At 43.7% G+C, this 144,179-nt stretch overlaps 3 protein-coding genes across 3 annotated transcripts; 1 reads left to right on the forward strand and 2 right to left on the reverse strand.

The window, feature by feature from the left end:
- The first annotated feature begins 1,451 nt into the window (after positions 1-1,451).
- On the forward strand, positions 1,452-20,520 carry HUS1 (HUS1 checkpoint clamp component). Its single transcript, XM_075272214.1, has 8 exons — positions 1,452-1,536; positions 4,190-4,317; positions 9,162-9,338; positions 10,383-10,490; positions 12,358-12,432; positions 16,035-16,134; positions 16,682-16,810; positions 20,330-20,520. The coding sequence occupies exons 1-8, from the start codon at positions 1,485-1,487 to the stop codon at positions 20,410-20,412; spliced, it is 852 nt and encodes a 283-aa protein (XP_075128315.1). The 5' UTR covers positions 1,452-1,484; the 3' UTR covers positions 20,413-20,520.
- An 11,184-nt stretch (positions 20,521-31,704) lies between these two features.
- On the reverse strand, positions 31,705-64,453 carry UPP1 (uridine phosphorylase 1). The gene is made up of 8 exons (XM_075271157.1): positions 64,260-64,453; positions 59,639-59,699; positions 52,896-53,016; positions 49,723-49,881; positions 46,647-46,761; positions 37,260-37,469; positions 34,623-34,769; positions 31,705-32,138 (listed from the first exon to the last, which is right to left on the reverse strand). Exons 2-8 carry the CDS (start codon positions 59,689-59,691, stop codon positions 31,999-32,001), a joined length of 945 nt encoding a protein of 314 aa, XP_075127258.1. The 5' UTR covers positions 59,692-59,699; positions 64,260-64,453; the 3' UTR covers positions 31,705-31,998.
- An 18,111-nt stretch (positions 64,454-82,564) lies between these two features.
- C4H7orf57 (chromosome 4 C7orf57 homolog) lies at positions 82,565-109,986 on the reverse strand. Its single transcript, XM_075271159.1, has 8 exons — positions 109,696-109,986; positions 97,671-97,735; positions 92,687-92,881; positions 89,686-89,791; positions 88,157-88,322; positions 86,234-86,352; positions 84,147-84,268; positions 82,565-82,708 (listed from the first exon to the last, which is right to left on the reverse strand). The coding sequence occupies exons 1-8, from the start codon at positions 109,842-109,844 to the stop codon at positions 82,698-82,700; spliced, it is 933 nt and encodes a 310-aa protein (XP_075127260.1). The 5' UTR covers positions 109,845-109,986; the 3' UTR covers positions 82,565-82,697.
- Positions 109,987-144,179: the final 34,193 nt, after the last annotated feature.

Below are 144,179 nucleotides of genomic sequence, written 5' to 3' on the forward strand. Positions count from 1 at the left end.
GGCCTACGGAGTCCAGGGGCCACTTCTTAGGGCCTTTTTCAACTCTGTGGTTGCTTCAGCCATCTTTTTCAATGTGGCCTGCTGGGGGAGTAGTATATAAACTAGGGACAGTAATAGACTTGACAGACTGATCAGAAGGGCCAGCTCTTTCTTGGGGAGCCCCCTGGACACAGAACAGGTGGTGGGTGACAGAAGGATACTGTCCGTGGTGAGCTCCATGCGGGAGAACAAATCCTACCCCATGTATGAGACCTTGATGGCACTTGACAGCACTGTAAGTGACCGACTGCTTCACCCCAAGTGTGAGAAGGAGCGCTATAGTAAGTTCTTCCTTCCAACCGCGACCAGGCTGTATAATCTACATCAGACCAAGTGAAGATCACTCCATACAGAAAACTAATGATTATGACTATGAAGTCTTCCTTCTTTCTTCTTCTTTTTTTTCCAATTCTTACTTTATTTAAATTTTTAGAACATTTTACAAAGTTCACATAAATAAGGAAGATAAACCTCCTTTCTTCTTCTGTTCCCTAGTTACTATGGACTCCTAGTATATCTTCTCAGCATATGTGTGTTTACTTCCATAATATATTACTGTGTATTATCCTGTATCTGTATTACTATGCTGCTGTAACATACTGAAGTTTTCCCACTGTGGGACTATTAAAGGATTATCTTATCTTATGTTTATTTATTTTTGTTTACATTACATATTTTTTAATTCTAAAGTTTTTATTTTTAACTTTTTATTATTTCAGTAGTTCCTATGGGAACTATGTATAGGCAGTGAGGAAGCCCAGGGAAGTATGAGGGGTGACGGGGTTGATCTTCTGACTCCGGTGTCCTCCCAGCACTGTCCAGTTCTGCTGGTCTGGTGACTTTTAAAAGTGAAACTGCTCGCCAACTGTGACATTGCCAATCCCTTCCACTGAGGTCATGTGACCCCTGAGGCCAATCAGCGGCCTCAAGAAGAGACCACGGGATGTGACAGGTAGTGACTTCACATGTCCTTCGCTGGGGCCGCTGATTGGCTTCAGTAGTCACGTGCAGCAGAGGCTTCTGCCAGAAGACAATGGACCAGGAGGACCAGACTCCTCTGTAAGGCACCACAGCACTGGATTAGAAAAAAAAATCACTGCCCTGCCCATTTAGAAAATGTTTTTTGCCTGGACAACCCCTTTAAAATACTTTTAAGCTGTGCCCATAAGGGGTTAACCATCATTAAAAATATATCAATTGATGTGTTTTAGGGGTTAATTTATTGTATCCATTATTCCTCATTGCTCATTTGTAGTCGTGTTCCTCCTCCACTGCAGCCTGTGCCGTATGTCCCCTCTTTATTATCATCAGCCACAACTGTCACCACGAGACCACATGACTACCGGCACTACTAACAGCAGGCTCACCAGCGGACACGTGATTGCGAATGTCACGTGTGTGTTACGTCAGCAGAAGAGGAAGCTGCCGCTAGAAGAGGGAGCGGGATGAAGTTCCGCTGTAAGATAGTGGACGTGAGCTGTCTGAATCACTTCACTAGTGCGTATTACCTGCTGTGCTGTGTATGTGGCGAGGGTGCGCTGCAGGGTTGTACTCGGGAGTGTGCGCTCCAGGGTTGTACTCAGACCTATGACTGCATGATAGAGGCTTCACACAAGCAGACATGTTATGGGTTAGGGACATGTCCTCCTCTCCAGAAAGTATACGGATACTATACTAGTAGATACTACTGCGCTTCCTTGTAGGGTACTGGATGTTCTCTTAGTATTATACACGTCTGGTAAATAACAGAGATCTGTCCCCATACGGCAGTCCTATTACTTCATATGGCGCTATATACTGTTCCTATCAATAGCATGCTGTTCACACTGGGGAAAATAAAAACAAAAGGCATTTTTCTTTTTTTTTTGAACGTTTTTGCTGGCTAATGCCCTGCTGCTATCTACACTGCAGTGTCCCTTGTTCTGGTCTATGGGAGGACTACGGCATACAGTATGGGAATGGGATATGTCAGGGGTTTCCCTTTTTTTTTTTTTTTTTAACGAAAAAAACAAGAAAAAGTTTTGACTTCCAGCACTTTTTTTTTTTGTCCAGCAATTTTCAACACACTGACGGAGTCTGCAAATCGAGACTCTGACAAGAACATTGCCTACATCTGTCGGTCAAAAATTGTGCCAAAAACAGGGCAGGTTTGTGTGTAGCTATGTTTTACTAATTTTTCACAATAAAACACTATATAAAGTAAGTTTGTTTTTTTTTCTTTTCAGTTGACTGCTGTGGAATAATTTAGGCTAGGTTCACACTTGTGTAACCGTTCAGGGATGACTTTCCCCATTCCACTTGAAGAATGCGGAGAGAAAAGTCCTGCAAGTGCATAGCCTTAATTTTTTTATTTTATTTTTTTTTTTGCTGTTACTATATAGCTTCTTATACCTTTATTTTGGGAGAAAAGATTAAAAAAGGAGAATTTTGTCATTATTTAATTTTATTACTGGTACTGTGTAGCGCCAACTTATTCCACAGGCCTTTTACAGACATTGTCAGTCAGGCCTGATTGACATGTGTTCTGTATACCGTTCGGGCAGTCTGCTTGGGGTTCCCTCTTCCTTTTTTTTGCTGATTCGAGTATAAGCCGAGGGGGGCTTTTTCAGCACAAAATCTGTGCTGAAAAATTCAGCTTATACTGAAGTGTATATGGTAGTTCTTGAAGTACTTTTCTCTCTTCATGATTCGTGCAGACACCACGTGGAAAACACATTGACCGCATTATAGTGTATGGGGTCCTTATGCTTTCATTGCTCACCGCTTTTTTAATGCGTTCAGGGATCCCCATGTGCCCATATTAGGCTGTGGCTCCACAGGATGGAAATGCTGCAGGAAAATTTGCTGTGTTTTACAGTAAGGGCAAAGTGGATGGGTTTCGAGTGAAGCCCATGCCCACAGCGCTAAAAACCGCAGTGCGGGAAGGCTGCGATTTCCAAAACCAGTGCAGTTTTGGAAACTGCAGCATGTCAATTATACCTATGGAAACACCAGTGGTTTCCCCATAGGTATAACTGTAACAGAAAGTCCATGGAGGAAAACTCTGCAAACTCTCCATCTAAAGTGCTGCGGGAAGACCCGTGATGCGTTGCCACCGCATTTTTTTTCCGCAGCGCTTTATTGCTGTGGGGCGTCCCATGGGGCCATAGCCTAAGGCTCACAATCTACATTTTCCCTTTCAGTATCCCTTTGGAGTGTGGGAGGAAACCCATGCAAACACGGGGATAACATCCAGACTCCTTACAGATGTTAGCATTTACCATGTGGGTTAACTGATGTGATAATTAATCATTCACTTTTCTCTTAAGATATCACGCTGCAGCAATTTCATTGCAAAAGTTCAGATAACATCTTCTATATCTGTATGTGTGACATTCTGCAGGAAAGATATCCTGCAGGTGACTTATATAATTTTTTTTTACTGAGATTAATTTCCAGGATCTAATGAAGTTGAATTAGATGATGTACATTATGCCGTTATTCACTTTTTTGCAAAGCGAACACTACTTACAGAGTCTACATTTCCAATTCTACAAGACTAGTTTTTTTGGGTTTTTTTCTTTAGAGTGGACGTGGGTTGTTGTGTTCATATTACTGGGCAGTACAGGTGAAATATTGGTACAAACTGTCTGCCCAGTCTCTTGGGTAATATTAAAAACAGTACAAAGTGTCCCGAAGTATTTCCCCCAAAGACCATTGCTTCATTTGTGAAGCAAATGCTGATAAGTGTAGGTAACACCAAACAATCTGTAATTTAATATCGCTATATGCACATCCTATCCTACTAATATTATAAGGCTGCTTTCACAATAAGTATACACTCACTGATTCTGAACGTGTAACTCATTTCGAATCAGCGGCGTTAAAACAGATCCCATTACTTTCTATGGGAGCCGGCATACGAGCGCTCCCCATAGAAATGAAAGGGCTGCTTTTTTCCCTATTGCTTTCAATGTGATACGCAGCCCATTCATTATTCCATTATCTATGTGGAAAGTATGTTGCAAAATTGTATAACTTCTCATTACACAAGCAATATTTATTTACCGAGACTGGACAACCCATTTAATATTATCTTGAGATCTTTATTCTGTAAATTCAGAAGTTTGTGTTAGTGCTTTGCTGATCTAAAATTTCCTTTGTTTTTTAGGGGTTGTTAACACAATAACAAAGCTGACCAAGTCTTGCACCTTACGGCTTACGGCAAACAATCTTTACTTCATACTTACCGACAAAGTGGCTAATGGAGGTGTTAGCATGTGGTGTGAACTCTGCCAGGTAATATTCCTAATACTTTTACATGGTTTGCTGTACCTACTCCTACAAAAAAATCATCTTGTGAGGGTTTAATGCATTGGCGGTATTAATGCATTTTGTAACTCGCTTTATTAACACATTTTTGCTCCTTTCTATATAATCCTGTACTTCCTTATTACTTTCCTTGTTCTCTCTACAGTGAAATCTATACACTACTTTACCCAGGTGTAGGGGTGAGCAGGCTCTTGTGCAGTGCTAAGAAGCTGGGGATGGGGGAATGCACTTAAACAGATTTCTCAGGCATTTGTAAAACATAGGACAGTACTTATGGGGATGTAGTGTCCTTGGGGTAGATGTAGTCTCATGTCTAAAAGTGAAAATGTCTTTGCCTACCAATAGCAAGCAATCACAGAACAGCGTTCATTTTTAAAGGCAAAATGTATGCAACAAAGACATTTTTCTTTTTTTAGTCATGATAATTTGTCCCAATATTTCCAGAGATATCACTAATTGAAAACATTAGTTCAGGAAATTTTACACATAGATCTGTGACCTTGAGAATATATATATATATATATATATATATATATATATATATATATATATATATATATATAATATATATTTTAACATCACAAATACATATTGTACTTTAAGGTGATCTACACACACACACACACACCTATCCTGTCTTACACCACAACCTGAACATCTAGTGAAAGCAATGTACTGAATTAATGGCACAAGTGCTAACAACAAATCAAAAGTTATTTGAAAGTTTAAGGCGATGGCCTCACATGGCGGAAAAGCTGTGTGTGTGTGTATATATATATATATATATATATATATATATATATATATATATATATACACAGTGTTGGCCAAAAGTATTGGCACCCCTGTAATTCTGTCAGGTAATACTCATTTTCTTCCACAAAATGATTGCAAGCGCAAACTCTTTGGTATTAATATCTTCATTTATTTTGCTTGCAATGAAAAAATACAAACGAGAATGAAAAAAAAGTCAAATCATTGATCATTTTACACAAAACTCCAAAAATGGGCCGGACAAAAGTATTGGCACCCTCAGCCTAATACTTGGTAGCACAACCTTTAGACAAAATAACTGCGAACAACCGCTTCTGGTAACCATCAATGAGTTTCTTACAATGCTCTGCTGGAATTTTAGACCATTCTTCTTTGGCAAACTGCTCCAGGTCCCTGAGATGTGAAGGGGGCCTTCTCCAAACTGCCATTTTGAGATCTCTCCACAGGTGTTCTATGGGATTCAGGTCTGGACTCATTGCTGTCCACTTTAGAAGTCTCCAGTGCTTTCTCAAACCATTTTCTAGTGCTTTTTGAAGTGTGTTTTGGGTCATTGTCCTGCTGGAAGACCCATGACCTCTGAGGGAGACCCAGCTTTCTCACACTGGGCCCTACATTATGCTGCAAAATTTGTTGGTAGTCTTCAGACTTCATAATGCCATGCACACGATCAACCAGTCCAGTGCCAGAGGCAGCAAAGCAACCCCAAAACATCAGGGAATCTCCACCATGTTTGACTGTAGGGACCGTGTTCTTTTCTTTGAAGGCCTCTTTTTTTTCCTGTAAACTCTATGTTGATGCCTTTTCCCAAAAAGCTCTACTTCTGTCTCATCTGACCAGAGAACATTCTTCCAAAACATTTTTGGCTTTCTCAGGTAAGTTTTGGCAAACTCCGGCCTGGCTTTTTTATGTGTCTGGGTAAGAAGTGGGGATCTTCCTGGGTATCCTACCATACAGTCCCTTTTCATTCAGACGCCGATGGATAGTACGGGTTGACATTGTTGTACCCTCGGACTGCAGGGCAGCTTGAACTTGTTTGGATGTTAGTCGAGGTTCTTTATCCACCATCCGCACAATCTTACGTTGAAATTTCTCGTCAATTTTTCTTCTCCATCCACATCTACGGAGGTTAGCCACAGTGCCATGGGCTTTAAACTTATTGATGACACTGCGCATGGTAGACATAGGAACATTCAGGTCTTTGGAGATGGACTTGTAGCCTTGAGATTGCTCATGCTTCCTCACAATTTTGCTTCTCAAGTCCTCAGACAGTTCTTTGGTCTTCTTTTTTTTCTCCATGCTCAATGTGGTACACACAAGGACACAGGACAGAGGTTGAGTCAACTTTAATCCATTTCAACTGGCTGCAAGTGTGATTTAGTTATTGCCACCACCTGTTAGTTGCCTCAGGTAAGTAACAGGTGCTGTTAATTACACAAATTAGAAAAGCGTCACATGATTTTTCACGCAGTGCAAATACTTTTGTCCACCCCCTTTTTATGTTTGGTGTGGAATTATATCCAATTTGGCTTTTTGACAATTCTTTTTGTGGTTTTTCCATTGAAGACAAATTAAATGAAGATAATAATACCAAAGAATTTGTGATTGCAATCATTTTCTGGAAGAAAATGAGTTTTATCTGACAGAATTGCAGAGGTGCCAATACTTTTGGTCAACACTGTGTAAATATATATATATATTTATTTATTTATTTTAATATTTTTTGATCCAAAGCTATTAGTGGCTGTAAAGGAAATGGGAAATACACTATGTGATCAAAAGTATCCAGAAACCCCCCAAACCATACGTTTTTCATATTAGGTGCATTGTGATGCCACATACTGCCAGGTACTCCAATCAGCGACCTCAGTAGACATTAGACATGGTTAGAGAGCAGATTGGGGCGCTCCGCGGAACTCACGGACTTTGAACGTGGTCAGGTGATTGGGTGCCACACATCACGCAGGTCAATGCCAAACGACGCCTCGCTTGGTGTAAGGAGCGTAAACGTTGGACGATTGAACTGTGGAAAAACGTTGTGTGGAATGAAAAATCACGGGACACAATGTGGCAATCCGATGGCAGGGTGTGGGTATGGCGAATGCCCGGTGAACGTCATCTGCCAGCGTGTGTAGTACCAACAGTAAAATTCGGAGGCGGTGGAGTTATGGTGTGGTCGTGTTTTTTATGGAGGGGTCTTGCACCCCTTGTTGTTTTGTGTGGCACTATCACAGCACAGGCCTACATTGATGTTTTAAACACCTTCTTGTTTCCCACTGTTGAAGAGCAATTCGGGAATGGCGATTGCATCTTTTAACACGATCGCGCTCCTGTTCATACTGCACGGCCTGTGGTGGAGTGGTTACACGACAATAACATCCCTGTAATGAGAGTCCTGACTTGAATCCTATAGAACACCTTTGGGATGTTTTGGAACGCCGACTTCGTGCCAGGCCTCACCAACCGACCTACATCGATACCTCTCCTCAGTGCAGCACTTCGGGAAGAATGGGCTGCCATTCCCCAAGAAATCTTCCAGCACCTGATTGAACGTATGCCTGCGAGAGTGGGAGCTGTCCTCAAGGCTAAGGGTGGGCCAACACCATATTGAATTCCAGCATTACCGATGGAGGGCACCACGAACTTGTAAGTCATTTTCAGCCAGGTGTCCGGATACTTTTTATCATATACTTCTCCCTTCTGCTCAACCCACTCCTGATTTTGGCACAAAAAAACGCAGATAAATCTGCAACCAAAAAAAGCAGCTTTTCCCGCCTTGTGGGGGCTTAGCCTCTAGGGTTTTTTTGGGAGTCCCACTACCAGGTCCCTTATGAATCAGCTGTTTGAAGTAAGAGCGATGCTCCCTGAGCTCTGCTTCATAAGCACCATGACAACACATTCATCAGTCATATTCTGATTGCAGCTCAGTCCCATTCAAGTGAATGGGGTAAGCTACAATACCAGCTAAGCCGCTATAATAATTGCTGTGCTTGCCAGATTGCTTATTGTCCAGGGAGCTGGTTGTCTAAGAATAGATAATCAAATATTTATCCTGGAAAGCCTTTGCGAGTGAACAACTTCTGACTGCAAATCTATGAAGTGGTTGTTTCTTGTATATCACTGCTCTGCTTTAAAATTATCTATTTTATGAAGGTAAATATAAAAAAAATGTTTTTAATTCTAAAATATTATAAGATAACATTTTATGTAGAATTAGAATATTATACTACCAAACATAGGTGACTGAAATAATGCATGATGTGGATCCATAGTGGATTAAATTGATTTTGTCAGCCAAAGGAGTTTCTCCAGGTTTAGATATTGATGGCCTATGTTTAGGGTAGGTCATCAATTTTAATAATGGACTAAAGGACTGATTTTTTTTTCTAATGTAAGAGGGAATTTATCATGCTTTTTGCTCCAGATTTTTGCTGCCTAAAATAAGGTTTTCGGCTTATTTGCACAAAAAATTGTCAACTTTTTAAAATTTGAAAGGGGTTGTCCAGTTTCAGTAAATACATGTTATTCATTGTATATTGAAAATCTATAAAACTTTACAATATATTTTCTGTATTATTTTCTCATGTTTTTTTTCCAGTAGCTAAAAAAGTAGTCCATGGTCATGTGATGAACACACGGGTGCACAGCTTGTTACAAGACACATGTCTGAGCTGTGCACCTGTATACCCATCACATGACCACAGACCTTCGATTGCATGACCCTAGACTGACTTTTATCCACTGAAGTAAACAAAGAATGAAGGCAAGCAAATATCTAGAAAATCGTGAGGAATTAATACAGAAAGTATATTGGAAATGATGTATTCCTGTGTTTTGTACTTGATGACAGATGCACAAAGTATTAGATAGATTAGATATCTATCTAATATTGTGCGACATTTCATAAATTTGGTGCACATTCCCGCTATATTAATTTTTCCACAGTGTGATCATGTATTACATTTGCAGGGATGTATTGTTTTGTCTTCACCAAAAGGGACTGATATTTTTTATGTGATACGGATCTTTTTTTTTTCTAGGCCAATTTTTTTGATGAGTATCAAATGGAAGGTGTGTCTGCTGAACAGAATGAAATTTATTTGGAGCTGGTGCCTGAAAACCTTTCTCGAGCTTTAAAAACAGCACAGAACGCCAAAGCTATAAAAATCAAGCTGACAAATAAACACTGTCCTTGCCTCACAGTAGCAGTAGAATTGGTAAGGTGATGTGCATTCTAAAAAATAATCAAAATCGTAGGTCAGCTCATTTAATCGGTATTCACATCATCCTATCTCAAACCGTCATTGGATGAAAAAGATGTTACTAATCGTATGTGACCCGATCTGGATCGGTTATATGTGAATCCAAGGGTAGTCTGAAAAGTTTCTGACCTCCACATGTAGATGGCAACACTTGTCAACCAAAGTTGGGGAATGTGTTCGCGCATGTGCTGGAATGTCCTCACAAAAATTTCAGCCATTTTGCACCAGCGTTTTTTCTTTGGCAGTCATTGTAGTGAGTCGATGCGAGTGATTTTTTGAAAATGGATAAAATTGAATATTGAGCTTTGCCCAAATTTTGGGCAACTGAATTTAAACGTGGCCATACCAGCTTGGTTGACAATGAACGTTCGGGACGGCCAAAAACTGCAACCACGAATGAAAACATTTCTCAAGTTCACCAAATTGTGCTAGAGAGCCTCTGCTATCTCTCTAACCTTCATTCGACTGTTCTCTAGCACCATTTGGTGAACTTGAGCAATGTTTTCGTTCGTGGTTGCAGTTTTTGGGCGTCCCGAATGTTCATCGCCAACCAAGCGGGTACGGCCATGTTTAAATTCAGTTGCCCAAAATTTGACGGTGGTGCATGATGGTGCAGAGTCGCCGTACACAGTGTCCAACTTGTCTTTAATTTGCGAAGGAGTACTGCCTTTAAAAAACAAATATCTAATGACAGCTCGATATTCGATTTTATCCATTTTCACAAAATCACTTGCATCGACTCACTACAACGACTGTCAACAAAAAAACACTGGTGCAAAATGGCTGAAATTTTTGTGAGTACGTTCCAACGCATGTGCAAACATATCCCCCAAGTTTGGTTGACGAGTGTTGCCATCTACATGTGGCGGTCAGAAACTTTTCAGAATACACTCATATGTAAAGTTCAGTGACATGGTGTGGCATATAAGTATTTAGCTTGTAAAATGTAGATACATACACATCACAGCGATTTATTTATTTTATTTCTTTTTTTTAAAGCCCTCTCTTTCAAGCACAAGTCGCATTGTCACACATGACATTCCTGTAAGTGTTATTCCCAGAAGGCTGTGGAATGACTTTAAAGAGCCCATAGTACCAGACTTTGATGTAAGTATTACATAATGCAGAAAATGTATAGATCTTAAAAATTGGTTACTCTGACTTTTTACCTAAAAGGTGAGACTTGTCACCTATCCACTGCCTAACATATTTCCACTGAGCCTCATAGACTTTGAATGGAGTGACTGCATGTGCAAGCAACCAGCGTTTTATTGAAACTCCTTGCTGTGGCCCTGCAGTAATGAGCAACAAGTGACTTAGGGCTCATTCACACAAGGGATGGTGGGGCAGATTTTGACCATATTTTGACTCGGGGAGCCAAGTCAAAATATGGTCAAAACCCGCCTGCCTTGATGTCGCGGCTTCCCCCACCCCGGAGTCGGCTCAAATGAATGGGCCAACGCTGGAGGTTGCGGCTGCCAGGCGGAAGCCGCAGCTCAGCGAGCCGCGGAATCCGCCTGAAGAAAGGGCAGCCTGCTTCTTTTTTTCCCGCTATCGGCAGTTGCCAATAGCGGAAAAAAGAGCGCTAGTGGACCACCATTGTAAAGGGACGGATTATGACGTGGATTCCGCTGTCAAAATCCACCCCTTTGGCCCCGTGTGAACTAGCCCTTAAAGCGTAACTAAACTTTCGGACAACTTTTTTGTTTTCTCACAGTATTTGTGTCATTAAATTTTGTGATATATTTTGTCTCCTTTCAGTGAAATCCTGCATTTATTCACTCTTTCCCCACTTCTATATCGAGAGCTTTTCCTGCCTCTCACTGAATGTTACTATTCGGGGATATTGTCACCAATAGAGCGCCCTCTATTGGTTTGCAACAATGAGGCAGCAACTGTCTTCCTAATTACATCATGGAAGGCGGATTTGCATATTCTTCCCATAGTTGAATGTTACTATGTACGGGAGTACAGGCTGTGTAAGATGTAGAGAAAATGAGGGTGGGTTGAGTCGCTTCAAACAGCTATTTCTTGAACATTATAAAATGTACAAACTTACTTTTTGTGTCATTTGAAAGAGGAAATTCTCTTTCAATTAGGATACCTATATACAACAGTATATGATGTAAAGATCCCAATTCCTGCTTTGTTTTCACCAATGATATCTCTAGAAATAATTTAGCACTGCAGGATCCCCTCTTTCATATGACGCAAAAAGCAAGTTGGTAAGTTATATAGTGTCCGAGATAAAACTGGTTGAAGTGACCCGCCCCCTCCTAATTTTATTCGTATTACACAGCCTGTACTCCTATACACAGTAACATTCAGTGAGAAGCAGGAAAAGCTCTCAATACAGAAGCCGGGAAAGAGGGGGAAAAAGGCAGGATTTCACAGAAAGGATCCAACATTTGATAATAAAATATACTCCAAAACTTATTAATGACACAAATACTACCAGAAAAGCAAAATTAGTCTGAAAGTTTAGTTGCGCTTTAAGTATGAGAAAAAAGGCATGTCCCTTTACCCCACCTGCCATACATATACAATAGAAAATAGCAAATGCCTTTACATCCATGGACACACATGGAAAATTCTCAGTGGATTAGCCATGAAGGAATCACTGTCAGCTAACCCACTATGACGTACAGTAGCAGAGCAGAGGATGGAATTTAAACTAATCACATTTATGCACTGTGGAAAAAAATCACAGCACCTCCTTCTGCTTCCTCCCTTCTTTGAGTGACAGGGCCAAGGAGCTATGCTGAGATGTCACCTGGACATATCTCGGCAACGCAGGTGTGAATTTTTGTTGGGGAAAACTTGTTACATTCAGGAGAGCCTGACCTATCTAACTGTGATGCTGGTATAATATGCTTCACCTTGGTGACATACTCTCTTTAAATGTGACCCTTGAATTTCACATGTTTGGCGGCCACTGTCCCACAAGTGATTTGGGTTTTGTTTGTTTTTGCAGGTAAGCGTATATTTGCCAGCAATAAAAACTATGAAGAGCGTTGTGGAAAGAATGAAAAATTTAAGCAACTTTATAGTAAGTGTTTTTAATTTCTTTCCATGTTTGACTTTTATAATTAAAGAGGATCTTAGATAGATGTCTAGTATTAAATACCGCTAGAAAGCCAACAGTGCACTGAATTCAGTCGGCTTTCCAGTATGTTCCTCAGAGCTGGAGATATCTGTGCTGTTAGTTCCGCTATCAGAAAGGTGAGCCTTACAGTCTAACTTCATAGCTGGGCTGTGAGGAACCCACCCACCCCTGAAAGTATTCTTCCTAGACTTGTTCTGTCAGGGGGGTTGAGGTTCCTCACAGCCCAGTGATGATACTAGGTTGTAAGGCTCTGCTTTCTGACAGTGGACAAGATATTGGTGCCAAATATAACAGTACCAATATCTCCAGCACTGGGGAGCATACCAGGAAAGCTGAATTTAGTCCACTGCTGGCTTTATAGCAGTATATAATATAATACTCCAAGCTTACTCCTTACTTAGAAACTTGATATAGTTAACAATGTTTCTTGCTAGTATCTGATCTTTTTTTCCACAGAAACTGGCATTCACTGTCCAGCCGTGAGCGCCTGTGAGCGTTTTGTGCTCTCCGCGGCAAAACCGTTGTTTTTTTTTTTTAAACCGGACACAAAGTCCTGAATGTCTGACTTTGAGTCCGGTTAAAAAAAAAAAAACGTTTCGCTGCGGAGAGCACAAAACGCTCACAGGCGCTCACGGCCGGACACTTTTCAAGCCCATTCAAATGAATGGGTTTCAAAAAAGACTGCAGGTTTCCGTCTCCTGTCCAGTTTCGGGGCGCAGATGTGAACCCGCCCTTAGCCTTTTTATGTCATGGACCATTTCAGCAGCCTTTTTAGGAGTAATTGCCTTGAAACTGCACAAATTGGCCCCCATAATGCTCTCTGTGTGGCCTAACAACCTGAGTAGGTGGTTTATATATGTGCCATGCAAAACATTAACCCCTTCCCGACATGCGCCGTAATAGTACGGCGCTGCCGGGAAGGGCTTCCCGCAAACCGCCGTACTATTACTGCAGCTGCATGATGCGCACACAGAACCTGTGTGCGCACCATGCGCTGCGGGTGACAGCCGTATGTTACGGCTGACAATGCCCCGTAACACCCGCGGTCGGAACCGGGTCCGATCGCGGGTGTTAACCCCTGAGATGCCGGTGGTCAACATGACCGCCGGCACCTCCGGGGTTTCAGTGTATTATGGTGCCGATCGGCACCACCCGCGCCGGTTTCAAGGGGTGCCGGTGTTCGTAGGGGGCAGCCCGTGGTCTGATCAGTGACCCCGGGTCTGCCCCATCACTTACCCCCTTCACGCACCTGGTTGATCCTGCCGTAAAGGAAGCTGTCAGCCAGTGCGTCCACACAGGCTGACAGCTTCCTATACAATGCAATACATGTGTAACACGTGTATTGCAGCGTATATGTAGTGAAGCGGTGATCAGCCGATCACTGCTTCAATCCCCCATGGGGACAGAAAAAAAAAGTTAGAAAAAAGTAAAAATAAAAAAGTTTAAATAAGTTTAAAATAAATTAGAAATAAATAAAGCCCCAAAAATCCCTTTTTCCCCATATAAAATGTTTTATTATGTAAAATAAAGAAAAAAAGAAAAAAACATTACATATTTGGTATTGCCGCGTCCGTAATAACCTGAACAATAAAATTAAAACATTATTTAATGCGAACGGCGTAAAAAAAAAAAACTTAGTAAACCGCACAAAATAATGATTATTCACCACCTTTCCCTTACAAAATGTTCAATAAAAAGTAATCAAATGGTCAGATGAAAACCAAAATGGTACCAATAAAAAGAAGAGGTCTTCCCACAAAAAAAAGCCCTCAACCAGCTCTGTCTAGCGAAAAATAAAAACGTTATGCCTTTCAGAAGATGGCGATGCAAAAATAATGAATTTTTTTTCCCTGAATTGAATTTTATTCTGCATAAATAGCAACGCATTAAAAAATAATATAAATGAGGTATCGCCGTAACCGTACCGACCCGCAGAATAAAGGTAACATGTTACTTATGCTGTACACTGCGCGGGGAAAAAAAATGCTAAGAAGCAATGCCAGAATTGATGTTTCTTTTTACATCCCACCCAGAAAGAGTTAATAAAATGTAGTCAATAAGTTACAGGCCCCAAAATGGTGGCATTGAAAAGTACATCTAATACCGCAAACACCAAGCCATCATATGGCCACATTGCCAGAAAATAAAAATAAAAATCTAGCTTGTACAATATGAAGACAAAAACCCTAAAAGTCACCAAATCATTAGGACGTAAGTGGCTGCGACTAGAAGGAAATGTGTAAGCGGTGCGAGCGATTTCAGGGGACACCCCATATTTAGAGCTTATGAGAGATAATACACCAGCGCTGACCCCCCAGAATGCCCCTCTTCCCCGTCCGTGTCATAGGAGCTAGTGGGAAAATAGAATGGGATTTGGTGTACCCAATTTACTCCGCACAGCTTACATATTCACCTCGGGGTTACTAATGCTCACTACAACACTTGATAAATTCTTTGAGGGGTGCGGTTTTCAAAATGGGGTCACTTTCTAGAGGTTTCCACTGTTTTGACACCTCAAGGGCTTTGTAAATGCGGCATGGTTCCTGAAACTGATCACAGCCAGATCTGCCGTCTAAAAGCTCTTTGGCGCGCCTTCCCTTCTGCGTCTCGCTGTACGTCCATATATTAGTTTACACCCACAAGTGGGGTACTATGGTAGTCGGGAGAACTTGCCTAACAAATTGTGGGATGCATTTTCTCCTTTAACCCCTTGTGAATGTGCAAATTCTAGGGCTAAATGAAAATATTAGTAAAATAAAATAAAATTTGAAAATTTCACCTCCGTTTTGTATTAATTCCTGTTAAGCACTTATAGGGTTAAATTACTAGGTATATGTTGTTTTGGCTTATTTAAGGGGTGCAGTTTTGAAAATGGGGTGATTTATGGGGGGGCTTTAATACAAGGGTCTTTCAAAACCCTTTCATAACTGGATTAGTCCCTTAAAAAATGGGTTTTGGAAAATTCTTGAAAATTTTGAATATTGTTGTTTCACTTGTAAACCTTATAATGTCCGTAAAAATTAAAAGGTTGCCTAAAGTTTGATGCCGACATAAAGCAGAGATCTGGGACATGAGATTTATGATATAATTTTGGCGGTCTGACTATCTGTATGCAATGCACATCATTTCAAACTTTATAAAATGCATATTTTTCAAAATTTCCACCAAATTTCCTATTTTTTCATAATTAAACACAAAACATATCAACCAAAATTTGCTAGTAACATGAAGTACAATGTGTTACGAAAAAACAATATTAAAATCACTTTGGTAAGTTAAAGCGTTCCAAAGTTATTGCCACATAAAGTGACACGTCAGTTTTGAAAAATCGAGCTTGGTCAGGAATTCAAAAAGTGCCATCGGCGGGAAGGGGTTAATAACATTAATTACAAAAAAGATACCTTAGACAGAATGTACATATTATATATACTTAGTTTACCATATCTAAGGGTAAATATTTTTGTCTGCTGGGGCCATATTTAATAAAAGTTGTAGAACAGCAAAAATAATAGAAGACCCATAATCTGCATTTATTTTTTTTAAAGGTCATCGAAGCCAATAGAAATGGAGAAATTAATTTGAAAATAGAAACTGATCTAGTTTTTGTATCGACACATTTCAAAGATCTCGGAAATCCTCCTTGGGGTAGGTTGGTTTGCATTGTGTCTCTTTATTCACTGCCTGTGCTCTATCTACTGTCATATATCAAGTTAGTAAAAAAAAATTTGGTTGTGCTTTTGTGGTCTTTGAATAAGTTCTCAGAACTTTTTTTTATTCAGTTCATTCAGAAACTACAGCGACATATAAATGTATTTAAAAAACTAAATACTACACACACACACACACACACACGTTTAAGGGGGTTATTCACCTCTTTAGATCTGCGGTGTTCCAGTAGTCAGATAATGTTTACATGCTGGAAGTGTGCTGCTCAGTCACCATACTGTGCGTTTAGGTACTGCAGCGCTGACTTCAATTGGACAGTTGTAGTACCTAAGTCCACATGTACACATTGTACCACTGACTCTCATCAGTAGTCAGCAGAGAATATGGGAGGGGTCTGTTTTTATTACAGACTATGCTTCAGGCATTGTCAACTATAAGTAACATTTATTTGCTGTTTGTTTCATATTCCGTTGGCTGCATGTGGCGGGATTAAATTTCTGGGTGGGCTGTTTTTTCTTTCTTCTAGTTTCTGAATCTTCACAAAGTGACTCTCAGGAAAGAGACACAGACATCATGTCAGAAGCCAGAGTTGATATTAAGAAGCTTCTACAGTTTCTTGCTGGACAGCAAGTCAATCCAAATAAAGCCATATGTAGTAAGAAATCTCAATATTTTTCATTATATATGTGTATATATATATATATATATATATATATATATATATATATATATATATACACACTCACCGGCCACTTTATTAGGTACACCATGCTAGTAACGGGTTGGACCCCCTTTTGCCTTCAGAACTGCCTCAATTCTTCGTGGCATAGATTCAACAAGGTGCTGGAAGCATTCCTCAGAGATTTTGGTCCATATTGACATGATGGCATCACACAGTTGCCGCAGATTTGTCGGCTGCACATCCATGATGCGAATCTCCCGTTCCACCACATTCCAAAGATGCTCTATTGGATTGAGATCTGGTGACTGTGGAGGCCATTGGAGTACAGTGAACTCATTGTCATGTTCAAGAAACCAGTCTGAGATGATTCTAGCTTTATGACATGGCGCATTATCCTGCTGAAAGTAGCCATCAGATGTTGGTCATAAAGGGATGGACATGGTCAGCAACAATACTCAGGTAGGCTTTGGCGTTGCAACGATGCTCAATTGGTACCAAGGGGCCCAAAGAGTGCCAAGAAAATATTCCCCACACCATGACACCACCACCACCAGCCTGAACCGTTGATACAAGGCAGGATGGATCCATGCTTTCATGTTGTTGACGCCAAATTCTGACCCTACCATCCGAATGTCGCAGCAGAAATCGAGACTCATCAGACCAGGCAACGTTTTTCCAATCTTCAATTGTCCAATTTCGATGAGCTTGTGCAAATTGTAGCCTCAGTTTCCTGTTCTTAGCTGAAAGGAGTGGCACCCGGTGTGGTCTTCTGCTGCTGTAGCCCATCTGCCTCAAAGTTCGACGTACTGTGCGTTCAGAGATGCTCTTCTGGCTACCTTGGTTGTAACGGGTGGCTATTTGAGTCACTGTTGCCTTTCTATCAGCTCGAACCAGTCTGGCCATTCTCCTCTGACCTCTGGCATCAACAACGCATTTCCGCCCACAGAACTGCCGCTCACTGGATGTTTTTTCTTTTTCGGACCATTCTCTGTAAACCCTAGAGATGGTTGTGCGTGAAAATCCCAGTAGATCAGCAGTTTCTGAAATACTCAGACCAGCCCTTCTGGCACCAACAACCATGCCACGTTCAAAGGCACTCAAATCACCTTTCTTCCCCATACTGATGCTCGGTTTGAACTGCAGGAGATTGTCTTGACCATGTCTACATGCCTAAATGCACTGAGTTGCCGCCATGTGATTGGCTGATTAGAAATTAAGTGTTAACGAGCAGTTGGACAGGTGTACCTAATAAAGTGGCCGGTGAGTGTATATATACTGGAGTTAAAGTGGCAAATGGAACAGACTGTAGGAAACAGGTGTTTTTGCTTTTTTTTAACAAGTTAACTCAAAAATGGTCAATGACAACAAATCACACCAGACTATAATAAAATAATAAGTGTTTAATAAATGATAAGAGATCATACATAGCTGTGGCTACAAATAGCGTAATAGCTCACGTTCACTAATATACATCCATGGTTCAATGATGTCCTCCAGAGTTGCTGGATATCTTCCTTTCTCATGATTCCAGCTCAGGCTAACAAATACAACAGGCAATTTTATAGTATCTTTGGGGTGGATGAGGGGCCAAGCGGTCAGTTATAAAATGACCATTTTATGGTACAGGAATTTGAAGAACTGCCAGTATAGAGTGACCAGTATAGTATATAGAAATACAGACAAACCTACATCGTGGACCTCCAATAGATATACAACATGAAATACATACACACTGATCGGTAAGACATTAAACCTGTCATATCCCATCAATAAGATGCTATGATTTTATGGGGAAAACGTGTCCTATGACACAGACGCCACATGAATGACCACTGTGTGCTGTTCGTGCTTTCCATGGACCCTTACACTTTAATAAGTGATTTTGGACCACAAAATGGGAGGAATATGATCTGTCCTGAGTTTTGTCGCCTGGACTCCCTGCCCATTGACCCATGAACAGTAGCATTTAGGTGAAAAATGCAACCTGTTCATTAAAAATCAAGCCCAGTACATTCTATAGCAACTTTGTGAAGCTTACTCCTAGCTGTGCGAACAGATCATGAGATGTAAATGTGACTTCACATGGCCTGTGTAGTGCTCAGGGAGTGGCACACTTAGTCTAAGCAGCTGATCAGCAATGATCCATGTATTGGCCTTCTTTTGAGGACCTTCATAAGGATAAGTCATCAATCATAAAAGCCCAGAAAATTCTTCCTGCAAGTCTTTTAAAGGGAGTCTGTCACCAGAAACCAGCATACTGTATGAGGTCAGCCCTGCAGATAAGTTATGGTCACATGAATCCCTAGGAATCTGTTCCTTTTGGGACAGAAATACTGATTTAGCAATTAAATCCACATTATGATTAAAAGACTTTATAACTGAGTCGTTCATGATGTTAAGGATGCCGCCCTCTATAGGGTGGTGTACAAAGTGCACTCTGCTCTCCTAATTCCATCCAGGAGAATAGATTTGCATATTTTTTACCCATAATCCCTAGCGGAGCAGGAATGACTTGTAAGTCTCCGTACTGCTTATGTAGGCTCACACTCTCCCTAATGTGGACGAGTGCCCCCATACCCTAGTTTTCCCTAGGGAATCTCTTCCTCAATATCACTGGTTTTGTCACTATGCAAATTAACTAACAGAAACAGCAATATCTCGACAATGGAGGTAGCTATTCACAAGGGGAAATTACCATTAGATTAGGGTCACATGAATCCGTTTCTCTGTGGAGCTGGGTTTTGGTGTCAGATTCCCTATAACCCCTGGACTGGTTGATGCCCATCATCAGAGAGGGAGACCTGGTAGCTGTGGCTCCTCGGTGGGCACCATGTTTACAGTGCGAAGGATTAACTGGATTCTCCAAGGTGGTGATAAACTGTCTACTGATGGCCAAGTCCCCTCTCCTGCAGCTGTAGATTGTGCAATAACATTTTATTAGATGACCAACCTGACATATAAAGTCTTTGGGGATTAGGCAAGCTGTTAAAGGGAGTTTGTCATCATGGACACCTTATTAAACCATCCCCAGTACCTTATAGTACTGAGAGCCATGAGCACCGTGATATAATTTATTTGCAGAAGGGATTTTGACAAAAAAAAGTATGTTATTTCTATGCTAATGAACTAAGAATGCATTGAGGGCGTCTTCCTTAGCTGTGCCACACTGTTTTCATAGCTCCCATTTTCCTCTGTGGGAGTTAGAAGATTTGCTGAGATGAGAATAATACTTGTATGCTTGTATGTGTTACAAGATTAGATAAGGGAATGTATAACCATTGAAGAGGCCACTACAGTCAGTTTTAACAAAAAAAAAAAAATACAGCTTTTTTAGGAACCAGATCTATTACTTCATTAGATTTAATTAAAATATGTCCAACAGATTTATTTAAGAATTACATTGTCGGAGTGTCAATGCTATCACAGTAACAAAACTAAACTTTGATTTTTATTTTTTTATTTTTTTTTAAATAATCTTTTTTTCTGTTGCAGATATTGTACACAAGCGGATGGTCCACTTTATATTACTACATGATGATGTATCATTGCAGTATTTCATCCCTGCTGTTGCTTAAATATATGCAGTGTCAGTGATTCCATAATTTGATATCATTTTCCCTTTCATTTTCAAAGTAATCTGCGCTATGTACCATGATATGCCCCTAAGTGTGTCCTTAGTGTTATAAGCCATTTTTCTTACAATTTTGTCATTTTTATACTTTAAATTGGATTATTATATGTGGTTTATAATAAACTAAAATGTTTCAGTTCTTCATTTTATATTTGATATTCTGTGAACTGTGTAAAGCTGACTGTGCATGAGAACATACAAACTCCTTGCAGATGTTGTCATTGGCAGGATTCGAACCTAGGAGCCAACGTGCTGTATATGGAGGTGCCACTGTGGTCACATACCCATAGGGCTCCATTCATCCTACATATACTAAATTAAGTGTTTGAATCTGTTTACACTGTATAGACTCGCTGACAAAAAAAAATGTTGGATTGTTGAAAAACTTGGCATGCAGTTATGTATTGGGCCGTCATATAGATTATAGATTTGGTCTGAACTGGGTCTTGTAATTAGAGGGCGGAAAAGTGATTTTCCTGCTGCTCTATTAAAAGGCTCTCAGGAGCTACTTTTGGGTAGTGTACCTCTAGACAAGAGCATCATTGCTCTGAGAGAATTACCCACCATCTACGCTGCTCTGACCTAGCTGTTAGGGGGTGTTGGGAGTAGTAGTTATGTGACGTCAAACACATGGTGAACAGGCTTTAGAGGATTCAAACAGACTGGCAATAGGGAAGATTGCTTGATCTGTCAGCATGTACGAGCAACTCCCACGGGTTTTTTTTTTTTTTTTTTTTTTGGTGCACCATCTAAACAGGTGGAATCTGTGTCTCTGCTAAGACCATTTCCAGCTTAGCAGAAGGAAATTATTATTTATATAGCACCATTAATTCCATGGTGCTTTACATATGGGAGTTACATACAATTTGGGGGTTACATACAATACACAGAATATACAGGTAGATATAATACTAACAATGACCGACTGGCACAGTGGGGTAGAGGGCCCTGCCCGCGAGGGCTTACAATCTATGGGGGAAGGGGGGTAGAGACAGAAGGAGAGGGGGAGACTGTACAGATGGGGGTGCGGTGATAGTGTTATTGGAGGTTGTAGGCCTTCCTGAATAGGTGAGTCTTCAGCGCCTTCTTGAAGCCTGTGATTGTGGGGGTCAGTCTTATGTGTCTTGGTAAGGAGTTCCAGAGTATGGGGGATGCACGGGAGAAATCTTGGAGATGGTTGTGTGAGGAGCGGATGAGAGCAGAGCGGAGTAGGAGGTCATTGGAGGATCTGAGGTTACGTGTGGGCAGGTAGCGGGAGATTAATTCAGAGATATATGAAGGGGACAGGTTGTGGATGGCTTTGTATGTTAGTGTTAGTAGCTTGAACTCAATTCGCTGGGCTATAGGTAGCCAGTGGAGGGACTGGCAGAGGGGAGCAGCCGATGAAGATGGGGGGGTGAGGTGGATTAAGCGAGCAGTGCAGTTTAAGGTGGACTGGAGGGGGGCGAGTGTGATAGCTGGGAGTCCATGGAGAAGGGTGTTGCAGTAGTCTAGGCGGGAGATTATGAGGGCCTGGACGAGCATCTTGGTAGTTTCCTGGATGAGGAAGGGGCGAATTCGGTGGATGTTCTTGAGCTGGAGGCGGCAGGAGGTGTTGAGGGCTTGAATATGTGGCTTGAAGGATAGGTCAGAGTCCAGGGTTACCCCAAGGCATCGGGCCTGTGGGACAGGGGTAATTGTGGTTCCATTAACTTTGATTGATGGGTCAGGTGGTGTCATAGTGTGGTGGCTGTGAGGGCTCGTTCACACGGGGCAAGAGGGGGAGGATTTTGGCACTGAATCCTCATCAGAATCTGCCCCCTCACAATAGAGGTCTATGTAGACCGCTAGCTTACTTTTTTCCATGAGCGACATGTTCCTGCTCACAGAAAAAAAGAAGCGAGCTGCCCTTTCTTCAAGCAGATTCCGCGCCTCAATCAGCCGCGATGTCCGAAGCCACGACAGTCGTGGCAGGCGTATTTTGGTCCTATTCTGACGCGGCTTCCCGCATCAAAATCAGGACCAAAATGCACCCCCCTTGCCCCGTGTGAACTAGGCCTTAGGTATACTGCTATAGACAGCTAGTTATCGTTGCCTTCATTTGCAGTGGTTCCGTGATCAAGCAACCTGTCATATTTACAATATGACATAATTCTATACACATCCAGGTTCTGTTTGGTGTCTAACAGTAGTGTAGCTAGCGAGGGCGTGACTGTCCCGAGCCTCTGACCACCCCATTGAAACAGTTACTTAAATTGCACATTTAATCTGCTCCCATTAATATTCCTATTTATTATGGGGCTTTTTTTTCCCCCAAACAAAAACATACTATGCTTTTTCGTCTGAGATAAAGAAAATGGATAGAAACGGCTCAGTTTTCTACATATTTAGTGTATGCAAACAGACCATTCTTAGTATCTATAAAGTGGATATGATAAGCAGATGCTAATAATGTGATTTCAATGGATGCTGATGCATTTTAACTCAAAATCACTAAACATAAGTGTTTCTATTTTAATTAAAAATGAACCAGAAACAATTTTTTATCCTTGATAATGATTAGCATTGATTAAAATAGATTTCTCACAAATGTTTTATTCTCTGGCTGTTAGAAAAATGTAAATTGTATTGAATCTTCTTACTGACGTAAGCTGTGTCATGTGAACAGCAATAAGACACTTCAACTGACAAAAGTTTTAATATGTGGGCATCCATTTCTCCAGATATTCCTATGATATGTAAGTATCATAGGAATGAATGAAGAAACAGCATTAGCTGTATAATGGGCTCTCAGAGTGAATTTTTCTGGTAGGATCTAGGCACCCCACCGCACGCATGTACAGCATCACTTGAGTTTGGAACAGTAGAATTGTGGTCATTCTGAAACTAACAGTATCATAAATCACTATGATTCAGTCAAGGAAGATGTTTCTATTATACAGACCATGTTTCCTGGTCTGAACACGACGACTATCCAGTGGCGTAACTACAGGGGTAGCAGCTGCCACGGGGCTTGGGAATTTAGGGGGCCCGGTGGGCCCCTGATGGTTTTTTTAATTTTTTAAATAGGCTGTTACCTGCTGGAGTAACCCCAGTAGGTAACGGACCGTATTTACTTACTTATCCCTGCTCTTGCTCACTAGTGCCTGTGCTTCCCCTTCTGTGGAGCCGGAATGAGGGTCGGTAACTAAGGCCGCCGGTTCGTAAAACCTACAAACACTGCTATCATTATATTCTTAGACCCCAGAGTATAACAATTGGAGGCCCAGGGGAGGTGAGGGAACAGAAACACTGTTACTTAACTCTCCTGCGCTCCGGCAGGTTTTGGGCCTGTTTGGTGAAGTTCCAGATATCATGTGGGCCGGGCCTACATCATTATGCATCGCGACGCAGGCCTGGCTCAGGTGACATCTGTACCAACATTGAAGATGGCGAAATCAGCAGGGAGTGCGCCGGAGTCAGGAGAGGTAAGTAACAGTGTTTTTTATGTTTGTATCCTCCCCTGGGTCTCCGATCATTATATACTGGGGTCTGAAAAGAGTCTTCCGGCTTAGACAATCTGTTTTGGTGTAGAGATCCTTTTATATGCAGAGCGCCAGATTCTGCCCATTGTAAAATCTTCATGCATTCGGCCATCACTAGCTTGCGTTGAGTTCCACCTTGCTAGTTAAAATGCCCACTACCACTACCTGGCTGTCTGTTGTAGTTAGGACAGGTTTTTTCGGGATCAACAATTTGAAGTGAAGTAATGTTAACCTGACAGCTTTCATCTCTTGAAATTTGTCCCAAAGGCCTTGCGACCATAAAATTTGTAGATGAGCACCCCAACCTTTCTTGGAGGCATCTGTGGTTGTGATAAGTGATTCCTTGACCTGTTCTCTAGGTTGCATGGATTGAGCTACCCTTTTAGGTCTTGGTATGTGAGTTTGATTAACTTTACTTCAGCTTGGATTTTTAAAATTCTTTTCTGGGGAAATAAAATGCCTGCAGTTCTGTGTTTATTCTGAAAATCTAGAAATAGTTTGTTTCTAACAACAAAAAGGGATTTCTCCTAATATGTTTGTAAACCAAGTTCCTTGAGTGCCATGACGACTATATTGAGGAGATCTTACAGAAGAGATGCCGATGGAGCAGCTATCAGTCAAAACTTGAATTGCTTTCAGTCTCAGAGCTGCTACTACTATTGCCACTTTGATGAAGACCCTTGAGAGGAAGTCAGACCAAAAAGAAGAGCTTTGAATTGGTAATGACGGATTGATCCGTAAATGATTGACTGCTATCCTCAGGAATAGCCTTGAAATAGTCTGGATGGGAGCATATAAAAATGCATCCTTTAGGTCTAGAGATGCTAAAATGTAGTATTTCTGTAAGGCTGCTCTAACTGCTCTTATTGTTTCCATAATGAAGTGAATCTTCTTCACATTCTCAATTAGAGACCTGAGGTCTGAATCATTTCCAAGAACCTTTGGAACCGGAAGATTCTTGAATAAAATTCCAGCTTCTGGAACTTCTTCAATGGCATTTTTTGCAAAAGTTTTTGTATAAGAGGAAAAACGTGGAATTTCTTGAAAATGATCCTTTTGTTTATTGAGAATTTCTAGAAGATCCAGAAGCCACTTGTCTGTGGTGAGGCTGTACCATGCGGGGAAATTTTTCACAGTGGATCTAAATTCTTGATAGAGTCTGCTATGATCAATTTGTCTATTATTTTCTCTCTTCAGGAACAATTAATTTCTTTTCTGGTAACGTGGGCGAGGCTTAAGCTTCTATTGGTCTGTGGAAAGACCAGGGCTGATCTATTTTTTTCCCCCCAAAACATCAAGTTCAAAGGGTTCAATAGAATATAGATTATATTTTGATATAGCTTCCTCTGTCCAAAGTTTTAGCCATATGGCTCTTCTTGCTGAATTGGTAACTACTAGACTCATTGCTGGATTCTTTGATTATTAAGGTATCTAAAGGAAAATCTGAAGAAAAATGTGCAGTAAGTTTAAGTGAATAAAGTTGTGCCATTAGCTCTTCCCTTGGCACGCCATCTTGAATATCTCTTCCCAGCTGGCTTAACCATAATCTTAGAGCCGTGGACAAAGGAACAGCTGTCCTGGCGGCTTTAGATAAAGCTGCTAGGGAGGCACATACTTTTTTCAGAAAAGTGTCAGCTCTTCAATCTATTGGATCTCAATCATCTGCTGGAAAAAAAAAAGGATTTTCTGCAGAAGTTTGCAACTGCTGGATCAACTCTGACTGCCTCTTCCCAAACTTCACGTTCCCCGGGATCTTATTTGTACACAGTTTTAAACTTCACATCTTCTAAAAGTGATTTCCATTCCATCTCCATTATGGATGTCCCGGAAGAACTGTAGCCTTTCTCTTGGGGAAATACAGTAAAACAGACTCTCACAGAGAGGACGAGACAGCCTGTCCAGGTTCCAAAATGTATTTATTTTTTTAACATTTTTAATTAAAAGAAATTTATTTTTTAAAGAAATAATTATCCTCAGAAATCGCCATGTCTAAATCTGATTCTGATATCTGAAGATCCCTCTCAGAGGGGTTAGATGACTCAAAAAACTCAGCAAATTCCTGTTTGTATTTTTTTAGATTTTTTCTTACTAGATATATACAATTTAAAAAATAAATCATTTTTTAGTTTTTGTCATCTGCTCATCTTCAGAAACATGCGTGCAAACATTGAATATACCATATTCGATGGATAATCCTCAGGAAGATGTTGGAGATAGCTAATGCAGCGTTCAGATTTAGGGTCCATTCACACGGAGGAAAGTGCTGCTGGGCTAGTTCACACGGGGGCAATGAGGCAGATTTTTTTACAGTCCATTCACTTTAGGGGAGGGGAAAACTGCGTTTTTTTTGGAGCGTTTTCTGGAGCAGTTTTTGGTAAAAACTGCTTCAGAAAACGCTCCAAAAAACGCCTCCGGGTCAAAATTCAATTAGGAAGCGGTATTTTTCGGGACCAAAATAAGCCAGGTGGTTTTTACGTGTGAACTAGCCCTTATTTGGCGCAGAATTTTCAGCGCTGAAAAAAAAGCATCCCATTGATTTCAATGGGTGCTACTAGCTTTTTTTCTCCGCTAGTGGAAAATTCCGCTAGTGGGGAAAAAAAGCTAGCAGAACCCGTTGAAATCAATGGGAGGCTTTTTTTTTTTTAACAGCACTGAAAATTCAGCACCAAATAAAGCGCTGTATTCCTCCACGTGAATGGACCCTCAGTCTTCTGCTTAGTTTTAGAAAATGCATGAGGACTGATAACAAAGGGTCTTATGTTTCCTCTTATGCTAAGGCCACATGTTGGGGAAACGCAGCTTTTTTTTTTTTTTTTGCACTTTTTTGAAGCTCTTATACTTCTACCTTTTGCTAAATCCATTCCTGGCTTTGGCTCAAAAATCCACAACAAAATCTACAACATAAAAACCTGAATTTCCGCAATGTGGGACTTAAGCCTTAGAGACTTTTTAATACTGGATATCTGCAGCACATAGAAGAGGACTCTCTTTAGTATATAGACAAGTGGAGACATAGTGCAGGAAAAGCACAAGGAGGGCTAGGGAATCAGCTTTCTTACCAGTACTGGCGCTCACCACCAGAGCCTCGGGAACTACGGTTTTTCACCACAATTATTTCCCTATCTATCATTTTTACCTCTCCTGATGATCCTATTGTAGTAGGAGAAACGAGTAGAGCTATTATACTATATCACATTATGAATAGAAGGGCAGCAACAGTAACAAGGGAGATGTTAGCATAGCCCAGCAGCACGGAGGACATAATAGATGTGTAAGGACAGCCAATATCAGGCTCTACACCAGCTGACATAGCAGTATTATTAGGCTGCCTACACTCTTGCTATACACCTTGCAGAGATTCACTAGAACCCTGTTACTTAAAGGAGTATTCCCATCACGCTTGTTCAGCAGCCTGCAGGCTGTGTGCTCTCTTCACTTGCTGGTTGGGTGGAGCTTCACTTGCTCTGCTATCTGCTATGTTTGCAGTCAGTAATGAGGGATTGGTTGTAAATGAATTACCACAGTATGAAACTGATGAAGAAGCTGATGTAGCAGAGCTGGATTTGAGTCAGTTTGTAATACATACAGAGGTATCGGACTCCCTATCTCAGCCCTTATCAGCCAAATTCAATTAAATCGACTGATAAGTGGAAGAGCAGGAGATAAGAGCTCAGAAATCCCGGAGCTCTCACCTCTCCCCTCCCCTATCTGAGGAGCTCCGTTGCTTGTCTGTGGCAGAGACATACACAGCTCAGAGCTGCTCCCAGCACTCAGCCTCTCTTCTCCCCCCCCCCCCCCCACCACCTTCCCCGAGAGCAGGCAGCTACTTCACATGGGGACTGAGCAGATAATCTCAGAATGGGCCCCACGGTCATAGAAACTCATGTAAACAATGAAGTGAATAAATTAAGATAGCGGCCAAACAAAGCAGTTTTGATAAAGCAATGTATTTAGGAAAAGTCTTATATCCACATAAACTAGCAGTATAGATAGGATCCTTATTATGGGACAACCGCTTTAACACTGCTCTGGCAATTATTTAGTGGGCAACTGACATAGAGGTATCTATCATACTAATTTTGGAAAGAGATGTAATCACATGCAAAATTAACCTTGGGCTTAGACACATCTCTGTAATTTATACCCTATATACACGTATGCAACATCCAGTAGATGCACTGTGAATGTATTATAGTGCAAAATAGTAAGGCAGTATTGAACTGGGGTTGCTAATATATCCTAGTGGTGTTTTTATACCATGTACTATTGTCTTAAATTTGGTATTATGGCTCTCGCTCTCATACTGGTCACTGGAAGTTCAACCTGGTACCTCATGGAAAATAACTCTCTGAGGGTCTGAAAGTGCAGATAGCTTAAGCTATAAGAAGGTTGCCAAGGTGCCATACTTGCACAGTATTGTAAGAGGCCATTTTCTCGTGGCCTGTGGGCATGCGCAGTCTGCTCTGCCCGAGGCCTAGAAGTCGGAAACCTCCGCCGGAAGAAGAGGATGAAGAGGACGCTGCTGACGAAGATGGAGGCGGTGCTGGAGAGAGTTCTCTTGCAGCACTGGGGACGCCCCCAGTGCTGCGAGAGAACTCATTACATACCGACAAGAACCGGGATTCCTACGGAACGGCGGCGTGAAGAAGACAACGAAAGGTAGGAGAAGAATAGGCTATTCCTAAGTGTTACTCAGAAAAAAAGGGTTTGTATGATAGGATCCCTTTAATTGGTTAAGATGGTGTCAGATATGGCGGCAACCAGATGAGGAGCACAAAGACAAGAGTGTCTTGCCTACAGTTAAGCATGGTGGTGGGAGTGTCATGCTTTAGGGCTGCATGAGTGCTGCCGGCTATGGGGAGCTACAGTTCATTGAGGGAGCCATGAATGCCAACATATACTGTGACATACTGAAACACAGCATGATCCCCAACAATCCCAAACACTCCTGCAAGATGACCAATGCCTTACTCAAGAAACTGAGGGTAAAGGTGCTGGACTTGACCAAGCATGTCTCCTCACCTAAACCCTATTGAGCATCTGTGGGGCATCCTCAAACAGAAGGTGGAGGAGCACAAGGTTTCTAATATCCAGCAGCTTTGCAATGTCATCATGGAGGAATCGAAAAGCAGTGTAATGTATCTGACCACTGATAATCGGATAAAGGATTTGTATCTTTCAGCTTTGTACGGTGAGAGTTCACCTGGCTACACTATTCAGGGGATCTTCCATATGATCTGCGCTCTATCCCCTCTTCTTTTTTGAGTTGTGTTTATATTTATCCCTACCAAAGTGCTAAAGGATCTGAAAATAACTGTTCTCCCAACATGCCATATACATTACTGCCAATGAAGACAAGGATGTGACAGCAGTTTGAAGAAATAAAACATAAGTAATTATTCCGTAAAAAACAAACACTGTAGATAAAGCAAATGCCTGTAGGTCATCAGCATAATAACTGTATGTACTTCCATCTCAGTGCTGAAAGTGTCCGATCAGGGGGAATAATAGTATATAACAAAGAATACAAAGTCTGGCCATCTTACACAAAAGAACAGAACATTTCAAAATTGTCAAGAAACTGTCAAAACAGATTGAAAGCACCATAATTTGTCTTTATTTGAGACATAACAAAAAATAATTACTGTATTTGTAAAATATACTGAATTTACTTAAACTGCAATTTTCCTGACATGATGTTTCAAACAATAAATAGATATAAAAGTATTTTTCTTAAACTAAAAGCTGTGATATATTACACTGATTGACAAAAGCAAAGCCCCAAGAAGGAGTGGGAATCACATGAAACTTTGTATGTGTGAATATAGTGATGGTATTTTTAAGTGATTACAATATTAGGGTGAAAGGATATGTTTATTGAAATAAACTGAAAGGAGACTCTAGTACCCTGTTAGGCCACCTCTAGCCTGTACACAGGATGACATGTTTGGGGAAGGAGGTATACAGGTTCCGTATGGAATCCTGTTGCATACAAATGCCTGTAGATCCTGCACAGTTATAGGCTGCTAAAGCAGGCAATTCATCTGATCCCATAATGCTTGTTTGGTAATAAATCTGGTGAGCAGCAGGCCAAGGCAGTGTTATATAGCAGAGACATTACTTGGATATCTTTGCTGTACATGGGAGCATATCCTGCCTAAAAAAGACGGTTGGAAGCCAAGTCAATGATCTTCCACCAAGAGATGCACCACCCAAAAGTATCCTCTAAGAGCCTTTTTTATAGGGTAGCAGAGGAAGCATTTTTACACCCTCGGCAATACCAAGTCTAATCAGATCACACCGGTAACCATTTCTATATCTGCCTGAGACATAACTGCATGCCGAGCTTTGCAGCAATCCAACATTTCTATCTGGGTTTGTTTGTTTTTTTGTCAACCAGTGTAAGTTGTAGAATCTTTAAATATAGAGTACATATTATACACCATATATATAGATATATACAATCTATCTGACACAATAGAATTACTGACCAGTGTGAAATAGCAAAGTCATTTAAAAATCTAATTATAATAAAAATAAAGTAATAAATAGAGTGGAAACTACTGGAAATGGGTAACATACAGTGCAGCCATCAATTCAATTTACATAACACATAAGACAACCATACAGTGAATAATGTTGAAATTAAAATGTATGCACAATTCTGACTGAATCTTTATTTTTTAATCTGGATCTCAAAATTCGGAAAGTAAAGTGTGCATCTTACTCCTATGTAGACATATACGTCTTCACAGTTTTAGACTTTAAACTTTAGTCAGATTCTGCAGTGTTTTTACCGCCACTGTTTGTAGATTTCCTAAGACAATAAGGCTGGATGAACGCCAGTAACACGTGGCCCAGGGTATTGTGGTCATAAATACACGTAGGTTTGTATTGGAGCTATGCAGAAAATATTTCTTAGCAATACTACTTGCAAAGTTTCTTCATTTATTATTTTAGATGCATCAATGTAATAAAATGTAATGCAATAAACAGTATAATATACCGTATTTTTCGGACTATAAGACGCACTTTTTTCCCCCAAAATTTTTGGGGAAAAGAAGGGTGCGTCTTATAGTCTGAAGGTGGCGCCTGGCATCCGCTGTAATAGAGAGGCGGAAGCTGGCAAGTGATAGACGCCATTACAGGTGCCGGGGCCTGAGACATCGCTACGATCCTCTGCCCTGCATGAAGCCAGCGGCGGGAGGAGTGATGCTATTCCGCTCCTCCGTGCCCCCGCCACTGGCTTCATGCATGGCAGAGGATCGTAGCGATGTCTCAGGCCCCAGCGTCTATCCCTCCCCGGCATCCGCCTCTCTAGTACAGCGGATGCCAGGTCAGTATCCGTGGCCCCTTCTCCCCCGGGGCCGGTCCCCACCGGCCCCGTACCTGTAAAGTTGCCGGCCGGCTCCTGCGCGGCGATATCGCAGGAGCCGACCTGTTCGGGTGACAGCCGGGAGCCTAATGAGGCTCCCAGGCCTGTCACTGCTGTATTAGTATTGCGGCTGGTCTCTATGACCAGCCGCCGTAATACTAATATACAGAATGTCCCATAGACGGCAATACAGTTGTATTGCCGTCTATGGGACTTGCGATCAAGTGACTGCAGGTTCAAGCCCCCGGGGGGGAATAAAATAGTTAAAAAAAAAAAAAGCTTTAAAAATATGAAATAAATAAAAGTTCTAAATCACCTCCTGTTTTTTTTTTCAATACAAGGTGATCTAAGCAATAGATATCCCCCAAAATGGTATAACTAAAAATTACAGCTGGACCCGCAAAAAAAACGCTCTATGCATCCCCGTACAGCTGCAGGGTCACCTGTCAATGTGGCCTTGCAGCTGTTGCAAAACTACAACTCCCATATATTAAATATTTTACCAGTTTTTGCTTCAAAATTTTTTTTCCCTATTTTCCTCCTCTAAAACCTAGGTGCGTCTTATAGTCCAGTGCGTCTTATAGTCCGAAAAATACGGTAACAATGTTGGTCGTGATAATCTATGAAATTATGGGCCAATCATAGTCCAGGCTTAAACCTGAGACAAACATTTTTTTATAAAGTATCCAACCAACTTCTGAGGTCTTTGTTGATATTCTTTCAGGATATCATGTGAACTGGCGATCTGGTCTCCATTCAAGCGATTCAGAAGCGTGACACAAACCACTGCAGCTGAAATGACATAATTCACATTGAGCAGCATATTAGAGGCGAAACATACAGAATTATACAGGGGTTAATAGACCTCATTGTTTCATCATGGTGACCAGAGCAGTCACTCAGGGCAGAATATTCCATCCCTCCCAATTCAATTTAAGGCTAAAACCACATGTAGTGTTGTGGCGGCGACACATCACAGTTCTTCCCGCAGTGCTTTTGACAGAGTTGGCAGAGTTTTCATCTGTGGACTTTCTGCTTCAATTATATCTATAGGGAAACCGCTGCCTTTTCCATAGGTATAATTAACATGCTGCTATTTACAAAACCACAATAGTTTGGAAATCGCTGCGTGTCCACAGCACATATTTTAATGCAAAGTGGGGATGAGATTCACTAAAATCTCACCCATTTTGTTGTGACTGTAAAATGCCACATTTCTTTCTGTCAAGTAGGGCCCCGGCCTAAAGGAGTTTTCGAAGACTAAGAAAATGTGACTAAAGGCAGGAAATGCTTGTTATATAAATGAGCAAACATAACTGAATATCTCTCTATTATGTGTGATTTTTACCATGCCTTTTATTTTTAGGCTCATGCAATAATTCCTGGTTGTGGGAATGTCAGTGTTTTTCCAGACAGCCGTTTCCCAGCATCCACCCACTGAACCCCCTAGCAATTTCTATTTATGCCCAGTACACCCTCCCTGTACACCCTACTCATCCCAATACACTCTCCTCACACCCTCCCAGTACACCCTCCTCATACCCTCCTAGTACACCCCTGTGGGTGTAAAGAGGGCCAGGGTCACAGGAGGGGTGGAAAGGGGGCCTGGGGTCGTGGGGGTTTGGAAAGGGAGCCGGGGTCACAGGGGGGAGGGTGAGGGTGGGGGTGAAAAGGGGGCCCAGGGTCGCGGGAGGGGTGGAAAGGGGGCCCAGGGTCACGGGAGTTTGAAAAGGGGGCCTGGGTCACGGTAGGGAAGGGGGGGGAGGGTGCCAGGGTCAAGGGAAGTGGTGGCAGAGGACGCCGGGCAATGAGGGGGAGCGGGCCCGCACTGTGGGTGCGTTGTGCAACGCGGGAACACTGCTGCGGACGAAGTCGCGGGTACTGTTAGTTCTCAAATAAAGAACAGATGAATGTGACAAGCAGTATCTGAGAATACAATGAATTCCTTCAGTTTACTTCAATCTCCACAAATGGAAAACCATACTCCTCAGTTTGATAGTTTGTTTTTCTTTATTTTGCTAACTTATATAGTGCCAACATAATCCTTAGCACTTTACAGGTATTATTATCCCTCACTGCTGCAATCTAAATCCCGTATCAGTATGTGTTTTGGAGCAAACCCACACAAACCCAGGAGGATGACATACAAATGCCATGCTGGATCCAGCTCCAGTGCTGCAAGGCAACAGTACTAACCAATGAGTGACTGTGTTCCCCACAGTTAGCTAACAGTTCACATCTGCCACAGGTGGAATCACAATAGCCAAACTCTAGGTCGGACAGAGAATACAGCCAAGAGCAACTTTGATTTTATGCTTAATATATACATATGTATATATGTGTTTGTGAATTTAAAGGGATTCTATCATTAGAATCCCGTTTTAAGCTAAACTCATGTCGGAATAGCCTTAAGAAAGGTTATTCTTCCCCTACCTTTGTTTTCTCCACGCCACTGTTCCTTAGATATCCCAGTTTCCATCCATATGCTAATTAGTTTTCTCACAGCAAGGCGGGGCATCTCCTGTGCTGCAAGAAAACTATCCTGTGCTGCTTTGCTCTTGTTCGGCTCCTCGGCCTTTTCTTTCCTGTACGGCCACAAGTAAATGGCGACAGACATGTGCAGTCGACACTTTTGAAGAAGACTTTATGGGACAAGGAAGAAGAGGCAGAGAAGGCGAAAAAGAAGAAGGTAGCGCTGGATAGTTTTCTCGCATCACTGGGGATGACCCAAGTGTTGTTTGAGCCCTGGAGGCCGCCCCCAGTGCTGCGAGAAGACTAATTAGCATACGAACGAAAATCGGGATATCTAAGGAACAGCGGCGCAGAGAAGACATCTAAAGGTAGAGGAAGAATAGCCTTTCTTAAGGATATTCCTACTTGGGTTTAGCTTAAAATGGGATTCTATTGATAGAATCTCTTTAAACAAAATTCCTTCGATGCATTTTTCACCATTTATTTATTGCCATAGAATCTTGTGGAAGTTGGTGGGACTTTCCTACTGTGGATCACAGGTTGAATTTTTGGGAGAGCAAAGAAATAATAGTACATTGATTTATAGTGCAAGGAAAACTAAAAGTTTATCTATTTTTTTTTTTTTAGTTTTTTTGAGAAGCCTGATTTCACACTGTTTCTGTGTTGTATTTTTTGCTAACTATTCCATGGAGAGAAATCAGCAGCAAATACTGTTTGTTCAATTTTATTTATGTAAGAATTAGAATTTTTGCATGATATTAACTTAGTAACTAAATCAGTGTTAGATGAATAAATTGATCTTACCCCGCAGACCACTTATATTGCACATTGCTGCAAACACTGATGACTCCATCTCAATATTTCTTATCCCGGCCTCATATGCTGACTTCAGGTACTGCATCTTCTCCTCTTCTGTGTAGGAACAGATTGCTCCATCTAGACGTGCTTGACCTATATTATAAAACAATAGTTCAGATGCTCTGCTCATAGTAATATTGTGACTGTAAGACTAATCTGTTTCTAGTATAAGTAGTAATAAGTAGTTACATGAGTCATATGCGCTCAACCACTGTATAGAATACTTTGTGATCTGCTTCATTTTATTACCAGTGAGATAACTTTCCTTCTTCCTTTATACAATTTGCCATTTATTCATTCTAGTTCTACTCATTTTATTAATTTGTGGTGACTAGAGATGAGCGAACAGTGAAATATTCGAGATTCGATATTCGTTTCGATTAGAGCCTTAATATTCGACTACTTGATCGAATATCGAATCCCATGATAGTCTATGGGGAAAAATGCTCGTTTCAGGGGAAACCACTATTCGACTAAAGGAGAGTCCACGAGTAGCAGGAGGAGAGTGTTTAGGAGGAGCGCTGTGCAGTTAAAGCACACGGACCCCATTATAGTCTATGGGGTCCGTGCGCTTTAACTGCATAGCGCTTGCAGTTGTGCTGATAAAAAGTAAGCTCCCTCGTAACATCAAGTTGCCAGCTCTCCTGACTAGCTCTCCTGCCTGCGGCAAATCAACGCTGGTTCTGCAGCAGGCTCGTCCTTGCTAGTCGGGAGAGCTGGCAGCTTGCTGATACGAGGAAGCTGACTTTTTTGTCATAGGAATGAATTGACCAGTGTTGATTGGCTAGTGTACAGCATTCTGCAAATTAACTCTGGTTCTGCCGAAGGTTCGTCTGTGAGGAGGTGGAGTCTAAGATCGGACCACAATGGAGACTGCTGTGGTCCAATCTTAGACTCCACCTCCTCACAGACGAGTCTCCGGCAGAACCAGCGTTGATTGGCCGAATGCTATACACTGGCCAATAAACGCTGGTTAATGCATTCCTATGAGAAAAAGTAAGCTCTCTCATAACAGCAAGCTGCCAGCTCTCCCAACTAGCAAGGACGAGCCTGTTGCAGAACCAGACTTGATTTGCCGAATGCTATACACTGTATAGCATTCGGCCAATCAACGCTGGTTCTAAATCGAATATTTACTGCAAATAATGAATAGTATTCGATTGAGTACGAGTATTTCGAATACCGTAGTATTTGATCGAATACCTACTCGATCGAATACTACTCGCTCATCTCTACTGGTGAAAATTACAGGAGGAGACAAAGACAAGAGATCAAGGGTTCAGTTTTATTGGCTAGACAACCACAGGGTAATAGAGGCCTCTCCTGCAATAATGCCATTAGGGCCGGTTCACAATGGCTTCCAGCCGGAAGGAGTCTGCATGACCCCGAACAGAATCTCATGCGAGCAGTGCCCAGCAAGCACACAGATCCCATTATAGTCTATGGGGTCCGTGTGCTTAACTGCACAACGCTTGCATTAGTGTTGGTATTCCGTTTGGGGGGCTCCTCATGCGGAGTCCTTCCGGACAGAAGCCGAACTCTAATGTGAATCGGGCATTACACTGTCAAAGAAATCACAGTTAGGATCATGTTCTTTCATCTGGCAGTTTTGTACCTTATCTCTAAAATGTTTCTGCCTTACACAACGCCTGAGCTTGAATTTGCAGTTACAATATGGTTCAAGCTGAAGTTTCCTCATTTATAGGTTATAATGCTGATAGTTAATCATTTGCGGGAACTGTAGAAAACCTTCCCTAGTTACAAAAAGTCAAGAAAACACTAACAGTTGTAGAAATCACAGGTGTTAAAGGAGTATACGGAGTTAAATTCTGATGACCTATCCTGAGGATAAGTTATCAATATCTGATGAGCAAGAGGTGTGACCACACAGATCAGATGCTCGAAGCCACAGTTTTACTAAATGCCATTTCTGCTTTACAGGTCAGTGACAGCGCATTCATTGGTCACATAAGCCTATGTGCAGCTCAGTCCTATTAAGTTAGTGGGGCTGAGCTACAATACCGAGCACACTCCTTGTACAATGTATGGTGTCTGCTTGGTATTCAGTGAAGAGGCCGCATTGCCCAAATGAAGGCTACTGTCTCTTCAAACAGCTAATCTGCGGGCGTCTCAGGGGTCAGACCTCCTGCTGAGCAGAATGATTATCTATCTTGTATAGTAGATATATTTTGTATATAGATATAGTTTCCATACTCATACATCATTGCTTTTGTCATTGTGGCACCTTAAATATAGGCATCTTACAAGTGTCACCAGCTAGGACAAGGAATGCAAAGTAAATTTAGAAAAGACTCCTGGGACAGACCACAAGAGTTTTTCTTACCCCGCCCACAAACAGTGATTGACAGTTTTCATTCTAAGAAGGTGTGTAACTGGAAAGCTGTTAGTCACTATTTGGTTGTATGTATGTATGTATATATGTGTTTGGGGGAAGACATTCAATTTAGGATTCGTAAACATCAACAAAACCCACAAGCATCCTTATTATACGCCATACCATAATATATATTTTACCAATTTATCAGATAAATAATAATGACAATTAGGAAATGTTACACGTGCCTTCATAAAAATCCAATGTGCACATAGTACGTCCAATGACAGTGTTAAACTCATTGAGTTCCTGACTGCAGTGAGCCAGCTCTTGTGCCAATCCACTGTCCAGTTCTGTACTACGAAGTACTGTCTTTCCAAGGACTATCTGTTCAAACTCAGGCTTAAAACAAGGATTCACAGACTGACTTGTAATTACCACAGATCCCGGATCAATACCTGAAGAAATGGAACATAAAGAAAAACCAATAAATCTTACACAGGATTTAGAAAGTAACTCTTTAATCCCAACTAGATTTTTCATATAGATGACCAATCCATAGCACTAGATGGCTAATCCATAGGATAGGCCATCTGTATGTGATCTGTGAGGGTCAGATACCTTGATCACACACAGATTAGCATCCTGGCACCAGAAGCTGCTGCAGTGGAAGACGAACCATGTGTAGGCTGCTCCTATTGCAGAAATAGAAGCAGAGCAGCAGCCTCATCCGTTCTATAGAAGGGGTTCATTGGACCTGCCATTCCTATTACTGGAATAGGAGAATACATGTTTGCCATCCACTGGTGCAGCAGTCATTAGTATGAAAAGGCATCAGGGGCTGGAAAACCCCTTCAAAGTGTGAATAAAACAATGATAAAAAATATATATATATATATATGAAGAGCTCAACGGAAAAATGTCCTAAGTCCACATTTTGTCATATTTCAAATTATTACCTAGAAAGCTTCTTTGTACCTCGTTCTATGCATTGGGTTTACAAGGTACCTAGGATTAATGACCTAAGTCCATATATTTCAATGCAGAAGAATTTACATTCAATGGAATAATGGCCTAAGTCCAATACAAACTTACTTACTTCACTCTCGTTGGTCATTTTTTCATTGAAATCGTGACTTCCGGTCTGTTGTTTATATTAGTGTAAAAACTTTGTCTTATTGTTTAAAAGGCTCTAAATCGACTTTTGCACATATTTAGCGCCGAAAAGGGAGGCAGGTAATTATTATTCTTCATCGTTTAATAATAGTAGTAATTAATTAATAATATTAAATAAATAATATTTATACATGAAGCTGCAATTTTTTTAATAAATAATACAATTTATGATTAGGATTAACGGTGTTCATTAGCTGATTACATTGGATAGATATATTCCACAATAATGCCCGTTTGCTTTAGGCTAAAACTTTAAACTTCGTTTTTCTCAAAATATTGATTTTTGGACTTAGGCCATTTTTCCGTTGAGCTCTTCATATATATATATATATATATATATATATATATATATATATATATATATATATATATATACAGAGACCTTAAACATTTAATAGAGACGTTGAAGATTATAAGAACAGTTGAACCAAATACCTAAGAGAACACATCTGGAGAGCTGTTATATTGAACAGAATTTGGTCACTGACAGCACTCAGTGTCAAGCATCTGCTGCTGGAGCAGATAAAACACATTTATGCACTGAAAGAGCAACAGATTGAATCCAAATGTACAAAACACAGAAATGTTCATAAATCATAGGTTAAATCAACCTCTGCTCATTGCCCATTTGGGCATTCTGTCCATTATTCCACTTAAAAAATGCAAAGAGAAAGCAAGCAGGACTTTACTCTCCACATTTAGGGATGGAAACCTGGTGGACCCCATTACAGTTTCTGTGTCTGACTGCTTTTTTAAGTGAAATGTAATGACCAACTGCATCCAGGATGAGAGGAGACAAATTCCTGCGGTAGAATTGAAAGAGGACCAAGGGCTGGGCCCACAGGTTCAGCAGGTACACGATGCCACACAGACGCACACAGTGTTTTAATCCCCAGGACAAAGTTTACTGAATAAGTCACAGAATAGCGATCTGGGAAAACATGTAACACGGTATAAACAGAGAAGAAATACAAACTAATATGCAACAGAATATTGCAGCAAACTAACACTATACTCCTAGTTCCCACAGTTACTTAACAGGTACCAGATACAAGTCCTTTAAGAACACGGTTCTCCTGGATCGGTCCCTCGTTGGGGTGCACCCTAAGTATTGCGCAATACTATTTGTAATCCACAGTGAAATGGGGTCTTCACATAAAAGTACAGTTATATCCTATGCTCCAGCTCTCCACTTAACAGACAGGCCAATTTCCCAGATGATAAGGTGTCAGCGTAAGAGTCCCTTATATTTCACCACGTGGACGCGGCCAAGCCGTACTTACAAGTCCTTGAGGCCTTCCTCTCATGTGGTCTCCTTTACCTTCTGAGCTTCAGAGCTTTCCAGACTCAGTCCACAGCCAGCATGGCAGTTCTTCCATCCAGCAGAGCACAGGCTGCCTTCCAGCATGTCAGGTCTCCACTGTCCCCTCAGCACATCACCTCCAGCCAGGACCCTTCTCTCCCCAGAACTCTACTTCCTGTTTCCTGGTAATGGATGATGCAAATGACTATCTCCAGTGCAAGGTATCAAAACTGCAATCCCAGCACACTGCCAGGCTTGTAGGAGTCCAAAATGTCCCAGTAATTATCTGTAATCAGAGTTTGCAACCTCGAACAATATTTACATTCTGAAGAATTAATTGCATTAATTCCCTATGGGCATTTATTAATTTGCTGCCACCTACTGACCAAAGTTAGTTCCTGACAGTTTACTACATCACACCCTTACATGCCACCCCACTAAAATGTTGGCGTCCCGACAACTCTACCAAATAAAATCATCAGCTGCATAGCGCTGAGGGGGGATACCTGCCGTGGAGCGCTCCGACCTGCGAATGCCTGGGTTTGGTGTCACTGGTGTAGGAACTGTATTCAACTCCTCTCGGGGTAGTACTGCAGTTTCTGGGGTATCATTTGTCACAGGACATTCAGGAGTAGGCACTTCATTCGTCTGTACAGGCGGCATAGTGACCAGCCACCACTCGGTGTCTCTTGAACGCACTGGGTCTGGACGTCTTTGCTCAACTTCTCCAGTATTTTCAAGCAAGGACCGTCCCTCAGAAAGACATGGTCTCAGCATGTTACGGTGTAACCTCCGAGTTGGCCCATCAGAGTTTTCTGCTTGGACATCATAGACTGGACCTTCTGAAAACACTTGTCGTTTCACAATGTAGGGCTGTGATTCCCAGCGGTGATCCAATTTGTTAGTGGGCCGCTTTTCACGAACCAGTACTCTTTCACCTGGTAACAATGGTACTGTTTGCACCGGTTGATGATCTCTAGGGACTTGCTTTTGCAATCTCTCATTGACCACCCGTTGGATGGTTCTCAGTTTGTCTCGGTGTTCCTGCACCCAAGATTCAGCGGTTCTAGTTATCTCTTCAGAAGGTGGGTTGAGATTCATTTCCGTGATTTCCTGTCCAGGACGACCAAACAGCAGCATGTACGGGGTATAGCCAGTAGTGTTATGAACACGATTATTGTATGCCCAGAGCAGCTCGGGCAAATATTCAGGCCAGCGCCTTTTACGATCTGTTTCCAGAGTACAGAGCATCTGTAGAAGTGTTTTGTTGAACCTCTCACAGGCTCCATTGCCCTGCGGGTGGTACGGAGTTGTTCTTGACTTCTCCATCCCATACAGTCGACATAGCTCTTCCATCAGTTTCCCTTGAAAGCAAGCTCCTTGGTCAGAATGAATTCGTTTCGGGCATCCATACACCTGGATGAAGTGTCTGCACACTGCACGGGCGGGTGACTCTGCCGTCTGGTCACGGGTTGGTACTGCCACAGAGAACTTTGTGAAGTGATCCGTCATCACAAGGCAATACTGATGCCCACTCACTGATTGTCCGATTAAGATGTAGTCAATCATCAGAATTTCTAGTGGTGCGGATGTATGAATCACTTGAATGGGGGCCCGCTGCTCTGGAGGTTTCGCCAGCTCACAAACTCGGCATTTTTGGCACACTTCCCTGACAATTTGCTCCAGCCGGGGACAGTATACGAATCTCTGCACCCACCTGTACGTTTTCTCTGCTCCAAAGTGGGCACCCTTCTCATGTCCCTCAAGGGCTACTCTTCGGGCCAAGACACCTGGGATCACTATTTGCCACCTCTCTTCAAGATCTGTCGGCAGGAACACTCTCCGATACATGACCTCATTTTGAATTATTAGCCGGTCCCATTGTTGTAACAGTTTCCATCCGTCTGAAGACAAATGACTTCGCATGTCAAGATTAGGCCAGGTTTCCATTTTAACCCAGTATTTTATTTTCCGTAAGTCCGAATCATCATCCTGCACCTGTGCCCATTCTTCTTCAGTCTTCCCTAATAGCACCGTGCCACCAGTAGCCACCCCACTTGAGCTTGCCAAGGGTGACCGTCGGGGCACTCGACTGAGATCAGGTATTTCAGTTCCTTCATTTTCTTCATCGACCTCTCTGACTGGCACCTCCCAGGTGACTCTAGATAGTGCATCAGCATTGGTATTGTCTTTGCCAGCACGATATTTGATGGTATAGTTATACTTCGCTAGTCTAGCCATCCACCTCTGTTCTAGAGCACCAAGCTTTGCATTCTGCAGGTGGGCCAATGGATTATTGTCTGTTCGTACTAGTACATGGGCCCCGGTCAGGTACCCTGAGAATTTCTCGGTCATCGCCCAAACCAACGCCAACAACTCGAGCCTGAAGGAGCTGTAGTTATCCGGATTCCTCTCAGAGTCCCGTAGGGATCGACTAGCATATGCGATGACTCGTTCTTGGCCTTCCTGTTCTTGAGCTAACACTGCTCCTAATCCGTGCAGGCTTCCATCGGTATACAGGATGAATGGCCTGTCAAATTGAGCAAATGCCAGGATGGGAGCGCTAGTCAGGGCCTTCTTTAGTTCATCAAATGCTTGTTGCTGAGGCGGCCCCCATGAGATAGGGCGTGTCTTCGGACCCTGGGAAGTCCCTCTCAAGAGTTCATGTAGTGGACCAGCGATTTTCGCAAACCCTTTTATAAATCTTCGGTAGTAACCGGCCAGTCCCAAAAACGCTCTCACTTCCCGAAGTGTCTTGGGCTGAGGCCACTTGCTCACGGCCTCCACCTTACTATCTGCAGGACGAACTCCTTCAGCAGATACCTCATGTCCCAGATACTCTATGCTGGTTTGAAAGAGATGGCACTTTCTTGGTTTGATTTTAAGGCCATGAGCGCGGAGCCTACTGAGCACTTGCCGCAATCTCCTCAAATGTTCTTCAAATGTGGGTGCATGGACTATCACGTCATCCAGGTATATCAGTATCGACTCGAAGTTCAATTCACCCAGGCAGTGTTCCATCAGACGTTGGAAGGTACCCGGAGCATTCGTCAGCCCAAATGGCATTCTGTTGAATTCGTACAGCCCCATCGGTAGAATAAAGGCAGTTTTCTGCCTATCCTTTTCTGCAACAGGTACCTGCCAGTAGCCGCTTGCCAGATCTAGGGTTGAGAAATACTTGGCACGCTGCAAAGCCGTCAATGACTCTTCTATCCTTGGCAGAGGAAAGGCATCCTTTACTGTGGCTGCATTCAATTTTCGATAGTCCACACAGAACCTCAAGGACCCATCTTTTTTCCGCACCAAAACCACCGGCGCAGCCCATGGGCTTTGGCTTTCCTTCACTATCCCACTGTCTATCATCTGAGACAGCATGGTCTTCACCTCTTGGTAGAGAGTAGGTGGGATCTGCCGGTATCTTTCTCGTATTGGGGGAGTATCCCCAGTGGATATTTCGTGCTCAATGGCCGTTGTGCACCCAAAGTCTTCCTCACTCCGAGAGAAAGCAGATTGAAACTCCCACAGTACGGCTTCAATTCTTTCCATTTGATCAGAGGTGAATTGGCTTGCATCAATTTCCATTTGCTCCAAAATTCGCTGGCCATTCCACTCAGGTGTGGGCTTCTCTTCAAAATTCTGGTCCACTGCCAAAGTCCAAGCATCACCTTTCACTACCCGTAGGGCTAACTGTCTACCTGTGAGTGTCTCTGCTTGGAGCACATGCAATTCAGCCACTTTCTCTCCTGCATGAAATGTAACTTCATAATCATGTACGTTGATACACCGGACTAGCACTTGTCCATCTGCAACTGATACAATTGTTCTGGCGATCACTGGACTTCGGCTAGCTTCTGACAAGCCCAGGGGTTCAATTAGCACATCTATGCCATTCAGCTTCCGGTTTCCTCCAATCGGCATACGTATTATCTTCTCCTGACGTGGGGGTACGGTGCAAGTAGTCCCATATGGAGCATATACTGTTCCAATGGGTTTACCCACAGGGGTGCTTTTACAGATACCGCATGCTCTGATCAAGCGCTGGAATGCTCTCCGGGTGGGCTTATGGGAAGTTGCTTTCTTCCAATAACCAGGGCCCTCTTTTGAAAACATGACTTGATCTAGTTCTCGCAGGATATTCATTCCCAGTACGACTGGGGCTTCATCTCGAGCTGGCTTCTCCACCAGCACCACTCCCTTCTTGCCAACGTCTTGTCCGCATAGCTCTATTCTCATCCAAGCTACTCCGAACACAGGTATAGCAGTCTGGTTCACAGCCGTTAACTTAATCAAAGTGTCCTTCTCAGGTTTCATCAGATGGCCGAAGTTTCTCTCAAAGAATTTCAAAGGCATCGTGGTTACTTCTGATCCTGTGTCTATAAGACATCTCACCCATTGTCCTTCAATCAGCACTTCCAAGTAAGGGCTTTCGGCCACAAGGTCCCGAGGGTCTTCAGGGGCGTCCTGGCACTTTACTTCCCCCGCGGCATGCCCCGCTGCCACAGGGAGTTCCCGTTTAACGGAAGACATTCTGGGTTTGCGTGGTTCCTCAGGCATTGCCGGGCGATATGTCCTCTTTCTTGGCATATCCAACACTGGGGGCCCCTTGCCCTCGAATAACTTGCAGAACCCCAAGTCTGTCCAGGTGTAGGTGGATACGGACTGGGGTGATGCATGGTGAAGTTTCTTGTTCCCTCCTCCAGAGGAGCTTGACATGGTGCAGTAGCCATCAGAGCAGCACCCCTTTCCCAGTGTTCAGGCGGAACTGGGGCCTGTAACCGTTCCAACTGTCTCTGAATTTCTCCCACCGATGTGCTAAGTACCTTCACCAACTCTCGCAAATCTTCTTCATTGGAAGGAGTTCTCTGACTTGCTGCAGACTGCATTCTCACGTTGTACACTCCATACTCTTCTTCTTTATCTCGAGCCACTGCTTCTGCTTGTATCCTCTGAAACTGTAAAGTAGCATCCACCCGGATACGGTCCTTGAGCACCTGGCGCAGAGGAGGGCTTCGCAAACCGAGGATGAACTGATCCCGGAGGATTTCATCTCCATTTCCAAGGTCATTAGCACCCCTGGCCTCTCTCTTTCGTACATGTGACCAAATCTCCTGGAGGGCATTGGCAAATTGGGGGATGGTCTCATCTTCACGCTGGAAGCGAGTGAAGAAGCGGGATCTAAGGCTACCGGTACTGGATGTTTCTCCATAAATGGACTCGAGGATCGAGATTATAGATTCCAGTGTCTTCCTTTCTTCCTCAGGGCGCAGCATTACAGTGCGTCGGGCATCTCCTTCCAAGGCATTCAGCGCCACATCTGATTGCAGATCAGGAGCCAAATTATATAACCGGAGGGTGCTTTTAAGATGTGCAACCCAGTCTTCTAGTGGCCTATTCTGACCATCATATCGTACTAATTGACTCAAGATCGCCCCTGCAGGCAGACACATAATCGGAGCTGCTGCCATGGCAGGAGGGTTGACTGGGGCCTCAGGTGGAGCTTCCCCGGACTCTGAAGCGTTCTGCATGGCGATCAATGTACCCTGCTCGCAGCGCCAAATGAAAGAGGACCAAGGGCTGGGCCCACAGGTTCAGCAGGTACACGATGCCACACAGACGCACACAGTGTTTTAATCCCCAGGACAAAGTTTACTGAATAAGTCACAGAATAGCGATCTGGGAAAACATGTAACACGGTATAAACAGAGAAGAAATACAAACTAATATGCAACAGAATATTGCAGCAAACTAACACTATACTCCTAGTTCCCACAGTTACTTAACAGGTACCAGATACAAGTCCTTTAAGAACACGGTTCTCCTGGATCGGTCCCTCGTTGGGGTGCACCCTAAGTATTGCGCAATACTATTTGTAATCCACAGTGAAATGGGGTCTTCACATAAAAGTACAGTTATATCCTATGCTCCAGCTCTCCACTTAACAGACAGGCCAATTTCCCAGATGATAAGGTGTCAGCGTAAGAGTCCCTTATATTTCACCACGTGGACGCGGCCAAGCCGTACTTACAAGTCCTTGAGGCCTTCCTCTCATGTGGTCTCCTTTACCTTCTGAGCTTCAGAGCTTTCCAGACTCAGTCCACAGCCAGCATGGCAGTTCTTCCATCCAGCAGAGCACAGGCTGCCTTCCAGCATGTCAGGTCTCCACTGTCCCCTCAGCACATCACCTCCAGCCAGGACCCTTCTCTCCCCAGAACTCTACTTCCTGTTTCCTGGTAATGGATGATGCAAATGACTATCTCCAGTGCAAGGTATCAAAACTGCAATCCCAGCACACTGCCAGGCTTGTAGGAGTCCAAAATGTCCCAGTAATTATCTGTAATCGGAGTTTGCAACCTCGAACAATATTTACATTCTGAAGAATTAATTGCATTAATTCCCTATGGGCATTTATTAATTTGCTGCCACCTACTGACCAAAGTTAGTTCCTGACAGTTTACTACATCACACCCTTACAGAATAAAATTTAACTTTTATTTATGACCAAGTATAAAAAAGTTACATAGTAACTGTCTGAGGTATAATGTCAACCAGTCTAAGCGACGCGTTTCGGGAACATTGTGTCCTTTCCTCTCGGCTTTTTTTAGTGGATTAGGTTTCTGTTTGTAGGGTCCCAAGCGGGGAAACCCGAACACAGGTGTGAACCTAGCATTAGTATTTTAAATTGCGCCCCCTTGCAGTGGTAATACAAACCTCATGGTCCTTAAGTGCACAGATATGGGCAGTACAGAATTGATCTGTTATTGCTACAGGAATGATATATGGTAGATATACAGTAATGGAGGTGTACAGTATTTTTTTTAAAACATATATGAATAGGTTTGAATTACCAATTGAACTTCTATAAGAGTGTAATATGTCACTGTGTTTGACCAAACTATACAAAAAAAAAAAAAACATGTTATGGCTGTGATGGGGCTACACAGTATAAATACACTGCACTAGTGTCAAGGAAATTGCTTTGATTATTGCCCATGTGGTAGCCTTAAAGGCACAAGATTCCAATGTATGGACTTATTATATAGTCCATTTGTGTTAGTTTTTGCCTGTTACTCCTCTTATCACATTCATTGTTCACATTACATGTCTTTCAATAATACTGGAAAAGAATATTTAGCAGAAATGTAAACTGCAATGTTACCTATTCCTCCGGAAGTGCCAATACGGATAACAGTGACATCAGTGCATTTGGAATGATACAGTAATTTGATCAGTTCATGTAGCATTATGGAAATAGACGGAATACCCATGCCATGCTGAAAAACAAATCAAGACAAAAGAAATCTTTAAAAAGTTGAGTACAAGCAAACATTTTGGGAATCTTGTTAAAAAGTTTAACAGAGCTTCTGGGGGTCTTATGCAACTTGTAAGAGTTCCTCTTTAATAATGGCCACCCATGCTTATGTGGTTATGATATCTAATGGCAGGAAAGATTATTACGTTCCAAAAACGGAGAAACCGTTTTATAGTAAAACCAATACTGAGACCCCTCAAAGCATCCAAATTTGTAATAAATGTTTCTTAGGCTGTATTCATACCGTATCATGTGGATATGTTCTGGGAAAGCTTTCAGCCAATAGAGGTCGAAAGATTGTCCGTTTGATCTCCATCTTCAACTGTGCTTTCCTATACGTATACTGAACAGTACACTTCTTTTTTTTTTAACATTATAGCCAATGTGAAATGGCATTGTATTACCGTACCCTGTAGGTATACATCAAAGGTATATGAAGAGGAATACTCTAGATATACACTCACCGGCCACTTTATTAGGTACACCATGCTAGTAACGGGTTGGACCCCCTTTTGCCTTCAGAACTGCCTCAATTCTTCGTGGCATAGATTCAACAAGGTGCTGGAAGCATTCCTCAGAGATTTTGGTCCATATTGACATGATGGCATCACACAGTTGCCGCAGATTTGTCGGCTGCACATCCATGATGCGAATCTCCCGTTCCACCACATCCCAAAGATGCTCTATTGGATTGAGATCTGGTGACTGTGGAGGCCATTGCAGTACAGTGAACTCATTGTCATGTTCAAGAAACCAGTCTGAGATGATTCCAGCTTTATGACATGGCGCATTATCCTGCTGAAAGTAGCCATCAGATATTGGGTACATTGTGGTCATAAAGGGATGGACATGGTCAGCAACAATACTCAGGTAGGCTTTGGCGTTGCAACGATGCTCAATTGGTACCAAGGGGCCCAAAGAGTGCCAAGAAAATATTCCCCACACCATGACACCACCACCACCAGCCTGAACCGTTGATACAAGGCAGGATGGATCCATGCTTTCATGCTGTTGACGCCAAATTCTGACCCTACCATCCGAATGTCGCAGCAGAAATCGAGACTCATCAGACCAGGCAACGTTTTTCCAATCTTCAATTGTCCAATTTCGATGAGCTTGTGCAAATTGTAGCCTCAGTTTCCTGTTCTTAGCTGAAAGGAGTGGCACCCGGTGTGGTCTTCTGCTGCTGTAGCCCATCTGCCTCAAAGTTCGACGTACTGTGCGTTCAGAGATGCTCTTCTGGCTACCTTGGTTGTAACGGGTGGCTATTTGAGTCACTGTTGCCTTTCTATCAGCTCGAACCAGTCTGGCCATTCTCCTCTGACCTCTGGCATCAACAACGCATTTCCGCCCACAGAACTACCGCTCACTGGATGTTTTTCCTTTTTCGGACCATTCTCTGTAAACCCTAGAGATGGTTGTGCGTGAAAATCCCAGTAGATCAGCAGTTTCTGAAATACTCAGACCAGCCCTTCTGGCACCAACAACCAAGCCACGTTCAAAGGCACTCAAATCACCTTTCTTCCCCATACTGATGCTCGGTTTGAACTGCAGGAGATTGTCTTGACCATGTCTACATGCCTAAATGCACCGAGTTGCCGCCATGTGATTGGCTGATTAGAAATTAAGTGTTAACGAGCAGTTGGACAGGTGTACCTAATAAAGTGGCCGGTGAGTGTATTCCTCAATACATAGCTGTAGGTGAGATAAAATATCTTAGGCTAAGGCCCCATGTAGCGGACCGCAGCAAAAAAGTGCTCCAGGAAAAACCGTGGCAGCAACACATTGCAGTTTTTCCTGCAGTACTTTTCTTAGAAATTCCGCAGAGATCCCCTCTGCTTCCATTATATCTATAGGGAAACCACGGGCGTTTCAGTAGGTATAATTGACATGTTGCAATTTCCAAAACTGCAACCATTTTGAAAATCGCAGCTTAACCGCAGTGCTTATTACTTTGCAATGTGTAGATGGGATTCGCTAAAATCCCATCCACTTTTCAGTGACTGTAAAAGATTTTTCCTAAAGGAATGATGCAAAACATGCTAAACAGCAAAGCGCTACTTCTGCACTGAAATTGATTATAGAGGTGATGCTGAGCTCATATAGGAGGAGCGATTTGTGAAGAGTGGTTCCCCCGGTATATCCTATCATGGACAAAAAAAATAGAAAAATAGTTTCTGCTTACCTATTATTCGAAAGATAGGTATTCTTCGGGGTGCACAGGCACTTCACTCCATACGTGCCAATGAATTTAATTCCACGTAGAAAAAAACGGGTGATCCGGCAACTCTCCGATAGGAATCAAATTTAACTTTTACATGAAGGTTTACAAAAGAATAAACAGAAGAAAATGAAAAAAAAAAAAACTAAAAAAACGCTGACGCGTTTCAGAACGACATTGTTCCTTTCTCAAAGAAAGAGAAAGGAACTATGTCGTTCCGAAACGCCTCGGCGTTTTTTTTTTTTCTTTTGTTTATTCTTTTGTAAACGTCATGTTTTGGTCATTTTTATGAAATATATTAAAAGTTACATTTTATTCCTATCGGAGAGTTGCCGGATCACCCGTTTTTTTCTATGTGGAATGATATCCTATCATGGTCTGATTAGATTGGGTGATGGGATGCTGACCAGCAAAGTTTTATTTATGTCCTGCTGAAATCAGGGGATCACCCAATGAATGAGAAAATGAGCATCGGGTTATTGCCAGCACTATTAGACAGGCCTATAATGTGTTTTCAACAATTGGCTGCTAAATTGCCCCGTGTAAAAGGCCTTTTAGACAATGATATCTATATTGTCTGAAGATCCAAAAGCATAACAATAGTGAGCCACACATTTTCTTAAATTATCTGTACACCTAAGGATTGCTGGTGATAACCTATGTACAATGGTAATCATGATTAGCTTGATAGCAGTAACTTACACTGATTGCTAATACTGGTCCTACTTTGTACATGGCATACCGGTCAGTTCCTTCGCATATATTAGGAATATCATCATTAGGGTCTCCCAGTTTCAATTCTCCAGTAATGTACTGAGCAAAAGCTTTCATCCTCCATGGGCTTCCTCCAACGCAAACAAACTGAAAAAAAGATAAAAAGTATGTTTTATAACCAAGTGTAGTTTAGAATGTAGCATGAGCTAAAGATTACCTAAAGGTACCTGGGTTTTCATGAAAAGCTGAAATATGTGCAGGGTCTTATTTGGGCAGTCTAGTCTGTTTTATGACTGTAAAAACCTTCACACAAGGTGTCCTATCCAATCTTTCTGCTGGTAATGTCCCCATTTTGGCTGGAGCACATTACATTTCACTTTGAGGTTGTAGGCGTGTACAATAAGAAGCAGTCTACCCCTTTCCTCTCCATTATAAAAAGTTTGGTTTGTTTATATGCAGTATTGCCAGAAGTAACTGTATAAGAGCAAACAAATAGTTGAGAAAAACCCAAGTGAGCATAATATAAGGGATTAAAGAACATTGAACTGCAAATATAGAGCAGATATATGCGGATACCCACTACATTCTAGCATCTACCATGCAGGCATAACACAGGATAAGAGCAATGTATGAGCACAGTCAGTAAAACTGTGACATGTTGCAGAATCTTTAGTCTTTGTAGTTTGCAGACATATGTGAGGCTGTGAGCAGAATCAGCCCCTCCCATCTGCATTCACTAGTGTAAAGAGAGAAAACTCCAAAGGAATCAACTGTAAATTATCTAGAAAGGAGACACCTAGTGGCAAGAACTCTAGAGAGATTTTTCAGGAAAAAGCAGCAACATCTTTAATTAAAGGGATCCTATCATTTAAACACTTTTTTTTTTCTAGTTGACACATCAGAATAGCCTTAAGAAAGGCTATTCGTCTCCTAACTTTATATGTCGTCTCCAGCCCACCGTTGGATGAAAAATCCGGTTTCTGTCTGTATGCAAATGAGTTCTCTCGCATCACTGGGGGCGGGCCCCAGCGCTCAAACAGCACTGGGGGCATCCCCATTGCTGCAAGAGAACTCTCTCCAGCGACGCCTTCATCTTCTGCAGCAACCGCCTCTTCATCTTCTTCTTCTGACTGGGGTCAGACTTGCGTGCCTGCGCAGTTGGCTCTGCCATCGGGACCCAGGCAAAGTCAAGTGCACAGGCCGGCGGCCATTTTTTTGGAGGCCGCTTACGCGCACATGCGCAGTACGCTCCTGTTCTCCATAGAACTACAGGAGCGTACTGCACATGCGCACATAAGTGGCCTCCAAAAAAAATGGCCCCCGGCCTGTGCACTTGGCTTTGCCTGGGTCCTGATGGCAGAGCCAACTGCGCAGGCACACAAGTCTGACCCCAGTCGGAAGAAGAAGATGAAGGGTTGCTGCAGAAGATGAAGGCGTCGCTGGAGAGAGTTCTCTTGCAGCCAATGGGGATGCCCCCAGTAACGTTTGAGCGCTGGGGCCCGCCCCAGTGCTGCGAGAGAACTCATTTGCATACAGACAAAAAACTGATTTTTCACTGAGCGGCGGGCCAGAGACGACTTATAAAGGTAAGAGATGAATAGCCTTTCTTAAGGCTATTCCGACCTGTCAACTAGAAAAAAAAGTGTTCAAATAATAGGATCCCTTTAATGTCCGTTACAGGTTAGTTCACTTGCTCTATAAAATAAGTATGTTTTTTGGAGGCTGAAAAATTCTGCTTCAGGATTTAGGACACTTTTTTAGGCTCCATTCACACAGAGTAACGCCAGGCGTCATTTGTGTGTAATTTGTGTGTCTTTTACGGCCGTCATAAAACGTTTACATAGAGTTCTATAGGAAAAGACTTCCGTCATTTACAGCCGTCATTTACGGCTGTCATTGTAATGACGGCCGTAAATGACGGCTGTAAATGACGGCCGTCTTTTCCTATAGAACTCTATGTAAACGTTTTATGACGGCCGTAAAAGACACACAAATTACACACAAATGACACCTGGCGTTACTCTGTGTGAATGCAGCCTTAGGGTGAATTCACACTGAGTAAACGCTAGCTTATTCTGAACGTAAAACACGTTCAGAATAAGCGGCGTCTAAAGCAGCTCCATTCATTTCTATGGGAGCGGGGATACGAGCGCTCCCCATAGAAATGAATGGGCTGCTTCTTTCACTCCGTGCAGTCCCATTGAAGTGAATGGGGAGTGCCGGCGTATACGGCAAGCTCTGCTCATGCCGGAGCGTACACGCCGGCACTCCCCATTCACTTCAATGGGACTGCACGGAGTGAAAGAAGCAGCCCATTCATTTCTATGGGAGCGGGGATACGAGCGCTCCCCATAGAAATGAATGGAGCTGCTTTAGACGCCGCTTATTCTGAACGTGTTTTACGTTCAGAATAAGCTAGCGTTTACTCAGTGTGAATTCACCCTTAATGTGTTTTTTACATGATGCATTTTGTCACGTTTTACATCATGTTTTTGATGCATTGTGTTTTTTCTGCCTCCCATTGATTTCAATGGGTTTTTTAAGGGCTCCTTCACACAGAGTTTACGCTCCGTGTATTCTGTCTACGCACGCACAAAAAGACGCGCGTTACACGAACATGCCATTGAACTCAATGGCTAACTACATTTTACACATTTACGTATTTTTACAGGTTTAAAATGTACAGAATACACCGTGCGTAGACAGAATACACGGAGTGTAAACTCCGTGTGAAGGGGCCCAAAGGCGGAATAGACCTAAAGATAGGTCATGTCGCTTTTTTTCCCCTTTAGCTGAAAAAATCAGCTAAAGGAAAAAAACTGCTACACTCTCCCATTGAAATGAATGCATTTTTTGAGGCAGAGTTTGAATTGGATTCTGTCTCAAAATAAGCCTACAAAAAACATACCCTGAGGCCCCATTCACGTTTGTGTTTCCATTCTAGGAGTCCGCTTGGGGACCCCCTGAACAGAAACCTATACGCAAACCTATAGTGGTTACCTGGGAAACTCAAGGACCCCATTATAGTCTATGGGTTCCGCATGTTTTCCCAGGTAACCGCTTTTCTATGTGTATAGGTCTCTGTTCCGGGGGGTCCCTGAGCTGACTCCCCAAATGGAATACCGAATGCAGATGTGAACCAGGTCTCAGTTTTTTCTCACCTTAACATCACCAAACAGAGATGGAAAATCATGTGTATTGGTGCCAAGATCAAAGTGGTACAATATGTCTTCTTTCATTTTCTCCAAGTGAGGATTGTCCAGGTGAATGCATCCTGCTTCACTATAAAACAAAACAGAAATGTTAACTAAAATGTGTATTTTTATATGCAAATAACATATGCTAGCAGAAAAAAGAACCCATTTAAGTCAATGGCAGGCTTTTTTTTCAGCGCTGAATCTGACGCGGATTCCACACCAAATTCAGTGCCATTTTCCTCCGTGTGAATGCACCCTTAGGGTCCATTCACAGTTTTTTGGTGAGGAAAAAAATCCTTTTCAGGAATTAGGAAATGTTTTTTTCCCTCCAGCACAGTTTATGGACCTTGAAAAAACCGCTAGCGTCTTTTCCACATGGTTTTTGCCAATTCCATGTGGATTTTCTGCCTCCCATTGACTGTGTTGGTTTTTGCAGGCGGAATCAACCTGAAGGAAGCCATAGAACTCTATGGTGAGGCGATTTTTCCACGTGTATTCTGACACGCCCCAAAATCCTCGCCAAAAAACTCCATGTGAATGGACCCTTAGGGTGCATTCACACTGAGTAAACGCTAGCTTATTTTGTAGAGTAAAATTACACTTGTAAATTTTGCTATCCCATTGACTTCAATGACATTTTACAGGCGTATTTTTACAGGCGTATTTTTTACAGGCGTATTTTTACACTTGTAAAAAAATATCATTGAAGTCAATGGGATAGCAAAATTTACAAGTGTAATTTTACTCTACAAAATAAGCTAGCGTTTACTCAGTGTGAATGCACCCTTAGACAGGTTTTATGCCTCACTCAGAAGACTCTATGAATCCTAAAATGCAACAGTATTATTAATGGTATATGCTATTTATCTGGCTCAAAATATGGCAACCAAAAAGTAGAGTAAGTAACAGAAAAGCATCTAACATGTCCAAGAAGATGTACCAAATTTATACTGTGTGCATTACTGTGATTTAGTAAAGTTTATCTCTATCAGGTGTAATTTTATCCTGTTTAACCTTAGGAAAGTTAGGCTGGGTTCACACTACTGTTGTTAATGTCCATTGCTGTCTTCTGTCATAGCATGACAGCAACAGACATTAACTGTGGCAGAGAACATACACAGACACATTGCATTAAAACTAACTTGTTTTCTGACATGTTTGTTTACTTTTGTAACAGAAGAAAAAGTTGTGTATGCAGGACTGACTGTAAGTCTGCTGCACAGCATGTTAGACATTATACAGTGTTTAAGACTAGGGCTACAAATATAGAGATACCCACAATTTGTGATACAATTGTCTCATTACTATGAATGAAAAACTTGAAATCAACATGATAAAAAGGTCAGAAAAAGAGATGTTTCTTACAAGACCAGTTTACTAGGCAACATTGTACTCACCAGTATAGAAATAAAGGAGTTGTTCAAGACTATATATGCATGGTCTACTCACCTGAATGGGAGCTGCGGCAGCACAAACACTACACCATGTATGAGGCACCTGCTTTTGGTATTCTACACTGTGAAGATATCAGTTGACTGGTGTAGGTGCCAGGTATGAGACCCAACCAATCTTATGATGATGACCTATCCCAAGGATAGGCCATCAATATGTAGTCTTGTACAACCCCTTGAAACCATATTTGGATTTGCCAGATATCATGATAAAGATTTGGACTTGGCAGATGTCATTGTATGTCAAAGTACCGTATATACTCGACTATAAGCATAATTCTTCAGCACAGTTTTTGTGCTGAAAAAGCCCTCCTCGGCTTATACTCGAGTCAGCAAAAAAAATAATTTTTTAAAATTTTTTATTTTTTTAGAGGGGGGGGGGGGGTCTATGACCAGCCACGATATCAATGTATAGAATCTCCCATAAAATAGTGGGAAAAAAAGAAGCTTTAAAAAAAATAAAGAAATAAAAGTTGTAAATCGCTCCTTTCCCTAGAATGCATATAAAAGTAGAAAATGTGATACACATACACATTAGGTATCCCTGTGTCTGAGAGTGCCCGGTCTACTGAATATAGGGTATCTGCAGTGCTCCTGTTCTGTCAAGAAGGGGTTAATAGGAGCACTGCAGATACCCTATATTCAGCCAGGCTGAATTCCAAGTGAGGGGAAAAAAAGAGTCCTCAAGCTCAGGGAAGGGGCAGACAGACAACCAAAACACCCCCTCCCCTTTCCCAGCATCTACTACACCCAAAAACTCTGACTATTTTATTTTAATTTTCAAAATTTTCCAGTAGCTGCTGCATTCCCCCCCCCCCCCCAGGCTTATACTCGAGTCAATAAGTTTTCCCATTTTTTTGTGGTAAAATTAGGGGCCTCGGCTTATATTCGGGTCGGCTTATACTCGAGTATACTGTATACAGTGTGTTGCAAAAAGTCCCTGATGGAAAAAATTATAGCAGCATGATCTGAGTTTGTCTTTTCCACCCTCTTCACATGCACTGCACCGTATTTCCACAATAAAAAACAGAGAAACAAATCACCATGCCTGACTGTAGTCGTGAGGTACTGTATCATACTGATATTCCTATTTTCATAGGTATGTCACTGCCACAGGTTGTTTTAGCTACAAGTGGTATACTTTGTAATCTTTGTAAATGTAAAAGCCAGCTCAGGTTTGGAGCAGCATTCTTTGGACAGAAGAAACTAAGACCAACCTTTGCCAGACTGATGGACTTCTTTCTGTAAGATGATTGTGATCTGCATTTGTACATAACACATTGCCTTATATAACTATGTCAAAAAACCAGAAGCATCAATTATAATCAAAATGGATAAACTTTATTAAACAACCATATAAAATTAGTTACATTAGTGACAAAACGAATAGACACGATAACACTTTGCCTGCAAAGGATCCTCTACAAAGTATTTAAAATGTTATGGTAATTTATGGTAATGTTAATTTGTCTAAGTACTTTTGAGTCCCTGAAATATAGGAGGCTTTGTAGAAAAATGGTTGCAATTCACAAACGTTTCACAAGATATTTTTGTTCAATCCCTCGCATTAAACTTGAAAGTATACTCTTCAAATGTATCAGGGGATAATAACAGTCCTTGAGGAGTGGGCACCTTTTCAGGAGTATGGAGACTTACAAAGCCATTTTCACTCCACTAGGGGATTATGAGGAATATGCAAATCTGTTCTCCAGCATGTAATTAGGAAACCAGTGCCTCTGTACGCTGCCTCTTAGGACAGCCCCCTTAACATCATGCATGACTTTTTCAATAAGCCTAATAACATGATGCGGGGTTATTGCCAAACCAGTATACCCATTCCAAAAGGAACAGAATCCCAGCTGCGGAAAGCGCTGTTTTGATCTGGTTGGATCTCATCAGCACAGTGTAGGTAAACTGGTCCTAAGAGGCAGTGTACAGAGGCACTGTACAGGACGCTGCCCTACTTTAGCCCGTAATTCCTTGATCATTTATGGGGGGCTCTAGTTCAGTATGTTAATGGTGTGTTTCCCAGTTACCTGAATCTGTATGTACAGTGGCCTATATATGGTGATTTCAGTTAGCCTTATAAATGGTTTGTGTATATGCAAGTGACTATGCAGTTACCTCAGCAATAGCCCTAGAAATAGTTTCTCTTTATATAATACCAATATGTTTTTAATACATTTAATAAACATTATATTTTATAACTGGGTAAAGTGGGGTATAGTTTACAATTTAGCATAATCTTAATTCCATCACTTCAGACACCAGTACAAAATAGGATTTAAACAAAGCCCGTAGTATTGCAGGTGTTTTGTTATGCCTTTGTTCTTCTATAAAGAAGTCTATAGGAAAATAGCTGCAAAAGAACACCAGACCCAGAGCATTCTATGTTTTGAGGGGTAAAAAACAAACAAACAAAGAAGCAAAAAGCAACAAACATTTTGTACAAAAACAACAAAACAATCAAGCAATACATGTAATCCTATTCATAAATTACTGCTGACTAACCTGTAACATCAGATTGCAGCATTTGCTTTAGTTAAAAAAAAATGCACATTGAAAAACTGTGCAGAAAAAGCACCTCAAACAGTTCAAGATTACTGGAGTATAAATAATCAAATTGTACAATGAGTAGTTTGCTGGATGCAGACATAAGAACGCTGCTTCCTGGAACATAAGTTAGCAAGTTGTTAACCTCTGACTTGTATGAAATGGAAACAGATTCACAGGAAAAGCAAGATCTAAAAATTCCCATACTTAACATTTAAAGTCAAGGAATGTACTAAGCACTATAGACCTTTTTGGCTTAGTCTATTTCCTGTAGAGAAGTTTGATACAATAGAAGCAACAACTCAGCTTCCACTTATAAAATACTGTGTATAAAAGCATATGACAAATAGTTATAGTCTGTCACCAAATACAAAATGCTCTCGATTCCCATTGTGGCCCTAGTCAATCTCAATTATCATTATTATTATTATTTATTTTTTAACAAAAAGAGGTCCACCTGCTCCATAGATATGCGCTTGGAATGGTTATATATCAATAATTCACCTAGTGGGCAGTAACCTTTTGGTGAATAAAAGCTAATTTACATATAACCTACTAGAGGCCATATCTTTTATACATACTCCATTATTACAGGCTTGTGTGTAATGCAGGAAATATAAGGGTGGTGATCACTTTAAAAAGTTATCTCTTGGGCATTATAGAACATAGAAACTTGCTTCTGGTATTATATGAAACAGGAGATGCTCGTCTTTCATATGGCACTAAGATCTCTAGGTGTATTATTTCCAGAGATATCATCATATGAAAGAAGAGAATCTCCTCTTTCTAACAGCACATTTCTAAATGTTATTGGAAAAAAATAAAGAAATTCAGGATTTTATAGAAAGGAGGCAAAATATGGTAATAAAGTATATTACAAAATGTATTAATTACACAAATTCTGCCAGAAAATCAAAAGCTGTTTTAATCACTACGCACACTAGGATGTACATATGCATCCTAATGCATGTGACTAACTATGGCGTCCACTCTGAGGCAGAGCGGACGCACTAGCTGCCTAGTCTGTGGTGCTTTCACACAGCAGGGACCAGCAGCATTGTCCGTGATCATCTCTGATCATGGACATTTAACCACTCAGATGCGACCACAGCATCGTAGCGGGTACTTTCAGTTTCTATGGTATGATTGGTAACGGAGTAGCCACCCCCTTTGCTGCGATCGCAGGAGCCATCCTGTCACCATGGCAGCCAGGAACTTTCCCAGGCCTGCTGCTATAATGTAACTTAGTTAACATAGGGAATCTGCCATAGACTGCAATACAGTAGTATTGCAGTCTATGGTACAAGTGATCTGAAAATCACGTTCAAACCTACTGGGTGGATGAGGGAAGATGGGGTGATAGAAAAAGTTAAATAAATAAATAATGTTTAAAAAAAAAACCTGAAAGTTTAACCCCTTAACGACCAAGGACGTAATAGTATGTCATTAGTTTCCATACATGACGGATGTCACCTGTATAATACAACTAGCACCTACCATTAACAGATGCGATCGCTGAGCGACTACTGAGCGTCCATTCATTCCTATGAGTGCGTGCTATTCGAAATGGGAGTTTCGAATAGTACTCGCTCATCTCTAGGTACCAACACCAATCACAGCTTTTAACACTTTAGATGGCATGGTTAAACGCAACCACGGCATCTAAAGTGCATAGGCACCACGGGCACCACCATCTTTTATTGCTGCCATAGGCAGTGTGTAATAGAAGTGAATAGATTTCATTGTTCACTACAATAGTCCCTAGGGGCTGAACATAAAAATAAAATTAAAAAAAAAGTTTCGAAAAGTATTTAAAAAAAAATGTTCAAATTACCCCCTTTCCATAGATCACATATAAAAATAAACAAAAGTAAACATAAACATATTAGGTTTTTCCCATGTTGAAAAATGCCTGAACTATTAAAATATTTCAGATCAGAGTTTCTCTGATCCTCTGGTGAGCCAGTCTGATGCTGCCCTCATTTCTGTAGATCTGCAGGGGCTGTGAGAAGGTGCAGACAGCTCTGAAGTACAGAGCAACAGATTAAGTGTAGGCATGCCGGCATGAAGAAATATCTGTCCCTGTCCTGTTTATCTATTGAGTAAAGACACCCTGCCCCTCCCACTACACTCATTCTGTTTCCATATTAACCGTGTTAGTTTTTAGAGCCAGACTTTCCCTAGTAACAGGAAGTGAACAGAAAATTAGCAAGAATGGAAAGACACAGTGGCAGCAACTTTAGGCTAAAGCCCCATGTAGCATAAACGCAGCTTTTTTGCTGCAGATTTTGTTGCAGTTTTTTGAGCCAAAGCTGGGTGTGGATTGAGCAGTGGGTAGAAGTATAAGAACTTTCTATATACTTCCAATTTCTTTTGTAGTCATTCTTGACTTTGGCTCAAAAAAACGCAGCATAATCTGCAACAAAAAAGCTGCGTTTCCGCAGTGTGGGGCCTTAGCCTAAGAGTCAGTTCACACTGGGTTTTTTGGCAGCGGATTTTGATGCCTCAAAATCCACTGCCAAAACCGGCTCCCATTGACTTCAACAGGAGCCACTCGCTTTTTTCTACTACCTAGCAGAGGAAAGAGGAAGCAACATGGCCATTCTTGCTGCGAAACTCCCGTCGACTAGGCCCGACAATGATTCACTGCATCTATGAAGCTATACAGAAGATGGTGATTGTGCGCTACCATACCACACTTACCCTGATTGGGATGGTTCATGTTGTCCCTCTGTGTTTCTTTTAACTGGTGCCATATTAAAATCTAGAGGAAGAACACAGAAAAAGGAAATGATAGCATTATCTAAAGCTACTTCATAGACCTGCATAGTCTCCAGTGCTGCCATATACATTATGCAGTACCAAGAACCATTATGGTAAGATGGCACAGCAAATTTTGCAGAAAGGACACTTTTGAGTGAAATCTGCCCCAAAATCTTTTTTTTCTTTTTTTAAATGTAGATTGTGAGTCCTATATAGGGAACACAATGTACATTTGTTTTTCCATTTAAGTATGTCTTTGTAGAATGGGAGGAAATCCACGCAAACACAGGGAGAACTGTGTAAGCGGACATTTTTCTTGTAGCTGCAGGCATACGCAGTCGCCTCTGCCCAGGCCCGAGGACTACAAGTTTCACCGCCTACGCCGGAAGAAGAAACAAGAAGAGGATGTTCCTAAAGAAGATGGAGGCGTCGCTGGAGAGTTCTCTCACAGCATCGGGGACGCCTCCATTGCTGTTTGAGCGGTTGGGCCCACCCCCAGTGCTGCGAGAGAACTCATTTGCATACCTGTGAAACCGGTATTTCCACGGAACGGCGGCGCAGAGAAGACATCTAAAGGTAGGAGACGAATAGCCTTTCTTAAGGCTATTCCGACATGTTAGGGAGAAAAAATACCTTTTGAATGACAGGATCCCTTTAAGTATTGGGCTTGTTTTAAAGTTAGTTCCAATATTTTGCTCATATAACACAGTTCTACTGCATCATAAAATAAGGACAACACACCATGTACAGTATTCTGCTGACCGGATGTTATTCTGACCTCCCACATTGTTGAATCAATAGACAACATAGCAATTGAAGAGATGAGAGCTAGGTCTGCAAGGGTGGGAGGGAGGTTTGGAAGGTCTCAAATGTAATAATAAGATGGATGTCGGCAAGGGCATATGTGAAAATTGTAACCTGATCCTCACCAATGGCAGAGAACATTTTAACAGATTAATAAATTCAAATCATTTAACAGTGACGTGCAGCATCACTCCCAGCATCTCTCTCTGTGACATAATGCATCACTCTCAGTGACGTGCAACATGTCTCTCAGTGACACGCAGCATCTCTCTTAGTGACATACAACATCACTCTCAATGACTGTGAAGCATCTCTGGTTCCTGCTCAGATACGATCTAGGCCAGGGACAGATCTGCTGCATGTCTGGGTTAGGGTAAATTCACATGGGGATTTTTGGATTGGATTTTGACGCGGAAGCTGCCTCAGAATCTGGTCCAAAAAACAGCTAGCCACGACTGGATGCCGATGCAGATTAGGATTAGGATTAGGCCCAAATGAATGGGTGAATGGGCCTAGTTGGGAGGCGAATGTCGCAGAAAGAATGGTCATGTTGCTTCTTTTTTCCGCTACTAGGTAGCGGAAAAAAGAAGCATGCAGCTCCTACTGAAGTCAATGGGAGCCGGTTTTGGCAGCGGATTTTGAGGCAGATTCCACATCAAAATCTGCTGTCAAAAAACCCAGTATAAACTTAGGCACCATTCCTACGGAGTAACGCATCGCTCATTCTGACACGTAAACACGTGTCAGAGTGAGCGCTTCAAAACAGAATCCCATTGACTTCAATGGGTTCCGTCTTACGCGCACTACACATTGAAATCAATGGAGACTTTTTAACCCATTGATTTCAATGTGTTACGCACATTAAACAGAACCCATTGAAGTCAATGGGATTCTGTTTTGAAGCGCTCACTCTGACACATGTTTACGTGTTGAGACACATGTTTACGTAATGAGCGACGTATTACTCCGTGGGAATGGGGCCTTACCCTTACACAACTTTAATCAATTACACCACCCTTTAACCTATTCCTCACCAATGGCAGATGATGCAATCAATTAACAATAAAAATAAACCTCTACTGCAGCAGCATTCACAAGTCTGTTCACGCTGCAATTCAGGCCCCAACACTTAAATGTTTTTCCAAAATATGGCATCTCTTCTTAAACTGACTTCCTATGAGCAGGCTAGGAAACCATCGCACAGCGGGAGAATAAATAATTGTGGGGCGGAGCTTAGTTGACCGCTATACCAGGACTAAATACTGTCATGTCACCCACTGACCTCTATACCAGGACTAAATACTGTCATGTCACCCACTGACAGCTATACCAGGACTAAATACTGTCACATCACACACTGACCGCTATACCAGGACTAAATACTGTCATGTCTCCCACTGACTGCTATACCAGGACTAAATACTGTCATATCACACACTGACTGCTAGACCAGGAATAAATACTGTCACGTCACCCACTGACCGCTATACCAGGACTAAATAGTGTCACGTCAGCCACTGACCGCTATACCAGGACTAAATACTGTCACGTCACCCACTGACAGCTATACCAGGACTAAATACTGTCACATCACACAATGACCTCTATACCAGGACTGAATACTGTCATCTTCATTATTACCTCCATATGTCTCACACATCAGTAACCCTTATATGAGGCACACAGGGGTTAATGTGAGGGACATGATGGGGTTAATTGCTATTAATATGAAGCACATGGAGTTACTAAAATTAAATTAATCACCCCAAATGCCTGACATTGCTAGCCATACAGTAGTAACTTCAGCATGTACATGTAATTTTTTTGCTTTCACTTTGCTGAGCTGTCCTCTCCTCCTTCTCTTCTGTGCAGGACGGCAGGAGCTCAACAGGGTCCATCTTCTATTTAGGGATAAGCCCCGCCTCCTGGGCTCTCCTCACCCTCTCATTGGTGGGCAGAGGACAGCCAGAGAAGGGGGGGTGAGGAGGAAGCCTCCTGAGAGCGCTGAGTGGAGCTTCCTCCATCAATACCTTCAGCTCCTGCACTGGCTGCTGTCCATTAGCCGATGCAGCTACACACGGTGTCCTTGCGACGCCAGGGGGCCCCTGCAAGTGCTGGGGCCCTGGACAATTGCCCAGTTTGCCCCCCCCCCCCCCCAACGCTGGCCCTGCGTACTATACAAATAACTAATTTCCGTCATCCTGATCTTTAATGGACATAGAAATCTTGCATGCCCATAACAGACTGAACTGTGTATCTTACAAATGATCTAAGGCTCCTTTCACACCATATATATACAGTGTGAGAATTTATGCCAGGAAAATCTCTGGATGAAGAGGCCAATATTCACATAGAATATGCAGTTCCTTTGTATGAGTAACTCTCTGTCCTGATTAGGGCAAGTTCACACCTGCACCTGATCTCCGCTTTCATGTTTCCGTCTTCTGCCCGACAAACTGGACAGGAGATGGAAACCAGCAGTCACCTTGAATGGGTTTGTAAAGTGTCTGCCTGTGAGCGCACTGAAAAAACGGTATTGCCGCGGAGACCACAAAACGCTCGCGGGCGGACACTGTCTGCCCGGTTTCCATTTCCTGTCGGTAGAAGACTGAAACCTGAAAGCGGAGACCGGGGCGCAGATGTGAACCCGGCCGAAAGCAGGTTTTTTTTCCTGCATGTCTGACTTTGTGGCCAGTTTAAAAAAAAATGGTTTTGCCGTGGAGACCACAAAACACTCACGGACGCTGACGGGCGGACACTTTACAAACCCATTCAAAAGAATGGGTTTGAAAAGTGACTACCGATTTCCGTCTCCAGTTCAGTTTCTCAGGCGGAAGACGGAAACCGAAAAGGGGAGACCAGGGCGCAGATGTGAACCTGCCCTTCGCCGTGGAGACCACAAAACACCCACAGCGGGAACACTGTCTGACAGGTTTCTGTCTCCTGTCAGCAGAAGACGGAAATCTGAAAGCAGAGACCAGGGCGCAGATGTGAACCCGCCCTAAGCGGGTTTATTGCAGAATTAAACAGCACACTCATCTGAAGTGGAAGTCTCTATACAACCATGAGCAACTTATATTGTGTCATTTATGATGCCAGGAATGGCGGAATATTAGGAAATTGCTACAGTGAGATGTCATAAATTCAGCTAGTGGGAAATCTTTAGACCTGTTTCACATAAGACTGATTCATAAAACTTGCATCAGTATTGCTCAGTAAGACTGAGGGGTTATTTAGGGAGGAACCTGAAGCACCTAAGGCTATATTCACTGATTTCTGATACATTAGATGGTAAAATGAACCTCACCCAGAGCTACAAAGGGCTGCAATGGCCATTTTCATTATAATCTAGGGATTAGGTCCTCTGAATGGGGCTAAACCAGGCTGGAAGATTCTTCTGTGTGAACATACCCATTGACATCAATAGGCGTTACCAGCTGAAATTGTATAACAGTACCTGTAGTATATACTATAATATATACGGATCTTTCATATACCCATATAAATAGTGCCATAGATTAACATTAGCATAGACACCATGTGGAATACTGCACTGAGACAGGAATACGGTTGGGTGTACGTGAGTATCACCGCACCAGGTAATCCATCCCTACTATGCCCGTCCTGATGTCCTGTCAGGACAAGCTCGGTCCGTACACAGGAACTATGGAGATGTCTAGTGCTCGCTGGAGTCACCCTGACAAGTGTCACTAGATAAGACATGGAGTGTCATCTATATCACAGTAAGGACACTTACCTCTCCGTAGCCTCAGAGCCTACTAGCGTGACCTTGTCTTCACCTCAGCGCCGCTCCACCAGTGTCCTGACCAAGTAGATCACTGTACTGTATGTGCACTGCCGCGTATCCCAGCAGTAGATATGTCAGTGACTGGCACGCCCAGAGGGATGTCACCCAGGTCACAGGAAACCATAACACTGCCACTCACGTACACATGGATAGAAGGGAAGGTACAGGTCACCTCCCCACAACACTGCGGCTCCAGGGTACAGTGACGCTCCGCCCCCCGTCGTGCTGCCGGCATTTCTGGTTGTCATGTATGTGACGTCATCGGGCAGCCGGTTCAGAAGGGAAGTGATAGCTGGAGAAGTGACAGTCATGTCTGGTGTGGTAATGGAACATCTCATAGGACACGTACTGCACGTAATAAACCATGGCCCAGTAGTCATCTCATAACGAAAGTAACACACAGCCCATCCCGGGGCCGCTCCTCTCCAGTACATGAAGACACCACACACCCCCTATCCCTGGTGCCGCTCCTCTCCACAGTACATGAAGGCACCACACACCCCCTATCCCTGGTGCCGCTCCTTCCCTGAACATGAAGGCACCACACACCTCCTATCCCTGGTGCCGCTCCTTCCCTGAACATGAAGGCACCACACACCTCCTATCCCTGGTGCCGCTCCTTCCCTGAACATGAAGGCACCACACACCTCCTATCCCTGGTGCCGCTCCTTCCCTGAACATGAAGGCACCACACACCTCCTATCCCTGGTGCCGCTCCTCTCCAGTACATGAAGACACCACACACCCCCTATCCCTGGTGCCGCTCCTCTCCACAGTACATGAAGGCACCACACACCTCCTATCCCTGGTGCCACTCCTCTCCAGTACATGAAGACACCACACACCTCCTATCCCTGGTGCCACTCCTCTACAGTACATGAAGACACCACACACCTCCTAGCCCTGTACATGAAGGCACCACACACCTCCTATCCCTGGTGCCGCTCCTTCCCTGAACATGAAGGCACCACACACCTCCTATCCCTGGTGCCGCTCCTTCCCTGAACATGAAGGCACCACACACCTCCTATCCCTGGTGCCGCTCCTTCCCTGAACATGAAGACACCACACACCTCCTATCCCTGGTGCCGCTCCTTCCCTGAACATGAAGGCACCACACACCTCCTATCCCTGGTGCCACTCCTCTCCAGTACATGAAGACACCACACACCTCCTAGCCCTGTACATGAAGGCACCACACACCTCCTATCCCTGGTGCCGCTCCTTCCCTGTACATGAAGGCACCACACACCTCCTATCCCTGGTGCCACTCCTCTCCAGTACATGAAGACACCACACACCTCCTAGCCCTGTACATGAAGACACCACACACCTCCTATCCCTGGTGCCACTCCTTCCCTGAACATGAAGACACCACACACCTCCTATCCCTGGTGCCACTCCTCTCCAGTACATGAAGACACCACACACCTCCTAGCCCTGTACATGAAGACACCACACACCTCCTATCCCTGGTGCCACTCCTCTCCAGTACATGAAGACACCACACACCTCCTAGCCCTGTACATGAAGACACCACACACCTCCTATCCCTGGTGCCACTCCTTCCCTGAACATGAAGGCACCACACACCTCCTATCCCTGGTGCCGCTCCTTCCCTGAACATGAAGGCACCACACACCTCCTATCCCTGGTGCCACTCCTCTCCAGTACATGAAGACACCACACACCTCCTAGCCCTGTACATGAAGACACCACACACCTCCTATCCCTGGTGCCGCTCCTTCCCTGAACATGAAGACACCACACACCTCCTATCCCTGGTGCCACTCCTCTCCAGTACATGAAGACACCACACACCTCCTAGCCCTGTACATGAAGACACCACACACCTCCTATCCCTGGTGCCGCTCCTTCCCTGAACATGAAGACACCACACACCTCCTATCCCTGGTGCCACTCCTCTCCAGTACATGAAGACACCACACACCTCCTAGCCCTGTACATGAAGGCACCACACACCTCCTATCCCTGGTGCTGCTCCTTCCCTGAACATGAAGGCACCACACACCTCCTATCCCTGGTGCCACTCCTCTCCAGTACATGAAGACACCACACACCTCCTAGCCCTGTACATGAAGACACCACACACCTCCTATCCCTGGTGCCGCTCCTTCCCTGAACATGAAGACACCACACACCTCCTATCCCTGGTGCCACTCCTCTCCAGTACATGAAGACACCACACACCTCCTAGCCCTGTACATGAAGACACCACACACCTCCTATCCCTGGTGCCACTCCTTCCCTGAACATGAAGGCACCACACACCTCCTATCCCTGGTGCCGCTCCTTCCCTGAACATGAAGACACCACACACCTACTATCCCTGGTGCCACTCCTCTCCAGTACATGAAGACACCACACACCTCCTAGCCCTGTACATGAAGACACCACACACCTCCTATCCCTGGTGCCACTCCTTCCCTGAACATGAAGACACCACACACCTCCTATCCCTGGTGCCGCTCCTTCCCTGAACATGAAGGCACCACACACCTCCTATCCCTGGTGCCACTCCTCTCCAGTACATGAAGACACCACACACCTCCTAGCCCTGTACATGAAGACACCACACACCTCCTATCCCTGGTGCCGCTCCTTCCCTGAACATGAAGACACCACACACCTCCTATCCCTGGTGCCACTCCTCTTCAGTACATGAAGACACCACACACCTCCTAGCCCTGTACATGAAGGCGCCACACACCTCCTAGCCCTGTACATGAAGGCACCACACACCTCCTATCCCTGGTGCTGCTCCTTCCCTGAACATGAAGGCACCACACACCTCCTATCCCTGGTGCCACTCCTCTCCAGTACATGAAGACACCACACACCTCCTAGCCCTGTACATGAAGGCGCCACACACCTCCTAGCCCTGTACATGAAGGCGCCACACACCTCCTAGCCCTGTACATGAAGGTGCCACACACCTCCTATCCCTGTACATGAAGGCGCCACACACCTCCTATCCCGGGGCCGCTCCTTTCCAGATGAAGACACCACAGACCTCCTATCCCAGAACATGAAGGCACCACACAAATATCCCTGGTGCATGGGGGCCACACGGTGGCTCAGTGGTTAGCACTGCAGCCTTGCAGCGCTGGAGTCCTGGTGTTCAAATCCCGCCAAGGGCATAAAACCATCTGCAAGGAGTTTGTATGTTCTCCCTGTGTTTGCATGGATTTCCATCCCATATTCCAAAGACATACTGATAGGGAAAAATGTACATTGTGAGCTCTGTGTGGGGCTCACAATCTACATTTAAAAAAAAATAAAAATAAAAAATATCCCTGGTGCCACTCCTTCCCTGTACATGAAGGCACCACACACCTCCTATCCCTGGTGCCACTCCTCTACAGTACATGAAGACTGTAGACACCACACACCTCCTATCCCTGTACATGAAGACACTACACACCTCCTATCCCTGGTGCCACTCCTCTACAGTACATGAAGACACCACACACCTCCTATCCCTGGTGCTACTCCTTCCCTGTACATGAAGGCACCACACACCTATTCCTGGTGCCACTCCTCTCCAGGTAAAGACACCACACACCTCCTATCCCTGAACATGAAGACACCACACACCTGTTATCCCTGTACATGAAGGCGCCACACACCTCCTATCCCTGGTGCCGCTCCTCTACAGTACATGAAGACACCACACACCTCCTATCCCTGGTGCAGCTCCTCTCCAGGTGAAGACACCACAGACCTCCTATTCCTGAACATGAAGGCACCACACACCTCCTATTCCTTATCAAGAAGACACCACACACCTCCTATCCCTGAACATGAAGACACCACACACCTGTTATCCCTGTACATGAAGGCGCCACACACCTCCTATCCCTGGTGCCGCTCCTCTACAGTACATGAAGACACCACACACCTCCTATCCCTGGTGCCACTCCTCTCCAGTACATGAAGGCACCACACACCTCCTATCCCTGGTGCCGCTCCTCTACAGTACATGAAGACACCACACACCTCCTATCCCTGGTACCACTCCTCTACAGTACATGAAGACACCACACACCTCCTATCCCTGTACATGAAGGCGCCACACACCTCCTATCCCTGGTGCCACTCCTCTACAGTACATGAAGACACCACAACCTTCTATCCCTGGTGCCGCTCCTCTACAGTACATGAAGACACCACACACCTCCTATCCCTGATGCCGCTCCTCTCCAGGTGAAGACACCACAGACCTCCTATTCCTGAACATGAAGGCACCACACACCTCCTATTCCTTATCATGAAGACACCACGCACCTCTTATCCCTGGTGCCGCTCCTCTCCAGTACATGAAGGCACCACACACCTCCTATCACTGTACATTAAGACACCACACACCTCCTATCCCTGGTGCCACTCCTTCCCTGTACATGAAGGCACCACACACCTATCCCTGGTGCCGCTCCTCTCCAGGTGAAAACACCACAGACCTTCTATTCCTGAACATGAAGACACAACACACCTCTTATCCCTGGTGCCATTCCTCTCCAGTACATGAAGGCACCACACACCTCCTATCCTAGTGCATTAAAGGGGTATTCCCACGTCGCATACTCACCAGTCTTCGTTGCTGTAAAATCTTCTGTCTTCCTGCTTTGTTGCGTCATTGGTGGTCTGGGTTACATATGCAAAGCCAGCGGCGAGATGGTGCTGGCCCTGCGTGCACGCTCATAGATGCTGAGACCAGTCTAGCCTTCACAATGCGAATACAGAACCGGCATCCGCCTCTCTATTACAGTGGGAGGGTTAGACGCCGGCACAGGTGCCTGCAACATCGCTATGCTCCTGCCCTGCATGAAGCCAGCAGCGGCAGGAGCTGGTGCCACTCCTTCCCTGTACATGAAGGCAACACACACCTATCCCTGGTGCCGCTCCTCTCCAGGTGAAAACGCCACAGACCTCCTATTCCTGAACATGAAGACACAACACACCTCTTATCCCTGGTACCACTCCTCTCCAGTACATAAAGGCACCACACACCTCCTATCCCTGAACATGAAGGCACCACACACCTCCTATCCCTGGTGCCACTCCTCTCCAGGTGAAGACACCACACACCTCATATCCCTGATGCTACTCCTTCCCTGAAGGCACCACACACTTGCTATCTCTGGTGCCACTCCTCCCGTATACATGAAGACACCCCATATGTCCCAACCGTCCCGCATTCTGCGGGACATTCCCAGATTCAGGGTCATGTCCTGCAGTCCTGATCGGCTGGATGTATGCCCAGGTTTCAATGAGTTCAATTCAATGAGTTGAATACAGCATTGAAGGATGCAGACAGCTCCTTCTTCAACGCTGAGTTCCGCTCCGGGCGCGATATGAGTGACGTCATCAGATCGAGCCCGAAGCCAGAGCTCAGCGCTGAAGCTGAGACTGCAGACAGAACGGCAGGGATCGAGAAAGGTGAGTATCAGTGTTTTTATGTTATGAATAGTAACCTAGGGGCAGAGATGGAGGGAGGACATTATACTGGGGGCAGAGATGGAGGGGGGTATTATACTGGGGGCGGAGATGGAGGGGGGACATACTGGGGGCAGAGATGGAAGGAGGACATTAAACTGGGGGCAGATGAAGGGGGGACATTAAACTGGGGGCAGATGAAGGGGGACATTAAACTGGGGGCAGATGAAGGGGGGACATTAAACTGGGGGCAGATGAAGGTGACAAACTGGGGGGATTAAAAGCCTTCTGGACCCCAGGAGAGGTAAGTAACAGAGTTTTTTTATGTTCCCTCATCTCTCCTAGCCCTACAATCATTATACTCAGGGAGCTGAAAAACCCTCCAGGTACAATCATAGTTAACCGGTTAAGGACCAGGCCCAAAAGTATGTTAAAGACTAGGCCTCTTTTTTCAAAACTGACATGTGTCACTTTAAATGGCAATAACTTTGAGACGCTTTAACTTACACAAATGAATTTGAGATTGTTTTCTTGTAACACATTATACTTCATGTTAGTGGTAAACACTAATCAATATTTTTGCATTTATTTATAAAAAAAACTAGGAAATTTGATGGAAATTTGAAAAAAATTGCAATTTTCAAAATGTGAAATTATCTGCTTTTCAGGCAGATAGTCATACCATCCAAATACATGAATAAATATTATCTCCCATATCTCTGCTTTATATTGGCATCATATTTTGATTGTCTTTTAATTTATTTTGGACGTCACAAGGCTTACAAGTGTAACAGCAATTTTCCAGATTTACAAGAAAATTCTCCAAACCAATTTTTTAGGGACCATTTCAGTTCTGAAAGTAATTATAAAGGCCTGTATAATAGAAACCCCCATAAATTACCCCATTTTCAAAACTGCACCCCTCAAATTATTCAAAACAGCATTTGGGATGTTTGTTAACCCTTTAAGCATTTCATAAGAATAAAAATAATATGGCAGTGAAATTTAGACATTTCATTTTTTTTCACTAATACATTCATTTAGACCCAAAATTAACACATTCACAAAGGGTTAAAGGAGAAAATGCATCTGACAGTTTATTGTGCAATTTCTCCCGTGCACAGAAATACCCCACATGTGGGTGTAAACTGATTTTTGGGCACACGGCAGTGCATGGAAGGGAAGGAGCGACACTGGGTGTTTGAACAGCAGATTTTGCTGGAATAATTTTCAGCGCCATGCCTTATTTGCAGAGACCCTAGAGTACCAAAACAATGGAAACCCCCCCAAAAGTGACCCCATTTTAGAATCCACACCCCTCACAGAATTCATCAAGGGGTATAGTCAGCATTTAGACCCTACAGTTGTTTCACAGATTTTACTAACATTGGGATGTGTAAATGAAAAATTACTAAAATGTCACTTTATCTCCAAAGTTTTCATTTTCACAAGGGGTTAAAGGAGTAAAAGCCCCCCACAGTTTGTTAAACAATTTCTCCTGAACACGGCAATACCCCATATGTGGCTATAATCTGCTGTATGGGAACATGGCGGGGCTCAGAATGGAAGGAGCGCTATTTTGCTTTTGGATGGCAGATTTTGCTGGAATTATTTTTAGGTGCCATGTCGCATTAGCAGAGCCCCTAGAGAACCAATACAGTGGAAACCCCCTAAAAGTGACCCCATTTGGGAAACTACACCCCCCACAGAACATATTAAAGGGTAGAGTGAGTATTTTGACCCTACAGCTGTTTCACAGATTTTATTAACATTGGGCCATGAAAATGAAAAATTACTTTTTTTCCAACAAACTGTCAATTTAGCCCCAAATTTTTAATTTTCACAAGAGGATAAAGGAGAAAAAGCTCCCTAAAGTTCGTTACACAAATTCTCCTGAACACAGAAATGCCCCATATGTGGTCATAATCTGCTGTATGGGAACATGGCGGGGCTCAGAATGGAAAGAGGGCTATTTGGCTTTTGGAGGGCAGATTTTGCTGGAATATTTTTCAGGTCCCATGTTGCATTTGCAGAGCCCCTAAAGTACCAATACAGTGGAAACCCCCTATAAGTGACCCTATTTTGGAAACTACACCCCTCATAGAATTTGTCTAGGGGTAGAGTGAGTATTTTGGCCTCACAGGTGTTTCACAGATTTTATTAACATTGGGACGTGAAAATGAAAAATTACTTTTTTTCCCAATAAATCGTCCATTTAGCGCCATAGTTTTAATTTTGCAAATAGTTTAAGAATTAAAAGCCCCCCACAGTTTGTTACACAATTTCTTCTGAACACGGCAATACCCCATATGTGGCCATAATCTGCTGTATGGGTACATGGTGGGGCTCAGAATGGAAAGAGCGCTATTTGGATTTTGGAGGGCAGATGTTGCTGGAATAGTTTTCAGGGGCCATGTCGCATTTGCAGAGCCCCTAAAGTATCAATACAATGGAAACCCCTCAAAAGTGACCCCATTTTAGAAACTACACCTGTCAAGGAATGTATCAAGAGGTATTATCATTTTGAGCCTAAAATGCTTCCCAAAAATTTAATGTACAAAATGAAAATTGAAATTTTTAAAAATATGCCATTTCGGTGCCCAATACGTTGCACCCACTTTGTGTTGTCAGAGACCTGCACTCCTAAAACTATTAAGGGGCCATCCCGGGGGTCAAAAAATTATATATGTGGGTGTAAACTGCTGCTTGGGCACACAGCAGGGCTCAGAAGGGAAGGACCACTGTGCGTTTTAGCTTTTGGGGTACAGATTTAGAGGGACTTTCTGGGTGCCATGTTGTTTTTGCAGAGCCCTGGAGGTGCCAGTAAACTGGAATTCACCAAGAAGTGACCCCATTTTGTAGGGGCAATTTTAGGGTCTCTGCAAATGTGACATGGTGTCCAAAAACGAAGAATCTAAATCTGCACTCCAAAAGCACATATTGCTCCTTCACATCTGCGCCCTGCTGGGTACCCAAATAGCAGTGTATGCCCACATGTATGACACTGGTGTACCCCGGATAACGGACTTAATACCAATATGTGGGTAGAATCGGCTGTTTGGGCACAGCCGGGGACAGAAGGGAAGGAGCGCTATTTTGGTTTTTGGAGCACAGTTTGGTTTTTGGACGTCATGCCACTTTTGCAAAGCCCCTGAATTGCCAATAAAGTGGAATCCGCAGACATGTCACCCTATTTTGGACACTACCCCACTGATGGGATTTATCAAGTGGTGTAGCGAGAATTTTTAACCCTTGAGTGTTGCATTTATTTAGTTTCCAGAAATGAAATCGCAACTGATAGAGAAGTTAAAAATGAAAATTTTACAGATTTGCCATTTCAGCGTGCAACATGTTGTGCCCGACTTATGTCAGCAGAGACACTCCAAAAACTGTTAAACGGGTATCCCAGGCACAACAGCTTTTAGAGCGTTCATCTCTGATACAAGGTGGACACAACATATTACGCACTGAAAGGACGTATTCCTGGAAAAATGGTCATTTTCACCTCTCACAATCCGCTTCGTATTCATTTATGGATAATAAGTTATAGCAACACTTGGGGGTTAAAAATGCTCTCTGTACCCCTGGAGAAATCCTTCAGGGGTGTAGTTTCCAAAATAACGTCTCATATCAGGGGATTCCACTTTACTAGCGTTTCAGCTCTACAAAAGTGTCATGGCATCCAAAAACCAAACCGTCTGTGCTCCAAAAACCAAATGACCCTTCTTCCCTTCTGTGTCCGGCTGTGCCCTAATATCAGTTTATACCCACATATGACATTACGTGCATTATCCGGGGTACACCAGTGTCATACATGTGTCATACATGTGTCATAAACTGCAGTTTGGACGTACAGCAGGGCGCAGAAGGGAAGGAGAGCTATATGTGGCTTTTGGAGTACAGATTCAGATGTTTGGTATCTGGACGCCATGTCATGTTTGTAGAGCCTGTAAGGTACCAGAAAAGTGGATTCCATGGGGTACCAGGAGTGACCCCATTTTGAAAACTGCACCCCTCAAAGAATTTATCAGGGGGTGTAGTGAGTATTAGTATCCCGGACGTGACTGCACAGCGGATGGCGAAGAGGGAATATATAAGCTGTGCGGAGAACATTGCAAACACCAAATTCCCTACTATGTCCCAGTAGCTCCTATGATTGGGGGAGTCACTCTGGGGGTCACTTCTGGTGTCTGTTCCCTCATAAGCTGTAAATCTGGGGTGTCCCCTGATATTCGCTTGCACAGCTTATATATTCCCTTCCTGACGCCGCCAGTTGTATTCTAATAATTTGGCGATTTTTGAGGGTTTTTGTCTTCACATTGTGAGATGCTATATTTTCTTTATTTTTCTGGTGACGCGGCCATATAAGGGCTTATTCTTTGCGGGATGAGATGCATTTCGTAATGACACCATTTTTGGGTGTCTACATCTTTATGAATACATTTTATTAACCCTTTTTTGCTGGATTTAAAAAAAAAAAATCAATCCTGGCATTGAGTTTTACTTTTTTAATTTTGCGCCATGCAGCGTACAGTATAAGTAACATGTTCCCTTTATTCTGCGGGTCGGTATGGTTACGGCGATACCTCATTTATATTATTTTTTTATGTGTTACTAGTTCTGCAGAGGAAAAACACATTTGGGGACATAAATCAATGTTTTTTGCATCGCATCTTCTAAGAGGCGTAACATTTTTATTTTTCGGTTGACAGTGTTGGTTGAGGGCTTATTTTTTGCGGGACAACCTGTGCTTTTTATTGGTACTGTTGTCGGATGCATATGACTTTTTGATCACTTTTTATAGCATATTTTGTATGGTGAGATGGCGAAAAATCATTACTTCCGGCGAGTTTTTTCCGTTTTTTTTTCCCGACGTTCACCGTGTACATTAAATATTATTTCAGTTTTATTGTACAGGTTGTTACGGACGCGGCGATACCAAATATGCATTGCTTTTTTTAATTTTTAGTGCTTTTTTTTATATAATTCATTTTGTATAGAAAAAAGGGATTTTTGGACTTTAGAACTTTATTACTTTTTTCATACACTTTTTTTTTTTTTTTTTAACTTTTTCATGTGTCCCTTTAGGACACTTGAATCAGTTGATGCTTTGATGAAAGCATCAGCTGATTCAGCACAGTAGCAGACAGGACACGAGCAGGACATGAGCCTGCTCGTGTCCTGTAAGCTGCAGAGGAAGTGAGACACATCGCTCACTTCCTCCACCGCCTGGCAGGATCACCAGGTATGTGGGGCTCCGGTAGTCTGGGGTCACTGGCCAGACCCCAGACTACCTTCTACTGACATCGGCACCCCCCGATCTCGCCGCGGGGGGTGCCGATCACTTTCAAATATCGGCGGATCCCTTTCGATCGCGCCGTGATGTTTGACGGCGCGATCGAAAGGGTTAACACGTCCAGTCGGACTCAGTTCCGACTGGACGTTATGGAGGAAGGGGTTAGGTGTTAGTAACACCTAACCCCTGTCCCCCCCGCACCCCTCCCCCCGCCAGAAAGGTACCTAAAGGCCGGACGTATTTCGGCAATAGTCCGGTCTTTAGGTACCAGCACATGAGGCCGTAAATTTACGTACGGCGGTCCTCATGTGGTTAAATGATTTTTTTTTTGATTTTTTTTTGCAAAGTACTTTTTAAGGGGTTAAAAAGTTTCCCTCTCATAGAAGCTCTTTTATGATAGCTGACATATATAATTTCCCCCTTATTATAGCACTTATATAGTTTTTTCCTTAAAAATAATACCCCATTTTATAATTCCCTCTTCTAAAAAATAGCCTCCTTATATAAAATAGTTCCCCCCTTATATATGTCTCCCTCTTATAATAGCCTCCCTAATGTAACAATCTCTCCTTTATAATAGTCCTCCCCCCCTTATATATTAGTTCCTCCCCAGGGCCACACCGCTAATGAAGCGAGGTGAGGCAGCCGCCTCAGGCATCACTTTCGGTGGGGCGGAAATTTGACAGTTTTATTTTTATTTTTTTCCTAGCCCAAGACAGACCACTCTGAAACAAACTGAGCGGCCGTGTCCTGGGCTGGTTTAGACCTCTGCGTTTCCACGTAGGTGGTGTCATCACGCCGCCTGCACTGAGATGCAGACGTCTTACTGCCGGCTGAAGATATGGTGGCAGCAGCAGTGGCAGCTCTGGCTCCATCAAGGGATTGCAAGGTAGGTGAGTAAGAATACTTTTTTTCTTTTTTTTTAATAGACCGCTACCGCTGGAGTATCCCCAGCAGGTAATGGCCTATGTACCTACTTCTCTGGGCCTGCTCACAGCTGCCCCCTCTTCCCCTTCTGCTATAGGATCCTGGGGGCGGCCATGAGCAGACCCAGGTTGCAAACCACAACAACTACCGCTATTATTATATTCGGAGGTCTTTTCAGACCCCCGAGTATAATAATCGAAGCCCCAGGGGAGGTCAGGCAACACAATAAACAGTGTGACTCACCTCTCCTGGATCTGATGTTACTCCTAACAGGCTTCGAGCCTGTATGGTAAAGTCCCAGACGTCACGTGGGTATCTCCCATTGTTTGGTGTTACCCGCACCCGGATTAGCTGGTTGCGGTTTTATTATTCCATTTCTTGGTCTGTTTTTTTTTTTTTTGTCCCTCCCTCTACCGCCCCCCCCCTCCCTTCCCCTCCCCTTTTTTTTTTCTCTCTCCTCCTTCCATTTCCTCCTCTCTTTCTTTCTTTCTTCAGGGCCCCGGTTGCCAATCATGGACTCTTCCATCAACGTCAACGATCTCAACACTCCTGAGAAAAGATCCCCCTTGCTCCGGGGGCCCCAGCTCTTGCCCATGGACTCCATTTCTTTTGCCTCAATTGGCGCCAATGGTCTCTCATGACTCTTCCCCCACCGGACCTGTGGGTACTCAGGCATACGGAGTTCTGGTTGGCTGAAGTTTTCCTGCAGGTGTGGTGTCGGTGGTTGGAGCTCGGGACTAACTGCTTTTCTTCACCCCCCCACTCCCTTTTTTTTTTGTCTTTTCTCTCTTTCTCCTTCTTTCTTTCCCCCCTCTCTCTCTTTGTCCTTTTGTTATTGCCTATGATGTCCTGTCATTTGCTTTTTTTTTTTTCTTAAATGTAGATTGTGAGCCCCACATAGAGCTCACAATGTACATTTTTCCCTATGTCTTTGGAATATGGGATGGAAATCCATGCAAACACAGGGAGAACATACAAACTCCTTGCAGATGGTTTTTTGCCCTTGGCGGGATTTGAACACCAGGACTCCAGCGCTGCAAGGCTGCAGTGCTAACCACTGAGCCACCGTGTGACCCCAGCTGACATTTGCTTTTTGTTGCCATGTCTTGCTTGGTCTGTTTGGACTTGTCTTGTTTTTTTTTTTGTAAAATGTTTAAAAGTAAAGAATTTATAAAAAAAAAAAAAAAAAAACAAAAAAAACAGCCCTGGGACCTGAAATAAGTCTGCTGCAGGAGCAGTGTAATATGTGAACATAAATTCATAACAGTCGTGAAGCCATGTCATTTACCGGGATAAAAAGTAGCCTATGTTTTAATCGAGGTTCCAATCTATCTGTGTGCCAAATTTCATTTATATCCGTTCAGCCATTTTTGTGTGATTGACTAACAAACATCCAAACTTTCACATTTATATTAGTAGGATGAACATATATATATATATATATATATATATATATATATATATATATATATATATATATATATAAAATTCCCATTACATAGACCTACTTCTACAAAAATATGTTCTATCCTTCCTAAGAGATCTAAGAGATTCTGCTGACTTGATCAAAAATATACTTCCTATTCAATGGAAAGAATCCTACAGATGCGCCACTTTGGACGTGAGCTCTTTATATAGCAACATTACATACAAACAAGGCCTTCTAGCTATTAAATCTTTCCTGGAAGAATACCCCATGCTTCCTAAACACCAGAAAGAATTCTTACTTGAGGGAATACGATTCATACTAGAATATAATAGCTTTCAATTTGGATCCAAACTATACATCCAGACAAGTCGTACATCAATGGGTATGAGGTTTGTACCGAGCTTCTTTATTAGACAATTTGAACAGCTATACATTTACAATCACCATGCATGGAGCACCAATATAGTCTACTACAAGCGATATATAGAGTATATGTTCTTCATCTGGGATGGTAATAGTGAATCTTTGAATTCTTTCAACCAATGTCTTAACAACTACAACTTAGGGCTAGAGCTAACAGACACATCCACTTCAGATACCATTGTATATCTTGACTTACTCTTAATAGCAGACAAAGGTCAAGTTTACACAAAAATATATTTCGAACCTGTACATTAGAGATGAGCGAGTAGTGTTCAATCGAGTAGGTGTTTGATCGAATACTACAGTATTCGAAATACTCGTACTCGATCGAACACTACTAGCTGTTCGAAGTTTAAGGTTCGATGCAGAACCAGTGTTGATTGGCAGAATGCTATACATTCTGCCAATCAACGCTGGTTCTTCCCTTCCCTTTAGAAGTCTTTTTCCGTGCAGCGTCCCCGCAGCGTCTTCCGGCTGGAATTCACTCTGCCTAGGCATCCGGCCTAGGCAGAGCCGACTGCGCATGCACAGTCGGCTCTGCCTAGGCCCCGATGCCTAGGCAGAGTGAATTCCAGCCGGAAGACGCCGCGGGGGCGCTGCGCCGGGAGAAGACTTCAAGGGGAATCCAGCCCGATCGTCACTCGTGGACTTGGTAAGTATAATTTTATCGAATTTTGCGTACCCCTGAAATGAGCATTTCCCCCCATAGACTATAATGGGGTTCGAAATCCGTTCGAACAGCCGAACAGTATGCGGCTGTTCGAATCGGATTTCAAACCTCGGACATTTTAGTGTTCGCTCATCTCTACTGTACATTTTAACAGTCTACTTGGTTTCAATAGTCTACATTACAACAAATGGAAATCTAATGTGCCCTATGGGCAATTTCACAGGATTGGAAGAAATTGCGCATTAGATGATGACTACAAAATACAAAGTAAAGACCCAAAAACCTTATAAAAGCTGCTAGATCAAAAGCTAGCAACCTTACACAAGAGAACTGTCTAAAACCAGGACTGAAAAACATTGAAATCAATCACCACTATAATTTTATTACTCTATAAATGTATTACTTACAGCTCCTTGCACAAGGACATAATAAAAAAATCCTACAGAAACACTGGCCCATTATTCTAAATGATCCATTCCTAAACAAAAGTCCTAGCCAATAGACCCAATATTACATACAGAAGGGCAAGAACCCTCAGAATATCTTATCTCCAAACAGACTTAAACCTGTCAATAAATAACAGAATATATTCCCAACCATAGAGTCCATCAAAGGAAGCTATAGGTGTAATCATTCTAAATGTAAATGCTGCCGGTCTTTTCATCATCGTATAAACACTTTTACCAGCAATTCTACGGCAGAAATCTTTGAAATCAAATTCTTCTTAAATGATTCTACAACACACACAATCTATTTCCTGGAGTGCCCCTGTGGGCTTCAGTATATTGGTAGAACATTTATGACTTTAAGAGAGCGCTTGAACAAATACCGCTTAAATGTAACCAATGGTTAGATGAAGCATAGTGTCTCTAGACACGCTTCGACCTATCACAACTGCACATATGATGGATTCATCATCACTCCCATCAATCATGTACCAGACCATATACCTGACCACATTAGCATATTAAACAGAAAAGAAATGTATTGGATCTATAATATGGACACTTTGAATCCAGCTAGGTTAAATGAAACTCTTGAAGATGTCACAAAATAACAATGTTACTTTCATTGATGTATCATGAGTGTTTTTTCTTAGAATATATGGATTAGCATATACTTTCAAGCATCTTATTTTGTACATTGATTTATGGTGAACTCCTTAGTCTACCTATGTATTTATCTATTAATTTATCAATTCACCTATTTTTATGTATCCATGCAGTCACGTTTTATCATGTTCTTTATCAATATTTACAGTGAATCTTTTAATCTACTTTTGTGAATTAATTTATTTATTTTGTATTTTTATTTCTACATGTATCTATACTTATATACATCTATATTACATATTTATATCTCCATATATTTATATATCTCTTTATATTTATATACATTTACATTTATAGACATTTTCAGCTTTACAAAACTGCTGTTGTCCTATTTGGTACACACGACATTTCAGAATCGTTGAAATACTGAAAATTCCTCACTAATATTAATACAAATTCTTTCCCTAAATTTACCAACTAGTTCATTCTATATTATCCTATCAGATCAGCTCTATATAGTTAGGAGTAGGAGTCTGTATTCCTTCTGCAACTGGAGCTACAGTGGGGCAAAAAAGTATTTAGTCAGTCACCAATAGTGCAGGTTCCACCACTTAAAAAGATGAGAGGCGTCTGTAATTTACATCATAGGTAGACCTCAACTATGAGAGACAAAATGAGAAAAAAAATCCAGAAAATCACATTGTCTGATTTTGTAAGAATTTATTTGCAAATTATGGTGGAAAATAAGTATTTGGTCACCTACAAACAATCAAGATTTCTGGCTCTCACAGACCTGTAACTTCTTCTTTAAGAGTCTCCTCTTTCCTCCACTCATTACCTGTAGTAATGGCACCTGTTTAAACTTGTTATCAGTATAAAAAGACACCTGTGCACACCCTGAAACAGTCAGACTCCAAACTCCACTATGGTGAAGACCAAAGAGCTGTGAAAGGACACCAGAAACAAAATTGTAGCCCTGCGCCAGGCTGGGAAGACTGAATCTGCAATAGGCAACCAGCTTGGATTGAAGAAATCAACTGTGGGAGCAATAATTAGAAAATGGAAGACATACAAGACCACTGATAATCTCCCTCGATCTGGGGCTCCACGCAAAATCTCACCCCGTGGGGTCAAAATGATCACAAGAACGGTGAGCAAAAATCCCAGAACCACGCAGGGGGACCTAGTGAATGAACTGCAGAGAGCTGGGACCAACGTAACAAGGGCTACCATCAGTAACACACTACGCCGCCAGGGACTCAGATCCTGCAGTGTCAGACGTGTCCCACTGCTTAAGCCAGTACATGTCCGGGCCCGTCTGAAGTTTGCTAGAGAGCATTTGGATGATCCAGAAGAGTATTGGGAGAATGTCCTATGGTCTGATGAAACCAAACTGAAACTGTTTGGTAGAAACACAACTTTTCGTGTTTGGAGGAAAAAGAATACTGAGTTGCATCCATCAAACACCATACCTACTGTAAAGCATGGGGGTGGAAACATCATGCTTTGGGGCTGTTTCTCTGCAAAGGGGCCAGGAGGACTGATCCGGGTACATGAAAGAATGAATGGGGCCATGTATCGTGAGATTTTGAGTGCAAACCTCCTTCCATCAGCAAGGGCATTGAAGATGAAATGTGGCTGGGTCTTTCAAGATGACAATGATCCAAAGCACACCGCCAGGGCAACGAAGGAGTGGCTTTGTAAGAAGCATTTCAAGGTCCTGGAGTGGCCTAGCCAGTGTCCAGATCTCAACCCTATAGAAAACCTTTGGAGGGAGTTGAAAGTCCGTGTTGCCAAGCGACATCCCAAAACATCACTGCCCTAGAGGAGATCTGCATGGAGGAATGGGCCAACATACCAACAACAGTGTGTGCCAACCTTGTGAAGACTTACAGAAAACGTTTGACCTCTGTCATTGCCAACAAAGGATATATAACAAAGTATTGAGATGAAATTTTGTTACTGACCAAATACTTATTTTCCACCATAATTTGCAAATAAATTCTTACAAAATCAGACAGTGTGATTTTCTGGATTTGTTTTCTCATTTTGTCTCTCATAGTTGAGGACTACCTATGATGTAAATTACAGACGCCTCTCATCTTTTTAAGTGGTGGAACTTGCACTATTGGTAACTGACTAAATACTTTTTTGCCCCACTGTATATGTATTAGCCTGAGTTACAGGGAAAATCAGCCTCCCCACAAAAAATGCGATGAGAAGTCCCCAAAGGCCTATTATGACCTTATGGGGACACAAAGTAAATAAATTAATAAATAAATAATAATAATAAAAAAAAACCTTGACAAAGCCCAAGTTCGCCGGGCGAAACGTGCATTGGGTGCGTTTCCGGGATTGGCAGTATGGTATACATGTGAGAGTATTGTTCTCTGGGCTGTCCTCACATCCTATTGATTGTTCATATGGTATAAATTCAGGCTATTATTCATATGTATTACTGTGTATTTTTCTACTTTAATTAGCCTCCACAGTACCAGTAATATCCTTTTTTTTTCGTACATGACATGATGACATTATTATGGTGACATTGGCTCTCACCTGTTCTCCCTACCTCCATGCCCTGGTAATTTTTGGTTGTTTGACTATATTGTCCCCCCTATGTACCAGTATAGCATTTTTGTCTTATGTGTTTTTGGTTTATGTGCTTATATTTAATTATGATTATTAATAACTATACATTTTTAGATTTCATGTGTGTTCTTTTTGGTGGTATATGATTTATTCTCACACACGATATATCATTTGTTGGGTGTGCGCATTCATTGCTACTGTAAATGTATATTTTAAGCTATAATAAATAGAAATATATCTATATATACAAACACAATCATACACATTTGTGCATAACTTCATTTTTATTTTACTAAACTAATACAAAAGATGGGTAGGGAGTATAGATTAACACAATAATATTATTAGCAGTTTTATGTGGCCTCAATATAAATAATTATGAACATTAAAACTAGACAGCGTAGCATGAAAGTAATAAAAACAAATGTTGGTACATTTTCTTTTATTAAGGTTCAGTATATTTCCTGCAGCGTTTCTAAGAATACAGTTTGGAGACTATGTATTCATATAGCAGATACAGAAGATAAGCTTCCCCCTTCTCTTACTCAAGTCCTGCAAAAGACAGAAAAAAATGATTTATTGAGTTGATCCCTTACAGATGAAAAAAGGTAATGATTAAAGTTCTCTTCACAAATTTTTCAGCAAAGTGTAGAAATAGTAATATTAAAAGTACTTGTGTATTGTAGTGTATAGAGGAAGTCAGGCTATGCAAACATATAGGTTGACTTCCTTTTTCTCCTACCAGGTAGGGGGGCTCCTGGGTAGACGAGGGGCAGAGAAGAAGCACTGCAGACTGTACAGTGAAAAATCATCATCCATGTATAACCTGTATGTAACCCAAGGGTGAGGGGTGGTATGGTTTCTGTCCATGTTATCCCCATTCCTAGCAATCAGAGCACATACTGTACTTTTGCTCTCTGATTATCACATAGAAGATCTACTAACTTTCTGTGGAAAACGCTGTGGGAAAAGCCGTGATACGTTGCAACTGTGGTTTTTCCTGCAGTGCCTTTTTGCTGTGGGCGCTGCATGTCGCCTTAGCCTAAATCAAAATTGCATGAAGGTGCCTGTTCATATACAGTGCCAAGTGGCATTTCGACAATGGTGCCGGTGTCACTTTCAGAAAATATACTGTATAGGTATGGGAGTAAGTATAATTTTTTTAGTGATGTAATTTGGATTTTATTTGTACAGCTCAAGTGTAAAAATTGTCCTGCCTAACAGAGGTGGAAATTGACTGAAAACCCCTGGCAGCAAAAGGGTTAGGCTGTGGCCCCATGGATCGTAAACACCACAATTTGCCTGCGGCGTAGACGCCACGGTAAAAATCACTGGCATTTTTTTGCTACGTGCCGTCTTAGGTATTATATCTACCTGTATATTTTGTGTGCTGTATGTAAACTCCAAATGTAAAGCACCATGGAATTAATTGTGCTATATAAATAATAATAATAATCTGCATGCACCATGCATGCGACTTATGTATAAATGTGTCCTCCTCAGGGAAGGTCATATTTGCTGTGTCTGAGGTAGCCATAGACTTATCACTTTTGGATTCTATGTGGAACAGGTGGTATGTGTAAAATCCAGAATCCATGTTTAATTTGAGTTTCCTGCTGGAAAAATAACAGCTACTTGCAGAATAGTAGATATGTGATAGTAAGTTCCTCAAAACCATTTTTATTTAGGCTTTGCTTACACTACAGTTTCAACGTACCTCTATATGCCCTCCATGGATAATGATATTGAATGAGCTGGTAATTGATTTTAACAGGCTTTTGGATGGATCAATAAAGCTACATCTACTCTGTGCTCAGCTAATAACCCTCTAATGCTGGCCATCCAGAGTAAATCAATAGACCTCTACGGAGCATCATTAAATAAGCATAGGGACAAATAATTATAATATAGCAATACTATAATCTGTGTATAACCTTGTCAAGAGTTTCACACACACAAAATTACTTATGAATGAGTTATTCTTATTTACCTTTCATTTTGGACTTTAGTGCAGGTTTCTTATCTTGGTCTCCTTGCTGACGATACCATTCATCTCCGTATCCGTTGCTAAGTAATTTACCAAAATTAACGGAATCAGGTTTGTTCCCCGGCCTGCAGTATCAATAACAGGAAAAAGTGTAGGTAAGATGCTATTACAGATTTGCATATCATGTTTTCTGAGATTTGGGGAATGAAATATTCTTCTGAAAATATAATCTCTACCACATACTTATCACAGAATAAACCAATACATGTTGGCTTGGTTCCTAAAAAAATTGAGTTTTGCTGATGAGATTTGTTATTTAATTTTATTTAGGGGGTTATCATATATGCGTAACAGCTCAGTATTGTGTGGTCAATATCTTTTTAAGCCATATGTACTATAAAGGTAAAATAAGTGCATTTAAGTTCTTGCACCTGTACAAACCATCATGTAAAAAATATACAGAAAAATTGCAGTAAAATTTACATGTGTTCACCACATGGCACAAAGGGTTTCATTTCTGACACATGGGAATACACCCAAACAGTCCCAAAAGTACCGTTCTAATATTTTTTGCTCTTACTAGATTGTTAATTAGTTCAACTTCAATGAACCCCCCTACTAGTCACGTTAAAATTGTAAAAACCCTCACAAAAAAATGTTTTTTTTAATCTTATTTTGAATTTATGTCTCTAGTAAATAATTCTGTTACACAACTCTACGTTTTAACCCTTTAGTGATCTAATACATCTTATCTCTTTGCATTCCTGCTTTCATAACTATAGTTTTATTCCAATGTAGCTTTAGAGACCTGTATTTTGAGAGTACTTTTTGATCAGTTTTTATAAATTTTTGTTTTTGAGAGGCGAGTTGAACAGAAAACTTCATTTCTGGCATCTAAACTTTAAGGTTTATGGTGTTTAACATGTAGAATAAATAAAAGAGGAGGCATCTGGGTTTGTCCGGTAACCTTGAGTCCAGTGAGACAATATTGAGCTTGTTTTGTTCATGTGGCTGGTAGTAAGCCACACGTACAGTTAGGTTATAATTTCTGTTTAGTTAGTCACTCAGACAAGCACAATTTTGTTTTGGCCTGAAGTTAAGGCTGTATTTTATTTTGCTCATTTTGTGCCTGAAACAAAGTTTTTTTTATTGGTCCTACTTTTTCCAAATAAACCTGTTCGCTGAATCTCTGCATGTCCCTGTCTTTGACTGTTTGGGTCTGCACCAATGCTGCTACCGAGCCATCTCCTCCACACCATAGATACCATTAAACAGCAAGATGCCTTCATGAGACTGAGTGGAGAGGGAAGGTCTAGTCCAGGGGTAGGGAACGTACGGCTCTCCAGCTGTTGCAAAACTACAACTCCCAGCATGCATACTGGCTCTGCTGTTCTTGGAACTCCCATGGAAGTGAATGGAGCATGCTGGGAGTTGTAGTTTCTCAGCAGCTGGAGAGCCGAAGGTTCCCTACCCCTGGTCTAGTCTCTTCACAAAGTGAATGTAGAGAAGAGAGTGCTGCAAACTGCTTGCTCTGTGCAAAGGACTGAACATTCTGCAAATCCCATATCTTGCAATGTAAGAAAAGTCTTCTATATACTTGTATCTATTTCTGGCTGCTTTTGTCATTAGAGGTGGGATATTATTCACAGATAGCAAGCGGATTTTTTTTCCCCATTGTTTTAGCTGTTTGCATATTGAAGCAAAAAAATCCCTGTGGGTGGCTAGGTAACTCTTCCATAAATTCAGACAACACACAGAATACATCTGTGTGCCTTCCATGGTTTTCACTCTGCTGCAAACACTGAGCAGAATAGGACCTGCGCTGAGTTTTGTGACACAGATACTCGGCCTGCATCGGGATCTGTGGAATTCACGGTAGTGTGATTGGGCCTATAGGAGATGAATGGGTCAGTGTGTAGCCAGGAAAAACATGGATAACACACTGAAATAGCACATGGTCAACTGAAAGGGGCCTAACTGACAGTTCTTACATATTCATTTGGTATTTTTTGTGTTGTTAATACTGCCCATTATCCCATCTTAGATTTACACAGTAATGTAATACATTTTTATAAATGCTCTATACTTACATAGGTGGAAAAAAACATTTCTTCCCAAGCTTTTCAGCCTTGGCTTTTGGAGCTCCCTTCCCAGATGCAATCACAGCGTTATCATTCATAAACTTGGGGTTTATTGCTGGCAGTTTAACCTGCTTAAAAATAAATACAAATATATGCATGACAAACTATAGCAACATAGATATATAGATATAGTATATAGTGCAGTGCTTTACAACCAGAAGTTGGAGATTTCTTGGCCTTGTGTCAAAAGTTATTTGGAAGACAGCAACAGTATAGTTTTTTTTAGCATGCTCAGAGACGATTGACATGGATACAGGAAGATCTGTCAACAAATCTACAGATACAGTGCTGTGAAAAAAAATTAAACTCAACACTTTTCTTCGAAGTAGAAGTAGTAGAGTTCCCTATATGGCACATTTATAAAAGTTGTGAATCCCTAAGAAAGTAGATATAACTAAGGCTCATACAACTTTATTTTACATAGGTAAAATTAACACAAACATGTGTAGGGCCTTTTTTGTTTGCTTTTCACGTGAATAAAAATTCTATTTTATCTGTTTTTTGTTTGGTTGTGCAATGTATTTATAGCATACTATATGAACAACAAATACATAGGAAAAGTAGGCACCATCAAAAATATGAACAAGTGGATAAGTTTCAATGTATGTGAAACAACACTCTACCAGCAACAAGAGCATACATATACCTAGAGAATGATTAACACAAAAATGTAAAAGAAATACATTCTATTGGAAAGAGAAATATTAAAACCACTTAAAAACAAATATTATGCACCCTGAAGAAAAATATTTTATGTATAGTATACAAAATAGATCATAAAGATGCAGAATGAATGACAGTAAGCAAAGAAATCTAGAAATACATGAAGAAAGTATATTAGAAAATTGTACAACTTTTTATTATACAAATAATAACATTGGTCTTTCAATATTGGTATGAAAGTGGCAAAATCTAAGGGTAACCTCTGTGGGCTGTGTGTGGTCTGGCAGAACGTGGGATGGCTGCTTTTCCTGGATGGACTATAACTCTCAATTACTTAAATATCCAAACAGATGTACAACGTGGAGGAAGAGAGACTTAGAAATGCAGCAACTACCCCCTCATTCACATCTGCGTTTGGTAATCCGTTCGGGGAGTTCGCATGGGGACCCACCCTCGAATGGACCACCGAACGTATTTGCAAGTGGTGTGCAGTGAAAGCACACTAACCCCATAGACTATAATGGGGTCCGTGTGCTTGCCGCGCACTGCCTGCATGAATCAGTTGGACAGGAAAGTAGATTGTGAACTACTTTCCTGTCCGCATGTTCCCTGCGGAGATAAGCACACGAACCCCATTATAGTCTATGGGGTCCATGTGCTTTCACTGCACATGCAAATGCGTTCGGTATTTCGTTTGGGGGGTCCCCATGCGGACTCTCCCGAACAGAATACCAACGCAGATGTGAACGAGGGGTTACAAAGCTCGCTACAAAACAGACAGGGGTTGTAACTGCTCCTTTCTACTTTAAATACTCCTGTCTTTTTTCACTGTGTTGTATATGGAGTGACCTTCCTAGGTTGCTAACTAGGTCCTTGCCTTCAGCCACTACTGGGAAAATGCAGGAGTCATTTTGGCTGCAGATATCAGTTTCCTCATAGCGTAGCAGTGGAGATCTTCTTTTTAGCATGAAATGTTACTTTCTGTGGAATTAAAGAACCCACTGGTGTGGAGTAGCATGTCTCAAAGTTACACGTGTTAACTGCCATTAAAACTGAGGAACACAACTTGCTCCAACTAAGAGTTAAATACACTAAAACTCATTGGCTAAGGGGTTGCAAAGTTACCAGACGACTACTCCCACCTCCTAGAAATAACTGCACACTTATTAGAATATATTGGTGACATGATACAAAAAACAGATGTAGTACCTTTTTGTCATAATGATTCTCCTTCTCATTTTCCTCCTGGTCACGCTGCCAAATTGTTTTCTGGTCAAATTCAATTGGGCCTCTTTTCGACTCGTACTTCTGGTCATTTTTTTCGTCAGTAACTTCCTCATGGATCATGTAGTCTGGAATGTTTCGTAATGGTGCACTGACATGGTAAAGTGTAATAAATATACAATCTAGTTAATATGCAGTATAGCATGAAACAGTAAAACATATACAATTTATGCAGCGTTCACACTTGTGCCTTGACCTGTCCTAGGAAAAACAGCTTGGGGACGGTTTGCCGGCGATCAGTTTAAAAACCCATTAATTTCAAGACTGCTTTATCAGAGCGATTTCCTCAGTTACTATGCTATCTCTGGAAAGTAAGGGTTTAAAAAAGTCTCGTAGGTGGTTATATGAAGAAATAGTTACTAGTAGCAAAGGAATCACTCTCAGGTCAACTTCAAATGGAGTTGTCTTCTGCTGGTCCTGTAGGCTAGGTTTGCACAGTACTTTTTTAAAGGATGATCTGCGAGCAGTTTATAATTGAGTTTGTCCAGGATAAAAAAAAAAATCCTGCTAGGCCGGGGAAGATGTGTGTGCGCGTGTGGGGGGAGGGGGGCTGTTGCTCTGCTGTCTTGATTTGCCAGAAGTCTCCACTGTACTGTGACAGCCTGTGGTCTATTCCTTAGGCTACTGACTGGCCTCATTGGTCACATGATCACATAATGCCAATCAGCAGCCTAAAGAAAGGACATAAGACATCAAAGGTAGTGGTCAGAGGTTGGAAGAGGTTGTGCTATGCTGCTCTCTCCAATAGAAGGACAGAGAAGGTAATACCCTTTTAACAATATCAGTTCATTGTAATTTATGCTCTACTACAACTGCATAAGCAGTAGGATTTGCTAGACTGAAACTTGTTCTTTTCTAGTATGAGATTTGGGAACTGCCTTGGCGAATAGTGGCTACTAAAGTGTCACAAAGAAAAGCATGTCCGCTGTAATTGTCCTGTGGCCGCTTACACAATTAACTGGTGTAATTGGCCATTTTCTTGTGGCTGCTTGCACACTAAACAGGGGTAAGCGGCCAGGGGCATGCACAGGCCTGAAGGCAGAGCCTAGAAGTTGGAAGCCAGCCCCCAGTGCTCAAACAGAAGTTTGAGGCCCGTCTCCAGTGCTGTGAGAGAACTCATTTGCATACCAACGAAAACTGGGATTTCTACCGAACTGCGGCGCAGAGAAGACATTTAAAGGTAGGAGAAGAATAGCCTTTCTTAAGGCTATTCCTGCGTGTTAGGGACAAAAAATAGCATTTTAATGATAGAATCCCTTTAATTATAAGTAGTCATTCCTAAATACCATATGTTTTCTTCTCTACAGAAAAGTCAAACGAATGTCAATATAGTAAGACTATGCCATTCCATCTGAGCTTAATTGTTCTGCCACCAAAAGAACTGAATATTGACAGCAATGGGTGTAGATTCATGTAGTTCAATACTGGAACATGAGATTTTGTGAAGAACTCACGCGGTTGTTTCTGGAGGTGTTGAAGGCTGATGACTGTACCAGTCAGGGGGTGCATATGAGACCGGCTGGACTTTCTTCTGAGGGGATTCAACATGCTTTAACAGATCTGAAAATATAAGGAGTTGATTATTACACCTAGATATATTATTCATGCTTCTAGCAGAGGGGTGCTGACAGCAGACACAGAATATTTGCACTTTGGGTTTAGACCAATGGTACTTTCAAAGCATGCCTTCAGTGTACTTTTCCTTACATTTATATATGAATACACCTGTGATTTATATGAAAATGGAGCTTCACCTGAGTTTCACTTCTATGTAAAAGGCCAAATAATTTCACTTGCGTATCCTTATTCTGTGCAGTAAGAACAAAACCCCACAGCCTGAACTGTTAGACAGGCAATATTAATCAGTATTTCACCTAGGCTAAAATCGGCAGATGGAAAAATGCTACAAGTCTGATTTCTTATTTATGGAGTTTAAGTTTAAATGAACAGACACCTGACAGATCCAATTATAGTTAATGGGGTCCATTGAGCTCCACATGTGTCTGCTGTTGTAGCAGTCCACTTATCCATTATTCTGGTCCTCCGATGCATCAGAACATTGAATAGGCTGACAATAGTGTGACTTTAGCAACACACTGTAGACTAGGTACAGGATGCAGCTCTATCCAGGGTTCATAGTGTGTCACCACCTTTAGGCTAAAGCCCCGGATAGCAAGGTACAGCGCTTTTCACAGAAAGTCTGCAGAGGAAACATTTCTGCTTCCATTATACCAATAGGGAAACCGCTGGCATTTCCGTAGGTATAACTGACATGCTGTGATTTTCCAAACTATGGCAACAATCAAAATATGACAGTGCCCATTTCTTTTACTTAAAGAGGTTGTCCAGGCAAAAAACCAAAACCAAAACAAAACATACTCCCCTCTCCCTGATGCTCTAGTGTCCTGCTAATGCGTTCCGGCCCCATACGATATTTTGCTCCGGTGGCCTCTCAAAGTGAAACTGCTCACTGGCTGTGACATTGTGGATCCCTACCACTGAAACCACTGAGGTCAATCAGTGGCATCAGGAAGAGACCCATGATGTCAGATAGTGACAATGCCTGCCCTTCGCTGAGGCCGCTGATTGGCCTTAACGGTCACGTGCAGTGAGGAAACACGTCAGCACTGGACCGAGAAGACCAGACTGCCCTGAAAGCCACCGGAGCAAAAGTGGAAAGGTGATTTTTTTTTTTTTTTACTGCCCCGGCTCATTTATAAATTAAACTGGTTATTCATTTTTGCCTCTACCACCACTTTAAAGAGGACCTTTCATCAGATCGGGCACAGGCAGTTTTATATACTGCTGGAAAGCTGACAGTGCGCTGAATTCAGCGCACTATCGGCTTTCCCGATCTGTGCCCGGTGTAAAGCGATATCGGTCCCGGTACCGTAGGGCTTTACAGTCAGAAGGGCGTTTCTGACACTTAGCCAGGGACGCCCTTCTGCCCAGCAGCGCCTATCGCGCTGTGCTCTAAGACTGGGGAGGAACGCCCCCCTCCGCTGTGTGAGCAGAGGGAGGGGAAGTTCCTCCCCGCTGACACAGTACAGCGCGATAGGCGCTGCTGGGCAGAAGGGCGTCCCTGGCTAAGTGTCAGAAACGCCCTTCTGACTGTAAAGCCCTACGGTACCGAAGTACTTTAAGTAATGAACATTCATTTACAAAATAAAAAACTTTTCAGTAAAATTAAAAAATTTTCATACCGGTGGTAGCTACAATACAATAGATTTGATTTATTGCTTATTGGCTAGGAAACTGCAAAATAACAACATAAATAGTTGCAGTAGTAAGTGACTGCTCACTATTGCAATTTGCGTCATAAATACATTCTAACATTTTACTATTTACCGTATTTTTCGGACTATAAGACGCACTTTTTTTCCCCCAAATTTCGGAGGAAAATGAGGGTGCGTCTTATAGTCTGAATGTGGGTTTGCAGCATGGCCGCGCTACTGCCACCGCTGGTTTTCTTCAGCGGCAGTAGCGCGGCAATCTGCAGGCCCCGGCAGCTAAGACAGTCCCCGGCATCTGCTGTAATTGACCGGCGGATGCCGGGGAGTGTCTTAGCTGCCGGGGCCTGCAGATTGCCGCGCTACTGCCACCGCTGGTTTTCTTCAGCGGCAGAAGTGTTTCAATACTGCAGGCCCCGGCAGCTAAGACACTCCCCGGCATCCGCCGGTCTATTACAGCAGATGCCGGGGACTGTCTTAGCTGCCGGGGCCTGCGGATTGCCGCGCTACTGCCGCTGAAGAAAACCAGCGGTGGCAGTAGCACGGCCATACTGCAAACCCACTCCTCCTCCACAGGTCCCGACAGTTAGTTAGCTCCCCCCCCCCATACCTTTAGTGATGCAGGCCGGCTCTTGCACGGCGAGGCCGCAGGAGCCGGCCTGTTCCGATGACAGCCGGGAGCCTAATGAAGGCTCCGAGGCTTGTCATAAATATATATTACTATCGCGGCTGGTCTATGACCCTCCGCGATAGTAATGTATAGAATCTCCCATAGACGGCAATACACTTGTATTGCCGTCTATGGGACTTGCAATCAAATGATTGCAGGTTCAAGCCCCCTAGGCGGGGGATATTAAAATAGTAAAAAAAAAAAAAAAAAAACACTTAAAAAAAATATAATAAAAAATAAAATAAATAAAAGTTCACCTCCTTTCCCTAGAATACATATAAAAGTATAACATTACTGTGAAACATATACATTAGGTATCCCTGTGTCTGAAAATGCCCGGTCTACACCTGGCCCCACAAAAAAAACGCCCTATACATCCCCGTACAGCTGCAGGGTCACCTGTCAATGTGGCCTTGCAGCTGTTCCAAAACTACAACTCCCATATATTAAATATTTTACCATTTTTTGCCTGAAAATTTTTTTTCCCTATTTTTCTCCTCTATAACCTGTGCGTCTTATAGTCCAGTGCGTCTTATAGTCCGAAAAATACGGTACCTGGCCGGCCTCCTTGTTTGGCCAGTTTGACATAATCAGAGTCTGTATCTTTGATCCATTTTTTGCGGCCTTCGTTTTTTAACTCATTATGGGGTTCAGCAAGGTCACTTAGTCCTGGAATTTGTGAAGTGGGAGGAATATCAACTCCTCTGCTTGTCTTCTCAGTTTGTTTTAAAGGTGCATGGTAATACCAGTCTGTAATACAAAATGCAACATGTAAAACTGTCATAACCATATATGTAAAATATAACAAGCTGAGCTGAATTGTAACAACCCCCCCCCCAAAAAAAAACAAAAAAAACTTTTTATGCTAAAATGTTATTACTGCTAAGTAGTCAGTTCTTTCTGTTTACAAAGAGTCTCTGATAAAATTATATCATGACTGTGGCTGCTGAACAATGCTTAGTGCACTGATGCTTTGCTCATGTTAAAGGAGTTTTCCGTGCAGAAAATCTTTTATTTATAAAGGTGCGTTAGTGCTAGTGATGGGTTAACAAGTGCACCCATATACCTTTCTCTACTATCCGCTGTGCAGACTTAGGGTAAGTTCACACGGAGATTTTTGGTCAGGATTTTGAGGCCGTATCCGCCTCAAAATCCTGACCAAAAAGACGGCTCCCATTGAGATCAAAGGGAGCCACTTAGGTCTTTTTTCCAGGAGCGTGTTTTTTTCCGGCTCCCGGAAAAAGAAGCGAGATGCTCATTCTTCAGGCCGTTTCGCCTCGCGATTCGGCCTGAATACACTGCGTGACTGGATGTCGGTGCAGTGCACCGGCTTACACTTACGGTCTGAACTTACCCTTACGGTTTAGCTATACACTAACTCCCTCTCACTCCGTTACAAAACCCTCCGGCTCACTAGTCTAGCTCTTCCCACCCTCACTAAGCCTAACCCCTCCCACCCTCACTAAGCCTAGCCCCTCTCACCCTCACTAAGCCTAGCCCCCTCACCCTCACTCCCTCATTAAGCCTAGTCCCTCCCACTCATTGTAAAACAAGCCAATCATGACCAGAAAATAATAAAAAAATAGCAGTCCCTCCCACTCATTGTCTAGCGATATCGCCCATTACTAGCCCCTCCTACTCTCCCAGGCTAAGCTATGCCGCCCACTGTAGAAGACAGGAAGAGGGGAGGAGCCGTTCCACGGACACAGGAAGGCTGGCAAGTATTGCATAGGGGCGGGGGAAGAGTGATGGTGACATTCCGTTTATCTGATACTGGATGATAAATATTACAAACTTGCATGGATGAGCACTATCCAAAAAATAAGGTAATAAAAGCTACAAAATCTTTATCGGTATAACAAAAGATATTGGTACATGAAAACTCTCCCTTAAAAGAAATGTTTAACAACCCAAGCCAACGTCACATCAGAGACGCAAGGTAACATTTGAGACACTAGGTAAGGGGGCGTTCACACTACCGTCGGTGTCCGACATGTAGTGTCCGCTCAAAATCTGTCACGGACTTTAGGAGCGGACACTAGATGCATGCAGGGTTCTTCTGTCCGCTTGAGAAGTCGGACATCTTCACTTGCGGACAGGGAAGGACGGGCACGGAGTGCAAAAGAACGCACTCGATACCCATTGAGATGAATGACAGTTGTCACGGACACAGCTAGTGTCCGCTCCTAATGTCCGTGACAGATTTTGAGCGGACACTAGGAGCGGACACTACATGTAGGACACCGACGGTAGTGTGAACGCTCCCTAACATGGGGGAATTGTCACCACAACATTTATACTACTGGACACCACACCTTCAAAAGACTCAATAGGTCAGATAATGTTAATATTAGTATACCTCTGCAACAAAAACCTTAGCAATATGAAAAGTCGGTTTACTAATTTCCAATCTTGGTGGAAAAAATAAACACTATTAACTGATACTGCCCGAAATGGTGAAAGGACACTGCAAATTTAGCTACGGTGTTATCAGCAAAAACCACAACAAAATGGGGTAATGTCATAAAGACACTGGGAATCCTGCTGTATTGTTTCTCATTCATTAGTTGTGGTGGAAGCTAGGAGGCTCAGGTGTCAAACACAGATATAAGTCCTGTGAGATCACAATTGGGAGTAGTAAATCTCACAGTCATCAGCCCCTAAATAGAATGTGTTTGTTGCACGATGTTCAGTCACCAAACCAACCATCCTAATGAGACTATATCAATTAGTGCATGATGTTATGCCAAGAAAAACACATACCTACACGTTTCTAGGCTAGTAACACTATACTAGCCTATCATGAGAGATGTAGAGCTAAACATAGAAATAACTAAAGACAGCTATATTTCCCCATCAGCAGTGATGCAAGTCCAGATATAGCCTATTTAGGATGGTTGGTTTGGTGATTGAGGATCGTGATCCGGGGGTGGTGATCCATTTGCATGCCAGCCAGGAGCCTGTTGAAGGCTCCCAGGCCTATCTGGAATGCACTTCTATCACAGGCTGCTCTATGCAGTTTGCAATAGAAGTGTCAGTATTTTGCAATGGATTAGCAATGTATAAGTCCCCCTAGAGTTCAAGACTCTTCCCCATTGGGTCTAAAAAAGATTAAAACAAACAAAAACCCCAAAACACTATACAAATATAGTATTGCTGTAATTGTACCGACCCATAGAATACAGCTGACTTGGCTACACAATAAACACTGTAAAAACACAGTCCATAAGTGTCCCACAACACACAGATTTGAACTATTCTAATCCATTCAGAATTTTTCTTAAAGCTCCCTAGTACATTGTACCTTTACGAAGAACAATTTGTCCCACAAACCTTAAGTTTGGAAGTGGTGTTGGTGGGGGTCAAAAATGAAAATCAAAAAAATACATGCAGCTTGTAGCACATTAAAATCTTTATACACAGAATATACTCCCTGCTGCCCATGCAGTTGTGGTCACTGAGTTTTCAGGTTTAAGACCTGGTTTCACATCCACATCAATTACAATGTTTTACAAATTCTAGTACTCAGTTAAAGGGGTTGTCCAGGATAAAATTATATTTTTACCCTGAGCTAAACACCCTCAACCAGCCTAATTTCTAACTTCCTTTACCAAAAAATGTATATTTACCCAGATCGCAGGGGTAGTCAAGTGACCAACCCGGGCGCATTTTCTAGAAGCAGAACGTCACCAATAATAACTTCCCCCCAGCCCAATATACTTGCCGGTCTTCTTGTCTGGATCATCACTTCCTTTAGGGGCTTCTCCAGCTCTATTGCACAGGCGCCAGCAGACATCAAGAAGAAGGAGCCGGATGCACAGAAGGAAGGGATCTCTCATGCTCAGAAGATCCGGATAGGAAGACAGGCAAGTATGATGGAAGGGGGGGGGCTGAATTAATTAATTAGGATGGGCCAGTAACTAGGGAAACAGGGAGGGGGTGTGAGAGAGTGAATGGGTGATGTAGTGGGATTCAGCTCTGTATGAAGAGCAATGCATCATGGTAGTTGTAGGATAAACGAACAGGAAGCTATCTCATGTAAACGAATCCAGAGCAGGCATGTCAAACTCAGGGTACCCCAAGGGCCACATGAGTAACAAGAGGTTGTTGCGAGGGCCGCACACAGCAGCTAATGTCACGCACGTATTTTAACAGCAGTCATGAAAACAAGATATGAAGTAGTAATATGTAACAGCAACATATATTTAACAAAAATACAGCAATTAAAAACTAAACATTTATTTGCTATCATTTTTTTCAAATTTTTTTTTTAGATTATAAGTGGTGATCAGTCAGCCTTGTTCTCTGAGAAGATTTTGTTAGTTTCATAAAAGAAAATTATCTATTTACATATACACCCTTCATCTGCCCCCAGATTCATGTCCCACATCTCTGCCCCAGATTCATGTCTCCCCCATCTCTGCCCCCAGATTCATGTCCCCCCATATCTGCCCCCAGATTCATGTCCCCCCATCTCTGCCCCAGATTCATGTCCCCCATCTCTGCCCCAGATTCATGTCCCCTCCAGCTCTGCCCCAGATTCATGTCCCCATCTCTGCCCCCAGATTCATGTCCCCCCATCTCTGCCCCCAGATTCATGTCTCCACATCTCTGCCCCCAGATTCATGTCCCCCCCATCTCTGCCCCCAGATTCATGTCCCCCCCATCTCTGCCCCCAGATTCATGTCCCCCCCATCTCTGCCCCCAGATTCATGTCTCCACATCTCTGCCCCCAGATTCATGTCTCCACATCTCTGCCCCCAGATTCATGTCTCCACATCTCTGCCCCCAGATTCATGTCTCCACATCTCTGCCCCCAGATTCATGTCTCCACATCTCTGCCCTCAGATTCATGTCCCCCATCTCTGTCCCCAGAGTCATGTCCCCCATCTCTGTCGCCAGATTCATGTCCCCCATCTCAGTGTCATGCCGTCCCCTCCTTCATCTGCCCTGTTTCACGTTCCACCTCTATGCATACATACACACATTAAACTTACCTTCTCCGACGATTCCGAGTCCTCGCTCCCCCGCCGCACTCTCTCTCTCTCCCGCCTGCCGCGACCATCGCTGTCGGCTCAAATGAATGAGCCGACATAGGAGGGAGCTGCCGGGGGCGGAAGCCGCGCGGCTTCCGTCTGAAGATTTAGACGCGATGTGACGTCATCACGTCACATCACGTCTACACAGCAGAGAATAGCCACGTGAGTATTGCACCTCTGCGGCCCGCACAAAAGTCTCAAACTTTGTCTCTTAGAGACAAAGTTTGAGACTTTTGTGCGGGCCGCAGATATGCCTGTAAAGGGCCGCATGCGGCCCGCATGTTTGACATGCCTGATCCAGAGGATGCCAGGAGCTCCCCAGAGACCCAGAAATCACTCAAAACACTGATAAATATACTTGAGTATACTTATTAATCCATTAATAGCACTAACTAACTTAAAAAAAAAAAAAAGTAAATAAATAAGATTTTTTGCTCGGAAAACCCCTTTAACTTTACACCACTGCCATAACAACCACCAAAAATATTCTTATAACTTACCGCAGGTAGCATATCTATTTGGTGGAACAGAAGGGTCTTTACTTAGGTGTCGCATTATGTTCTTACTCTGGGGAAATAAAAGACCAAAACTTGTATAAAAATGCAGATAATGATAATATAGAATAAGTTCTGTTTTGTCGAGTGTGAAAAAGCACTGACTTATTTGTTTTGTTTACTCAAGTCGTGATTAAGAAGGCACAGCCGATGCACAGGTGGCACATGGATATCATTCGTGTGCTGCCCGTTCTCTGGCCATGTGTCCGTAGTCCATTCATTGAATAGGAGCCGCAGAAGCATGGCTGCAAACCAAGACAGGAATAGGACCTGTCCTGACTTTTGCGGCCTGCAAACAGAACTGTGCAATATATGGTCATGTGTGTGGGCTAACAGAAATGAATGAGTCAGTGTGCTATCTGGGAAAAATTCGGATAGCACACTGAACTAGCACAGAGGTTTTATATAACACCATCCATTCGGAGATCTTGTCAACGCTGTCCCAAGTAGGATGCACAATCAAAATTCTTTATCATCAAGTCTTTGTAGTGTGGGTGGAAATCAGAGTACCCCATGCAAACAAGATGAGAACATACAAACTCCTTGGCTGAATTCAAACCCAAAACTCCAGCCCTGCAAGACAACAGTGCTAACCGCCGAGCCACCAGTTATGACTACATATTCACTCTCCATTACATTGAAAGTTTATGCCAATAAAGTGGTTTGGTTTACCCCCTTCTGTTTTTTCAATTCTCATTTTTTACTTCCCAAATTGAGCTACTCACTTCTATTGCAACTCTAGAAAAGCAACTGCCCCTAGCCCCACCCTATTGGCTGCTCTGCAGAAAGCTAGAGATGACCTGAGTGCCCACCTACTGGTGGATTTTGAAAAACACGCCAAATGACTGAAAGCCTCTTGCTATTGGTCGTGAAACTAAGTGAGCAGATTAATGGCACAACCAGTTAAGGCGGCAAGAATTACATCCAAAATTCAATTAATTTTTTTATGAATCGAAAAATGCCACAATTTTGCATCCTCAGCATGACGAATTGCAGACGAATTCAGTAAATACTATCAGGACCTGTATAATCTGAGGAAAAAGCCGGATATCTCGCAGCCTAGATCGGATATTAGTCAGTTCCGAAACGCCTTACACCTTCCACTGTCACCCATACACAGTTTCAATCATTAAAAGCTACGGCCCATATCATTATTGAATACTGATGTCAAGTTATTTGTCAAAGTACTTGAAAATCGACTCCTCGACGTGATGCCTACAGTCATAGGTCGTGACCAGGTGGGATTCCCCAAAAGGAGACAGGCCCCAGACAGCACAAGACATGTGATCACACTGGTTACAGCAGCCCGGGCCCGTCGTTCGATATGTTACAATGGGGATAACTTTTCGACGTTTTACACAAATTTGGTTTCTTGGGTCCCATAGCTACTACAATTTCCACATTATACTCTAGCCCAGGGGTGGGAAATTAATCTTCCCATGGGGCCACATGAGAAATTGTAACGGCTCTAGAGGGCCATGCGTGCCGCGGCAAATTTAGCTCCACCTACTTCTCTGTTGACTCCGCCCATTCTCAATCATTTTTCCATGTGCCCCACAAAGTAAAATCCTCCTATAGTCACGCTAACATTACACCCCCACATTATAACATTTCCCTCCAAATGTCCCCCAGTATTAAGTCCCTCTCCTGGTGCCCCAGTATAAACTAGCAGAAAATAGAGGGGACATTAAAATGGGGAAGCTGGAAGAGGACATTAAACTGGGGGCAACTAGAGGCAGACATGTAACCCTCCAGCTACCCCGGCTATGGTTTAATATCCTCCACCAGCTGCCCCAGTTTAACATCACCCTCCATCTGCCCCCTAGTTTAATGTCCCCCCACCATGTGCATTCAGTTTAACTGCCCCCCTACATCTGCCCCTAGAACCCCCCCCCCCTCCTCTTGCTCACACATGCTGTCTCTTCTCTCTTTATCATCCAGGAGCCCCCATTGCCGGCAGCTTGCATCAAGCACACAGTCCCGTGTAGCTCCGCCCACTAATGAGTCATAGCCTATCCTAGTGATAGGCTGTGATGACATCATCACAGGTCCTTGAAAAAACTTCCACTAGCTATGCAGGCCGGATAGAAGCAGTCAGAGGGCCAATGTGGCCCCCGGGCCGCACATTGTCCAGGTCTGCTCTAGCACATTTGGACAAGTGCTGGCGAATGGAGTCCTATCCTGCCCCTTCTCTATCAGAAATCAAACGAGGCAGGGTTGTCCGCTGTCCCCCTTAATATTCTCCTTAGTGATGGAGCCCTTAGCTGAAACAATTAGGTCACACCCTGGTCTTCCTGGTATCAAACTGGGCCATATATCATAGAATTAATTTATTCATGGATGATGTGATCCTGTCCCTTTATTATTCTGATAACACACAACGTATTGTATCCCAGATCCTGTCAAATTTTGGAGCACTGTCATATTACAAACTTAACTAATCAAAATCCCAGATCTTAGGCGTTGGCCTAACACAACATGGCATATGTCATATAAAAGACTCATCACCCTATAAATGGTGCCCACATTCTCTACCATATCTGGGAATTCAGCTGACCTCCAATCAAAAACATTTAGTTAAAGGGGTATTACCACGAACATAATTCTTAAATTTGTAGATAATTAAAAGTTAAACATTTTTGCAAACATAAGGAACTAAACATTTTGCAGAGTTTTAAAGATTTTCTATAAATATCTTGTGGTGACAAGTTGTTGTCTTGATCGGTTGTCAGTGGATACGACCATGAATGCAGGACCTTTCTAAGGTCAGAGAATCAGCTATGATTTCCTTATTGTGGCCAGGATATCATCTCATACATGTAGTGTCCCTGCCTGATAACCCCGCTACAATAAGAAAATCATAGCTGGGTTTTTGACATTTCCCAGGGCTTCCAAAAGCAGATGCTGGAATGGCTGCAAACCTAGAGTAGCTATGCAAACACTCTTTAAGGCAAGAGACAACGGAGGTATGAGAATACCAAATCTGTATCGCTACCACTTAGCCACAACTTTGAGTCAACTTAAATTCTGGCTTACATCGAACCATGACAAATTATGGCTGGTTATGGAGGCTCAAATGGCTCAAGTCATTGACTGGGAGGGTTTCTTGTTAGCATCAGGTCCTGACAAACATTCACCCCTCTCTGCTTTACTGGCTATGGTTGGGGTGTGGTGTGCCTTCTGTGATATTTCAGATAGTGATATCCCTGGGGTCCCATTGAATTTACCTCGTACAACACTCACTCATGAGATTCCACAGTTGTCCCTGCATACATGGTGCAGCTGTGGGATAGGGTAGATCTCTGACTTCTACGGAGGCGATACCATTGTATCGGAGTGTGTTGGAAGAGAAGGATAATCTACCTGCTAGGGAGACATTTACTTATGCTAGATTAGCTTCATATCTGACTGCAACTCCATTGGCTCAGCTGCACTTGCCGCAGCCGGCTGCTGACCTCCTAGACCCACAGACTTCTTCTAAAATTTTGTATTGTACTTTCGACATAGATTGTACCTTTTGGAAGAACAAACACGTGTCTTTGGGAAGACTATTTAGGCTGTAGATTTGAGGCCAGTTGCTGGCAGGAGGCGATTAGATGGTGTGGGGAATCACTCAGGTAGATGCTTGTAGCAGTGCAGGGACACAGACACTGGATTGCACACAAGTTCAGGCTTTATTCACTTGTAATGCATACACTGCCTTTTCAAAGGCACAAAATAAACAAAACAAAACCCTTCTTGGCGGAGAACTCACTAAACATAGGCAAACTGTTCCCTGACTATACAGAAGCCTGGCTACCAGACTCCCACCTTGGCAACAACGAGTGGCACAGTACCTGCTTTGTAGATTCGGTTAGAACAGGTCAGCTCTGTCAGTGTGGTGCCACACTGCTAGTCTTCACACACAGACTACCGTATATACTCGAGTATAAGCCGTCCCGAATATAAGCTGAGGCCTCTAATTTTACCACAAAAAACTGAGAAAACTTAATGACTCGAGTATAAGCCGAGGGGGGAAATGCAGCAGCTACTGGAAAATTTCAAAAATTAAAATGGTCGGAGTTTTTGAGTGCAGTAGTTGCTGGGAAAGGGGAGGGGGTGTTTTGGTTGTCTGTCCGCACTTTCCCTGAGCTTGAGGACTGGGTTTCCCCCCCCCATTTGGAATTCACCCTGGCTACCCTGGCTGAATATAGGGTATCTGCTCCTATTAACCCCTTCCCGAAGGAATAGGAGCATTGCAGATACCCTATATTTAGCCTGGCTATAGTCAGACTGAATTCCAAGTGGGAGGAAAAAAAACCAGTCTCAGGGAAGGGGCAGTTAGTCAACAGCGTTTACCGTACAGGAAAAATATTTTTATAGATTTGTAGAGCGGGCATTTTCGGACACAGGGATACCTAACATGTATGTGTTTCACAGTATTAGTTTTATATGTGTTCTAGGGAAAGGGGGGGGAGCCTTTACAAAAGCGCTGAGGGGAATCTCCGGCAGGAGCACCGAGGAGCGTGGACCTGAACTAGAACCTCGGCCTCCGGACCTGAAGGGGAACTTTGGCCTGCCGCCGGCAAAAGCGCTGAGGGGAATCCCCAGCACACTCGGCTGCCTGGATTTCCCCTCAGCGCTTCTGCCGGCGGCAGTTCCCCTTGAAGTCCGGCGGCCAAGGTCTTCCTTCAGGTACGCGCTCCTGCCGGCAGCCAGGGATCTCCCCCTTCAGCTCCGGCGGCCAGGGATCTCCCTCAGCACTTCAGGGCTGCATTTGAGGGAGCGGTCGCGCCTGCTCCCTCCTCTCTCCAGGGTTATGGCGGCGCCTGCTGATTCCCCGCAGCGGAGGGCATCTCCACTGTAACTCCAGTGCTCAGGAACTCCGGCATTACCACTGTAAGAGTTACAGTGGGGATGCCGATTGCAATGGCGACCGCTCTGGAGCAGAGCGCCGCCTTTATAGCTACAGAGTACGACAGACTACAGCTACCGTAGTTAAAGACCTGGCATATAGACACCCGGGTCGGGTGCCGGGCCCGCAGCATCGCCAGCATCGTTGTAGAACGTGGCGATGCTGTGGCCCGGCACCCGCTCCCGTGTCTGTAACTACGGTATTACCGTAATGACTCGAATATAAGCAGAGGCGGACTTTTCAGCACAAAAACTGTGCTGAAAAACTCGGCTTATACTCGAGTATATACGGTATTATCAGGCTTTGATTAGTCAGCTGACCTCCCTGGTGTGGGCCTTTACCAAACACCCTTTAGTTGCCTGGCAGGGACATACCTTTCTTCCCAGACCACATCCTTGACTCTCTCACAATGGGCTAAGCAATCCTTGGGGCTGCTTGCCTACTTATTGCACATAGATGAAAATATACCTCTCGTCTGACATTAACTGAGCAGATTTCTGTAGTGTCTCTGAACTACCAATTTGAACAAATTTATGCATACAATGGTGGTAACTTGGACAAGTTCAAGAAAAACTGGGAGATTTGGGCGACAACATTTTCTCCACCAAATGCTCATTGACAGCCTATACGTCTTGACTTTTTCTGGTGCTATTGGTTTTCTCCTTCTCACTCACTTATCTATGGGATATTCTATTTTAATATCCTTGAATATTCTTAGAATACCCTTTTAAACTATCTCAAATGTGGCTAACTGGTAGCGGGTAGGTCTGAGCACATGTCCACGTGGCAAAGCACCAGCTTTATGGGTCGTTGTAGAGTGATTCAACTCACTTTCATTTCTAACTTTGCTCCTTAGGCCTGTTCACTTGTTCTTGTTTGTTTTTTCGTGCTAGTTCTAATCTCTCCCCATGGCTACAATTTGAATATTGCCTCTTAATACCACTCTACCATATTTGACTAATTATAAATATGATTAAATGTTAAGACTATGCATTTCCATATATATCCTTGTTTATTCTGTACTCCCCCTTTTTATATGTAGATTGTGAAGCCATGAATGTATCCTGTTTATTATCTGGTTTTGATTTCCTGTATTGTATTTGTGTAAAAATGCAATATAAAAACTACTGATATAAAAAAAAAAAATGAAATCTATTTTTTATTCTGCATTGCAGCTTCATTTTCATTAAAATCAATGTTTTATTTGTATGCAAATTACCTGAAATTATCAACATTGAAATCAATAGGGAAAAAAGCAGCCCATTCATTTCTATGGGGAGCGCACGTATGCCAGCTCCCATAGAAATGAATGGGATCTGCTTTGTACGCGCTCATTCTGAACGTTTTACGCTCAGAATGAGCTGAGCGTATCAGAAGTGTGAATGCACTCTTAGGCTGATGCCCCATATAGCGGGCCACAGCAATAAAGTGTTGTGGGAAAAAAACGTGGCAGCAAAACATTGTGGTTCTTCCTGAACTTTCACAGACTTTCTGCTTCCATTATAACTGTAGGGAAACCACCAACGTTTCTCAAGGTATAAATGACATGCTGCAATTTCCAAAACTGTGACTATTTGGGAAATCACAGTGTATCCGCTGCGTGAATCTTTCCACTATGCGTGGATGGATTCACTAGAATTCCATATACTTTGCAGTGCTTATAAAATTCAGTGTTTTTTTCCGCAGCGTTCCTGGCATGACTAAATCACGGCGTTTACATCATGTGAGACCCCGGCCTGGAACAGCTGAGCTATAATGTTTGGAGTAAAGGAGGAAATCCTGAACAGCAGCACTGCCAGTCCGTTCCCATAAAATACTACCTTTGTGGTTAGAACTTGAGGAAAGTTATTCCCCATGTATGAAATGGTTTGTCAAGATGGGAATAACCCTTGACATCACCACTTCCAACAAGTCCAGTTCTTTATAGTTTCAGAAGTATTTACTGATTTACAGCATCTCGGCATAACAAGGTGAAGCCAAATACAATCAAAAAGTGGTATATAGAAGACATCAAATAGCAGGACAACATACCAGCAACAAAATACAAAGAAAAGGTAAAAAGCATGGGAATCAATCTAGGGTAGGGGAGATGAGGAAAAGAAAGACAATGCTACCATGGGTATGGGTCACAAGGGGTGGCACCAATGGGCCTACCAAGGGAGAGGGGTGGGGATAGAAGGCACTCAATCCAGCACCAGGTCCAAAGTTGGAGACAGCATGGGAGACTTGGGATGCGAGACCTATTGACCCAAGGGGTCCAGGCTTTATCAAAGGTTGGGCAGGTGTCAGATATAATTGATTCAATTTTTTCATGAAGTATAATGTTGTTTATGTCGTAAAACCTCAGACACGGAGAGAAGTCTAGTTCTTTATGTATGAGGAGCTGCTCCACTGATTCTGGCACAGCTGGAATTTTTGTCTATGCCCCTCACCATTCCAGACCAGCCTATGGTGTTTTGGCATCTCATGCTATTTATGCTCTATACTATCAGAAGGATGGTGTCAGGAGCAGGGGTGTGATTCTGACCTCTGGCAGCCTGCGATTGGATCTCTGGATCATGCCCTACACCTGACACTGTCATTCTGACATTACAGAGCTTAAATAGCAGCTCATGCAACAAACCTAAGTGCGCTTGTTGCTGGGGAGTGGTGGGGACTAGACAGAGAGAATTCCAACTATGCTGGAATCAGTGGAGCAGCACATATTCACGGATGCTAAGAACTGCAATGGTGAAAGTCCAGTGCTCAGGGAAAAATACATGTGAATAACAACCGTAGGTTTACATGGAAATATTTCTATATGGGACAAAATGCAGCTGGCTACTTATATAAAGGTCATCTAATTAAACACAATGATAAATATCCAACAAATAAAGCCTTGGGGAGCCTCAGCTTGTAAACAATATCCCAAATAGTCCCCTGAGTCTTCCCTGGTTTACTTCTGTTTTGTTTGCAAGTTATATTCTCTGCTGTTTGCTGAGCACAACAATACTTCTTGCCAAAATACATTCTATATCATACCACCCAACTTTCAAGAGACTTAAAGAGGCACAGAGGGGCCACATGGTGGCTCAGTGGTTAGCACTGCAGCCTTGCAGCGCTGGAGTCCTGGTGTTCAAATCCCACCACGGGCAAAAAAAAAAACCCATCTGCAAGGAGTTTGTATGTTCTCCCTGTGTTTGCATGGATTTCCATCCCATATTCCAAAAAAGACATACTGAAAAAATGTACATTGTGAGCTCTATGTGGGGCTCACAATCTACATTAAAAAAAATAATAATAAAGAGGCACAGAATACACGCAGCAGCACATTTAGACCCACCCATTACCATTTTGACCCCGCCCATTCCAATTAATTTCTTACACAATTGAGCCCATACAGTGACCCAGACATGGTATGCTGCCACATTAATCGCCCTCACAGCACATTGTCCCCCTCCAGCTACCCCGCACAGTAGTATAAAATCCCTCTTCTGATGCAACCACAGTTTAAAGTGTAATTTTAAACTGGGGTGTGTGTGAATGTCTTTATAGTATACTCTATTAAACAATCAAATTTCCTTTTAATAAAAAATAGGTTGTACAATTCCAATTAGCAATACATTTACCAAAGGGGGAGATTGTAATTTAAAATGGCTGTATCTCTAATTATATACCACCTTTATCAAGATTCGCAGCTTTCATATGCTGCCGAGATTAAAGTACTAGCGGTAAAGGTACTGGATAAATCACTAGTTATAAACAGTTGGGATAATGATTTTATATGCAGCACGAACCACTGCACATTAAGTTCAAATTCCTGACTGTGTTATTAACTAGTGATATATTATGTTATCTGATAGCTAGCACAATCTTCCCAGCAAATGAAACCTGAGAATCTCACCTTCCTTGTGATACCAGAACCATATTTCTAGGTGGTACAAAACCGAAGATACAGCCTTTTTAAGCGACATTCCTCTTTGGTAGACACAATACAAAATGTATACGGCCTTTCCTTAGAAACAGTTCAAACGGCTAAAGAGAATGTTTCAGCCTGTTTTATATTAAAAAGGAGGTTAGATAGGTTAATTAAGTATTTTACAAAATAGTCACCAAACATCCCTTGACACATTTATTAAAAAAAAAAAAAACAAACACTTTAAGGATAAGGACCTACGGGCTGGAGACACAGCGCTAAATCGCTGCGGGAACAACCGTGGTTCTTCCTGCAGCGCTTTGAACAGAAAGTTCACAGAGTTTTCCTCCGCGGACTTTCTGTTACCATTATATCTACAGGAAAGCCGTAGATATAATTAATATGCTTTCCGCAACAGTTTTGGATATCGAAGCGTGTTCGCGCTGCCGATTTTAATGCAAAGTGGGCATGGGATTCACATGAATCCCATCCACTTTGCTGATACTGTACAACGCTGCGATTTTTCCCATGGCGTATCCGGCCCCGGCCTAAGGTCCCACATTGCAGAAACGCAGCTTTTTCTGTTGCAGATTTTGTTGCAGTTTTTGAGCCAAAGCCAGTGGATTTAGCAGAAAGTAGAAGTATATATTTCCCATTCATTTTGTAGCCATTCTTGACTTTGACTCCAAAAAAACCGTAACAAAACCTGCAACAAAAAGAAGCTGCGTTTCCACAATGTGGGGGTTCAGGCTAAGGCCCTACTTGGTGGAAACGGGAACAACCACGGCGTGAATGCATTGCGGTTCTTCCCGCAGCGATTTCAACAGAAAGTTCCTGGCCTACAATTCACTCTGATCACAGGCATTAGTGCCAGGTCTCAAAAATAGAATACAGTGGAGACCCAATAGCTTTGGCAGCCGCCATCTTTAAAGACCCCACATCCTGACGGATGTTATTAAGGGGTTAAATGCTGTGGTGAAATGTGACTGTGGCATCTGAGATGTTACTTCCACGTTCATTCTCCTGTTTGGTTATGGAAAACCAATCCCGGGAGATTGCTGGAGCCACTCCATTGCTACGGCACTCAGGAGCTTGCTGATACCTCCCAGGCCTGCCACTGCTATATGACTTCTCAGACGTGTCTGCAGCAGGGCTCAATAGTAGCACAAGGATATTAACAAATAACGCAATACTGTAGTATTGCAGTCTATTGCATAAGCAATCTAATGTAGGCTTAGAAATAAACAAATGAATTAAAAAAAAAAAAAATCAAATATGGAAAAACACAAAAATATAAAAGTTCAAATAACCCCCCTTTTCCTAGATCAATACTCGAGTATAAGCCAAATTTTTCAGCCCAGTTTTTTTTTTTTTTTGTTAAGAAGGGTGGTGGGGGGGATCTATGACCAACCACAATATCAATGTATAGAATCTCCCATAAAATAGTGCAAAAAAAAAATTAAAAAAAAAAAAGTTTTTAATCCCTCCTTTCCCTAGAATACATACAAAAGTAGAAAATGACTGTGAAACACATACACATTAGGTATCCCTGTGTCTGAAAGTGCCCGGTCTACTGAATATAGGGTATCTGCAGTGCTCCTGTTCCGTCAGGAAGGGGTTAATAGGAGCACTGCAGATACCCTATATTCAGCCAGACTGAATTCCAAGTGGGGGAAAAAAAAACTGAGTCCTCAAGCTCAGGGAAGGGGCAGACGGACAACCAAAACACCCCCTCCCCTTCCCCAGCAACTACTGCACCCAAAAACTCTGACCATTTTAATTTTTGAAATTTTCCAGTAGCTGCTGCAGTCAGTAAGTTTTCCCAATTTTTTGTGGTAAAATTAGGGGCCTCGGCTTATGTTCGGGTTGGCTTATATTCGAGTATATATGGTAGATATAAAAATATAATAATGGAATCTCACCAAAAATCATCTAGTTCAAAGACTAAAAGGTCCTTGTCATTACAGACACTTATCCTCTATTCAGAGCATAAGGGATAGGCGTCAGATCATTGGGGGTCAGACTGCTAGGAACTTCAGGGATCAGAAAAAGGGAAACCCAAAAGTCACACTGCATCCTCCATGTGACTTAAAGAGGTTGTCCAGAATTAAATTTTACTTTTTAAATAAGCCATAGGAGGCGGGGAAAAAAATATCCTACTCACCTGTCCCCGATGCTTGGGTGTCCTCCTGGCACGGTCCGGTCCTGTTGTTCTGCTGTCTTCCTGTAGTGGAATTTCTCGCCAGCTGTGACGTCCCGGGTCCCTGCTGCTGAAGTCGCTGATTGGCCTTAGTGATCACGTGACCACTGAGGCCAACCAGCAGCCTCAAGAAGGGACTTGCACACAAAAGGTAGGGACGCCCCATGTCCTTTGCTGGAGCTCAGCAGTCACATGCAGCAGGGACTTCCACCGGAAGAAAACAATGAACCGGCAGGAATGGACCGTGCTGGAAGGCAATGGGGACAGGTGAGTATGATTTCTTTTTTACCTCTCCCAGCCTAATTAAAAAAAAAAAAATTGCTTAGACAACCCCTTTAAGTGCCAGTGCAAGTGCCGGACTACCGCTCCACTCTCTTCTATAAGACTCCTGGAGATTCGCGTTCCAAAAAAACTATAAAAGTGATGTTAAGTTTACATTAGCGTTCCGGTTTCCGTCCTTCAGGTCTGTATGGGGACCTGAAAGACAGAGACCCTGTCTGCTTAAAAAGCGGTTACACGTGGAAACCCGCGGACTCCATAGACTAGAATGGGATCTGCAGGTTTCTGTAATTTTATACTGAAACCTTGCAGGGCTTTTCTCTCTGAAGATTTCAGGCAGATTCTGCTGTGGAGACTCCAATGGTAGTGTGAATATGGTCTGAATAGAGTGCTGGTCTAGTAAGCCCTTCATGCAGCTGGAGGATGGCAGGTGACTTTCATGCCCCGGGTCTGATCGCAGTCTGACCCCAGAGAAGTGACACTTCTCCTTTATCCTGTCAGCAGCAACCCTCTATATCCTGCTTAGACAACCCTCTATATGAAGCAAACAATGCCATTCACCACGAGGAGAAATCTATTTACTTCATTCTGCAGAACACGAACATTAGAAGGATAAAGAGAAGATAAAGGTAATGGAAGTTTCCACATGACACAGCACAGGTGTCCTCCACACATAGACTCACTATATATAACCTGGGCCTACCTGCTGCCGCTACCGCTGCCCGAACTCCAACTGACAACTACCAAACTGTGAGACTGGAATATACAAATCTGATCACCAGAGGAACCGTAGCGTCCCCATAGCAACCACAAGCCACTGCGGCCGCTAGAGAGTGAGCGCACACACCACATGCGTAGTAGGCGGACATTTTGTTGTAGAGCAGACTCAGGCAGGCGTACTTAGTATTGGACAATCACTGCCGTTCTAGGAGAAGAGAATTGCGTGAGCAGAGCTTCGGGTTACCGAGCAACAACCACGCCATCTATAGCTGGGAAAAAGCTAAGGGACAGCAACTGAAGGGGAGAAAGGGGAAGGCAAGTTACAATCTGAACAGTTACAAGACAGGGAGGGAGCAAGAGAGAGAAAACAGCGTGAGAGGAGTGGAGCGAGACACAGCTGAGGTGAAACCAGCGCCAAGTAGCGGGACGAGAAGGAACCAGGATGAGGCTTAGGGAAGATGAAGGACTCACAGTACAGCTGTGTATCAGACACAAGGCCCTGACACTTTCTGACCCTTTCTTCACCCTGTTTTCTCAGGTGCGCCTTTGTTAGAGGGGCTCTAACATCAGATTTTAGCAATATGAGCCACACATATCCCTGAATTTAAAAAGGCTATTCAGGCCCCGCTAATTGTTAAATAAAAGACCCTCGTTGTAAACGAAGACCCTAAAAACGAATATACAAATCATACTCAAAGGCTATTCAGGGATAAGTGTGGCTCATATTGCTAAATTCAGTCAGGTATGTCCTTCTCCACAGCAGTGCTTATCGCTCTGTACAGTGTGAGCGGGGAGGAACGCCCCCTCCCCTCCTGATAATAATCGTCTATGGACGAGCACTGTGAGCAGAGGGAGGGGGCAGTTCCTCCCCGCTCACACTGTACAGCGCTATTGGCGCTGCTGTGGAGAAGGACGTACCTGACTGACTGTCAGGAACGTCCTTCTGACTGTAAAGAGCTACGGTATCGGCACCGATAGTTCTTCACCTGGGGCACAGATCGGGAAAGCCGATAGTGCTCTGAATTCAGCACACTGTCGGCTTTCCAGCAGTATATAGAACTGCCTGTGCCCCGGACCATGAAAGGTCCTCTTTAAAGGCGGTTCTCCACTTTCAGACCAATATTGAGAGACAAATGTTATTATTTGTATAATAAAAAGCTGCACAATTTTCCAATATACTTTCTGTATCAATTCCTTACAGTTTTCTAGATCTCCGCTTGCTGTCGTTCATTCTGTAACTTCTAGTGGATAAAATTCTAACAATGGTCATGTGATTTACGGTCCATGGTCATGTGATGAGCACACAGGTGCTGCTCGTTACAGTCACAGCTCAATAATCAGACGACTGCCTGGTAATCAGCTGTGGACTGTAAATCGCATTAACCCCTCCGGCGCCTTGGTCAAAGCTGACCGAGGTGCCATTTTCCTGGAGGCGCGTGGGCACCGCCATTTTTCCTGTGATCGCTGGCACCCAGAATAAGCTCCAGGGCTGGCGTCATGTTGCTATGACAGCCAGGAGCCTTGTGAAGGCTCCCCGGCCTGTCATTCTATTGCAGGCTATGTTAGGTAGCCTGCAATAGAAGCGTCGGTGTTTTGCAATGCATTAGCATTGCAATGCATTGCATTAGTGATTAGAGCCCCTGGTGTTCAAGATCCCTAAAGGGTCTAACAAATGCAAAAAAAAATTAAATTAAAATATTAAAAGTTCAAATCACCTCCCTTTCCCTAGACACATATAAAAGTACTTAAACACTGTGAAACACATACACATTAGGTGTCCCTGTGTCCGAAATCGCCCGCTCTACAAATCTATATAAATATTTTTCCTGTACGGTAAACGCCATAGCGGGAAAAAAAGTCAAAAGTGCTAAACCGCTGTTTTTTCACTGTTTTCTTTCTGCTAAACATTTGAATAAAAAGTTTTCAAAGCAATAACGATTCCCCAAAATGGTAGAACTAAAAAGTACACCTGGCCCCGCAAAAAAGGACGCCCTATAAATCCCCATACACTTACATATAAAAAAGAAGTTACGGCTGTCAGAATATGGAGACTTTTAGAAAAAAATTTTTTTTAACACATTTTGGATTTTTTTTAAGGGGTTAAAATTTAAATAAAACCATATAAATTTGGTATTCCAGGAATTGTACCGAAACATAGAACACAGGGGACATGTCATTTTGGCTGCATAATGAAAGCTGTAAAACTGAAGCTTGTAAGAAAGTCGCACAAATGCATTTTTTGTTCAAGTCCACTCCATTTTTTTTTTCCAGCTTCCCAGTACATTATATAGAATAAATAATGGCGGCATCATGAAGAACAATTTGTCTCGAAAAGATTAGGACCTCATATGGCTCTGGAAGCGGAGAAATAAAAAAGTTATGGGGTTTAGAAGGAAGGGAGTCAAAAACGAAAATCAAAATATGCCATCGGCAGGAAGGGGTTAATAAATGTATCCCAATGTGTAGCTGAGTAAATGTACAGCCCAGACATTGCAGGTATAGAATGTAAAGGGAGACAGGATAACTGAAAGGAGGTCAGAGGTGTATCTGGGGAGAGGAGGGTGCCGATTCTAGGGATGAGGGCCCTCCATAAACATATGTGCTCTGTAACTTGTAAGCTGTAAGCCACTTTAAGGCAAAAGCCACATGTTGCGGAAACCCAGCTTTTCTTGTTGCAGATTTTGCTGTGGTTTTTTGAGACAAAGGCAGGAGTGGATTGAATAGATGGTAGAAGTATAAGAGCTTCATGTATATCTCCCATTCCTTTTGTAGCCATTCTTGGCTCCAAAAAACGCAGCAAAATCTACAACAAAAAAAGCTGCGTTTCCGGAACATGGGACCTCAGCTTAAACCTGCAGTTTATAATACACCATGACCAAGTGATCTGCTTCCTGGCGAGTGGGATGGCGTCTCAGCATCGCACCTCTTGTGCTGACAAGTAGATTTCATGGCACCTAATACAGTGGGGCAAAAAAGTATTTAGTCAGTCACCAATAGTGCAAGTTCCACCACTTAAAACCATGAGAGGCGTCTGTAATTTACATCATAGGTAGACCTCAACTATGAGAGACAAAATGAGAAAACAAATCCAGAAAATCACATTGTCTGATTTTGTAAGAATTTATTTGCAAATTATGGTGGAAAATAAGTATTTGGTCACCTACAAACAATCAAGATTTCTGGCTCTCACAGACCTGTAACTTCTTCTTTAAGAGTCTCCTCTTTCCTCCACTCATTACCTGTAGTAATGGCACCTGTTTAAACTTATCAGTATAAAAAGACACCTGTGCACACCCTCAAACAGTCAGACTCCAAACTCCACTATGGTGAAGACCAAAGAGCTGTCAAAGGACACCAGAAACAAAATTGTAGCCCTGCACCAGGTTGGGAAGACTGAATCTGCAATAGGCAACCAGCTTGGATTGAAGAAAACAACTGTTGGAGCAATAATTAGAAAATGGAAGACATACAAGACCACTGATAATCTCCCTCGATCTGGGGCTCCACGCAAAATCTCACCCCGTGGGGTCAAAATGATCATAAGAACGGTGAGCAAAAATCCCAGAACCACGCGGGGGGGCCTAGTGATTGAACTGCAGAGAGCTGGGACCAATGTAACAAAGCCTACCATCAGTAACACACTATGCCGCCAGGGACTCAGATCCTGCAGTGCCAGACGTGTCCCACTGCTTAAGCCAGTACATGTCCGGGCCCGTCTGAAGTTTGCTAGAGAGCATTTGGATGATCCAGAAGAGTATTGGGAGAATGTCCTATGGTCTGATGAAACCAAACTGAAACTGTTTGGTAGAAACACAACTTTTCGTGTTTGGAGGAAAAAGAGTTGCATCCAACAAACACCATACCTACTTTAAAGCATGGGGGTGGAAACATCATGCTTTGGGGCTGTTTCTCTGCAAAGGGGCCAGGACGACTGATCCGGGTACATGAAAGAATGAATGGGGCCATGTATCGTGAGATTTTGAGTGCAAACCTCCTTCCATCAGCAAGGGCATTGAAGATGAAACGTGGCTGGGTCTTTCAACATGACAATGATCCAAAGCACACCGCCAGGGCAACGAAGGAGTGGCTTTGTAAGAAGCATTTCAAGGTCCTGGAGTGGCCTAGCCAGTCTCCAGATCTCAACCCTATAGAAAACCTTTGGAGGGAGTTGAAAGTCCGTGTTGCCAAGCGACAGCCCCAAAACATCACTGCTCTAGAGGAGATCTGCATGGAGGAATGGGCCAACATACCAACAACAGTGTGTGCCAACCTTGTGAAGACTTACAGAAAACGTTTGACCTCTGTCATTGCCAACAAAGGATATATAACAAAGTATTGAGATGAAATTTTGTTACTGACCAAATACTTATTTTCCACCATAATTTGCAAATAAATTCTTACTAAATCAGACAATGTGATTTTCTGGATTTGTTTTCTCATTTTGTCTCTCATAGTTGAGGTCTACCTATGATGTAAATTACAGACGCCTCTCATCTTTTTAAGTGGTGGAACTTGCACTATTGGTGACTGACTAAATACTTTTTTGCCCCACTGTAAGTGAGAAATAGGAAGAGGCTTCTTTCATCAAGGGATCACAGGCATGTGAATAGAACTTTGATTTTTTTTTTCCTATTTAGTGCAGACAGACATTCTAATATAATGGTTCATTGGGGGGGAGGAATCCTGAATATAGGGGGAAGATCATTTATATAAGGGGCTTTATTTACTTGAAGGGAGTCTGTTGCCTGGGAGAAGCTGTGGAAACACTTGATTTACATTGTACTTTATTGCTGAAGTGTACATAATTTTTAATTGCTGTGTTAAGTAGCATATATTACTATATGTTTTAACTATGTGACCAAAATTATTCAATTTAATGGACATTACTAGAGATCAGCGAACAGTGAAATATTCGTTATTCGATTTGAATAGCCGCTCAATATTCGACTATTCGAACGAATATCAAACCCCATTATAGTCTATGGGGAAAAATGCTTCATTTCAGGGGAACTCACAATTCAGGAGTCAGGAGGGTCACCAAGTCCACTATGACACCTCAGCAAATGATGCCTTCTGGAATGCAACTGGGACAGCAGGGGAAGCATGCCTGGAGGCATCTAACAAGCCCAAGTCACAGTTGTACCCTACTATCACAACCTATCAACTACACACTTTCCACACTCAAAAAAACTTTACCAAAGTGGGAAAATACCTGGAAACCTTCTTTCCTCCCCAACTGGATGAACAGAAACCCAAATTTTACTCTAATGAAACCTTAACAAGCACCCCTTTAAATCACGTCGTCCACGACAACCACAGATGGAATAGGCAATGGGAAATCCAACAGTACCCACCCTTAACTGTCATTGTGTGTGTGTGTGTGCACCCTCAGTGTTTTTGGCCCTTGGAGTGATTTGAGCCTCTAACCAGCAGAGTTGGGGGGAATCAGGGTGGATTGAGACTCTAACCAGCAGAGTTGGGGGGAATCAGGGTGGATTGAGACTCTAACCAGCAGAGTTGGGGGGAATCAGGGTGGATTGAGCCTAGCAGGATCAGAATTGTGCAACACTGATGGTGGAGGAGGAGGAGGAGGAATTGTAGAGGGTGAGCACACATGAAACTTCATGTCGGGGTGCTTGACACCGGTGGACATGAAAATGATGGGCCTATCCAGTGGTTGTTCATTTTGATCAGCGGCAGCCGATCAGTACTGTCAGCTGACAGCCGGCTGCGCTTATCTGTAATTATGCCACCGGCTGCGCTGAAAACCCTTTCTGAAAGCACGCTGGCGGCAGGGCAGGAAAGGACCTCCAATGCGTACAGCGCAAGTTTCTGCCACAAATCCAACTTGGAGATCCAATAAGTATAGGGCGCAGAGAGATCGGAGAAGACAGGGCTGGGGTTGGCCAGGTACTCCCGCACCATCGCCTATACTTGTCCCTCCTAGTGACACTAGGCCCCTCAGTGGCGGTAGTTTGGCGAGGGAGTGCCATTAACGTGTCCCAGACCTTGGAGAGTGTGCCCCTGCCGGGTGTGGACCGGATGGCAGTTGTTAGCCTGTTGGAGGAACTCTCCTCTCTGCCGCCAACGAGAGTTGATGGAAACATCTCCATCATATTGTGCACCATTTGCTTGTGGCAATCTCTAATGCGACTGGCCCTCCCCTCTACTAGAATAAAAGATGATATGTTATTTTTATACCGGGGGTCGAGGATTGCAAAAATCCAGTAGTGGTTGCTCTCCAGGATTTTGACAATGCGTTTGTCAGTTGAAAAGCACCCCAACATGTATTTAGCCATGTGTGCCAGAGTGTTACTTGGCATGACTTGTCCCCACCGGAATGGTCACTCTCCATTTCCTCCTCTTCCTTCTCCTCCTCCTCCATTTTGCCCCATCCGCGCTACAGCAATGGGACGCAATGAACTTCCCCGCTAGCCTCCTGTGTGACAATGACATCATCTGCCACTTTGTCATCCTCCTTCTCCTCTTCCTCCCTCAATATACGCTGTGAAGCGGACAGAAGTGTGCACGGTCTATCCTGCTGGGATGGTTCTGCTACTATGCCTGACTCCTCAGCATACAATGCGTTATCCCTCATGATGATGAGGGATTCTCGCATCAAACACAGGAGCGGGATTGTGACACTCACGAGTGCGTTGACACAGCTGACCCTCTCAGTCAAAGACACGCAAGATTTCGCATAAGTCTGCCATCCATGACCACTCATGATGCAGAAACTGCGGGAACTGACTCTGAGGAACCCTTGGGTTTTGGAGATGGTACTCCATCAAGGGTCTCTGCTGCTCACACACTCTGCTCAACATGTGGTATGTTGAGTTCCAGCGTGTGGGGACGATGCACAACAGCCGGTGTTCTGGCAGATGGAGGCGTTGCTGGAGGCTTCGAAGGCTAACAGCAGCTACTGTAGACTTGCGAAAGTGGGCGTACAAGCGCCGCACTTTCACCAGTAGCTCTGGTAAATTGGGGTACATTTTTTAAAACCGTTGCACCACTAAATTGAAAACATGGGCCAGGCATGGAACATGTTGGAGGTTGGCAAGCTCCAGAGCCGCTACCAGGTTCCGGCTGTTATCACACACGACCATGCCTGGACCCAGGTGCAGCGGCGAAAACCATGTTGATGTCTCATCGAGGAGGGCATCCCTTACCTCGGAGGCAGTGTGCTATCTGTCCCCCAAGTTGATGTGCTTCAGCACAGCCTGCTGACGTCTCCCCATGCCAATGCTGCAGCGTTTCCAGCAGGTAGCTGGGGTCGATGTGATGGCGGAGGAGGAGGAGGGTGGTGGTTCAGAGCCCCTGCCAGGAATGTTGGGCGGGGAAATGAGGTGGACCGCCCCAGTTTTTGACCAGATCCCAGCCTCAACTACATTCACTCAGGGTGCTGTCAGTAAAATGTAGCGTCCCTGTCCGCATGCACTTGTCCACGCGTCGGTGGTCAAGTTGACCTTTGTGTGAATCGCGGAACTTAGGGCCCACCTGATGTTGCGTGACACGTGCTGGTGCAAGGTGGGGACGGCACAGCGGGAGAAGTAGTGATGGCTAGGGACGACATAGCGAGGTGCCGCAATTGCCATCAGGTCGCGGAAGGCCTGAGTTTCCACAAGCCGGAACGGCAACATCTCCTGTGCCAGGAGTTTGGAGATGTGCGCGTTTAAGGTTTATGCATGGGGGTGGGTATTTTTGCCTGCGCTCAAACGTCTGGGAGATGGTGGGTTTCTGGGAAGAGGCGCATGATGGTGCAGGAGAAGGAGCTGAGGCAGGAGAAGGGGAGGTTGAGGGAGAAGTCTCCAAAGTGGTGGAGGCAGATGTGGAGGTGTCCTGGCTGCTGGTCTGGACTGCAGCACCAGCACTGTCAACAGTGGGAGAGGCAGTGGCGGCAACGCCGGACGTTGATTTTCCTGCGTTTGCTCTCTCCCACTAAGCTCAGTGCTTGCTTTCCAAATGACAGCGCATGGCAGTGGTCGTAAGGTTGCTCTTTTCAAAGCCCCTACTCACTTTGGGGTTGCAGAGTGTGTAAACCACACTATATTTGTCCTCCGCACATAAAATTTCCACACCACCGAAGACCGTGGCCTCAATCTTGGAGTTTTTCTAGGCTGGCTAGAATAGGGAACATTTTGGGCCCTGCTGGCTGTGGCCTGGCTTCGGTGAAGCAGCTGTCCTCTGCCTCTGGACATGCCTCTTCCTCTAGCCACTCTCTTTGGTGCTGCACTTCCCTCCACATCTACACTGCTTTCCCCGCTTGACATCCCCCCTGTCCAAGTCGGGTCATTGTCCTCGTCGTCCACCAGCTCCTCTTCCAAATCCTCTCTCAGCTCCTCCTCCTGCACACCGACCATGGGAACAGGTTGCCCTGATGGCAACTGTGTCTCGTCATCGTTGTCACTGTGGGCCGATTGCTGGTCGACAACAACAACAGGAGATGGCGGATGCTCCAGTGTTTGGGCATCAGGACACAGAAACTCATCTGGTACATCCTGTGATTCGGGACGTGGTGGGACAGAGAGAGGGACAGTGAATGGACCCGAAAACAGCTCCTGGGAGGTGGGAAAGGTGGGATTACTTTGCTGGGAAGATTGGGAATGTTGTGAGGAAGGAGGACCAGACTGTTGGTTAGGAGGAGGAGTTGAGGTAGAGGCTGACTGGCTGGTGGAGAATGTGCTGAAAGCATTATCCGCCAGCCATTGTAACACCTGTTCCTGGTGCTCGGGCCTGGTTAGGGTTGTACTCTGCAGCCTACTTAATGTGGCCATCAAGCCAGAGATTGTGGGGAAGCGCAATGCTTGCTGCCGCAGAGCAGTAGGCATGGGAGACGCTGTTGGTTGACCACAACCTTGCTCCCCAGCTACATTTCCACGCCCCCGTCCTCGTCATTTTGCGCTAGCCTTGCGCATTTTCAGATGTATAGTAATGCCCTTTTTATGGTCTATACACCGAGGAAAGCTGGTTTGAGCTTATATATCTGGACTCAATTGCTCTGTATACCTGTTATGGGGGGACACTGCCTGCAAAGCTGGGTTGAGCGTATTTATCTGGACTCAATTGCTCTGTATCCCTGTTAGGTGTTTGGGGGGACACCACCTGCAAAACTGGGTTGAGCTTATAGAACTGTACTGAATTGCTCTGTATCCCTGTTTTTTTTTTTTGGGGGGGGGGGGGCACTGCCTGCAAAGCTGGTTTGAGCATATTTATCTGGACTGAATTGCTCTGTATCCCTGTTATGGGGGGACACTGCCTGCAAAGATGGGTTGAGCATATATATCTGGACTGAATTGCTCTGTATCCCTGTTTTGAGGGGACACCGCCTGCAAAGCTGGGTTGAGCATATATATCTGGACTGAATTGCTCTGTATCCCTGTTAGGTGTTTAGGGGGACACCACCTGCAAAACTGGGTTGAGCTTATAGAACTGTACTGAATTGCTCTGTATCCCTGTTTTGGGGGAACATCGCCTGCAAAGCTGGGTTGAGCGTATATATCTGGACTGAATTGCTCTGTATCCTTGTTATGGGGGGACACCACCTGCAAAGCTGGGTTGAGCATATATATCTGGACTGAATTGCTCTGTATCCCTGTTTTGGGGGGACACCGCCTGCAAAGCTGGGTTGAGCGTATATATCTGGACTGAATTGCTCTGTATCCTTGTTATGGGGGGGCACCACCTGCAAAGCTGGGTTGAGCGTATATATCTGGACTGAATGCTCTGTATCCCTGTTTTTTGGGGGGGGGGGGCACTGCCTGCAAAGCTGGTTTGAGCATATTTATCTGGACTGAATTGCTCTGTATCCCTGTTATGGGGGGACACTGCCTGCAAAGATGGGTTGAGCATATACACTCACCGGCCACTTTATTAGGTACACTTGTCCAACGGCTCGTTAACACTTAATTTCTAATCAGCCAAACACATGGCGGCAACTCAGTGCATTTAGGCATGTAGACATGGTCAAGACAATCTCCTGCAGTTCAAACCGAGCATCAGTATGGGGAAGAAAGGTGATTTGAGTGCCTTTGAACGTGGCATGGTTGTTGGTGCCAGAAGGGCTGGTCTGAGTATTTCAGAAACTGCTGATCTACTGGGATTTTCACGCACAACCATCTCTAGGGTTTACAGAGAATGGTCCGAAAAAGAAAAAACATCCAGTGAGCGGCAGTTCTGTGGGCGGAAATGCATTGTTGATGCCAGAGGTCAGAGGAGAATGGCCAGACTGGTTCGAGCTGATAGAAAGGCAACAGTGACTCAAATAGCCACCCGTTACAACCAAGGTAGCCAGAAGAGCATCTCTGAACGTACAGTACGTCGAACTTTGAGGCAGATGGGCTACAGCAGCAGAAGACCACACCAGGTGCCACTCCTTTCAGCTAAGAACAGGAAACTGAGGCTGCAATTTGCACAAGCTCATCGAAATTGGACAATTGAAGATTGGAAAAACGTTGCCTGCTCTGATGAGTCTCGATTTCTGCTGCGACATTCGGATGGTAGGGTCAGAATTTGGCTTCAACAACATGAAAGCATGGATCCATCCTGCCTTGTATCAACGGTTCAGGCTGGTGGTGGTGTCATGGTGTGGGGAATATTTTCTTGGCACTCTTTGGGCCCCTTGGTACCAATTGAGCATCGTTGCAACGCCAAAGCCTACCTGAGTATTGTTGCTGACCATGTCCATCCCTTTATGACCACAATGTACCCAACATCTGATGGCTACTTTCAGCAGGATAATGCGCCATGTCATAAAGCTGGAATTATCTTAGACTGGTTTCTTGAACATGACAATGAGTTCACTGTACTCCAATGGCCTCCACAGTCACCAGATCTCAATCCAATAGAGCATCTTTGGGATGTGGTGGAACGGGAGATTCGCATCATGGATGTGCAGCCGACAAATCTGCGGCAACTGTGTGATGCCATCATGTCAATATGGACCAAAATCTCTTCCAGCACCTTGTTGAATCTATGCCACGAAGAATTGAGGCAGTTCTGAAGGCAAAAGGGGGTCCAACCCGTTACTAGCATGGTGTACCTAATAAAGTGGCCGGTGAGTGTATATCTAGACTGAATTGCTCTGTATCCCTGTTATGGGAGGACACTGCCTGGAAAGCTGGGCTGAGCGTGTATAGCCAGACCTATTTGCTCTGTATCCCTGTTTTGAGGGACACCCCGTGGAAAGCTCGACTCCTTTCCCTGCAGTATATAGCTCTGAAAAGAGCTGTTGTTTTTCTTCAGTTTTTCCCTGCCTACTAGAAGCTAATACCTATCTAGCCCTCAGCAGATCTTTTTCTCTCCCTATCTCTCACCGCAAATGTCACAAAGATGGCGGCCGATGTTCTTATAAATCAGAGGTCACATGTTTTCGGCAGCCAATGGGTTTTTTCAATTTTTTTCAATGCCTCCATTGTCGTAGTTCCTGTCTCACCTCCCCTGCACCAGGGAAGGTGGGAGGGGGATACAAATTTTTTGTGTGTTTTCCGCGTGGTATTCAATTGGAAACAAATACCTCGAACGGCCTGATATTCGATCGAATACCTAAAAAAAAAAAGGCTATAAACTATAAAAGCTGCTGCCTAATTTTATTTGGGAGGGGAAAAGGTCAAGGGTTCGCTTACAGGTTATGACCAGACCATGCTCTAGAGGATGGGCTAGTGCTCCGGATATTAAGAGATACTACACGGCAACTGGAGCAGTTGAGAGTTTGATGTGTCAGAGCCTCCAGTTGCTGTTGGGTGGAGGTTGAGGAGTCCCTGCTGGGTATTCCGCCCATATGCCTTCTGCGCCCTAAGGCGTTCGGTCCTCCCTGCACTCGAACTCCCTTATTAAGCATAAAGGCCTCTGTCTGGGTGTGGCGCTACTTAACTTTGCATATATCTGAAGCTGAACTGGCTCCCTTATTAGAACTGCTATTGTGTTATTTGACCGCACTCCTACTCCAGCTGAGTCTGAAATGATGGGTAGATATCGGTCTTCAAAAGATTGATCAGCTTTACGTAGGGGGTCACCTTAAATCATTTTTTATGTTAAATAGGAATTCCAGATTCCACAATGCGACTTCTGCAGATATGTACAAGTCAGATATCTCCTTCAATCCTCGTGGCCTCAGACCCTAGGCTTAGCCCTTTGGTTATGGCGGTCATCTGCTCTTACTAAAGGTGGCTTCTCGGCATTCTATAAACTCCTCTCTGTTTCATCTGAGCAGGTCAAACCCTTCTGTTTGATCCATTGAGAGTCTGACCTTGCAAGATCTATTTCCCTCCAGGAGTAGTATGAAACCGCTGGGTTTGCTAGGCGATTGTCGAGGGGTGCCACACTCTGGGAGATGGCGTGTTAAATATCTCTCCATTGGTACAGGACTTCTAACCAATTGGCACATGTAGACCTTTACTGTTCGAATCTGTGTTGAAGGGGGTGTGGTAGACTGGGTACCGTTATACACATGTGGTGGGACTGCCCTCCTGTTCTGGCTTTTTGAACTGCCACTTTCCAGTTTAGGTCTTCCTTAGCAGGCATTGATATTCCGTTGTTGCCAGACCTAGCGCAGTGCTTTCTGGATACTGACTGCTTCCCAAATGGCATGACACTGTGTTAGTTCACATTATTTTAGCTGCCAGAGCATGATTACATGCCAGTGGAAAAGTATGCACAGCCTGACGATGGCGGAACTCATCCAGCACGTCAATTTGACTTATATTCAGGCATCTAAGAATCCTAGGTATGCTAGCTTCTGGTCTAATTGGTCACTTTGGTCTGACTATGTAGATCGTACTGGAGGTCTTCCACTCAGCAGGCCCAACCCCCCCCCCCCCCTGTACTATTTCTTCATAGGCTCTGCACCCTGTTTTAGGACACACACTGGTTGTACTCCTAGCTTTAGTTTTAGTTTACTCTCTTTATGAATTTATCAAGCTATGTGTTGGCCTGCTTTTTCCCTTCCCTCCCCTATGTGTGTGCCCACTTTGTCTGCCTGTTTTTCAAGGTGTGGACTTTATCGGGGTACTCAGTACCGCTACTTCACTCACGGTACTTCTACTGCTGTCAGTTTGAAACTGTGAACTTGTTGCATTATATTGCTGTATGTGTGTGATGAGTTACTGTTCGTACTTACTTTGCTTGTTCTTGTTCTTTTATTGTAAAAAAAATTCTATCAATAAAATCTAAAATTAATATAAAAAAAAATCTTTTTTGCAATGTGGAGCCTTAGCCTTAATATGTTTTTGAGTGGAAATCTGTTAAACTATTTTCTACTGCGACTATTCCCAGAATCATTTACTTATTGTCCTATTTAGATCTGATGCCATAATCTCATCTCTATGTAAATTAGTGTAAATTCATATCTATTTTCCATTTCTCTGCCATCTTAAAGTATAATTATCGATTGTACAATGTACACATGTAGCAATAGGTAAAATGACAGACAGTGTTGCTAATTGTGTTTTCTAATTTACATACTACCATGCTAACTATCTTTATACAGTATAAGTTATATCAAATTAGTAACATTTAAAGTTGTGGTTTTAGGGAGCTGAACAATATTTAAATATGTACATTTAGGCTACGATACGTTTTTCTCATTATGTTCCACAGGACACATGGTCTGTAACAAATTTAAAATAGTGGCGGCATTTGCATATTTGTGGTAGACACTGAAAACAGTAAGAAAATGTAAATAAATTCATCATAATAAAAATGAAATTTGACAGTTTGCCTGCAAGGGAGAATATTTACACATTTAAGAAATCGCATTTCTGATTACTTGATTAATAGTAGATCTTTCATGTCTGAATTTTAATGAAATGTTTTCTTTCACGCTCATCTTAATAATCATAAGCCATTCTTATCTAATATCCTAGAATTACCTGAGCTCTAATTAAGCGATTAACTTTAGTAAAATATGGAAATTTTATACAAACAATTGTATGGCTAGAAAAACAATAAGGACGGTTTCAGATGGAAGGGCATTTTAGTTCAGGAAATACGCGCTAAATGAAGCTGTGAGTATGGAATGATAGATGGTCTGGCTGGAACTCACAGCATAAGTAGAGGTGGACAAACTGATTTGTCACGAGCTGGTTTGACCAAAATATTCTCAATTGTTCGGTTTTATATCTTTGTTGTCTGAAACGACCTTTTGAATTTAGAAAAAGCGAACTTCTAATTCATATTGCAAGTTCATGTAGGGCGTGACTATTAGAGATGAGCGAACAGTGTTCTATCGAACTCATGTTCGATCGGATATTAGGTTGTTCGGCATGTTCGAATCGAATCGAACACCGCGTGGTAAAGTGCGCCATTACTCGATTCCCCTCCCACCTTCCCTGGCGCCTTTTTTGCTCCAATAACAGCGCAGGGTAGGTGGGACAGGAACTACGACACCGGTGACGTTGAAAAAAGTAGGCAAAACCCATTGGCTGCCGAAAACATGTGACCTCTAATTTAAAAGAACAGCGCCGCCCAGGTTCGCGTCATTCTGAGCTTGCAATTCACCGAGGACGGAGGTTTCCGTCCAGCTAGCTAGGGCTTAGATTCTGGGTAGGCAGGGACAGGCTAGGATAGGAAGGAGAAGACAACCACAACAGCTCTTGTAAGAGCTAAATTCCAGGGAGAAGCTTGTCAGTGTAACGTGGCACTGACGGGCTCAATCGCCGCAACCCAGCTTTCCCAGGATCCTGAATGGAATACACTGTCAGTGTATTCCCGTATACCCGATATATACCCCCGATACCCGTTCCAACGGTGTGCCCCCCCACCTTCACCCCAGAAATACCCTGCAAGTCCCCTAGCAATAGAATTGGGGCTATATACACCCACTATTTTTGCTACTGCCATATAGTGCCATTGTCTGACTGGGAATTCAAAGAATATATTGGGGTTACGTGCACCCACAATTTTTACTACTGGTATACAGTGCCAGTTTCTGACTGGGAATTCAAAGAATATATTGGGGTTACAAATACCCTCATTTCTTGCTACTGCCATATAGTGCCAGTTTCTGACTGGTAATTCAAAGAATATATTGGGGTTACGTGCACCCACAATTTTTACTACTGGTATACAGTGCCATTGTCTGACTGGGAATTCAAAGAATATATTGGGGTTACAAATACCCTCATTTCTTGCTACTGCCATATAGTGCCAGTTTCTGACTGGTAATTCAAAGAATATATTGGGGTTACGTGCACCCACAATTTTTACTACTGGTATACAGTGCCAGTTTCTGACTGGGAATTCAAAGAATATATTGGGGTTACAAATACCCTCATTTCTTGCTACTGCCATATAGTGCCATTTTCTGACTGGTAATTCAAAGAATATATTGGGGTTATAAATACCCTCATTTCTTGCTACTGGTATATAGTGCCATTGTCTGACTGGGAATTCAAAGAATATATTGGGGTTACGTGCACCCACAATTTTTACTACTGGTATACAGTGCCAGTTTCTGACTGGGAATTCAAAGAATATATTGGGGTTACAAATACCCTCATTTCTTGCTACTGCCATATAGTGCCAGTTTCTGACTGGTAATTCAAAGAATATATTGGGGTTATAAATACCCTCATTTCTTGCTACTGGTATATAGTGCCATTGTCTGACTGGGAATTCAAAGAATATATTGGGGTTACGTGCACCCACAATTTTTACTACTGGTATACAGTGCCAGTTTCTGACTGGGAATTCAAAGAATATATTGGGGTTACAAATACCCTCATTTCTTGCTACTGCCATATAGTGCCAGTTTCTGACTGGTAATTCAAAGAATATATTGGGGTTACAAATACCCTCATTTCTTGCTACTGCCATATAGTGCCAGTTTCTGACTGGTAATTCAAAGAATATATTGGGGTTACGTGCACCCACAATTTTTACTACTGGTATACAGTGCCATTGTCTGACTGGGAATTCAAAGAATATATTGGGGTTATAAATACCCTCATTTCTTGCTACTGCCATATAGTGCCAGTTTCTGACTGGGAATTCAAAGAATATATTGGGGTTATAAATACCCTCATTTCTTGCTACTGGTATATAGTGCCATTGTCTGACTGGGAATTCAAAGAATATATTGGGGTTACGTGCACCCACAATTTTTACTACTGGTATACAGTGCCAGTTTCTGACTGGGAATTCAAAGAATATATTGGGGTTACAAATACCCTCATTTCTTGCTACTGCCATATAGTGCCAGTTTCTGACTGGTAATTCAAAGAATATATTGGGGTTACGTGCACCCACAATTTTTACTACTGGTATACAGTGCCATTGTCTGACTGGGAATTCAAAGAATATATTGGGGTTATAAATACCCTCATTTCTTGCTACTGCCATATAGTGCCAGTTTCTGACTGGTAATTCAAAGAATATATTGGGGTTATAAATACCCTCATTTCTTGCTACTGGTATATAGTGCCATTGTCTGACTGGGAATTCAAAGAATATATTGGGGTTACGTGCACCCACAATTTTTGCTACTGGTATATAGTGCCAATTTCTAACTGGGAATTCAAAATGCGCAAGGCTCCCGGAAAGGGACGTGGACGAGGCCGTGGGCGAGGTCAGGGGAATGGTTCTGGGGAGCAAGGTAGCAGTGAAGCCACAGGGCGTCCCGTGCCTACTCCTGTGGGGCAGCAAGCATTGCGCCACTCCACAGTGCCAGGGTTGCTTGCCACATTAACTAAACTGCAGGGTACAAACCTTAGTAGGCCCGAGAACCAGGAACAGGTCTTGCAATGGCTGTCAGAGAACGCTTACAGCACATTGTCCAGCAGCCAGTCAGACTCTGCCTCCTCTCCTCCTATTACCCAACAGTCTTGTCCTCCTTCCTTCCAAAATTCCCAAGCTTCACAGAACAATAACCCCAACTGTCCCTGCTCCCCAGAGCTGTTCTCCGCTCCTTTCATTGTCCCTCAACCTGCCTCTCCACGTCACGATTCCACGAACCTAACAGAGGAGCATCTGTGTCCAGATGCTCAAACACTAGAGTCTCCTCCATCTCCGTTCGATTTGGTGGTGGATGACCAGCAACCCACCCTCATCGACGATGATGTGACGCAGTTGCCGTCAGGGCATCCAGTTGACCGGCGCATTGTGCGGGAGGAGGAGATGAGACAGGAGTTGGAAGAGGAAGTGGTGGATGATGAGGACACTGACCCGACCTGGACAGGGGGGATGTCAAGCGGGGAAAGTAGTGTGGATGTTGAGGCAAGTGCAGCACCAAAAAGGGTAGCTAGAGGCAGAGGCAGAGGTCAGCAGCTTAGGCGAAGCCAGGCCACACCCGGAATCTCCCAAGATGTTCCAGTTCGTACCCAGCCCCGAAAAACTCCCACCTCGAGGGCACGTTTCTCGAAGGTGTGGAGTTTTTTCAAGGAATGCGCCGAGGACAGATATAGTGTTGTCTGCACAATTTGCCTCTCGAAATTGATTAGGGGCTCTGAGAAGAGCAACCTGTCCACCACTTCAATGCGCCGTCATTTGGAATCCAAGCACTGGAATCAGTGGCAGGCAGCAACGGCAGGACAAAGGCCGCCTGCCGTTCACGCCACTGCCACTGCTGACTGTGCTGGCGATGCACTCCAGAGGACGAGCCAGGACACCACTTCATCTGCCTCCGCCACTTTGTTGACTTCTCCCTCATCCTCCCCTGTTCCTGTCTTATCTCCTTCTCCTGCACCATCAAAGGCACCATCAGGCGCTTCTTTACAACAACCCACCATCTCTCAGACATTGGAGCGGCGGCAGAAATACACTGCTAACCACCCACACGCGCAAGCCTTGAACGCCAACATCGCTAAACTGCTGGCCCAGGAGATGTTGGCGTTCTGGCTTGTTGAAACTCCCGCCTTCCTGGACCTGATGGCAACTGCGGCACCTCGCTATGCCGTCCCTAGCCGTCACTACTTCTCCCGGTGTGCCGTCCCCGCCTTGCACCAGCACGTGTCACTCAACATCAGGCGGGCCCTTAGTTCCGCGCTTTGCACAAAGGTCCACTTGACCACCGACGCGTGGACAAGTGCATGCGGACAGGGACGCTACATTTCACTGACGGCACACTGGGTGAATGTAGTTGAGGCTGGGACTGCTTCCCAAACTGGCCCGGTGTACCTCGTCTCCCCGCCTAACATTCCTGGCAGGGACACGAGAAGAACACCCCCCTCCTCCTCCTCCTCTACCGCCTCCGCCACCGCCTCCTCCTCCGCCACCGCCTCCTCCTCCGCTGTTAGATTGACCCCAGCTACGAGTTGGAAACGTTGCAGCACTGGCGTTGGTAGACGTCAGCAGGCTGTGCTGAAGCTGATCAGCTTGGGGGACAGACAGCACACTGCCTCCGAGGTGAGGGATGCCCTCCTCGATGAGACGGCAATATGGTTTGAGCCGCTGCACCTGGGCCCAGGCATGGTCGTTTGTGATAACGGCCGGGAACCTGGTAGCAGCTCTGGAGCTTGCCGGACTCCAACATGTTCCATGCCTGGCCCACGTCTTCAACCTAGTGGTGCAACGTTTCCTAAAGAGCTACCCCAATGTTCCAGAGCTACTGGTGAAAGTGCGGCGCATGTGCGCCCACTTTCGCAAGTCGACAGTAGCCGCTGCTAGCTTAAAATCTCTCCAGCAACGCCTGCATGTGCCACAACACCGGCTTTTGTGCGACGTCCCCACACGCTGGAACTCAACGTTTCAGATGTTGAATAGAGTGGTTGAACAGCAGAGACCTTTGATGGAATACCAGCTACAAAACCCTAGGGTGCCACAAAGTCAGCTGCCTCAGTTTCTCATCCATGAGTGGCCATGGATGAGAGACCTTTGTGACATCCTACGGGTGTTTGAGGAGTCCACAAGGAGGGTGAGCTCTGAGGATGCGATGGTGAGCCTTACAATCCCGCTCTTGTGTGTTCTGAGAGAATCCCTGATTGACATCAGGGATAACTCAGATCACACAGAGGAGTCAGGGATAGCATCCGATCCGTCACAGCTGGAGAGTAGGTCCACACATCTGTCCGCTTCATCGCGTTTAATGGAGGAGGAGGAGGAAGAAGAGTTGTCCGATGATGTGATGGTGATACAGGAGGCTTCCGGGCAACTTCGAATCATCCCATTGTTGCAGCGCGGATGGGTAGACATGGAGGATGAGGAGGAAATGGAGATTGAACTTTCCGGTGGGGCCAGAGGAGTCATGCCAACTAACACTGTGGCAGACATGGCTGAGTTCATGTTGGGGTGCTTTACAACCGACAAGCGTATTGTCAAAATCATGGAGGACAACCAGTACTGGATCTTTGCTATCCTTGACCCCCGGTATAAAAACAACATCTCGTCTTTTATTCCGGTAGAGGGGAGGGCCAATCGCATCAATGCTTGCCACAGGCAATTGGTGCAGAATATGATGGAGATGTTTCCAGCATGTGACGTTGGCGGCAGGGAGGACAGTTCCTCCAGTAGGCGACCAAGTTCTCACCGGTCCACACAAACGAGGGGCACACTGTCTAAGGTCTGGGACACCTTGATGGCACCCCCTCGCCAAAGTGCCGCCACAGAGGGTCCTAGTGTCACCAGGCGTGAGAAGTATAGGCGCATGTTGCGGGAATACCTTTCCGACCACAGCCCTGTCCTCTCCGACCCCTCTGCGCCCTACACGTATTGGGTGTCGAAGTTGGACCTGTGGCTTGAACTTGCCCTATATGCCTTGGAGGTGCTGTCCTGTCCTGCCGCCAGCGTCCTATCTGAGAGGGTGTTCAGTGCAGCCGGTGGCATCATCACTGACAAGCGCACCCGTCTGTCAGCTGAGAGTGCCGACCGGCTCACTTTGATAAAAATGAACCACCACTGGATAGAGCCTTCATTTTTGTGCCCACCTGTGTAAAGCACCCCAACATGAAACTCCATGTCTGTACTCAACCTCTCCAATTCCTCCGCATCCTCATACTCATCCACCATAAGCGTTGCACAATTCTGCTAATACTAGGCTCCCTCCAACATGATTTCCCCCAACTCTGCTGGTTAGAGGCTCCCTCCACCCTGATTTCCACCAACTCTGCTGGTTAGAGGCTCCCTCCACCCTGCTTTCCCACAACTCTGCTGGTTAGAGGCTCCCTCCACCATGAATTTGCCCAAACTGGGCTGGTTAGAGGCTCCCTCCACCATGAATTGGTCCAAACTGGGGTTTTTAGAGGCTCCCTCCACCATGAATTTGCCAAAACTGGGCTGTTTAGAGGCTCCCTCCACCATGAATTGGTCCAAATTGGGGTTTTTAGAGGCTCCCTCCACCATGAATTTGCCCAAACTGGGCTGGTTAGAGGCTCCCTCCACCATGAATTGGTCCAAACTGGGCTGGTTAGAGGCTCCCTCCACCATGAATTGGTCCAAATTGGGGTTTTTAGAGGCTCCCTCCACCATGAATTGGTCCAAACTGGGCTGTTTAGAGGCTCCCTCCACCATGAATTGGTCCAAACTGGGGTTTTTAGAGGCTCCTTCCACCATGAATTGGTCCAAACTGGGCTGGTTAGAGGCTCCCTCCACCATGAATTGGTCCAAACTGGGTTTTTTAGAGGCTCCCTCCACCATGAATTGGTCCAAACTGGGGTTTTTAGAGGCTCCCTCCACCATGAATTGGTCCAAACTGGGGTTTTTAGAGGCTCCCTCCACCATGAATTGGTCCAAACTGGGGTTTTTAGAGGCTCCCTCCACCATGAATTTGCCCAAACTGGGCTGTTTAGAGGCTCCCTCCACCATGAATTGGTCCAAACTGGATTTTTTTAGAGGCTCCCTCCACCATGAATTGGTCCAAACTGGGGTTTTTAGAGGCTCCCTCCACCATGATTTGGTCCAAATTGGGGTTTTTAGAGGCTCCCTCCACCATGAATTGGTCCAAACTGGGGTTTTTAGAGGCTCCCTCCACCATGAATTTGCCCAAACTGGGCTGTTTAGAGGCTCCCTCCAGCATGAATTGGTCCAAACTGGGGTTTTTAGAGGCTCCCTCCACCATGAATTGGTCCAAACTGGGGTTTTTAGAGGCTCCCTCCACCATGAATTGGTCCAAACTGGGCTGGTTAGAGGCTCCCTCCACCATGAATTGGTCCAAACTGGGTTTTTTAGAGGCTCCCTCCACCATGAATTGGTCCAAACTGGGGTTTTTAGAGGCTCCCTCCACCATGAATTGGTCCAAACTGGGGTTTTTAGAGGCTCCCTCCACCATGAATTGGTCCAAACTGGGGTTTTTAGAGGCTCCCTCCACCATGAATTTGCCCAAACTGGGCTGTTTAGAGGCTCCCTCCACCATGAATTGGTCCAAACTGGGTTTTTTAGAGGCTCCCTCCACCATGAATTGGTCCAAACTGGGGTTTTTAGAGGCTCCCTCCACCATGAATTGGTCCAAACTGGGCTGGTTAGAGGCTCCCTCCACCATGAATTGGTCCAAACTGGGTTTTTTAGAGGCTCCCTCCACCATGAATTGGTCCAAACTGGGGTTTTTAGAGGCTCCCTCCACCATGAATTGGTCCAAACTGGGGTTTTTAGAGGCTCCCTCCACCATGAATTGGTCCAAACTGGGGTTTTTAGAGGCTCCCTCCACCATGAATTTGCCCAAACTGGGCTGTTTAGAGGCTCCCTCCACCATGAATTGGTCCAAACTGGGTTTTTTAGAGGCTCCCTCCACCATGAATTGGTCCAAACTGGGGTTTTTAGAGGCTCCCTCCACCATGAATTGGTCCAAACTGGGGTTTTTAGAGGCTCCCTCCACCATGAATTTGCCCAAACTGGGCTGTTTAGAGGCTCCCTCCACCATGAATTGGTCCAAATTGGGGTTTTTAGAGGCTCCCTCCACCATGAATTGGTCCAAACTGGGGTTTTTAGAGGCTCCCTCCACCATGAATTTGCCCAAACTGGGCTGTTTAGAGGCTTCCTCCAGCATGAATTGGTCCAAACTGGGGTTTTTAGAGGCTCCCTCCACCATGAATTGGTCCAAACTGGGGTTTTTAGAGGCTCCCTCCACCATGAATTGGTCCAAACTGGGGTTTTTAGAGGCTCCCTCCACCATGAATTGGTCCAAACTGGGCTGGTTAGAGGCTCCCTCCACCATGAATTTGCCCAAACTGGGCTGTTTAGAGGCTCCCTCCACCATGAATTGGTCCAAACGGGGGTTTTTAGAGGCTCCCTCCACCATGAATTTGCCCAAACTGGGCTGGTTAGAGGCTCCCTCCACCATGAATTTGCCCAAACTGGGCTGTTTAGAGGCTCCCTCCACCATGAATTGGTCCAAACTGGGCTGTTTAGAGGCTCCCTCCACCATGAATTGGTCCAAACTGGGCTGTTTAGAGGCTCCCTCCACCATGAATTGGTCCAAACTGGGCTGGTTAGAGGCTCCCTTCACCATGAATTGGTCCAAACTGGGGTTTTTAGAGGCTCCCTCCACCATGAATTTGCCCCAACTCTGCTGGTTAGAGGCTCAATCCACCCTGATTTTCAAAACAAATGTTGGTGCCAACCTCAACTTACTACAAGGGCCAAATTCACTGCTGGTGACAAGCTCTCCTCACTGCAAGTGCCAAATACACATGTTTCAAGGTGTTTTCCTACTGTCAGAGATGTGGTATTGAGTGTGTAAAGTGTGTAGTTGTTAGGCTGTGATGTTGGGGTAATAGAGGGTCTTTGGTGTGTTAGATGCCCCCAGACATGCTTCCCCTGCTGTCCCAGTGTCATTCCAGAGGTGTTGGCATCATTTCCTGTGGTGTCATAGTGGACTTGGTGACCCTCCAGACACGGATTTGGGTTTCCCCCTTAACGAGTATATGTTCCCCATAGACTATAATGGGGTTCGAAACCCGTTCGAACACACGAACAGTGAACGGCTGTTCGATTCGAATTTCGAACCTCGAACATTTTAGTGTTCGCTCATCTCTAGTGACTATGCCTGTTAGAGAATTTGATTTAGCCACTGTTTATTGCCTAGCACTGCACTCTGGACACAATGATTGACATCGCCAGCCAGAGACAGTGTCACAACTGCCTGATTGAAATCCTGAGCATGTACCGATTGCTTCACTGCTGTTGTATGTGCAGCACTATAGTAGATGTCACGGCAAGAAGATATGTGCAGTGCATTCACTAAGCCTAGTGGCATTCACAGATGACACAGTCTACTTACAGCAATACACATTCTAACCACATACATACAAACATACAAGCTTTAAATAGATACTCTCGTACATTCTGTACATACATTTGGGCATCATACAAATACATACACTTAAACATGTCCACATACACTCACCTCGCATAATCAGTCTAATATTCACTTGTCACAGACATAAAAACATGAACATTAACTTCATAAAGTACCTGATACAGGGAGAAGGAGATACATGTGATATAGGCTTTTTCGCCCTACCATCCAAGTACTGTTATAAGATGGAAAAACGATCAAGGTCCTAAAATTTGTCAAATTGAGATGATGGTGCGTGAACCTGTAGGCTGCTAGATAAAACTTGGAAAAGTGATCAAAGTACATGTTTATATTAGGCTTGCAAATATAGCATAAGATGGAAAAGCGATCAGATTTCTGTGACACAGAACGAAGGACTAATCAAGTACCGCACTTCTTACAATGGTCCTTGGACAACACGTCCTGTTCTGGCAAAAAAGAGAGCAAGCCTTAAGAAAACTAAAGGATAAAAAAGTCAGCTGCATGCACAGGCGCTAACTTGGGGCAAAAATACAATTCCTTTTTGCCTGTTAGCGAAGCCAAATATGCTGATTTGCAAATTTTGAAGAAATTCTGTGGTCAGGCTGCACAGGACTTCTTCTGGTGACAAGGTTAAGGATAGCAGTTCTGAGGAGAAGCGTAGAAACTTTAAAAACAACATTTTTGAATGTTTTGTGACAATATATAAAAGCTTCAACAAGAAATTTTGATAAGAAGTAGAGTTAAGTCTCCAAATATTAAAATTGACTTTACTTAAAATTTACATTTTTGGACCTTGATCGTTCTTCCATCTGACTCTTCATATATTATAGCCTGGGGTAGGAGGAAAAAGTCCTCATAGAAAATATTAGACACTGAGGCAGGGCCAACCTCAATCTCATGATTCTGCTGAAAAATTTTAAATGGCCAATTTGATTATTCGCCAAGCCCTACTAAATACAGTCATACCTACATAGAGTATGGGTACACTGCAGGCTGCCAAATACTGATTGGTACATTTGTTTCTATGTTTTCTGCGTTTTCATAAAAGCTTGAGTTGTTGAAATTCTCAGCATATTAAGTATACCTACGGAGTAGGCCTTTTCCATATAGCTGTAATAGGTGCACAAAACATTATTTTGCTGTGGCTTGCTACATGGGGCCTTAGGCTAAGTTCACACGTGAAAAAAGCTAGCTGATTTTGTCACTGATTTTTAAGCCTCGCTTTTTTTGGACGCTGTTTTTTGCATTGGACGCTGTTTTTGACGCTGTTTTTGATGCTTTTTCGGTCGCTGTTTTTTTTAAGCTTTTTTTTTTCCCCAGCCCATTTTTTAACTAGCCAGCCCACTGGGCATGGCCAAAACCAACCCCTTTTTGTCTGTAGGCGCCATTTTAGCACACATCTCCAACTGAGCAGAGCTCACTGCTACTTCATAGCAAGCTGCTATCTTTGATATCAAAAAATAAAATTTTCTGGAGAGAAGAGAGCCCAATGAATGCTGCTGTATCCAGATGTGCTGTGCTGTGATGAGTACTGTCACAAAATGGCTGCAGGAAGCAGCCAACACCCATGGCCACTCCTCTGGGATGTCACTTCCAAAAGTGTGATAAAAAACAGTTAGCTGTTTCAGTCGCTGTTTTTGCCAAAACAGCTGCAAAAAAAAGCGACCAAAAACAGCTAGCTGTTTTTTCAGCGCCCAATAGACTCCAATTCATTTTTTCAGGCGGAAAACGCCTGAAGAAAGGTCATGTCGCTTCTTTTTCTGCTAGCAAAAAAAGCTAGCAATAAAAAAAGCTAGCAGAAAAAAAAAAGCTAGCAATTCACATAGGGCTCCATTTTATGGAGGCTGATTTGGCCGCGAAATCAGCTGTCAAAATCAGCGTCCATGTCCCCGTGTGAACTAGCCCTTAGCCTAAAAATGTTGGTTTCCAACTAACCAAAACATTTGGGATTCATTTCAAGTGAATCAGCTCCACATGGATCAAAGTACCTGGAGGCCTCTTAGGACTCCCTGAGTTTCTAAAAGCTATTCATTAGGGCAGGCTGTATACCTGTCTTGAGACATATTTGTTAAATAGCCTAGCAGCCCTCCTAAACATCAGAGTCGCTATAATGTATCTGTGTAACAGCCCTAATGAACGATATCAGTTTGAGGAATCCTTTTACACTCATGGAGCAAAAGGGGTTACAAGAGTTCATTAGCCAATGTATTCTTGCAACCATCATTACATGATGTAAATCAGCCAATGAGATGTCATTGACTGATTTATGCTTTGCGAGAAGGCAACGCTGAACCAAAAGGGTAAGAATGCTTTAGAGATACTATCAATTCAGAAACTATCCTGGTCAATGGCAAGCCTGCTTTTCAATGTTTATCAGCATGCATTAGTTCATGAATAGTTTCATAACATGTATCCACATGTATGTGGATGTATTCTGTGCTTTTACCCTTACCAGTAGCATGTTGCATAGGCCCAAAAAAATTGTAAATGCCTGTATTAGATAATGTCTTTCCCTTGAGGTATGAGGGTCATGATCGGGAAATAAAGCCTACCAGCCTGTGTGCCGTTTTCTTCTACATATTTTGGTAACAAACAGGTTCCTAATCAGGGATGAACATGATAGCAATTTTCCAGGCTTAAAGTGTTTGTCCAGGATAAATGGAAATTCCTACATTAACCTAAACACAACCTCTTCCCTCCTACTTTCTAAATAACATAATTAATCAAAAATGTATATCTACCCACATCATGTGACCGCCCCAGGGACATTTGCTGGTTATCCGGATATCGATCTGGAAATGAAACGTCATTACTACTTCCACCCTCTTTCCTATGCACTCCATCATACCTACCTTCCACGCTTCTTCCTGCGGGACGGCGCCTCCTTCTTTTCTGACTGCCGCAGCTTGTCCCAGCGTTGCTCTGCACTCTGCTACCTATACTCCACATCTAGTGCACATCTCCCACGCATGCGCAGTAGAGGTGGATCTTCGCTGCAGAGCACAGAGCAATGCTGGGACAAGAGCGCATGCCAGCAGTCAGAAAAGAAAGGATGGAAGAATGGAATGAGAGGTAAGTGTATAATGGGGTAGAGGGTTAGACTGAGTAGGTTGGGAAGAGCTAGTAGTGGACTGGACAGCTAGAGAGACAGAGAGGGGGTGTATTGCAGGGAGAGAGGAAGGAGGGATGTGAGGTGAGAGGGGTTAGAGTGGAAGTTACATAGCAGGTGAACTAGTAAACAAATGCAGAAGATTCCAGGAGCTCCCAAATACCCATAAATCACTGAAAAAAACTGCTAAAGGTGTATAGGTGCATTTACTAACCCATTAATAGCACTAACAGACTGTAAGGGAATTGTTAGAGCAGCAATTCCCCAGTAGCTGTTGGTGAACCTGGGTGGGAGGGGCACAATAGACAGTGCGCCCTAAGCTGAATTCCTCCTGCTGTCTCTTCCTGCTTCAGTCCTATCCTGAGCAATAGGCAACAACTGGTCGATGGACCCTTCCAATATATGTGACAACACAGCACGCAGACAAGACAAACATCAACAAAGGGAGATCAGATAGCCAAGGGTCCAGTACCAGTCGAGCAACACACTACAGAATCAAATCCAAGAGAATAGTCAAAGGTTGAACCAGAGGTCAAGAATAAAATACAAGTAACAACAGCAAGAGAAACGCCAACATGTTCGAGGCAATAGCAAGTACCAATGTGAATGTGAGCAAACAATAAACAGGAAGGAAGAACCCGCACCAAACTTGATAGGAAGATAGGCTGTAAATCACACAGGCAAGACAAACATTAACCATTAGGCCGCATTCACACAGGGTTTTTTGGTCAGGAATTTGGTCGCGAATCTGCCTCAAAATCCTGACCAAAAAACGCCTCATCATGAAGTCTGTAATGTATGTAATCTTTTTTTTTTTCTGCTAGCGGAAAAATCCGCTAGCAGAAAAAGGAAGTGACATGTCCATTCTTCAGGCAGATTTCGCCTCAGGAAATCAGTACAAGTCAATGGGAGGCGGAAAAACCACTAGCGTGTTTGGCGCATTTTTTTTTTTTGCAACGCCTCAAAAAACGGCAGGTGAATTTTCCACCTCCCATTGATTTGCATTGATTTTTTTCAGGTGAAAACGCCTGAAAAATGCTGCAAAAAACGCCTCAAAAAACGCCTCATGAATTATCCTGAAGCTGATTTTTTTCTGACCAAATTCCTGACCAAAAAACCCCGTGTGAACACAGCCTTGGGACTGTATGGTAAGGCGTTTTTTTTTTGGAGGAGGATTTTGAGACGCATTCCGTGTCCAATTCCTGATCAAAAAACTTTGTGTGGACTCAGCCTTAAGAGGGACAGGAGATGGGTGTGGTGGTAAATCAATTACCAAGGTGAGGGAATAGGACAGTGTTCAGACAACACAAGAAGAACCCCAAGCAGAGAATCAAAACTGAATATGCCTTCTGCGCCGCAGCATGCGAGCGGATGGAGCAGAAGGTTGAGGGGACATAACAAAGATCTTCTTTTAAAAAATAATAATTTGCATGGAAAACCCCTTTAAATACCTATTCCTGTTACTAATGTTAGGGCTAGTTCACACATAGGCAAAGGGGCGGATTTTGACAGCGGATTTCGCTTCAAAATCCGCCCCTTTACAATGGTGGTCTATGTCGGCAGCTCCCTCCTGTGTCGGCTCATTCATTTGAGCCGACAGCGGAGGGGAAAGCCGCGACCGCGCGGGCAGTTCACGTGTGAACTGACCCTTATTCCTCTAGAGCACCATTTTTTTTTCTGCATTTTGAATGCAACATATAGTGAAGGAATGTATTGTTTTTAATTTATATTTATGTTTGTTTATCTGCTTGTGCTCTATTTTTGCTTCAATAAGAGGTTGTTCACACTACCGCTGGAAATCTGTTATATTAGGGTCTATTAAAAAACGGACACTCCGCTTTCAGGTTTCCATTTTCTGTCAACAGAAGATGGAAACCTGGCAGACAGTGTCTGGCCGTGAGCACCTGTGAGTGTTTTGTGCTGTCCGCGGCGAAACCGTTTTTTTTTTTTAACCGGACACAAAGTCCTGCATGTCCAACTTTGTGTCAGGTTAAAAAAAACGATTTCGCCACGGAGAGCACAAAACGCTCACGACCGTCACTTTCCAAACCCATTCAAATGAATGGGTTTGGAAACTGACTGCAGGTTTCCGTCTCCTGTCCAGTTTCAAGGAAGCGGAAACCTGCAAAACGGAGATCGGGCGCTGACGCGAACCCACCCTAATACTGTTTTAACTGGGTGCCTGCCTCTGAAACACCATATGTGGGGAAAAATAGCTCGGTAGCAGCAGTGGTGCAGAGTCAAATAGTCAGAGACAGGGTTTTACCCCTGTGCTAGGAAAAAAAAATGGACACTCCGTTTTCAGGTTTCCGTTTTCTGTCGACAGAAGATGAAAACCTGGCAGACAGTGTCTGGCTGTGAGCGCCTGTGAGCGTTTTGTGCTCTCCGCGGTGAAACCGTTTTTTTTTTTTTTAACCGGATACAAAGTCCTGCATGTCCGACTTTGTGTCAGGTTAAAAAAAATGGTTTCGCCACGGAGAGCACAAAACGTTCACAGGCGCTCACGACCGTCACTTTCCAAGGGTTTTACCCCTGTGCTTTTATTATATAGGGAAAAAAACAAGCAAAATAAAATACAGCCTTACTTATGTCAAAAGAAAAACAAAAATGCTGCTCTGAGTTACCCATATAAAGAAGGAAAGTAAACAGTCAAAGCAGTAAATATTGGGGCAGTGATTTTGTTTTTTTATTCTATTGGTTGTGGTTGCTGTTGCTTAAATTGTAGGTCATATCTCCATTTTAATATTTATGACTTTCACTTTTAATTTTAATGTTTTATTTTCTTCCTAAGTGAGTACTGTACATCTGGACTTTATATTCAGTACAACTGACACGTATGTAATGCATTTATATTGTTTCTTAGTATGTCGCATACTGTTCCTGCATTTCATTATTGTATTTATTAGAAATTCACTAATATATTGAATGTACATAGCTAACCAATCTCAGACTGCTCTACAAATGAAAACACTGATATCTAAAAATGCAAGAAATTACAGGAGAAAAAAAAATAAAGAAAATGTATGCAGAAAGGCTAGCACTGTCAGCAGGAGTGTTAGTCAATTAAGGACTTGACTGCATATATTCATAGTTTATACCGTATAGCAAATGTGAGGGGCGCTATAGCAACTGAAACATGCAATTCAGAGTGTTTTTAAAATTGAAATGAAATATAAATTGTTAAGAACCAAGGAATGCAAGTTCTCATTAAAAGTGAACAATAGTAGTAAATTGAAAGAAGAGCAATACAGTGAGTATGGAAAGTATTCAGACCCCCTTAAATTTTTCACTCTTTGTTTCATTGCAGCCATTGCTAAGTTCAAAAAAGTTAATTTTATTTCTCATTAATGTACACTCATCACTCCATCTTCATAGAAACCCCCCCAGAAATGTAGATATTTTTGCAAATTTAATAAAAAAGAAAAACTGAAATATCACATGGTCATAAGTATGCAGACCCTTTGCTCAGTATTGAGTATTTGCACCCTTTTGAGCTAGTGCAGCCATGAGTTTTCTTGGGACTGATGCAACAAGTTTTTCACATCTGGATTTGGGGATCCTCTGCCATTGTTCCTTGCAGATTCTCTCCAGTTCCGTCAGGTTGGATAGTGAACATTGGTGGACAGCCATTTTCAGGTCTCTCCAGAGATGCTTAATTGGGTTTAGGTTAGGGCTGTGGCTGGGCCAGTCAAGATTGGTCACAGAGTTGTTCCCAAGCTACTCCTTTGTTATTTCAGCTGTGTGGTTAGGGTCATTGTCTTGTTGGAAGGTGAACCTTCAGCTCAGTCTGAGGTCCAGAGCACTCTGGAAGAGGTTTTCTTCAGGGATAACGGATTGTATGCTGAGGAGTCGGGCATAGGAGCAGAACCATTCCAGCAGGATAGTCAGTGCACACTCCTGTCCGCTTCACAGCGTATATTGATGGAGGAAGAGGAGGATGACGAAGTGGCAGATGATTTCATTGTCACACAGGAGGCTAGCGGCACCCCCTGGCCAAACTACTGCCACTGAGGTGCCTAGTGTCACCAGTTACATGACAAATTTAGTGCGGTTTTCACACTTTGCAAGTCTAAATTAAGTAGGGGCTCTGAAAAGAGCAACATTACCACCTTTTGTGTGCGCTGTCATTTGGAAGGCAAGCCCTGGGCTCAGTGGAAGAGAGCAAATGCAGGACAATCGTCGCCCAGTGATGGTGATGAGGGATTCTTGCATCACACACATGAGCGGGATTGTTAAAATCAGTAATGCGTCGTCAAAGCTGACCCTCTTGGTGGACTCCTCAAAGACACGGAGAGATCTCACATAAGTCTTGGCCTTGCTGCCTCTGGACATGCCTCTGCCTCTAGCCACCTTTTTTCCTGCTTAGCTCGCCTCCACATCTACACTGCTTTCCCCGCTATACATCACCCTGTCCATGCCTCTGCCTGTAGCCACCTTTTTTGTTGCTTAGCCTGCCTCCATATTTACCTATCATTTGTGCGATTTTTTTTTTTCCCTCTCTTGTACCAGAACAAAGGATGAGATTTTTTACGTATACCGGGGGTCGAGGATTGCAAAAATCCATTATTGTTTGCTCTCCATGATGTGAACTATGCCTTTGTCTCTTAAAAGCAACCTAACATGAAGTCAGCCATGTGTGCCAGTGTGTTACGTGGCATGACTTCTAATGAGCTTCTAACCAGCACAGTTGGGGGAATCAGGGTGGATTGAGCCTCTAACCAGAAGAGTTTGGGGGCATTAGTGTGGATTGAACCTAGTAGGAGCAGAATTGTGCAAACTCTGATGGTGGAGGAGTTTGAGGAGGAGGAAGCATTGTAGAGGGTGAGCACACTCATCAAACTTCATGTCAGGGTGCTTGACACTGCTGGACATGAAAATGATGGGTCTATCCAGTGGCTGTTCATTCTGATCAGCGTCAGTCGGTCAGCACTGTCAGCTGACAGCTGGCTGTGCTTATCCATGATGATGCCACCGGCTGCACTGAAGACATTTACCGACAGCATGCTGGCGTCAAGGCAGGAAAGGACCTCCAATGCATAGAGCGCAAGTTCCAGCCACAAATCTAACTTGGAGACCCACTAAATGTAGGGCACAGAGGGATCGGAGAGGACAGGGCTGAGGTTGGCCAGGTACATGCGCCTATACTTGTCCCTCCTGGTGACACTAGACCCCTCAGTGGCAGTAGTTTGGCCAGGGGGTGCCATTAACGTGTCCCAGACCTTGGAGAGTGTGCCCCTGGTGGGTGTGGCCCAGATGGCAGTTGTTAGCCAGTTGGAGGAATTAGGAACTGGCAACATGGGCGAGTTTTGTATAAGTGGCTAGTACACGGAAAATCTTTGGCCTTGCTGCCTCTGGACATGCCTCTGCCTCTAGCCACCTTTTTTGCTGCTGCACTTCCATCCATATCTACACTGCTTTCACCCCAAGACATCACCCCAGTCCATGCCTCTGCCTGTAGCCACCTTTTTTCCTGCTTAGCTTGCCTCCACATCTACACTGCTTTCCCCGCTATACAACACCCCTGTCCATTTAGGGTCGGTGGCCTCGTCGTCCACCAACTCCTCTTCCAATTGCTCACTCTCCTCTTACTGCAAACCGCACATGACAACAGCATGCCCTGATAGCAACTGTGTCTCATCATCATCACTGAGGACGGAAATTGCTGGTTGCGTGTCCACAACCACAAAATCGCCAGGTGATGGCGGATGCTCCACTGTTTGGGCATCAGTACACACAAAGTCGTCTGGTAGCTCCTGGGATTCAGGAAGTGGTTCAACAGAAGGAGAAACAGTGAAAGGACCCGAAAAGAGATCCTGGGAGGGGGCAAGGGTGGGATGACTCTGTTGGTAAGATTGGGTATGTTGGGAGGAAGGAGGGGCAAACTCGTGGGTATGACCACAACTGCAGGTGGTGGCTGACTGGCTGCTGGAAAAGCAGCTAGAAGCATTATCCGCTAGCCATTGTAACACCTGTTCCTGGTGCTCGGGCCTGGTCTGCGGTGTACCCTACACCCTGCTTAACGCAGCTGTCATATCAGGAAATGTGATGAGCGCATGCTAATGTTTCTTGTCCAGTGGAAAGGATGGGATAGGATTTCAGCGTGTGGTAACCTCGCACAACAGCCAGTGCTTCAGGCAGATGTAGGCATTGCTGGAGTGTATTGAGGCTAGCACCAGGTACTGTAGACTTGGCAAAGTGGGAGCACAAGCGCCGCACTTTAAAGAGGACCTTTCATCAGATTGGGCACAGGCAGTTCTATATACTGCTGGAAAGCTGACAGTGCGCTGAATTCAGCGCACTGTCAGCTTTCCCGATCTGTGCCCCAGGTAAAGCGCTATCCGTCCCGGTACCGTAGCGCTTTACAGTCAGAAGGGCGTTTCTGTCACTTAGCCAGGAACGCCCTTCTGCCCAGCAGCGCCTATCGTGCTGTACAGTGTGAGCGGGGAGGAACACCCCCCTCCCACTGCTCACACAGCTCATCCATAGATGAGTATTATCAGGAGAGGGAGGGGGCGTTCCTCCCTGCTCACACTCTACATCGCGATAGGCGCTGCTGGGCAGAAGGGCGTCCCTGGCTAACTGTCAGAAACGCCCTTCTGACTGTAAAGCGCTACGGTACCGTGACCGATAGCGCTTTACCCGGGGCACAGATCGGGAAAGCCAACAGTGCGCTGAATTCAGCGCACTGTCAGCTTTCCAGCAGTATATGGAGCTGCCTGTGCCCAATCTGATGAAAGGTCCTCTTTAACCAGTAGCTTATATATAACATTACGGTGTACTTCCAAATAGATAATAAAACGTAACTTTTAATAATATTGTTAAACCTCCAAATGGAAGCAAATTAATTAAGACGTCTAAACATCCACTCTAAAAATTGGGTATCCCACGTGTCTGCAGCACAATCACCTGGAGAGAGTAATGAGATGACAACCTCTTCTCCAGGTGGATGTATGAAGCCAATAGCCAATAACCAATGATTCTGACTATTCACTATACTTGCTGTGTCTCAGTATTTAATTATGCAGAATGTGTGTGCTGAGGCACCAAGTTTAACTAATGCAGTCACGCACACACTCTAACAGGACACCAGATAGTCAGATAACCAATCTCCCACTGCCACTATGATATATTCCCCGTGGCTAGGTCAGTGCCAGTTCGTAACTTCAATATTATGTTCAGATCTCCTGCCATTCATAGCTATATAGAGTCATCCAGTCAAAACATATGCCCTGATTCCTCCCTTTAGCAAACTCTTAGGCAGCTGACCTAATAGTAGTATATGCTATAAATACTCTCTATATTTTTACTCATTTTTAACCAGTAACTTGTGTAAATTGGGGTAAGTTGTTAGAAACCGCTGCACCAATAATTTGAAAACGTAGGCCATGTGTGGACCATGTTTGAGTCTGGCAAGTTCCAGATCTGCTACCAGGTTCCGACCATTATCACATACGCCAACCTTCACCTGGGCCCAGGTGCAGCTGGGCAAAAAACATTGCCATCTCATCCAGGATGGCATCCCTGACCTCGGAGGCACTGTGCTGTCTGTCCCCCAAGCTGATCAGCTTCAGCACGGCCTGCTGACTTCTCCCCACGCCAGTGTTGCAGCGTTTCCAGCTCGTAGCTGGGGTCGATTTAACGGCGGAGGAGGGTGGTGTTTCAGCACTCATGCCAGGAATATTGGGCGGGGAGACAAGGCAGGCCTCCATAGTTTGCAACCCGGTCCCAGCCTCAACTACATTCAGCCAGTGTGCCGCGATTGAGATGCAGCATCCCTGGCTGCATGCACTTGTCCATGCGTTGGTGGTCAAGTGGAACTTTGTGCAACTTAACGCAGAACTTAGGGCTCGACTGATGTTACGGGACACGTGCTGGTGCAAGGCTCAACTCACCCTAAGGGCCAAAAACACTGCTGGTGAATTTTGTTCAGTTCCAAAGGACTCTGTGTTTAGATTTGGCTCAGTTGCAGCTCCAGAACATGCCTTTGAAGGCAAGGTTTCCTTTCGTGGCTCCATCTCAGCAGGATGATGATGGTGAAGCTTGGTTAAATCTGGTGTCGGAAGTACATCTAAAATACTGGAGCATGTTGTTTGGACTATTAACACCTGATCAAAACCCTGTAGAGGTAATGTAGAGTCCGATATTAGAGGACCATTACCGGTAGTAGTAGTTGCAGCCA

This window comes from Leptodactylus fuscus, chromosome 4 (assembly GCF_031893055.1).
Source record: "Leptodactylus fuscus isolate aLepFus1 chromosome 4, aLepFus1.hap2, whole genome shotgun sequence".
Classification (NCBI taxonomy): Eukaryota; Metazoa; Chordata; class Amphibia; order Anura; family Leptodactylidae; genus Leptodactylus; species Leptodactylus fuscus.

Coding starts and splice junctions, on each gene's coding strand:
- C4H7orf57 (XM_075271159.1), bottom strand. CDS start 109,844: ATGTGGTGTGTGCGCTCACTCTCTAGCGGCCGCAGTGGCTTGTGGTTG. Junction 97,736..109,695: donor GGCAGCGGTAGCGGCAGCAG/GTAGGCCCAGGT, acceptor ATTTCCCCAGAG/TAAGAACATAATGCGACACC. Junction 92,882..97,670: donor AAATAGATATGCTACCTGCG/GTAAGTTATAAG, acceptor TTTGTATTACAG/ACTGGTATTACCATGCACCT.
- UPP1 (XM_075271157.1), bottom strand. CDS start 59,691: ATGGCACCAGTTAAAAGAAACACAGAGGGACAACATGAACCATCCCAA. Junction 53,017..59,638: donor CATGAACCATCCCAATCAGG/GTAAGTGTGGTA, acceptor TTTGTTTTATAG/TGAAGCAGGATGCATTCACC. Junction 49,882..52,895: donor CTCTGTTTGGTGATGTTAAG/GTGAGAAAAAAC, acceptor TCTTTTTTTCAG/TTTGTTTGCGTTGGAGGAAG.
- HUS1 (XM_075272214.1), top strand. CDS start 1,485: ATGAAGTTCCGCTGTAAGATAGTGGACGTGAGCTGTCTGAATCACTTC. Junction 10,491..12,357: donor CCATAGTACCAGACTTTGAT/GTAAGTATTACA, acceptor TTGTTTTTGCAG/GTAAGCGTATATTTGCCAGC. Junction 16,135..16,681: donor TCTCGGAAATCCTCCTTGGG/GTAGGTTGGTTT, acceptor TCTTTCTTCTAG/TTTCTGAATCTTCACAAAGT.